At 44.0% G+C, this 144,179-nt stretch overlaps 2 protein-coding genes across 2 annotated transcripts in view; both read right to left on the bottom strand.

Annotated features, from left to right (window-relative positions):
* Positions 1-10,976: 10,976 nt before the first annotated feature.
* VAPB (VAMP associated protein B and C) lies at positions 10,977-93,258 on the bottom strand. Its single transcript, XM_033914772.1, has 6 exons — positions 92,921-93,258; positions 44,161-44,313; positions 38,589-38,692; positions 34,939-35,019; positions 15,863-16,039; positions 10,977-12,891 (listed from the first exon to the last, which is right to left on the bottom strand). Exons 1-6 carry the CDS (start codon positions 92,976-92,978, stop codon positions 12,733-12,735), a joined length of 732 nt encoding a protein of 243 aa, XP_033770663.1. The 5' UTR covers positions 92,979-93,258; the 3' UTR covers positions 10,977-12,732.
* A 40,398-nt stretch (positions 93,259-133,656) lies between these two features.
* The window catches only part of RAB22A (RAB22A, member RAS oncogene family), a 65,257-nt gene continuing 54,734 nt past the window's right edge, over positions 133,657-144,179 (bottom strand). Inside the window, exon 7 of the mRNA XM_033963712.1 lies at positions 133,657-135,505. Within this exon, the coding sequence (XP_033819603.1) occupies positions 135,408-135,505 (98 nt within the window). The 3' untranslated portion in view covers positions 133,657-135,407. The remainder of the gene's footprint in view (positions 135,506-144,179) is intronic.

The raw sequence follows: 144,179 nt of genomic DNA on the forward strand, positions 1-144,179 counted from the left end.
ATGCCAGATATGGCCACAGCTTTTATTTAAATGTAGTCAAAGAGATGTTAATGAGGTCATTTGGTATTTCCTCTCAGTGCTCAGAGAACACCACACAAACAGTGCCATTAACCCTGGAAGCTTACTGCCAACTCAGACAAGGGGCTAGATTCACATAAGTATCGGAAAGACCGTGTGGGTCTGTCCGATCGGAGTTTTTGGCCAATTCAAAAAGAGCGATTGATGCACTAAAAAGTTTGCATTCAAATGATTCACGGAGATGTTCATTGTAATCCCCGACTCAATGTAATCCCCTCTAATTGAGCGCTGTGAGAGCGACTCTCACCCATATGCAGAGCTGGTAAGGAAAGCCCAAACCGCTGAGAGGCAGGGGAAGTACCAAAAGCAGCCTATTGCTATGCAGCTGTTCAGGGCAGAAAACTTTTTTTTTTTTTTTTTTTTTAAATCGGCACAGAGGCTATGTGTGTTATACACACACAATATCTGCCCCATTAAAAACACACACCCCTTCCCACCAATGAAAGCCCTCCCCCCACCTTGCTGCAGCAGTGAAAATGGCAGGAAGAATGTCCACTTCCTCTTGCCGTGCCAAGCTCCCCTCCCCCAAAAGAAAATTGGGAAGAGGGAAGCCTACTCCCTCCTGCCATTGGAGGCCCCCAATCCATTCCCTATCCTCCCCCTCCCCCAAAAAAGGCAGGAGGGATGCCCATTCCCCCTTGCCAATACGACTCCCCCCACAGCAGTGATATAGGAAGGTCCACTCCCATGTCAGGTGCCCCCCCCCCCCCCCCAACATCCATTCACCCTTTTCCCCTGAAAAAAACAGGCAGGAAGGATACCTACTCCCTCCTGCCACCAGATCCTCCACCGCACCACCCCCGGTACCTTTTAGCATTTGAAAGAGGAGGGAAGCACAATCCTCCTTCGTCAAGGTCTACCAATCCTAAGTGGCGGGCCTTCCCTCCTCAGTGCATCATGTGATGCATGGGGAGGGGCCTTAGGTATCTGAGCCAATCTGGACCTTAGGCCCCTCCCCATGCATCACATGATGCACCAAAGAGGGAAGACCCACCATTTAGCAGTGGATCTTGAAGGAGGAGGGATTGTGCTCCCTTCCTCCTTCCAACACTAAAAGGTAGCAGGGGTGGGGTTCAGGGGAGCATCCCTCCTGCCTTTTTTTCCAGGGGGCAGTCATATTGGCAGGAGGAAGTGGGCATCCCTCCTGCCAATTTTCTTTCAATGGGAGAGGGGGATTCAGCCTGGTAGAAGAGAATGGCCATTCCTCCTGCCATTGTCACTGGCATGGGGGGGGCTTTTTTTTCTTATAGGAAGATATTATACATGTGTAACATGCACAGCATCTGTGCCCATTTTTAAAAAAAGGTTAGAGAGGTAAGCGACTGGTCTTGACCAATCGCTTTTTTGGATCGCTAAAAGCGATCACTTTTTTTTAGTGTATCAGGAAGCCATGTTAGAGCATCAATCGCTCTACTAATTGACATGGCATTTTAATATTAGGTTATTTGCATGGTGCAATCATGCAGAAAACCAGGCGGTGAGCCATTTTCTGCATCTGGTCAGCAAATGTGACAGTCGCTAAAGATGTTAAAACAGGTTTAGCGACGATCGCTGGCTTTAGTGAATCTAGGCCAAGGTGTCGAAGGAGTTGAAGAGATATTTTGGATTTTTTACTTTTTTTATAAGCAGAAGCCTGTGCAAGCCTCTATGCACTTGTAGCCAGAAACAAATGTTTGTACAACTGAAAGTTAATGCACATATTGACACCAGTTTTCTGCACTTAAATATAAGCCTTTCAACAAAATTTTAAAAACATATTTAAAGGCACAGAATAGCTCCAATGTGCTTAATTTCCAGGTTTTCCTGAGCATGCACACAAGCTGTACTCACAGTGCGCACCTACACCAAACGCATTCTTCCCCTTTACAACCAGGACGAAGGAAGTCATCATGCCACTGTATCGTGCAATGGTGCGCCCACATCTAGAGTACTGCGTCCAATATTGGTCGCCGTACCTCAAGAAAGACATGGTGATACTTGAGAGGGTCCAGAGAAGAGCTACGAAAATGATAAATGGCATGGAGGACTGTTCATACGCTGACAGGCTGGACAAGTTGGGACTCTTCTCCCTGGAAAAGAGGAGGCTTAGGGGAGACATGATAGAAACTTTCAAGATCATGAAGGGCATGGAGAAGGTAGACAAGGATAGATTCTTCAAACTACAGGGAACCACAGGCACAAGAGGGCACTCGGAGAAACTGGAAGGGGACAAGTTTAGAACCAATGCCAGGAGGTTCGTCTTCACACAGAGGGTTGTGGACACATGGAACGCGCTCCCGGAGGAAGTGGTCGGGCAGAGTATGCTACGGGGATTCAAAGAGGGATTGGATGGATTCCTGAAGGATAGGGGGATTGAGGGATACAGATAAGGATAGATAAGAGTATGGACAGAGTAAAGATAAAAACAAGGGGGCTATAGGGCTAAATCAAGTAAACATGACAGGTCATGGACCTGATGGGCCCCCACGGGTGCGGACTGCTGGGCGCGATGGACCTCTGGTCTGACCCAGCGGAGGCAAATTCTTATGTTCAGTGTGCATATAATTTGAATGGCATTAGTACTAAAGTGGACAGCGTGAAGACACAGTCCTCCAATGCACAGTGCTGAGTTTTAAGCATCAGTAAAAAGCACTGCAGGGTGTGGAAACCTGTTCTACAAGCTCTAGCTGCCGCCATGAGCACGTGTGATTTTTATTTAGGTTTAAGCTAGGGCTGAGCAGCTCAAAAAATCTGTTTCATTTTGTTGGCAGTGTCATTTGCAGCATTTCAGAAACAGTACACACATTGCTTCTAGTGAGCATGCATGCATTACAGTAGGGGCCCCTGTAGCCTCTGCTTCTGGATACATGAATTATCCACAGCCCAAACATTTTTGGAAAGTTAAATAAATGCACCCAGTACTTGACTCATCTTTCTTTGTCCCTGTACCCATGCTCAGTGGCACAGCAAGGGAAGGCGGTACCCCACACTTGCCAGCCACCCTCACACCCCAGCATACTTTTCAAGTCTTTACTGGCAGAAAGCAGCAGCTCCTGCCTGCTGGTCATACCGACATCATTTCCTAGTCCTACACCCAAGCATCAATAGAAGGGGGAGTTCAGGCCAGCGTGAACAGCAGGCAGGAGCGGCTACTTACTGCCGGCTTCTAGCATTCTCGCCATTCCTAGTGTTTGTGTTCAAAAAGCCCTTCAGACTGGTCCTAAAGTGTAAGAGTACCTATATTTATATTTATATATATATATATAAGAACATAAGCAGTGCCTCTGCCGGGTCAGACCACAGGTCCATCCTGCCCAGCAGTCCGCTCCCGTGGTGGCCAAAAACAGGTCAAGGCCTGTCTGAATCATCAGAAGGGGCTCCCCTGCCACCTTGATATGATGTGTTATAATGGCATTCAGTATTATCTGCAGTTTCATAAAACCCCGGGGGGTCTTAAGTGTATGACCCGTAAATACGGTGACACTACCGTATACCCTTTTTCTGAATAGTGCGCATCATCAGCAAATGAAAAAACACGATGTATGTTGTTCCTGCTCATTTATTAATGGTACAGGGTATGATGTTGACATTTGCTCTGTCCTGGCAAATGCCAGCCCAGCCCTAGCTAAAACCAGGGAACTGAAATATCTAAGAGAGGACTTCCCCTAACCCAAAAAATAACAGTGGCTAAATGCCCAAAAGAGTTCTCTGATGACAAATATTTCTAGGTCAGTATATGTTCGTACATCCAATCTACTTTCACTGTTGCTTAAAATCTTACATTAATTGAACCTCAAAGTTTTGCAGACTATAACGTGTAGGGTAACATAAAACATACAGCCATAATAAGCATCTTCTGCATATGTTATCTCGGGTCACATCCTATATTTTTTAAACCTGGACCTAACACCTGCTAAAGACAAAATTACAGACAGAATGTCAGATGAAGAACACAGTCTATCTAACCCAGTGGTCTCAAACTCACGGCCCGCCATGTACTATTTTGAGGCCCTCGGTATGTTTAGCATAATCACAAAAGTAAAATAAAACAGTTTCTTGATCATGTGTCTCTTTAGCTATAAATTACATTATTATTAAGACTTAGACAAAAGGATTTATAATAGATTTATAAACTATAAAGAGTTTAACCTCATGCAAAATTGTCATTTATTTAATAAGATGTTAACTATTTTTTCTGCGGCCCTTCAAGTACCTACAAATCCAACATGTGGCCCTGCAAAGGGTTTGAGTATGAGACCACTGATCTAGCCATAATTTTCTCTTTTAGCACAATTATATCTTCTTAATTTCCGAGCTATAAAGTAACATTCCAAGTTGAAGTAGCACAAAACCAATTAAGTCCTAGAGAAAACATTTCCTACTGAAACTAAAATAGCACTTAATTAGAGCAATACAGTTACAACAAACTTAGCACAGCTGTACAAAATTGTTTCTAAGAAAATATACCATGGTATCACAGACTAAAACAATGCAGCCCCTAAGGAACACATTTCTTAAACTGGTAATTAGATCCTGTCTCTTTGTACTTCCAGGGCTTCTTCCTCCCTCCCCTATTTTATATACCCTTGCAATACACTCTAGTTTAGAGGTCTGCACGGGAACGGGTCCCACAGGGATCCCCCCAATCCACAGGACTCCCACAGGGATGGAAGGCTTTGGAAGCAGGGTTCAACTTACTGAGGCCTACCTAAATTCCAAAGCAGCCGAGACCAGCTTGCTGATTGGTCCAGCAGCGGGGCAGAAACAGCAAGGTTCACTGCTCAGCATCTACACAGCCGAGAGCCTTGCTTGCTGATTGGTCAACAAGGCTAGAGCGGGAAGACACTTATTTAGTGAACCGCCAGCACCCCGAAAGCCCCGATACCGGTGAGACTCATCTCAAACTAGAAGAGAGTGACCCGAAGAGGCAGGAGACAAGGAACCAAACGATTTTTTTTTTCAGACAGAGCAGCAGTGAGCACAGCAGGCATGAAGAGGTGCTTCAGAGAAGCAGGAGGATTAGGCAGCAGGTAATTAACTTAAACATAAAAGAAACTGTGGAATTGATGATCCTGATGAAATCTTTTACTGTGTTTTATATTTTCATATTGTGTTCTATTTTTAAAATTCATCTGCACCTTTTTCAAATAAAGATTTCATCAGGATCATCAATTCCACAGTTTCTTTTGTGTTTGCGCTGCTGTTTTCCTAGTGGAATCTCTGCTGGAACCCTTTTTTTTTGTTTTCTGTTCAGGTAATTAACTTATAAACCCCCTCTTTTACTAAGGCTGACGTGCCCATTATATTCTACTGATACGTTAGCATTTAGCGCACACTAAATCGGCTAGCACGCCTTAGTAAAAGAGGGGGTTTATAAATTAATTACCTGAACAGAAAACAAAAAAGGGTTCCACCAGAGATTCTACAAGGAAAACAGCAGTGCAAACACAAAAGAAACTGGAATTGTTGATCCTGTCAGAAGTAATTGCTGCTTTTTATGGGGACAGGCAGGGACAGAAAGGATTCTGGTGGGGACAGGTGGGATTTCTGTCTCTGCGCAACTCTCTGCTCTAGTTCACTCATATTGAATTGAATTATTCATGGCAAGTTATGCATTCATGAAACCTAAAAGTGACCACTAGATGTCACCCCTGACTCATCTGACTCCATCAGGTCACTCTACTTGTAGCTTCAATGAGGGTCATTTTCATATTAGTATTACCAACTCAAGTACATAAGGACAATCAAAATACAATATGTAACTCCCTTATTAATCAATCTGAACTCACCAAATGATGTACAAATTAAGAATGCTGTCTAAAGTCATTTAAATAAATTATGATGACCAAGCCTCAAATAAGTACTAAATTCTGTTGATGACTTTTGCCTCTTGCATTGCTCTTCCACACTTTAATTGGTTGGTGGGGTTCTGAGGCTTTTTCCTACCTCTTGGATAATTTACCTATTATTAAGGCTGTTCAGTACTTGTCATCTCAATTTATTTAAATGACTTTTTAGACAGCACTCTTAATTTGTACGTCCTTTGGTAAGTGTGCCAATTAATAAGGGAGTTTACATATTATAATTGTGTATAATCCTCCTTTAACAGAGATGAAGCAGCTTGTAACATCAAAATATGAGAGATTAAAGCAAAATATAATTTTTATTGACTTTGAATCAGAGGCACTTTATATGCAGTGAGTAAGGACAGCAGGCATCCAGGCATATACCAACAAAAATTGTAAAGAGCAAGCAGTGATCCAGTAGTCCATCTCCTTCCCTGAATCTCACTTTACATCACATTCAGCCTTTAGCTTTGGCCAATGATTATTTACAACCTCCTCCATACTAGTTCCATCAGGGCCAATAGATTCAGTATCCAGCTTTGTAACCGCTCAATTTATTTTTTTTCCTTACATTTGGTATGCTGAGTAAACTACTGTCAGCCACCTTCCACATCATAGGCACAATGTTGAATTACTTCTATATCTCTGTCCTCCCCTTCCCTCCCCTGGGGATCTGGTATCTTTCCTTTTTTTTTTCATCTCCATCCACAGATCCACCTTTTCTGAATTACCCTTTCATCCTTCATCTCTCTCTCCTTCCCCACCAGCCCAGAGTCCACCATGTCTCACTTTCTCTTCCCAACTACCCTCCTGTCCAGTATCTCTATCCCCCCTCCACACCAACCCTTGTGTCCAACTTCTCTCCATTTCTATTCCTACCCTCCCTAAATCCCATTGTCCACCATCTCTCTCCCTCTCCTGTTTTTAGATCCTTGTTTTCTACCCTTCCACCCATCTCCCCCTCCACCAAGTTCATTTCTCCTCCAGTCCACCAACTCCCCATCTCCCCTCATCTACCTTTTTTATGGCACTCCTAAGCCCCAACCACCACCACACCTTTCCCAAAGAGAGTGTAGCAGGAGGGATGCATCTGGGAAGAGGTCTGCTGGTAGCGGTAGCGATCCACTCCTGCCACTACTCCTTGTGTCTTCTCTCCACTGCGGCCCGTCTTCAGTGAAAACTTCCTGTTCCCGCTTGGGCGGCCGAATGGAGAGAAGACACCTGGAGTAGCAGCAAGGTAGTGAATTGCATTCACTACCACCGCTTTTGCCTGGCCAGGGAGGAGAGGAGAAAGCCTTGCTACTGGGAAGGAGAGAGCTCTGATGCCGCCGCTCTGCACCAGAGATCCATTTAGGATTTCCCTCTGCCACCGGAGTTCTTGCTTCGATGTAACTTCTGGTTTTGCAAAACCAGAAGTTACATCAGAAGAGAACAAGAGGGAACTCTCTGAAGTTAACCCTTTCAGGACCAAGGGACATATTTGTCCCATAACTTTAAAATCCTATAAATTTTGATTGGGATAGTCTACAGTTCTAAATTTGATATGTACGGATTCCATATGATACTGCCTTTATGTAAACAAACTGGTTCCGACATTCATTCATTAGCGTCGTTGCCAGATTGACGAGAAGATTCACTTGCCACACTGTCCATAAGCCAGAAGTGTGATTTTTTTTAAAAAAAATAATGATATTTCACAAAAAAAAAATCAATTTTTTGGCATCTGCAAGCCCTTTTTACCATAAAAATGTCATCAAAACCACAAAAATTGGCCTACGATCCTTATGGTCCTGAAAGGGTTAAAAGGAGATAGATTCTGTACGAACGTAAGGAAGTTCTTCTTCACCCAGAGAGTGGTGGAGAACTGGAATGCTTTTCCGGAGTCTGTTATAAGGGAAAACACGCTCCAGGGATTCAAGACAAGGTTGGACAAGTTCCTGCTGAACTGGAATGAACGCAAGTAGGGCTGGTCTCATTAGGGCAAAGGTCTTTGACCTGGGGGCCGCTGCATGAGTGGACTGCTGGGCGCGATGGACCACTGGTCTGACCCAGCAGCGGCAATTCTTATGTTCTTATATGCTGCAATATAAGCTTTTAATCATTGCATTTACTTAATTATATATATTCTGTTGCATACCGCTAAAGAAACTAATCTTAAGATAAATGGATGTTTTTATCCTTACAATTCAGAATATAATGGTGACCTTTCCTACACAATGCATCCGCGTACCTCTTCCAACTATTTAGAATTGTTGCAGAACTTACTGATACTAGCTCTTCTTTGCATCGATCTCAGGTGACAGTACCCAGTGCTTTAAAAGTGGCTAATTATTTTGATAAAGTGTCATCTATTACAGCAACATTTAATATTAATTTGTCACAATGGGATATACAACTACCTGTTTCACCTACAATATTAGTTGACAGAATATGGTCAGAATTTACACCAATTGAATGGTCCCAATGTAATACTTATCAAAAATGTGTCAAATCGTATTGCTTATTAGATAATTGCCCTTCATATTTCTAGAAACTCCCTCAAGATGTTAAATTGGGTGAGATTGTCATGCCGAGAGTAAAGAATAGAAAAGAACCTAGTCATTTAACATCTATTTTAGACAAAATGCATCTATCCTTTTCTTTACGAAGCTGATGGAAGGACTAGTAACATTTCAGTTTTCCAATTATTTAGATTGTGAGGAATGGAGTATATTGTGACAAATCTAGTGTTAGACCATCTTTCAGTATAGAAACAGTCTAGGCTCAATGATGGACAGAATTTATCACTAGTAGAAGGGGGACAAAAGTACATATTTTACAAAATGTGATCTATCCCGTGCCTTTGACCTAGTTGACCACGACCTTTTATTTTAGATAGGACTGAAAATACTTGTCAAATTCTCAAGTGGTTCCAGTGCATTCCCTTGGTTATGAACTCAAGAAGCACTGAATATCATCTTATAGCTATGCTGCTGATATAAAAGTACTGACCCCTGTTCTTGTCATCTATCCACCTGGAAACTGATAGAATGCAGATAGTTACTCAAATAATTGAAAATTGGATGTTTACTCAAAGTTGAAATTAAAATGACACTCAAGTATCACAGATAAGTCTACCCATTGCTCTCCCTCTGTGTAAAAAAAAATAAAATTATATATATTTTATTGGGTGTATCTACCTGGATGCTAATTTTTCTTTGTGGTTTGTTCTTATGTGAAAGCTTTGTCACATTTGAAAATTTTAAGTTGAACAATTTTAATTATTGGTGCAGGCCATTACGACTAAGTCAGCCTATTGAACTGATATCGATTTAGGCTGTTCTACCCAACTGATGACAGTATTGCAGACAATTCAGTATACTATTTCTCTTTAGGAAATTTTAATAGTATTTCATATTTTTATAACAAACCCTTTAGCTTCCTATTCTGGCAAGAATTTTATTAAAAGTTTGCTTTTTAAGGTACTATATGGTTTAGCATCCTCCTACGAGGGTATTTGACGGAACTCAAATACTAGATCCTCTAGACACAATTTGTTTGCTTTCCCATCTCTAAGGAGTAAGAAAAGAATCAATTAGATAACCTTTTTTATTTCCAGACTATCAAGATGGGTAATATTTCTAATATAGCATATTAACAGCTCATGGCTACAAAATTTCAAACACTTTCTATACAAGCAGCTGGTAAATACCTCAATTCTAAACATTTTTTGAACAGTCTTCAGAATGTGCCACCACCAGCCAATTGATTTTGTTATGGCAAGTTCATCCTCAGACTTATTTTATATCATTTATAATTGTGCTCATTCGTGCTGAAGTGCCTTCTTTGTGCAATTAATAAATAAACCTCTAAAACTGTTCATGCTTCCATTTTTGAAACAAAAATTTTTTGACTAGCTGAAACATTTTATATAAATGACTTAGTAATCTGATCATCGGCTTGTTTTATATTTCAGGGGACTTCTTCTTGATAAAGCCCTCGGCGAAACATGTCAAACTAGTCAAGTCCCTTCCCAACACTTTAAACTAAATAATAAATCAGCAAAAAAAGCTAAGTCCCAATTTTATTAAAAAGTACAACCCTATTAAATCTTCAGAATTCTCAAATGTCACTTATATTTCACTAATTTTCATTCTTGTCGGAGAGAACAATTTGAAACAAGCTTTCATAGTTTAGTTATTCCAACCCTAGCTGTAGTGTTTGTTTTGTGTTAACTTGGATCCATAGCAAATCAATTTTAATTTTCTTCTCATACTGCAGTTGCTTGCACTTATCTTAAAATAACATCAACTAAAGCAAATTCTGAAGAAATCAACGTCCTGTTATCTTGGGTATTTTTTTGTTACTGCTCAATTAGGATAGCACTGTGGTTTGAAGTGGTTAAAGCTACAGCCTCAGCACCCTGGGGTTGTGGGTTCAAACCCACACTGCTCCTTGTGACCCTGGGCAAGTCACTTAATACCCCCATTGCCCCAGGCACATTAGCTAGATTGAGTCTGCCAGGACAGACGGGGAAAAATGCTCAAATACCTGAATAAACTCATATAAACTGTTCTGAGCTCTCCTGGGAGAACAGTATAGAAAACTGAATGAATAAAATAAATTGAATGAATAAATTTTACTAGATCAACTTCCATTTACTCTGTAATTCACAGAATTTTACGATTGCTTTTGCAATTCATCCATATTCCTGAAGTCCTCAGCCAGTTCAGTGGCAATATCAATACCTTCCAACAAGAAAACTGGCCTCCAATTTTTGAATACAAACATGCATGGGAAATGAAGCCCTTTCCATTTCCATTTTAGTCAAACTATGACCCTTTGCCACCAGTCTACAACTCTTGTGATTTTATTTTTGGTATTCTTAGCTATCTACTGTAGTATTTTTATTACATTTATAACCTATTAATTATGAAGGGAATAACAAAAAATTACGTAGACCAAATATTAAACAGTCAAAAGTAATAATAACACAACACACCACCAAGTATAAGCCTGAACAAATGCTTTTTTCACTTTTCTCTTAGATTCTGTTATGGGTAACAGCATACAAACAGTCCCAGGCAATAAAAGAAGAGTCTTTTCTTTTTTATTATTATTTTCACACCATGTGATACCACAAAACACATGTATTTTTCTTGAGTCACCACTGGCCCTGACGATTTTCTCTTGGGATAATGATTTGAAAATGCAGCAAGTTTAACTGACACATATTTTGGCTTGTTCCTCCGAAAGCAAATCTCTTACATTTTTTTCTATCTGGCAAGATATAAGTACCTCTCCCCCTTCCCACTAGCAGAAACCTGAAATTCAGAGGATAAGATATCAAAGCAACCTGAATTACAAGGGAAATCAAAATTGCATCAGCCACCTAAGCTCATCAGTAAAGCCTAGAGTAGCAGTTAAAAAAACAACAAAAACAAACAAACCCCAAAACAATTTACCTGGTGGGATGAGTTTCAATGGCTATATTAAACATTCTTCCCTATACACACAATTTAGGCTTGATATACCATCCTTTCCTAAGTGATTTCAAATAAAATAGGTATGTCAGTAATGCCTTATATAGAGTTGTCCCCTCCCTTTTTTTTTAAATTTAGCTTTAGTGACACTTTTCTAAGCTGATTTCCATTGAACAAAATCCCTTCTGGACCTTAGACTAAAATTCCATTGACAAAATTTCTCTTTAAACAATAGGCATATAATATGACAATATAACCAAAGCATTGAAGTTTGAGGCTTTATTTGATTTTTTTTTTTTTTTGAAGATGCTACATAGTCAAACAGGATTGGTCTTTACGGCATAGGACTAATTTATACCACTATTTAGTTTTTCCCCCCAGATAGACTGCTATTTTTATTTACATACAAATCCTATCTCCTCCCTCCCCTCCCAAAAAAAAAAGTGTTCTGGCTGCTGTTTCCCAATATTCCAATTTATAGCTATGACAGACAGTGCCTGCTATTCAGGAAACAGAAAACTCCTACAATGTTCTAGTCTAGCAGCAATGTTTTAATTCCATCCACCAGCTCCAGAATAGGTGCCACTTGTTATGCCACAGTATTAGTCATTGTCTGATAATGAGAAGGCAACATGAGATGACACACACTAAATAAGTTAAATATGCATTAAACATCTCCAGATAAGTTTAGTTTCAGTTTGACCAACCAATGGCAGTGTAGCTTGGGTCCCTTACAAGATAGCTGAATGCTCATCTTTGCCCTTGGAAGGGCACAAGTCATGCATATACACCTCCCCTTGTAGGTTACACATCAAAGTAGAGGGCTCTTTCCAGCACTGCAATCTATTCACTCAGGTTCCAGGAAGCTGGTAACACGTGCACAGAATTGAAAGACACTGACAGACTTAAAATTTTATAAGCAGCATAGTGGCTTCATATAAATTTTACAGATGCTGTTATAAGCCCCTCCCCTGTCTCAGTCTGGTTCACCACACTGAGAAGGGCCAGCTCCAGCAGCAGAGGGAATAATGTCTTTTCGTTATGATAATTTTTGTCTAAAAGATAACCCCAGCCACATGTACCAAGGTCTAAAAATGTTTAAAATGACATTTACATTATGCCGTTAAAGTATTAATCATGATTTTCCTTCTTTAATCAAAAACACTCTCTTCAATTGACCACTGAACATTTTTCCTTTTAAGATTATGTTATGTTATACTGTATTTGTGCAGGGATAAATTTAAAGGCAAGAACTGTGAGATGTCATACATTATTATTTTTTTTACATTGCTATTTTTTTTTCTTTTTTTTATCCCATGATATGGCAGATCCATCAATCTGGTTTAGAATCCTCAGCATGCTGCTCCCTACAAGGCGACTTTTCCTATAATTACACCAATAATGAAGAACAAAACCACCAGAGCAAGTAGTCGGGTGTTGAGCCCTTCCTCCTTGACAGCTGCTGCTGATGAAGACACAAGATTACTTGTCTGGGAGGCCTTCCTCATCCGCAGCCCATCTTCTTCCTACAAACAGGAGGAATACAACTCTTTAAGAAAATGCAAATTCCATAGCATCAGAACATTATAAATGGCTTTTAAAGTGTTCATCTTTTACAAAAGGTAGTTAAGATACAGGGAGCACTGCATCAGCACCATTTCAGACTAGCAAAAGAGGCAGGTAACACCAATGGTGAACAGAATCAGAGGGGAAGTCCAAACAGGAAATGAAGTAATAAGGTGATTTGTGCCAAACTGGTGTATCACTTCATTTCCTGCTTGGACTTCTCCTCCAATGCTGTTAATTTTAACACCATTTCGAGATGCAAGCCAGGGTTCTGAAGCTTATGATGATGAACTCAATTTGTCCTCCAAGTAAACAGGATGTCTTCTAAAGGAAATTGAGTTGCCTATATTTTCTCTCATCCCAAGACCATTGAGAGGAAAACACATACAGGTGCACTGCATTCAAGATTGATGAGTAGGTGGAAGAGAAGTGAAAAGCGACTGGTAATGATTGGTATGGAATCTTGTATGTTGATATATTAAGAACTTACAATCAGGGGGGTGAGATGACCATGACAGTAGGGAAATATTTTGAGGGCAGTAGGTGGCAGTAACAGACAAGGAAGGGTGATTACCCACATCTAGAACAATGGACAAAGTCAAACCTCCATGTCTGTAAACATCCTTAGCAAATGGGTAGACTGGATGGGCTAAATCAGGTTTGTCTAACTACAGCTTGTGGATCATAACCTACCATAATTCAGCTATCTGCAAGCTTGAACTGTGTGATGCTGGTAGTTCAAACTGGTCTCAAGGTTTCCAGTCTCACGAGACCAAGTTGAACTTCTGGCACCACTCAGCTTAAGCTTTAACACAGTTGCGTTGCATGAGGAAGCAGGAATTCCATTGAGCATCTATAGCTGTAGCCAGGTGAAGGAGGCACAACAGGTTATGCATGGAGTAGCCAGTCTGGCTCCAAGTTTGAAGAGTGCTACAGGAGTCTGCTTCGATACCTACTGTTTATCAGGATCTTATATGATGCCAACCAACAAGGGACTATACTAATATGTTCTGAGAGAGTGGGTCAAAGGTGAGGACGATTTGTAGCATCAAATTCAGGTGAATATAGTGGAGGCTGCTACTGTGGATGTCAACTCCAGAAGTGAATTCCATATAGATATGTTTTCTCAAATGTCCGATACATTCTCTTTTGCCTGCCTAGATATGATTAAGTTTTATGTACAAAAAAACAACTTCTCTTTGGTCTGTAGTATGTAATATCCCCTATAAAGAGTTTCCACATGATTCCATTTCATTTATGTTTATTTAAGTTTTGTTATACCGCTCCTGCATTTTACTGACCTAAGCGGTTTACAAAGTATCAAACTAAAATGAAATTAGGTACTTGAGACAAACTACCCTTATCTGTCCCAAAGGCTCACAATCTAGCAAAAATACCTGATAAACTAAAAATATGTAACATATAATACATTTCCAAGATCAAAAATCTTTAATGTGAATGTTAGAAGGTAACTAGTTCTATGTATGGAAAAAGAATAAGAGGAGTTACATGTTTAATCATATGCCACAATTTTAGGCTCTCTGGGGGTAGTTTTATAAACATTTTTGCAAGTAAAAAAAGACACATACAGAAAAGGGTACATGTGGTGCAAAATTGCATGCACTTAAGTAGTGACATGAGAAAAACTGGGTGAAGATGGGGGAGGGAAACATGAGAGCCTTCTTAGAGTGCACATGTCTGAATGTTTTAGCCTTCCAAATTTTACAATATATTAAATGTGGCCCCCAATAGTAAAAAAAGTTGGACAAGCCTGGGCTAAATGGTTATTTGTTGATTTAAGTACTATATTCTCTCCTTGACTGCCACCCTTCAATAAGGGTCAGAGGTAAGAGTGCTGTGTATTATTCCCACTGTCACTTATTACACAGCAGAGCATTGACTTGGTTTCCTCAAACCAGATTTGGGAGATTGGTGTGTTTTATGTTGCTGTACTTGCAAAGGGACAGAAAAACAATGTTTGCATCAAATCAAGCACAAATATCAAAACTAAAATTTGCACTGTGAAAGTTTTATTTAAAAAAAACCCAACAAAAATAAAATATATAAAGCAGGTAGTCTTATAAGGGGGAATAGAAATGTTTGCAAAGTAAAGAGCCACACTGGGTAGACACACACTAAAGAGAACACTTAGCTCATGACAATTCAATGCAAATACAGTAGAATCCTGGCACTCTCATCCAACCAGAAAAAAAATTTGGCTGCAAAGCAGTCCTGAGCAGCAAAAACCCTCCCCCCCATCCAGTCCTGAAGCAGTGGTCCTGAGTTGTGAAATCCCTTCCCTCCAGCTCAGAAGCAGCAACAGCAGTCCTGAGCTACAAACCCCCTTCCCCTCCAGCCCTAAAGCAGTGGTCCTGAGCCTTGAACCCCCTCCCTCACTTATCAAAACAGCAGCGCAGCCGGTTAGCAGCAGAGTTAGCACTAAAAAGAGGCTGTTTGCAGCCAGCCTGTTTTCAGCGCTGCCTTAATAAGTGAGGAGGTCTAGAAGGGGAGGTAAACCAGAACTGTGTATAGGTCGAGGGTCTAGCAGGGTGCAGGGAAGGGGAGATGGATGGATCTGGACCCATAAGTGGAGGAAGTGGGGGAGAAAGTGGGAAAGAGACCTAGAAAGAGCTAGACCTACAAATGGGGATGGGGGATGATAGAGTGAGGTGGGAAGGGAGACAAAACTATTTATACAGTAACTCTCAAGCAACTAGAAACTACAGTTATCCAGCATCTACTAATCCCCATGGGTGCCAGATAAGAGTTTACTGCACTGTAGTTTAAAATTGCATGGTAATAGGATGCTGTTTTACTCATGACTTCTTTGGGCAAAAGTGAAGTTGTGCTCAAAATTAACAAGCATTTAGCAGCAGCTTTCAAACAAAAGGTCCTGTTATCAAAAGAGAAAAGAAAAAAAGGCAACATTACCTTAAATAGTTTATTTTCCTCTCGTAACCTCTGAATTTCGACTTGGAGCCTCTTATATTCTTCCATCACTCTCTTAACTTCAGGGTCATCCAAATTAGAACTTATTGATTTGGACATCGTGGAAGATTCTGTCTTTGTTGCACTCGTAGATATAATTTTATTAATTTCTACATCATGCTGTTCAAAATGAAATACAGAACGAGCTGGACACAGAAATCTCACATTTGTAAAGCATTACATAAGTTGTTGCAGATTGGTTGCCTATGTGTGTAGAAAGGAGGTGTGCAAAGCTTCTCAGTTTTCATATATTACTGCTATTTTTGGCCCTACACTTTTTTCCTTCTCAGGACTTTAGCTCTGTTAGAATCTGCCCCTATTGTGCTACAGTGCATAAATCTTCATTCACAACAATACAGCGACTTTCACTCACTTTACATTCCTTCTCAACTCATTCAGCCCAGTCACTTTTGTGAAAAATAGACTTCAACCAGACAAACCCTCTCTTCAGAGTCATCATCAAAGTTTATTTGCAGGTCACACAGCAGGGCTATCCTAAAATCAGACTACTAGGGATTGCCATTGTGCAATGACTAGGACTCCTCTCCAGGGGCAACAAACACTGCCTTGCATGAGAAATCAAACAACTGACCCCCAGGAACTGAATCTAGATCCTCCATGTGATCCTGCTAAGCTTGCTACTCAATAGCAGGCTTTATCCATAGACGGCAACAATTTACAACATAATACTACCGACTATTCTTTACTACATATATTCTAGACAGATTTTTTTGAAGACCTACCATCATTTTATCCTTATTTTTAAATGTCACTGCCTGCATCCTCCATTTAATTGAACAAGTGCAATACATAGAGCAGAAAAGCTTTTCTTAAAATGCTGCAAATCTTTGCTTGGGAAAATCATCTCTAGAAAGCAGAATGGTAGTTCAGTTTTGCTGTTTGTTCAGCATTTGGTGTCTAAAGAACCCGTTAATCATTTCCCATTAGATGGTGGAGGGTAAAGACATATGGATCAACAAAATAGTGACTGCTTACTATGGCATTACCCTCAAGAGCTGCATTTCAATTAAAAGTGAAAGGCCTGCAGCCTCCACCAACATTATTAGGGCAGGGTGTATACTAAATACCTCTACACAAATGAGAAAAAGGGGCATGGTCTGGAAAGCAATATATATTAATGCTCAAAGTATGGGAAACAAGGTTCTGGATCTAGACGCTGTGATGGAGGAGGCTGAGTTGGATTTAGTGGTGAACAAGACGACGTGGTTCATGGAGAACCTTGACTGGGATATACAAGGGTTCTTCAAAAAGTTTCTGCACTTTCGTTATTATCACAGGAAATGGTTGAGGTGGGAGAAATGGTAAGAGGTCATGTTGTAGAATATCATGCGACTTGTTAGGCAAGCCAGCTCACCTTGTATGTAGTAGAAAAATTTATGTACTTACCTTGGTAAGCTCTTTTCCAGTAAATAGGTGAGACATTCTAGACAAATGGGTTGTGTCCCCATGGCTGTGTGCCATCAGCAGAAGGAATCCACTCTGGAGTTTTTCTTTGTGCCTCTGCTGTACTTCACCTTGCTGTACCCAAGCACTGAGAATTACTAAATAATACGTGAAGTAGACACACCCATGGCAATCAAGTACAGCTCAAGTAACATTAGAACATCAAGAGCAAACAGCCAACAAAGGCCACCAAGGAGCATAGAAACTACTCCTGCAGAAAAAAGTAACATATACAGTTTACTTCCTATCCCCCAAGAGCGGAGAGGCATCTATACAGTTTACTTTTCAACCCCATGAGCAGACAGGCATCCAAGAAACAGCTTGGAAAAGCAGAAAAACAAAACAGTAGGCAGGCGCAGGAAGGACAGGGCATGAGTCTTAAATGTCTCACCTATCTACTGGAAAAAAGCTTTCCAGGGTAAGTATATAATCTTTTTCCAGTGCAATAGGTGAGACATTCCAAACAGATGGGACTTACGAAAGCAGTCCCCAAAAAGCTAGGGTGGGCTAGCTGCGCCGGCCCGTAAGACAGGACCTAAAGGCAGAGTCCTGTCTTGCTGCCACATCCACACTGTAAAACTTGGCAAACGTGTATAGAGAGGACCACATTGCCACCCTGAAGATCTCCTCAGGGGAGACAGCGCTAGCTTCGGCCCACAAAGAAGCCATTCTCCTGGTAGAATGCACGTTGAAAGAAACGGGAGACTGTTTCCCAGAAAGAATATACGCTGACAAAATGGCCCTACAGATCCACCTGGAAATTGTGGCCTTGGAAGCAGGAGTGCCCGCTTAACAGAATGAGTCAGCACAAAAAGTTGGTCAGATGCGAAATTCATTAAAGACCTCCAAGTAATGAAGAAGCACTCTGCGAACATCAAGCTCCCTGAAAAAGCTATCTTGTGTCCTGGAACCAGTAGGCTGAAAAACAGGCAAATGCACTTCCTGAGTAACAGAAAGCCGAAATCACCTTCAACAGAAAGGAAGGAGCCATACAGAGGGAAATCCCAGTCTCCAAGATGTAGAGGAATGGTTCCCTACAAGAGCCTGGAGATCTGAGACATGCCGCTCTGAGATAACAACAACCAGAAATACGCTTGAATATCAAGTCCAAGAGAGAAGCATCCCAAATACGCTCAAAGGGAGTCTTGGTGAGGCTAGACAGCACCAGGTTGAGGTCCTAGGAAGGGAACAGCTGCTTAATCAGCAGTCTGATGCAAAGACCCCCTTTCAGAAATCTAGCAACATCAGGATGAGATGCCAAAGAGAAACAACGATCCCGGGCTCTAAAACAAGACAGCCCGGTTACTTGGGCCTGAAGAGATGCTACAGTGAGGCCTATATCAAGACCAGCCAGAAGAAAGGCGAGAATCACCGAGATTGGAGCCGAATTAAGGATCCATCTAGTCATGAGCACCAATGTTGGAAAGCCTTCCACACCTTAGCTTAAATAGAAACTGTAGACCACTTCTGAGACTTGAGCAGAGCGTCAAATCCACATCAGAACAGCCTTTGTGTTGTAAGGTGCTCAAGAGCCATGCAATATGAGCAAAGCGTCCCAGGTCCTCCATGCAGGCCAGACCCTGTGTAAACAGGTCTGGACGGGCACTCAGCCGAAGACACGACCTGAGATGCAGACCTGTATTCCATGGGAAATGGTTGCGGTCAAATTCCACGGGAAATTGGTCTGCAAGACCAATCTGGAGCCACCAGAATGACAATGCCCGGATGGACCACAATCCGCCAAATGACCTGGTCTATCATGGGCCTGGGAGAAAGACATACAGGAGAAGCTCATGAGGTCACGGCTGAACTTGATTATTAAGAGTTTCACTTCCAGGCTCAGATCTTTGTTGTTTTTTTTTTCTTTCCCATTATTTTTTATTTTCAAATTTTTCATAAAGTGTACAAAATATTAAAATACAATTGATGAATACACAATATCACTTTTATATCTAATACATCATATTTCTAAATATATTTTTCCCCCTCTCCCTCCCCCCACCCTTCTATTACTTTTCAATCATACATTACATATTATATATCATATTATAGCATATTATGTAAATATTATTTTCACTATCTCCCCTCTATGTGTGTCACAAAGAAGATATTGAAAAGAAGAAAAGAAGAAGAAAAATCCTACTATTTATTCGTTGCAATATTTTGTCAATGGCCCCCATATTTTTATAAATTTAGTATATGTCCCTCTTTGTATTGCTATTACTCTTTCCATTTTGAATATATGACATATTGTATTCCACCAAAATGTATAATTTAGGTTGTTATAATTCTTCCAATTGTTGGTTATATGCTGAATGGCAACCCCTGTCATAATTAATAAAAGCTTATTATTTTCTGGTGAAATTTGACTTTTTTTTCTCATCATCATTCCAAATAACACTGTATCATATGATATTGCTATATGATTTTCCATCAATTTATTAATTTGTGGCCAAATTGCATTCCAAAAACTTTTAATGTAGGGACAATGATATAGTAAGTGATCTAACGTCCCTGGTTCTAGATTACAGTGCCAGCATTTATTGGACTTAGAACTATCTAATTTTTGCAAACGTGTAGCATTTAATATTTCTATTACTTGTTGGTATCTAAGCATTTTGAATATTAGTGGTCTTGGTCTGCCTTGATTTTCTATATTTTTTACTGGGATCCTATGTGCCCTTTCTATTTCTATTGGTTGTTTTAAATCCAGTTGTAGTATTTTTGGAATTAGGTTTTCTAGAAATTGTATAGCATTTTTCCCTTCCATATTTTCTTGTATTCCAAACAGTTTAATATTTTTTCTTCTTCCTCGGTTTTCATAGTCTTCCAGTTGATCTTTCAATTTATTCAGTTCCAAACTGTCCTTTTTGCATCTGTTTGCTTCACCTTCTAAGATCTCCATTTTAGTTTCTAAGACAGTTGTTCTTTTATTATTTATTTCCATTTGTCTATGGATATTTAATATTTCTTCTTTCATTTCAGCCATATTAGTCACAGTCTCTTTAAGCATTTGTTTAATCTGTCTCAGTTCTTCCATAACTTCTGTTTTACTCAATATATCAGGTTCTTCAGCAGGAAGTGGGATCTTACTTGGTGTAATTTGATCCTGCTTCTGTCTTTTTGCTGACATACCAGCCTCATTTTTATTTTGTCTGGTACTTGCCATATTCCTGAACCTATTTTTATATTTTTACAGATTTTACCTTCTCCACAATCTATATGCTCAGTGAAATTTCTGTCCACCTCACCTTCTCTTCAAAACCGGCGCTATTTCAAACTGCCTTAATTTCAAACTGACAGGCACTATCCTTTCACCAAAATTAGTTTGAATGTAGGAAGCTTTTATCTTTTCTTTTTTGTCGTTGGCTAGTTCAATGTTAGTTTATCGTGGTCATTTCCCTCAGGGCTTTATTTTATTTTAGTTTCGGCAGGTGGAGGGTAGTATCGGTTGCCACAGTTTTCGCCTATTTTATTTCTCCCCAGTTGTTTTTGATGTCTTTCAGCACAACCGGCTTTTTATCCTCAAGGCTTTGCTTTAACACCGGCGGGGGAGGGCTACATCAAACTGTCATATTTTTATCTTTGACAGGCACTAGCCCTCAACCGAAATCTGAAGGAAGAAAATTTTTTTTTTTTTGTCGTTAGCTAATTCAATGCTCAATAGTCTTCCTTTACAGTATTTTACTTTCAATGTCACTCTTTATAATAGAAAAAGAAACCGGTGAAAGAATAACTGTTCTCCTTAACTCTCCGCGCCCAGGGCTCCGTCTCAGCACCGTCAGGAGAGGGCTACTTCCAACCGCCACAGCTCCAGAATTGACCGGCACCAGCCTCCCACCAAAATCAGTCTTCTTTTTACTTTTTTCTTTTGCCGTTGGCCAGTTCAAATATTCAGCAGCCCGCACTAGCACAGAGAAAAGCTGGCGAAAAAAAAATCAACAGTCTTACTTGTCTCCTTCCCCTCAGGTCTTTCCTCAGTGCCGGCGGAGAAAGTATTATCAAATAGTCTTCCTTTACTGTATTTTACTTTCAATGTCACTCTTTATAATACAAAAAGAAACCGGCAAAAGAATAACTGTTCTCCTTAATTCTCCGCGCCCAGGGCTCCGTCTCAGCACCGTCAGGAGAGGGCTACTTCCAACCGCCACAGCTCCAGAATTGACCGGCACCAGCCTCCCACCAAAATCAGTTTTCTTTTTACTTTTGCCGTTGACCAGTTCAAATATTCAACAGCCCGCACTAGCACAGAGAAAAGCCGGCAAAAAAAAAAACAACAGTCTTACTTGTCTCCTTCCCCTCAGGTCTTTCCTCAGTGCCGGCGGAGAAAGTATTATCAAATAGTCTTCCTTTACTGTATTTTACTTTCAATGTCACTCTTTATAATACAAAAAGAAACCGGCAAAAGAGTAACTGTTCTCCTTAACTCTCCGCGCCAGGGCTCCGTCTCAGCACCGTCAGGAGAGGGCTACTTCCAACCGCCACAGCTCCAGAATTGACCAGCACCAGCCTCCCACCAAAATCAGTCTTCTTTTTACTTTTTTCTTTTGCCGTTGGCCAGATCAAATATTCAACAGCCCGCACTAGCGCAGAGAAAAGCCGGCAAAAAAAAAAAAAAAACAACAGTTTTACTTGTCTCCTTCCCCTCAGGTCTTTCCTCAGTGCCGGCGGAGAAAGTATTATCAAATTTTCTCTGTTGGTAAATATTTATAAGTTTTATCAATCAGCATTGATTTTTCTGTCAAAAATCAACTCGAAGGGGAGAATTTTTAATCATTTGTTGCCTAGTTGAGAGGAGCGTCGCGATCACACGTCCATTTGTGTGCGCGGTAAGCCACGCCCCCCCCAGGCTCAGATCTTTGACTGAAGAAATGATCCGCTTTCTCTTTCCTTGGCCATGAAATCAAAGCGGGGTCAACCCCAGCACTGCCCTATGGTTTGGAAAGATGCTGAGGATAGGACTTACTCACCTGGATCCAAAGTCTATCTGCTGAGGAAGTCAGCTTGAACATAGTCGACTCGCACCACATGCGCTGCTGACAGTGCCTGTAGGTGGAATTCTGCCCACCGAAAAAGAAGGTAGGTTTCCTGAGCAAGAGAGGTGTTATTGGTCCCTTCCTGGCAACTGACATAGACTACTCCCATCACATTGTCGGAGAAGACCCTGACCGCTTGGCCCTCCAGAGTCTTCTGCAATCACATCACAGCCAGCAGAATGGTTCTCAGCTCCAACCGATTGATTGACCATTTCCGCTGAGTGTCCCAACACCCCTGAATGGGACAACGATAGCAGTGGGCTTCCCAGCCTTGAAAGCTGGCATCAGTCAAGACTACAATCCAGTAGGCAATTCACAGTGGAACGCCCTTGCAGAGTGACTGTGGGAAAAGCCACCAAGCCAGGGAAGACAGGTCTGTAAAGCATCCCTGTGTGGAGCACAGCGAGAGAGTAAGGCATGCTGGAGAGAATGCATGTGCGCCCTTGCCCAAGGACCACATCCAACATGGCAGCCATGGACCCCCGGATCTGAAGATAGTCCTACGCCAAAGGAGTTGGCTGTTCCAGAAGGGAAGAAATCTGAGCACAGTTTCTGGCTGCATGCTTCTGGAAAATAGATGTGACACAATTGAAGAGAACATTCAGATATTCCAAAGACTGCAGGGGCATCAGATTGCTCTTTCTGTAGTTCACAATCCAGCCCAGATCCACCGTGTGCCGACCCTCGACCAACGGCCAGTCCAAGTAAGGGTGTATCTGCAGACCCAATTTATGTAAGTAAGCTGCCACGACCACCATCACCTTGGTGAAAGTACAGGGAGCTGTTCCCATCCCAAAGGGCAGAGCCAAGATCTGGGAATGATGTTCCAATACATGAAACCACAAGAATTTGCGGAGGGCCGGAAATATCAAAATGTGCAAGTAGGCTTCGTGAATTCTAGAGAGGCGAGGAACTGTCCCAGAGCCACCGCTGCAATGACCAATCATACTGACCCCCATATGAAAGCGTGGGACCTCGAGAGCCACAGTCACATGCTGAAGATCCAAAACAGGCCTCCAATATGCAGAGCCTCTCTTTGGCATGATAGCTTGAGCACGAGAGATCAAGCAACACCGTCTCTATAGCTTGAATATCCAGCAAGCAGTGAATAGTGGCTTGAATCTTGAGCGCTCTGTCCAGCCGACCTGCAGGAGCATCCACAAACCAAGCTGTAAGAGGACGGGCAAATACCAAGTGGGCAAGAATGCTAAGAGTCTGCCCCTTATCTGTAGAGAGTTCTCCCTCAGCCTGGCTTCATTGCACCTTTTTGGCAGAGGGTGTGGAACAAGAGGTGGAGGACTGGGATTGCCTGTAGCCAGCAAACCATTGCTGGGATCCCTGGGAAAATATCTGCGACGTGGCACTCGCATATGGGCATCCACCACAGAATTCAATGAGGTCGTCCAGGTTCATGCCAAACAAGAACTGCCCATTAAAGGAAAGTCTAGCCAAAGCAGCCTGGGAAGTGGAATCACCAGCTCATTGTCTGAGCCAGATCATCCTGCAGGCAGAAATAGAGTACACCAACACTTTTGCCAAAAACCCACATAAGGTCATATAAACTGTCAGCAACATAATCTGATCCAGCCAATAGAAGTTGAGAATGAAGATCCACAGCCTCTCTCCAGCGTGCGCAGCCGAAACAGGCATGTGTAAAAGGACGCAGCCGAAGCAGCTTTTATGCCTAAAGCAGCTGCAAAGAGTCTCCAGAAGACCACATCCACATGGCGTTCCTGCATATCTATAAGCACCACACCACCTTCACTGGATAGAGGTGCACTTAAATCACCTGTGCAACCAAAGAATACATCCTAAGTTGACCCAGGATCTGCTGGCACTCTTGTGCCAGAGGATACAAGTGAGACATGGCTCTCAGTAACCTAAGAGCACCTTCAGGAGAGGCATGCTGCTCCAAGATTAGAACGCTCATATCAGGGTGCCAGGAAAAGGAAGCAGACTACAAGTGCATACCATAAAGCCAGTAGAAAAAAGTGGATGAGCCGGATGAGTGACTAAATTCAACTCCTGCAAAGACTCCAAAATAAGAACCGGCAAAGCCGCAGACAAACGCAGAACTGTAGGAACGTCCCCTGATTCCAAAACCCCTGAGGGATCTGCAGATCCAGCCCACAGTCCCTGGACCCCTGGCCTGGGAAGCATGTGCCTGTACATAAGGATTTCCCAGATCAGGATCAGGCAGCGCAAGAATAGCAGCAGATTGAGCTGAGGATGTGCCCATAGAAGCACCACCACTGAGATGCATCCAAGGTAGAGTGGGACAGCGCAGGGGAAGAACGGTGGCTTTGAAACACATTTCACAAATGTTTCATAAATTCCGAGAAAGCCTTTGGCTCCTGGGGGTAGAGTCACCCCCAGATGACTTAACTTTGTGATTCTTAGACTGTGAAGGATCCACAGCCTGGCACACAGAACTAGCAGCCATGCCAAGTCACCGAGAATAAAGAAATCCGCCCCACCAGGCTAGCTGAGCATTTTGTCACTTGTTTAAGTATAGGAGAGGCTAAGCTTGGCGCTGCTGTCTCTCCTGGCTATGTCATGTGTTACATGGTGCAAGGACGCTCTTAAGGCACTAAATTTGTGCAATCCTGGCAAAAATTCACATTAGGAAAGCCCAAAGACTCCATCCCAATATGTTTTGAGGCACAAACTGCAGTTTTGGAGCAGGGAGTTTTTTCCCCCCCTAAAGATTGCTAAAAATCCAAGATGGCCAAGAAATTTGTCAAAATCGTGATATTTTCCACATTAATCAAAGTGCAAAAATGGCGATTTTAGGATTTTTCAGGTGGGGGAACACAAGAGGACATGCAAAAAACCCTTAAAACTTTGATTTTCAAACCTCCCCCGATTCACCTCACAGGCTATTACAGCCATTACTCACTGTGATCTGCTCTGAGAATGTGCTGCAGCCTGCCTCAGTTCTCTTACAGTAGCTGGAATTAGAGAATCACTGCCTCAAGCTAGGAATGCCTCTTCAATGCTGATCTTCAGACTACTAGTCAGACACTATGCCTGACTGCACCTCTACCTTTGCGGTTCAACGGACGCGCAGAGATGAGAAGATATAGCTGGTATCCTGTGAGACACCACCGAGTCTCCTACGGATGTCCAACAGCCTGCGCTCAAACCTTTTGTTCGCTAGAAGGAGAAATATGGGGACAACCCCAAGCTCCTGTGAAGTAAATGCAGGTTGGCTGACAGGTACCACCTGGGATTGACCTGTCAGCTGTAGACCAAAGTCTTTGTAATCTCATTGCAGGCAGAGCTGAATAATCGCAACAAGCACAAGAAACCCCGAAAAAAAGGATGAAAAAACACTGAATAAAACAACAAAAGGGAGCGAGCACACTACTTCTGGCTCGCATGCAAAAGGGAAAACCTGTAGGTGAAGCTAAGGAGCCCAATGAAGTACAACAGAGGCACAAAGAAAAATATCCAGAGTAGATGCCTTCTGCAGATGGCATGCAGCCATGGGGACACAACCCATCTGTCTAGAATGTCTCACCTATAGCACTGGAAAAGCTTTTATGCCGTGGTGAAGATGGCTGCTAAACTTACAATTTGCACCAAAGAGGAACAATCTGTCATATGTTTTTTGTGGGCAGAAGGTGTACTGGCAGCAGAAATTCATCATTGCACATGTGCTCAATATTGGGACAAACTTCTCTCTCGTAGAGTCATCTATGAGTGGATAGAAATGTTTGAAAATGGCCATACTAATGTTACTGATGCAGAGCGCTCTGGGATGGTCAGTGACAGCCACTACCATGCAGCCTGAAGAGCCCTGCAGCTGATTCACAAAAACAGAAGAATTATGGTTGATCAGATGGAAGAAAAACTGAAATGTCAGTGTTGGACCTGCATATTCCCCAATTCATGACAGCCTTAACTTCCATAAAGTGTGTGCCAGGTGGGTGCCTAAGGAGCATGCCTAAGGAGCATAAGCACTTAGACATTTGTTTCCAATACTTGGCCCGTTATCATGAAGGTGGTGAAAACTTTCTGCAGAAGATAGTCACCAGTGATGAAAAACGAGTTCACCACTATGAACCAGAAAGCAAGCGGCAGAGTATGCAATGGAAACACCCATCATCTCCTGTGGCAAAGAAGGAAAAATTATGTTCTTACCTGTTAATTTTCTTTCCCTTAGACGCAGCAGATGAATCCAGAGACCAATGGGATAGCCCACATCTACCAGCAGGTGGAGATAGAGAAACTGATTAACAGGTGGTCCTATTGGCTGGCACTCCTCCTGTCTCATCAGTATAGCTCCTTGCCCAAGCACATTTAACCATCAATAGGCATAGCATGTAAAAAACTTCTTTCCCAGAACAAATCGCAAAAGGCAACGATACAGAATACAACCATCAACAACAACCAATCACGAAAGTCGCACACGAAAAAACCGACAGCCAAATACCAGAAAGGGTGGGGCTCTGGATTCATCTGCTGCGTCTAAGGGAAAGAAAATTAACAGGTAAGAACATAATTTTTCCTTCCCTAGCAACAGCAGCAGATGAATCTTGAGACCAATGGGATGTAGCAAAGCAATCCTTAATCAGGGTGGGAAGCAAACGCCGGCTCCGCAACAACCGACGCACTAAACGCATCTACCGCATGCGCCCCCCACATCCAACCAGTAATGCCGAGAGAAAACACTCTCGGAAGACCAAGCAGCCACGAGACAAAACTCCTCCAAGGAAAAAACCTCTGGACCGAGTCCAAGAAGTAGCCACCGCTCTGGCGGAATGGTCATGAAGTGCTTTCGCCAATCGCTTTCCTGCCATCAAGCAAGCATAAAGGTAATCTAAACAACTAAAAGTCATGAGAAACCTTGCTCACTGAGAATGTTACGCACTTTCAAAGAATGCAGTGAATAAAAGCACCGCTCCCCATTTCCCCTCCCCGGAAGAAGGAAGGAAAAGTGAGCGTGCCATAAAAGAAAGGATGACACCTCCTTAGGAATAATTGCGGCACCCTCTGAACTGATACCCCAGAGTGTGGAAATCAGAAATAGGAATCCCCGCTGAGCAACGCCAGCAACTCGGAAACTGCAGAGCCGAAACCATGGCCACAAGACACCCCGTGTTCCACAGCACAAGGAGGAAATGAAGTCCTCGGTAAACAGCAAGGAAGAACTTGAAAATTGTACTCCGGACAGGGCTTTCCAAGAGGGGTACAAATATACCATACTCCAGTTAGGAACTGAACTACATGAAGCTGAGAAGTAATCGAAGAGCCATATACCTAGCCCTTGTAACAAAATAAGAATGGCACTTGAAGCTGAAGGGAATTGAACGCTAAGCCCTTGGCCATACACCTGTGCCAAAAAGGAACCATGGAAGGGAGCAAAGTTGAGAAGTATCCAAGAAAGGCAAAAAACCTCCAACAGGAAGCAGAAGCCACAGGCAATAGTCTGCAGCGCCTGGATAAGAGAAGAAACAACCTGCTCCGCATAACCCTTACACGTCAGTCATGACCTCACAAAAGCTAGGTCGTAATACCAAAGAAGTACGAATATCCATGTTGATCGGACCCCAGGCGAGCAAATCTGGAGATACCAGGAAACTTTTAAGTCTGGCTGACGAAAGACTCATCAGATCCACACAGCAAGGATGGCGCAGCCAAGCCAGAGATTCTACCAATACTGTGCCCGGAAAGCGAGCATGAGATGTCAAATCCCAGCCAACATCAGCCAGGGGTAAACACTGAAAAAGAGAACCAGAGGTGAGAAAGAAGCCACGCTGTTACCCCTCTAACTCCCACTCCCTGTGTCCGCCGAAGAAGCTAGGAAGCATAGAATTGCGAGACGAGGCCATGAGGTCTAGCTCCAGGAGATCTCACGTCCATAACAAGAGCTGGCACGCCTGAGCCAAAATTCCCAATATCCAGGATGTAGAAAATACACTACTACCAACGTGTACACGTCCTAGAGCGTACACAGTGCTGTACACTGCAACATACAATAAACGGGCCATGCTCAGATTCCACGGAAAGAAAGACTATCCAAACCCTTTGCCTGACCCGTAAAATGAGCCGACAACAGAAGAGGAAGAAGAGGGTTCACCTATTGAAGCAGAACAATAACTGTACCTGGCAACCGAGTACATCACCACTGCCCAAGCTGTAGAGAAATCTCCCCATCACAACACTTACTGAAAAGACCCTCAGCGGTATTTAGTAAGAAGGGTCTGAAGCTCCAGAAAGGTAGCCAGACCCTGCTCAAGAGTAGAAGAATGAACAAGTACTGAGGCGCCTCATAAGACCAGACTCCTGGAGCTGAGGATGGAAGGCACCGAGCCCCCCAACCCGACAGCTAGGGATGTAAAGAGGCCCTGAGCCAGTCCAGTAAAGACCTAGGTATGCCATTTAAAAGAAAACTCTTGCTGAGCCATCAAATCATACAGAGAGGTGCATGAGGAGCCAACCAAATAATTGGAGCCCTGACATACCGGGAACCACTGGAACAAAAGCGACTGCTGTAACGCGACAATGGGAAGGCAAGCCGAAGTTCCCAGTGGAGTCAGCAACATGGATCCTATAACCTGCACAGAATCCCAGACGCTGGGTCATGGGGACCAAAGAAGAATGCAAATGCGAGACCGTGACTCATCACCCTAGTCTCTGTGAAGAACACATACCTCTTTTATAGGACTAAAACCTCTCCTCGATATATCTACCAATAGTACAGGAGAAAAGAGCGCTGTGCAAATTCGAAGATTCACATCCAAAGATCTGAGGAAAAGAAACCACCTAGTTCGTGTCAATCAAATGGCCCGACTGGAAGACATCCAAATCAAGCAATCATTCAAGAATAAATAAGGTGAATCACCTGGTAGCGCCAAAACCGCACCACCGCCTACATTTTCTAAAATGTGCCTGAAGCCTTGGGTAGGTGAAAAGGCATGAGCCAAAACCGAAAGCGCTGCTGAAAGAGAGGCAAGCAAACCTAGTGCTGACACGGAGACCATAGTGAAAATTTAAATATTCTCCCAGAGTGTCTGCAGAAACGTGTAACCCTGAGAAACTAATTCAGCAGAATGGGATCCAATGCCCATATGTCCCTAAAAGGAAAAACGCACTATATGAAAGCTAGAAATGCCTCCAACCCCCAAAGGCCGAAGAGCTGTCCTTCGCCACCTACCATAGCAAGAACCCAAACCCAAAGAAAAATCATAGGGATGGAACTAACTGCCAAGTTATGGATTCCATGAATGCCACCCCTCCAATACTATATCATTAATTGGATGCTGTCTATCCCGCCAATACTTTTCAGTTCTTGGTGGATTACCACAAGAGTTAGCCTCAGCACTGCCATGGAGAAAACATGGGTAAAAGAAGTATGTGGCGGAATCATGGAGGGCAATCAGGAATCGTGAGATCATTTAACAAATGTCTGGAAAAGAAACCGGAAAAGCGGCAAAGACAGGTCGACCAGAGTGAGGCGCTATCAAGCTAATGGCGATATATCGACTACAATAAATGCCAGTAATGCCCCTAGACCGTCCCATTTAGGGGCCAGATTTGAAAAGAGAGAGCGCCTGCATGCAGCTCGGGTACAGAAAGAATCGGAGCGGAGTAGCCTTTACCATGAACTAGGGGAACGCCAGAAATGGCCTGTTCAATAGCGTAGGAACAGGAAAAGCATAGGAAAGGAATAAAGGTATTCCCCCCACCATAAGCGGACAAGTTCCGCCAGGGCACCTAGCACAGCCGCCCCAAAACTGTTCCAATCCCGAACACCAAATAGTACCACTAATAGCCAAGTCTATAGCGCCACCAGACCCATGCAGTGCTGTATAAATGCACAAAGAAGCCTGAAAATATGCAATGCAGTAAATCCATGCCATGCATGGACCCCGGGAGAGAGTAAGAGATACCCCTGAATAGAAGACACGCTTACCTCTGATCGCACTCTGCAGCGCTCTGCCTTCCCCTGACACAGGCCAGAACAAGCAGAACCTGGAAGCAGGGAACAGAACCGAGTCTTCCTCCAAAACGCCCTCATGCAGATCAGAATGGGCCACAATGAAGAGGAAGTGGCTGCGACTCAAATGCCCACTCATGAGAACCAAAGAACCCACTGAGGCCGCCCGCAGCACGAACAGCAAAGCCTCCCCGATTGAACATAACAAGAGGGACATGCGATCCCGCGGAACCTTGAACCAAGGCCGCGCTGGAGAAGAGGAAGAAGAAGAGCGCCAAAGCAACGGCATACTGCAGGGAAAAAACACACTGCGTGCCTCCCGCCCGTCCTGCGATGCCAGCAAGCAACTCGGGAGAAAAACACACTCCGAGCTCACGCGGCTCAGCAGCAGCTGGAAACCGCCCATGCCTCCGACCCCGAAGTCACCGGGGCCGCGGCAGACGGGAAGCAAAGCCAGTGGTCAATGAAACTCCCTGAACACTGTGGCGGTCCCACCAGCGCAGGAGCACGAGCGCGAGCCCCATGCTCGCCAGAAGATACCAGCCCCAGCATGCCTGAAAATCAGCTTACCGGAGTAAACAAGCAAAACCCAGCCGCAGTACACCCTGACGCAGGACAGGTCCGAGGAGAACACCAGTAATACCGTTTAACAAGGAGAAATGTGCCTGCTCCATAGAGCGGCCGTAATAACACCCCTGTCGCTAACTGCCACACAATTGAAAAACGCCGGGGCACGCAGTAAACACAATGGCGCGAAGCCACGACGTGCTCTACAGGGCAGTAAACAAACATGTGCTTCCCGCGCGCGGGAATGGAACAACTCTTCCAAGTAACCCGAAGTATATACCCGGGCCCTTCCTTGAATACAATACACCAATCCGTCATACCTGACAGGCAAGAAAACAGTCACCACCGCACCGAATTCAGCGCGGCAACGAGAAACCACAAAATCGCCATGCCACACCAGACAGGACAAAACCCGCACACGCACAGTTCCAACCATGTGAGCAAATATTTACAACCTCGGTTTCAGTGCAGATAGATGCCTGAAATACCGGTCTCTCAGCACATGCAGGGTAGAAATGCAATTCAGCCCATGTGGTCTCTCTCTTTTTTTTTTTTTTTTTAAGGGAAAGAAGAAATGAGAGACCAAGGCAGGCCCTCTATCACTGGAGGGAGGGTGAGGCAGGGACAAGGGAGGGCCCAAATGTAACCTCTAAAGCCGGCACCGTCCAGCCGGACACCCCTGTCTCACTGAAGAGGGAAACCTCAACAGGAGAAATAGAAAAGCAGTCTCACTGAAGAGCCCTCAACAGGAGAAATTAGTTATCCAGCCATCGCCATAATCCAGGAGCTAGTTGAACAGCGACTTGCACCTGCTGGGAGATAGAACATACTGATGAGACAGGAGGAGTGCCAGCCAATAGGACCACCTGTTAATCAGTTTCTCTATCTCCGCCTGCTGGTAGATGTGGGCTATCCCATTGGTCTCTGGATTCATCTGCTGCTGTTGCTAGGGAAATTCAAGATGCAGCAGCTGACAAGAGAGTCAATGTTAACGGTCTTCTGGGATTCTCAAGGGCCTATTCTTGAAACCTACCAGGAAAGGGGAACAACTGTCACAAATGCAACCTATTGCGATATGCTAAACCCACTATCTGCTCCCTCGGCTTTCCGTATCACCTCTATGCTGATGATTCCCAGATCTACGATCTACTGTACTTCTCCACATCAAATCTCTCTACAGGAATCCAGGCCCAAGTCTCAGTCAGCCTGTCAAAAAATGCTGCCTGGATGTGTTACCGCCATCTAAAACTGAATAGGATTAAGACTGAGCTCCTTATCTTACCGCCTAAACCCACTTCCCCCTGTTATCTACATCTGTGGACAATTCTTCCCTGTCTCATCGGCTTGCAAATTCAGGGCTATCTAACTCCTCTCTCTCCTTCTCCGCTCAGATCCAATAAACTGCTAAAGCCCATCGCTCCTTCCTCTATAATACTACCAAAATCTGATCTCTCCTTTCTAAGCACTCTACCAAAATCCTTATCTACACTTTCAATAAGGACTACTGCAACTTCTGCACAACCATCTCTCTCCCCTTCAATCTGTGCCATATTCTGTCGCATGACTTATATTCCATGAGAGCTGCTATGCTCACATTACCCCTCTCCTCAAGTCACTTCACTGGCGCCCTATCCATTTCTGAATACAGTTCAAACTCCTCATACTGACTTACAAGTGCACTTACTCTGAAGTCCTTCAATATCTATCCATATTTCTCTCCCTCATGCTTCTACCCCATGAACTCCATTATTGGACAAGTTCCTCTTATCCATACCCTTCTCCCCCACTGCCACTTTCAGACTCTGTCCCTTCTATCTTGCTGCATCATATGCATGGAACAAACTGCCTGAGTCATTATGTCAGGCGCAGTCTCTGAAAGTATTCAAATCCAACCTCAAAAGCCCACTTTTTCATTGCTGACTTCAACTACTAACTCCCATTCACCATAAAATTACCTATGTTCATCCTATCATTTTCTGCAAAAACAACTCTCCAATCCCTATATGTCCTGTCTATCCAATTAGATTGTAAGCTCTTCTGAGCCAGGACCGTCTATTGCTTGTTGATTGTACACCGCTGCACATGCATGCAGTGCTAAAGGATTGTGTTTGTGAGGAGCTAGCTAAACTAAAGATGACCAAAGCAATGTGGCTGGATGGTATACACCCAAGGGTACTGAAGAAACTTAGGGAAGTTCTGGCGGAGGAGGACTGGAGAAAGAAGAATCTGGTCCCTCTCCACAAAAGTGGAAGCAGGGAAGTAGGGACTTCTGTGGCAAATAAGTTAATGGAAATGCTTTTAAAACATAGAACAGTGAAGTTTCTGTAATTCAGTGAATTACAGGACCTGAGACAAAGTGAATTCACTAGAGGCAGGTCTTGTTAGAGAAATCTAATCAATTTCTTTCACTGGGTGACCAGAGAATTGGATACAGGAAGAGTGCTTGATTTGGTGTATTTAGATTTTAGCAAAGTGTTTAACGATGTGCCACACAAGCATCTAATAAATAAACTAAGTGCCCTCGGTATGGACCTGGAACTGGTGGAGTGGAAGGCATCACTCTGAGGAAAGGGATGTAACCAGTGGTTTGCCTCAGGCTGTCTGAGAAGATTTGCCTTTTTGCGGATAATACCAAAATAAGAAATAGAGTAGATACCCTTGATGGTGTGGATGACATGAGAACTAGTGAAGCTTGAGGAATGTAGCAGCTAAGATTTAATGCTAAGAAATGGAAGGTCATGCATTTGGTCTATAGAAACCCAAGGGAACGGTACAGATAGGTGGAGAAGAACTTTTGTGCACAAAAGAGGAGCAGGACTTGGGTGTGATAGTACGTGACAATCTTAAAATGGCCAAATAAGTTGAAAAGGTGACTGCAAAAGCTAGAATGATGCTTGGGTGCACAGGGAGAGGAATGGCCAGTAGAAAAAAAAAGAAAAAAGGAAGGCGATATTGATGCCCCTGTTAAAACTCTGGGGAGACCTCATTTAGAATAGTGTACAATTCTGGAGACCACACCTTCAAAAGGATATAAACAGCATGAAGTCGGTCCAGAGGAAGGCTACTAAAATGGTCGGTGGTCTGTGTCATAAGGCATATAGGGACAAAGATATCAATATGTACCCTTTGAAGGAAAAGCAGGAGAGGGGCGATACGATAGAGACATACTTACGTGGCATAAATATGCATGGGGAGAGTCCTTCAATTGAAAGGAAACTCCAGAGTGAGGGCATAGGATGAAGAGGTGATAGGAAATAACTTTTTTATAAAAAGGGTGGCATATAAATGGAACCTGGTAGAGGTGGTGAACACAAAGACTGTCTTAATTCAAGAAAGCATGGGACAGGCAAGTGGGATTTCTTAGGGAGAGGAAGAGATGGTGCATGCTGCAGATGGGCAGACTGGATGGGTCATTAGGGTTTTTTGTCTGCTGTCATGCTTCTATGTTTCTAACATTCAGGAATTCAGTAAATATGCCATTTCAAATTTCAAAAATCATTACAAGAAAATTTGCACAGTAAAATATGGAGAGGGAATAGAAGAATAAATGAAATATGGTAGTGACCACCTACAGAGAATACCTAGTGAGCTCAAGCGCTACATCTATAGGGAACCATTCTTGTCTGAAACAATTCATATTGGTTATTCTGTGCTTAAAGGTTCATTGGTGAATTACTTCAACTTTAGCTCAGAAAATCTATCAAGGTTTCTATGTGAATATTTGATGCTCTAAATTAGCCACACCAATGAAGGACTAGCACTAGAGTCATTTGCACAACTGCTCTTGGTTCTGAAACTGGCACCATGTAAAAATTGTCATGCAAAAGTAAAGCGATTAAAACAAAAGGAAATAGCAAGATAAAATGACAACATACCGAAAGGATAACAAAGGACAGGGGTCTGATGCTGGTTCATATGAACTAGTATGAAAAAGGCACTAGTATTATTAAACTACCTCTATTATCCAACTTAGGAGAGAAGAACAACAAAACAAACACTCTACTTACAGGTTTATCATTTTCTGTCGGTAGCTCAAACACACATCTTAGTTTAGAATCCATAAGTTCCTCTGGCTTTGCTTCTTTCCACTGAAATATTTAACATACTAATCAGAATTGCAAGTAGCAAATCTGCCAAGTTCATTTCCTATAGCAGATTAGGTTTACTGTTATTATAGGTGGCAATGAAGAATGTTAAGGAATATTACTAGATACACTTTATAGAATAGACCAGTATTTTTCAACCTTTTTACACCTATGGACCGGCAGAAATAAAACAATTATTCTGTGGACCGGCGGTTGAAGAACACTGGGCTAAATCGTGGGCCAGACCCTGTCCATCTCTACCCAATCTCCACCCCAGACCCCGCCCCCAGAATAGTACTAATTGTAACACTATTTTTTCCATTCATTTTTCACAGATACACAATATAATCTTATTAACAACACATAATGGTTAACCACAAAATTAAACTACACAAAGCACACTGACAGCAGATGTAAATTCTCAAAATTGACATAATTCAAAAATAAAATCATTCCCCCCTCCCTTCATGCTATGGCTTACCTTCTGGCCTGCTCCCGCCTGGCCATTTTATGCCGCCCCCGGTATTATCTTCAGGCCGGCTCCCTCTTCCTCACTGACGCAGTGCACAAAGCTGCGGGCAGCAGCTCCTTGCGCATCCCATGCCTCATCTGGAAGCCTTCCCTCTGACGTTGCAACGTCAGAGAGAAGGTTTCCAGTTCAGGTGCAGGACGCACGTAGGAGCCATTGCCCATGGCTTTGTGCACTGAATCAGTGAGGAAGAGGGAGCTGGTTTGAAGATAACGCCGCATCGATCGCACTGTGGACCAGCGGTTGAAGAACACTGTTTTGGGCCTGATGCACGTGCTGGCCCTGTGGACCGGCAGGAAATTTCTGTGGACCGGCACCGGTCCACGGACCGGTGGTTGAAGAACACTGGAATAGACCAAGCATATTGTGGTCTCAATTGCAAACATCCTGTGCAAGACACATACCTACCAGGGGCCACTGAAAAGTTGTCAGCCCAGCCAAGAAGAGAATGATGTGGAATGAAACTTACAACTTATTCCATACTTTGACACTTTGTTTCAATGATATGAAATGAAAAGTGTAAAGAAAAGTGTGGAATAACTTGTCATTGATTTTCAGGGCTCCACATCATTCTCTTCTTAGCTGGGCTGACACCTTTTCAGCAATCCCTCGTAGTACCAAACTACACTTCTCCCTCCCTATTCATGGGGGATAGGGGCAGAGCTGGCCCACGAATAGGGAAAATTTGCAAATAACTTTTGGGCCGGCTCTGACCCACCCCTGGACTTACCTGGTGGTCTAGTGATGACGCGGGGCAGGAGTGATCTTCCTACACTCCCCATGCAGAGCCGTGCTGTGAGTTCCCTTGATCTCATGAGACTACAACAGGAACTCCTGGGGCAGCTGCTCACCTCCGCCTCCAACGGCCCCCCTCCCAGGTAGTAAAGACCCAATATCTGACCAGAAAAGGAGGGAGCACCCAAAAAATCTTTTGGAAAAAAAGGGGGCCTCAGTTAAAGGGTTTCATGGATACAACAAAAAAAACTCCAAGCAAGTGCTACATTTCCAAAATATAATTTAACTCAGTTCTATCAGATATACAGATTTTCAATTAAGGTCTACTCCCAGCAGACTGAACTCATTCATAAAGGTGTGCATTCAAAGCACATCAAAACACTAGCACTGCTTGTTTCAAAAATAGGAAAGAAGAGGTACTTAGCTTAGTTAAATTATATTTTGGAGTTGTAGCACTTGATTGGAGTTTTTCTGGGGTACCCATGAAGTCCTTTAACCGAGGCCTCCTTTTCTCTCAAATTTTTTTTGGGTGCTCCTTCTTTTCTGGTCAGATATTGGGTCTTTACTACCTGGGTAACCTGTATTTATAAATCTGTATATATAATTATTTTGAGATACATGTAATTGAAATCACCCATTATTATTATACTGTTGCCCATTTTTCCAGGTTCCTAATCTCTGAAAACATTTTTTCATCTGTCTGCTCATTTTGTCCTGGGGGACGGTAGTATAACCCTACCTTTATATTTCTTCCCTTCACACATGGAATTTCTATCCATAAGGGATTACACACTGCTTTCTATGTTATGCAGAAGGTTTATTTGATTTGATTCAATTCCCTCTAACATATAGCGCAACCCCTAAATAGACAATTTTTTTTAAAAGACAAAAAACCAGTTCACGAGACTCCACAGAATCTACACTGCCCCTAGAGGACTATTAAACCGGCACTGACTACACAAGTTGCTCATCCATCTGCCGAGACTGAACATACTGGTTAGGCTAGGACTGCACAAAGAGTATATGGAATGTAAAAGGTTAAGTGTTCTCAGACTCCATCTACCGGTGGAGGAGCATAACCCAAGCATAAGCGTCTGGACCGGGCTGGAGGGCTAACGAGGAAATATGTGATTTTTTTTAAAAAAATATTTGAATACTTAGTGAAACGGAGGCTATTCATTTCTATTTTCAAATTCTTATATACTGTAATAAAAACCAGTGTTCTATCAATGCCACATTTATACAAAAATTACAAAATTTATACATAAAACCACAATGCTCTTCCTTAAAAGGATCGTTTTAATAAATGCTGGTCAGGATTGAAATTTTTCCCCCATGTCAATTTACCTGATTCAAAATCCACAACAGGAGGGGGAGAGAAAAAAATAAAAAAGAATCAATCCTAGGTTAGGAAAAAGCCAGATCTTTACACCATTTCAAAATTCATTGTAGTCTATTTTTAACCTTATATCAGGAGGTATCTTGTTTTACCATTCTGGTGCCATTATAGAAAACATCTGTGCCTGTGGTTTTTCCTTATGCACCTTACTGTAGGGTGCACTAATACAACCTCATTTGGACTATTGAAACACTTTGTATCAAGGCCACCAAAAACTCAATTGAGTAAACTACAGCTTATTCAAAATACTTTTTAAGCTACTCTATGGCACCAAATATGACCATGTCACTCCTCTCCTGAAAAGCAGACACTGGCTAAGGTTCTTACTATTACACACCAGGTATTTTATATACTGGCTTCCTACCTTCCTATTTAGCCTTACTCCACATGCACCTCAGCAAACTTATTAGCAATACCACCTCTCCCTCATCTCTCTCTCTCATCTACAAATTGTCACAGCTGCACTTTATACACTTTTTTTCAGTGTACCGGCCAATTGCTTCAGAACAGCTTACCCTCAGACATAAGATCAGACACCTCATTTAAGATTAAACTCTCTTCAGCGACCTACTACTTTGAGCAGCCATTCCCCTTGGAGTTAATACACCTTACTTCTACAGCTTGCTGATGCTTTGACCATCAGGAAATGTACAATGTACCTGGTTGTAAGTCCATCAGGACATGTGCAATGCATCTGGTTATAACAGACTCCTTGTTTAATTGTTAACCATAATTTTTTGCATCTAACTATGCCCTTATTTTTTTTAATTATAAACCATTTAAATTCTACAAAGTTTGCAGGATATCAAATATGGAATAGGTTTATTTCCACTTACATACATAAATTGCATATGTAAAACACACAAGATTATGTAAACCTGTTACTTAGAAAAATATTTTGATACTTACAACTGCTTCCATATCTGAAATATCAGATGGGGCAAAAATGGACTGAACCATGAACTTGTGTTTGCTCTTCTCATTCGGGTCATAGTCAAAGGGCTGCAGCATCACTAAGAAAAAATAAAAAAATAATTAAAAAAATAAAAGTCAGAAAGAATCACTGACTGGATAGGATCAGCAGTTACTTTGGTTTGGTTTGTCATTCAAATTAAGAAAACTGGAAAATATAGGTAAACTGCCTAATATAAAAAAGTTTTGGTTTCCATTATGTTTACACAAAGTTAATAATGTAAAATTATGCAAGTGACCCATTCAATAAATGCTTGGCAACATGCGGTACGTGTTGTGGCAGCATCTTAAATCTCTCCCTCACCCCTGCAGTCTCTAGCAAAAATCAGAACAGGCACAGAAGCTAGGAGGGGCACAAGCACAGGAGCAGCGGTTTTTGCTGAAATGTCGAGCTATTTCTTCTGCCCTCTGACCCTGCCACCGGAGCAATTTTCATAGAAAATGTAGTAAATATCAGGAAAGAAAAAGTAAATTAATAAAGAGCTTACGATTTGAAAGCTATGAAACTTGTTCTTGCATTAAACACTGGGCAAACTTGTGATCAAAGCAATGCAGTCTCTAAAGCTCTGTTTTAGGAAAACTGTAAATTCTATATGTACTGCACCCATTTCAACCCTTGCTTTGCTCTTCTTATGGCAAAAGACATCCCTGCTGATTAATCCCATTGGGTAGGTAACAATTCAACTTCAGTTATACTCCACCTCGCAAAAGCTCTCTGCACCCATGCACCCCCCAAAAAAGGAAAAACATACTGGGCCAGATCTGTCAGATTGTAAGCTTCAAGAAGCAGGGACTGTGTGCAGTGTATGAAGCACTGCATACATCTACAGCATGGGTACTTGAGTTTTAGAATTGCCAAAATGGCGAAGAACTTAGTCACAAGAATTTTGGGCAGCTGCAATTCTGGACAGGTCCTCCATTTCTCACCAACCCCATCTCCCAGCAGTGACCTCTGGTATTCGCGGGAGCAGAGCTGTACCTGCTCACTACAACCAGGGTGCTTGGGCAGAAAGGACATGTGCGCTGTTCCATGCAGTGCCTATGAGGGTGTCTTCAGGAGCCTGCCTTGTCCTCCCTCATAGATACCACCCAGGGAATCCCACATCCCTATAATAAGGAGAATAGGTACGTTTAAAATTACTAGCACTAGAATTACATACCCAAACAAATAGGCAAAACTGCCCACCCTGTTCTACAAATGCACCCCACTAAAAGAAAACAAGAAAAAGAAAAAAAAAATGGAAGAAAGAGACCTCAGTTATTCTTCAAGGGTCTAAAAAAAACTCCCTTTAATAACTGAAAACCACTCATTTTCCTTCCTGCACCGACTCACGTTTTACTTCAGTGTATCTGTGATCAATATTTCCACTTGCCAATAAAGAAGCTCATAGCAAACAGGGCTTGGGCAAATCACACCATGGGCTAGATTCACTAAGATCGTGTCCCGACCAGTTCGCAAGCGGTCCCTGACCCGATTCACTAACCTTCTGGCCGATCAATCTCCTACCCGATCCGATCATGCAAATGAGGGGAAATGGCATGCATAAATAGGAAGCCCTCGATTCAATAAACAGAAGAAGGAACACCGACTGGGCTTGCCGATCCAAAATGAAGCGACTGCTGAGAACCAGTCGCTCACATCCTGTCCTGCTCTCTGCTGCCCTGAAATCCCAGTCCTGCAGCCCTGAAATCCCAGTATCAAATAAAAAATAAAGCCATCAAAATAAAACATTTTTGGAATGTCTTAAAACACATCTCCCTTGTGCAAAAAGCGCAGTGCGAGTCTATGGGTTTAAAGCAGGGCTGCAAAACGTGTTCTGTTCCATTCTGGCTGCACAAAAAAGTGAAATGATTCCTGAAGTCCACTCGTGGAGCCAGCAAGTACAGCCACTCCCTCCCCCTTTTGTTTTGACCTCAGGCTTGTGTGGAGAGCAAGCACAATCGCGGATCGCATATACAGGCAAAGATGATGGTCTGCGCATGCGTCTGGATCGCTCTGCAGCAATCTGTGGGGTCGCTGTGGGGCGTGCGTCCAATCACATAATTGCATGAGGACTCTGTAGAGAATCGGGCGCCCCGCAAGACTCGGCCAAGGATCGCCCAACAACGGTGAGTTTAGTGAATCTAGGCCCATGCACTTTAAGATTAAAATCACAACTTAGCTTGCAGTTCATAAGAACATAAGAAGCGCCATCTCCGGATCAGACCTTCGGTCCATCAAGTCCGGTGATCCGCACACGCGGAGGCCCTGCCAGGTATACACCTGGCTTATTTTATAGCCAACCATATCTTTATATGCCTCTCTCAAGGAGATATGCATCTAGTTTGCTTTTGAAGCCTAGGACTGTCGATTCCGCAATAATCTCCCCTGGGAGAGTATTCCAGATGTCAACCACTCTCTGTGTGAAGCAGAACTTCCTGATATTAGTCCTGAACTTGTCCCCCCTTAGCTTCATTTCATGTCCTCTTGTCCGTGTCAAATTGGACAATGTAAATAATCTTCTCTGCTCTATTTTGTCGATTCCTTTCAGTATTTTGAAGGTCTCGATCATATCCCCACGCAGTCTCCTTTTCTCAAGGGAGAACAATCCCAGTGTTTTAAGTCGATCCTCATATTCCAGTTTCTCCATACCCTTCACTAGTTTAGTTGCTCGTCTCTGCACCCTCTCCAGCAGTTTTATATCCTTCTTTAGGTAGGGAGACCAATGTTGGACGCAGTATTCCAAGTGGGGTCTGACCATTGCCCTATAAAGCGGCATTATAACTTTCTTTATCATGCCCAACATTCTATTTGCCGCTGCCGCGCATTGTGCCGACGGCTTCAGGGTCCTATCTATCAGTACACCCAGATCCCTTTCTTGTTCACTTTTTCCCAGAGTTGCACCTGACATTCTGTACTCGTATTCCTTATTTTTACTGCCTAAATGCATTACCTTGCATTTCTCCACGTTGAACTTCATCTGCCATTTCTCCGCCCATTTTTCTAACCGACACAAATCGCTGCATTCAGGTTTCCTTCCACCCAGAAGCTGCATCCGGAGACCCAAAAAACTGAAGAACATCATCTCAACCTTCACACTCAAAAGTGCTTTGATTTAATCAACTTCAAAATCACAAATGCCTTGATCCAATAGGGATTCCCTGTTTCGCCATTTAGCTGTGTCAGGGATCTTCCTCCTCACCAACTCTATGGCTTTGAAAAAAATAATAATAATGTCACCGAGATGCTCAGAGAGATCTGTTATCTATGTTAGCAAACTCCTCCCTCTGTGCCCCAACCACCAATCAGATTCTTTCCACAAACTCTAATCACCAGCTGTCCCAGTAACTTCATTTAAAAAAAGGCTGCCCATTCAATATTTCCATTGAATCTCTTAGGGCTTACCAAATCTGGTTCAAATATCCAATGTTGTTTGTGTTGTCGTAACATTTGTCGCCAATTGCCCCGCCACTGCGGTTCCACAATATGCTCCAGCACTTTGCATCTTAATGAATCAAATACATTACAAGCAATGGGATACCACTAGTTCTTCCATGCGGTAAGTGTTCAGACACGATGTTCCAATAATCATGTTTTAATAATAATAGCTTTATTTATATCTCGTCATACCTTTCAGTTCAAGACGGTTTACAACAAGAGAGGCTGCAGGAATGCAGCGAAGTTACATCAATAGCATGAAGTAGGAGTAAACAAATTGGCGTGTAACAATTATATATATATATCAGAAGGCAGGAGCATGCAAGTAGACGTAGAGGAAATCGTTTGAGGAAGTTTAAATGAATTTATCAAATAAATGGGTTTTCAGTAATCTTCTGAATGATTGGTATGACTGAGTTACGGAGTAAGTCACATAAGCATCCTGTAAGTCTGTTCCATATATAACAATGAGCATGGGCACCATAAATGACTCCCTCTGTCAGACATGTGGTATGACTTTTTAGAACTCATTCCTGCTTCGAGATAGATGAATGTATTTTCAGGATTCCACCATTATTGTGCACATCCCTGTTCCCACATCCCCCTTCTGGCTGCAGTGAGCAAGTACAGCCCTGCTCCTGAGAAATACCGGAGGTCATGTGGTTGGGGGGAGGACTTGTCTACGGTACTTCCAAATTCTGGCTACCCAAAATTCTTGTAACCTTAAGTTCTGTGCCATTCTGGCAGCACTGAGATGACAGTGCCAAAACAGCAACACTAAAAAGTCCTGCTTTGTGTAGTAATATATAGAGTGAGGAAAGAATTCTGACAGGTCAGCTGCAATCAATCCATTCCTGGTGCCACTGTTGAATTATGCTCAGAACTAATCTTTGTATATTTGATATTTATTTTAACTTACACTCAATTACAACTTGACACTAAAGCACTGGAAAACATCTGGCTTTTTTGTTTCAGATAAGAAAATACCACAGAAACTTAATGGCAGATAAAGGCAAAATGGCCCTTCCAGAATGTCCATCCAAAGCATTCACTATCCCCATCTCTCCTTAAAATATCCCATGTGCCTGTTCCAAGCCTTCTTAAACTCGCAGCCTTTGTCTACACCACCTCAACCAGGAGGCTAGTCCACACCATCTACCACTCTTTCTGTAAATTATTCCTGAGCCTATCACCTCTTAACTTCATCCCATGCCCTCTCATTCTAGAGCTTCCTTTCAAATGAGATTTCACTCATGCACATTTATGCCACATAGATATTTAAACGTCTATCACATCTTCCCTCTCCCACCTTTCCAAAATATACACACAGAGATTTTTAAGTCTGTCCCCATATACCTTTTAAGTAAGACCACTGACCATTTTTGTAGCCTTCCTCTGAACCGACTCCATCCCGTTTATATATCTTTTTGAAGGTGCAGTCTCCAGAATTGTACACAATATTATAGATGAGGCCTCACCAGAATATACAGGGATACCAATACCTTTTTTTTTTTTAAATGGCCATTCCCCTTTCCCTATGCACCCTAGCATCCTTCTAGCTTTTGCCATCACCTTTTCAACCTGTTTGGCCACCTTAAGAAGTGGCCACCATGAATGAGTTGCCCCATTCTGAGTGTTGGCTATCTGCACCTACTTAAAGTGTACGCATGGCAAAATAAAGCTGGGTGGATACACTGCAGGATTGTCAAAACAAAGAGAGTTCACAAAGAGATCGACTAGCCATGACACCACTAAAGCAGGATTAAGAAGGATCAACAGAACAGCTAAATAGGATGCGAAAGCACTAGAAGGCTGCAGAAATTTTAGTCCTAACAGTAAAAATTGCTTTAGACAATAGCAACAAGCATTGCTGATGCAACCTCATAACTAATATTAAAGCTGAATTCTCACTACTACAGTACAAAATGTAAAATATAAAAGCAAATACAAGACAGCAGCAGCCTATGGTAAGGAACTTGTTTATTGCAATAATCTCTTGAACCCCCCAAGCTAAAATTTGAATAGACAATTTATAAATCTGAAAAGAAAATAGAAAGGCAAATTGAGGCAGTCCCTACTTGAAAGCCTTACCAGAAACATTGACAGATGACCCTGCATCGATGACCCCACTGTTGGGCCTCACACAGTACCTGCGAGGCGCTGTGGTCTTCACTTTGAAGCATACATTCCTGTCTGTAGGATTGCCAAGCTTCATGTTTGTAGTGACAACATCTGTAAAAGGGCCTGTCAAAATGGACCAGAATAAGTTAAATATTAGGGAAAAAAATGGGTTTCAAAACAGTCTAATTCTATAAACTTGTGTGCCCAAATTTGGAATTAGCTTGAAGATTTGTGCATGCTATTTATAGAATAAGGTCAGTTTCATGCACAATTTAATTGGTTATTTGAAGTTTAAAGCCAATAATTAGCTGTAATCATAATTGGCATTAATTGCCTTTAGTTGCTATTCTAGAAGATATCTGTCTGTGCAAGTTTTGTCTCACATACCTTCTAAGGGGTAGGGGAGGGACACAGATATGCCTAGGAGTTTAGGTGTGCAGGTTATAGAATACTAGGGAGTTGTGTGCTTAACTGCCAATTAGAGAATGACACAGGGACAAATTTTTCCCCTTCCTGTGGTAACTCATTTGTTCTTTTCCTGTCCCTGCCCCATTCCTGCAAGCTCTGTCCTCATCTGCACAAGCCTCAAACACTTTAAAATCATAAGTGTTCGAGGCTTGTGCAGTTAAGGCAGGACAGTGACAAAACTCTCGGGACAGGATGGGGAAAATTAAGTTCCTGCGAGGATGGGAACAAATTTGTCCCTGTGTCACTCTCTACGTCAACAGGTACACAACTGCAAACTTGCATTTTGTGCACATCATCCCAATATCTATGTTGTTTTTTTTAAGTTTATAAATTTTCATTTTAAAAGTCACCATTAAATCACAATAAAGAAAGGGACAGTGGTACCTTGGTTTGCGAGCATAATTCGTTTCAGAAGCATGCTCGTAAACCAAAGCGAGTTTCCCCATAGGAAGTAAGGGAAGCTCGGATGATTCGTTCCACATCCCAAAAACATACCTCCCCCCAACCACTGGCACTGCTCGCTTGCACACCACACCACCCCGGGAACCATCTTCTCTCCCCCCGGGGCCCACCCCCAAACCCTTACCTCCAGCGGACACTGGCACGCACCCAACCCACAGGATATACATGTGCCGGTGCTGAAAGAGCCTGCTGCTGATACTCTATGCTGGGCTGCTGTGGGGCCTTGAGCATCTGTGCATGCTCAAGGCCTTCCGGCTCCTACCTTCTGAGATTCTCATTAATTAATTAAATACTGTAGATCCTACCTTCAACCAGCTTCCCATCTGTGACAAATGATTTATCTGTGCAAAAGAAAGCACAGTTACTTACCGTAACAGGTATTATCCGGAGACAGCAGGCAGATATTCTCACATAAGGGTGATGTTATCCACGGAGCCTGGTATGGACAGTATGAAAACTGAACTGTCACTAAGGGCTCCTTTTACTAAGGTGCGCTAGTGTTTTTAGCACGCGCAAACCCGCGCTACTCAGAAAATACTAACGCAAGCTCTATGGAGGCATTAGCGTCTAGCGCATGGCATTGTAGTACGCAAAATCGCTAGCGCACCTTAGTAAAAGGAGCCCTAAGTTTTAAGAAACTTTGCAACTGCCTACACTGCACATAGGCGACTGCCTTCCCGCCCACTGAGGCTCACGGCACCTCAATGGCATTAGCAAACTAAGAAGTCAACCAGAGGAGGTGGGAGGATTGTGAGAATATCTTGCCTGTGTCTCCGGATAACACCTGTTTCTGTAACTGTGCTTTATCCTAGGAGAGTGTTTCTGAACCAGCAGTACGCGGGCTGATTCCTCCCTGCTGTCGCCCGCTCCATTTAATTATTCCCTGCAACTCCAGGAAGGGAAGGGCCAGGCGCATGCAGCGATTGCACACCACCAGCACACAAGCCTCCCGCCCGACGTCAGAACATTCCAGTCTGCATCCAGAAGATTGAAATCACCCAACAGCAGCACTTCCGCTTTCTTTCCAAACTTTTGGAAATTTATAATTCTTTATTCCACTTGAACAAAGGATCTTTGAATACAACTCTCACATTAACAGACTGTTTTTGACAAAATGATGGAATGATTCCAGCTTCCTGGACCATGCCACAAGCTAAGTCTACTGTTTTTCACCTAGGAGTTGGCTGGGGGACTCCCAGAGCATCTCACTCTGACTTTACTTTAGCACTGTAGTGTTGTGTTTATTTTATCACTTAATTATTTCATTCACTGTTGTGTGATTAATTTGAGCACACCGGAGGGGTCCAGTGATAGTGTGCAGGTAGAGGTTATTATATCTTCACCACTATGTGTAAAGCGCTGGAGAATTTTCTCCCCTCCCTTATCCTTCACACTGAGGACCCCTTCTTCATATACAGTGGTACCTTGGTTTAAGAGCATAATTCGTTCCAGAAGCATGCTCTTAAACCAAAACACTCGTATATAAAAGCAACTTTCCCCATAGAAGATAATGGAAACTTGAACAATTCGTTCCACCAACCCCCCTCCCCCCGAGGCTACTGGCGCTGCTCTATCACCCCCCCCCCCCGCTCTAACCGGCATCGCACCCCCCCGAACCGGCATCACAACCTTCTCCCCCCCCCCCCCGCGAACGACCCCCCGCGAGAACCGCAAAGCACCCCCGTGCTGAAAGCGGCATCCGCCCGCCCTTCCTCCCAAGCACTTGGTCGTTACCCCTTCTGCTCGTTGTAAGTGTGAATACGAGCTCCCGCCTCTTGCCTGGGCTGGGCCTTGAGCATCTGCGCATGCTCAAGACCTTCTGGCTCTCGTTCTCTCGGAGAGAACTCCGAGAGAATGAGAGCCAGAAGGCCTTGAGCATGCGCAGATGCTCAAGGCCCAGCCCAGGCAAGAGGCGGGAGCTTGCATTCACACTTACAACGAGCAGAAGGGGTAAGGACCAAGTGCTTGGAGGAAGGGCGGGCTTATGCCGCTTTCAGCACGGGGGTGCTTTGCAGTTCTCGCAGGGGGGGGGGGGTTGCAATGCCGGTTCGGGGCGGTGCGATGCCGGTTAGAGCGGGGGGGAAGGTGCTCGTAAACCAAAACATGCTCAGTTTGCGAGGCAAAAGTTTGCTGAGTATTTTGCTCGTCTTGCAAAACACTCGCAAACCGGGTTACTCGCAAACCGAGGTTCCACTGTATATCATATTTTGGATTTAATATTTAGTGCTGTAGACCGAGTGAGTCGCTCTGAGAGTCCATTAGACTTTTCACTGCTTCACGTGGTTTTGCAGTATTTTTTGGGAGTTGTTGTGGGAATGTATGAAGCAGCATAAATTTTAGCAAAAACTGAGATTATGTCTATGCTAGATGTCTGGATCCAGATTTGCTTCCAGTGTTGAAATATCAGGGGGTTGACTTTACAGTTAAGTCTTGTCTTCAAAACTCTGGGGTACTTTTGGACTCAAATTTGACTATGCAAAATCAAATACATCATGTGATTACAACATCTTTCTTTCGGTTGAGCAAACTTAACTTTCGGACTTAGTGCAGAGCCTCATGTTGACAAAGTGATTACTGTAATTCTTTGTATTTGGGAATGTCATTGGCTAATCAGCAGGCACTACACATAGCCCTGAATGCAGTAGCATGTTTATTGGGGTTTCAAAATCTATTCATATTACACCAATATTGAAGAAACCATTGATTACCCATGACATTTAGAGTAATGTTTAAAGTATTATCATTGTGATTCATCAGTGAAGGTTAGGCTGCCAGCATATTTTTCTTCCGCCCTACATAGTAACATAGTAAATCATCTGCAAAACAGTTATGTATACCATCTGTGAAAGCATATCATTATGCTGAGACTTGTACAAGTGTATTTTCCATGTCAGGACCCAAAATGTGGAATAATCTTTCTGGTCTTTAAGACATTGTTCAAATATTCAGTTTAAAAAAGGTACTCATTTTGTGAAGGCTTTCCTAGAAGAGTGATACCTGCTAATGAACAGTTGCTATACATGTATTTCCTATACCAGAATATATGTTTCTATGCATTTAAGATTCTGTGAAACTATTTAGTTGTGTTAGAACTTATTGTTTTATTTGGCTTTTTTGAAATGAATGTGACATCGAGTTTTAATGTATATCAGTTAGTTCTCAATTGTGTGTATGTATTACTGTAATCTGCTTTGGTTTAAAGCAGGATATACTGGTAAGTGGGGAAAATAAATAAAAGTTGCAATAAGAGTAATACTGTTTTCCCTTTAGACACAGCTCTTTTGTTGTTATTTAGGGTATGTGGGTTTTCCATTTTGGGGATTTTCTTTTTTTAAACTTCTGTGAGGAAAGAAGCAGAAAAACTTTTGGGGGGGGGGGGGGAAGAGAAATCTGGCACCAGTAGGCATACCTCAAGTAGGCACCAGAGCCACTGAACAGCAATGTTACTTACCGTAACAGTTGTTATCCAGGGACAGCAGGCAGCTATTCGCACTAGTGGGTGATGTCATCCGACAGAGCCCCGATACGGACGTCTCACAAGCATGTCTTGCTTGAAGAAACTTAGAAGTTTCGAGATGCCCGCACCGCGCATGCGCCAATGCCTTCCCGCCCGATGGATCGGGCGTGTCTCCTCAGTTCAGGTAGCTAGCCTGAGAAGCCAACCCAGGGGAGGTGGGTGGGACGTGAGAATAGCTGCCTGCTGTCCCTGGATAACAACTCTTACGGTAAGTAACATTGCTTTATCCCAGGACAAGCAGGCAGGTATTCTCACTAGTGGGTGACCTCCAAGCTAACCTCAATGGGATGGTGGGAGTGTTGGCAACTTAAGAGAATAAATTTTGTAACACTGTTTGGCCAAACTGTCCATCCCGTCTGGAGAAAGTATCCAGACAATAATGAGAGGTGAAGGTATGAACCGAGGACCAAGTGGCAGCCTTACAAATCTCCTCAATTGGTGTCGAGCTGAGGAAGACTACAGAGGCTGCCATTGCTCTGACCTTATGGGCTGTGACCCTACAAGGAAGGGATAATCCAGCCTGGGAATAGCAGGAAGAGATACAAGCCGCCATCCAGTTGGAGATGGTACACTTCGATACAGGTCGACCCAACTTGTTCGGATCAAAGGAGACGAAAAGTTGAGAAGCCGTTCTGTGTGGCTTGGTGCGATCCAGGTAGAAAGCCAAAGCACGTTTACAGTCCAGAGTGTGAAGAGCTGATTCTCCATGATGAGAATGAGGCTTTGGAAAAAATACTGGAAGTACAATGGATTGATTGAGATGAAATTCAGAGACCACTTTAGGCAGGAATTTCGGATGAGTGCAGAGGACCACCTTGTCATGATGGAATACTGTGAAAGGTGGATCCGACACTAAGGCCTGAAGCTCACTGACCCTGCGAGCAGACGTGAGGGCCACCAGAAAAACCACTTTCCAGGTGAGATACTTTAGTGGAGCCCTGTTGAGAGGTTCAAACGGAGGCTTCATGAGTTGAGAAAGGACGACATTGAGATCCCAAACCACAGGAGGAGGTTTGATAGGAGGATTGACATGGAAAAGTCCTTTCATAAATCTGGAAACCACAGGATGAGCAGAAAGAGGTTTCCCCTGTAGAGGCTGATGGAAAGCCGCAATAGCACTCAGGTGGACTCTTATAGATGTAGACTTGAGACCAGACTGAGACAGGTGTAGAAGATAGTCCAACACAGAGGATAGGGAAGCTCGCTGAGGCTCCTTGGCTTCGGAAATACACCAGGAAGAGAATCTAGTCCACTTTTGGGAGTAGCATTGTCGAGTAGCAGGCTTCCTGGAAGCCTCTAAGACATCCCTCACCACTTGAGAAAACTGGTGAGGCCGATCCCGTGCCCCCCTGTTTGTTTACATAATACATGGCGACCTGGTTGTCTGTGCGGATGAGGACCACCATGTCGTGAAGCAGATGTTGAAAAGCTTGAAGAGCATAGAAGATTGCTCTGAGCTCCAGAAGATTGATCTGATGGAGGCGGTCCGCACTGGTCCAGAATCCCTGAGTGTGAAGCCCATCCAGATGAGCCCCCCAGGCATGGGCCGAGGAATCGGTTGTGAGAACCTTCTGATGAGGAGGAGTGTGAAACAGCAAACCTCTGGATAGATTCGAAGAGGTCATCCACCAAAGTAGAGACTGCCGAAGAACAGGAGTGACTATGATGTGTCGAGTCAACGGGTCTGACACTTGAGTCCATTGAGTAGCTAGGGTCCACTGAGGAATTCTGAGATGGAGCCTGGCAAAGGGTGTCACATGAACTGTAGAGGCCATGTGGCCCAGGAGGACCATCATGTGTCTCGCTGAGATGGACTGGCGAGAAGATACAGACTGGCAGAGATGAAGAAGAGCATCCATGCGCTGAGGAGGAAGGAATGCTTGAAGCTGAATGGTGTCCAGTACCGCCCCGATGAAGGGAAGGGACTGGGTAGGCTGCAGATGGGATTTGGGGAAGTTGATCTCGAAGCCCAAGCTCTGCATGAAGCAGATCGTGGTCAAGGTCGCCGAAATGACCTCTGGAGCAGAGGGGGCCTTGATGAGCCAGTCGTCGAGGTAGGGAAATACCTGAAGACCCCTGTTCCGGAGTGCAGCGGCCACCACCACCAGACACTTCGTGAAGACTCTGGGAGACGAGGACAGGCCAAAAGGAAGCACTCGATACTGCAGATGTAGATGTCCCACCCGAAATCTAAGGAACTGGCGGGAGGCCGGATGAATGGGAATGTGAGTGTAGGCCTCCTTGAGATCCAGAGAGCATAACCAGTCGTTCCGCTCGAGGAGGGGGTAGAGAGAAGCAAGGGTCAACATGCGAAACCTCTCCTTTACTAAAAACTTGTTGAGGACTCGAAGGTCCAGGATGGGTCGCAGATCGCCCGTCTTCTTCGGGACGAGGAAGTACCGGGAGTAAAAACCCCGGTTGTGCTGGTCCACCGGGACGGCTCTACGGCCCGAAGCAAAGCCTGAGCCTCCTGAAGGAAAAGGACGGTCTGCGTTAAGTTGGAAGGATACTCTCTTGGAGGGTGGTCAGGAGGGACCCGATGGAAATGAAGAGAGTATCCTTCTCTTACGATGGAAAGGACCCAGAGGTCGGTGGTAATAGCCTCCCATTGATGGTAAAAATGATGGAGGCGACCCCCGATGGGAAAAATAGGGGGATGCAGAACGAGGTCGGTTATGCTCCCTGGAAGACAGTCAAAAAGGCTGAGTAGCCTTCGGTGCAGCCGGCGGCTGAGGTTTCTGCTGAGCCTTCTGGGGAGGCTGTCTCTTCGCCGGTTGTCTCGCAGCAGGAGTCTGACGAAGAGTGTAGCGCCACTGATAAATCAAAGACGGTCTAGAAGGTCGAGACTGCTGAGGCTTGGGCTTAGGCCGAAGGATAGATTGAAAAGACTTTTCATGATCCGAAAGTTTCTTGGTAACAGTCTCGATAGACTCGTCGAATAAATCAGCGCCCGCACAAGGCACATCGGCAAGTCTGTCTTGGAGGTTCGGATCCATGTCAATTGTCCGAAGCCATGCCAATCGACGCATGGCCACGGAACAGGCGGCAGCACGTGCCGAGAGCTCGAAGGCATCGTACGAGGACTGCATCAGCTGAAGACGTAGCTGGGAAAGGGAGGCTACCACTTCCTCGAACTCGAATCAAGCCTGAGCATCAATGTAAGGAGTAAACTTGCGGAGCACCGGCAAGAAGAACTCCAAATATGAAGGAAAAAAGAAATTATAATTGAGCACTCGAGACGCCATCATAGAATTCTGGTAGATTCTCCTACCGAACTTATCCATCGTTCTCCCCTCTCGTCCCGGTGGTACAGAGGCATAGACCTGGGAGGGATGAGAACGCTTAAGAGAGGACTCGACCAGCAGGGATTGGTGAGAGAGTTGAGCGCCCTCAAACCCCTTATGATGAACAATGCGGTATCTTGCATCCAATTTGTTCGGGACCGCAGGGATGGAGTACGGCGTCTCGAAACATCGCATGAATGTTTGATCCAGTAATTTATGCAGAGGAAGTCGAAGAGACTCCGCAGGAGGATTAGGCAAGTGCATGGTGTCGAGATATTCCTTAGAATACCGAGACCCAGTGTCCAAAGTCACATCCAAGTCATCCGCCATTTGCCGGAGGAAGGAAGAAAAAGACAACTGGTCCGCCAGTACCGGCCTCCAAGACGGACTGGAGGAAGTAGAAGCCTCAGGATCCAGGGAGACTTGGGAGCGACAAGGAGAATAAGAGGTAGATGGCTCCTCGTACTCCAGCCCCTCCTGGGGAGATAAATCTGATGAGGAGTACCCCAGACGTGGCAGCTTCTTCTGTGGCGAAACCTCCGAGTGGCGCGAGGAGTGCCGAGAGGAGTGTCTGGATCGATGTCCCTCCCGGTGCCGGGAGGGAGAGCGAGAACGACTATACTTCGCATAGTCCCAGGAAGCTTCCAGTGAATGTATGGGACTGGAAGCGGTAGAGCGAAGGGGCGGAATGGAGGTCGCCTCCCGTGTTGCAGCCCAGGCCTGGTATGGAGTGCGGAAGAACTCTTCCTGTGATTTACTATGCCCAGGACTTCGATCATCAGTCGGGGGAACGGCACCGTGATGGCGCGGAGGCGTAATGGGCTCTAAAGGAGGCATATCACTAAGGGAAGCCCGCCTCAAGGGACCAGCCGCCCTTCGCCGCTCCTCCTCGTCAAGCAACGAGATCGATCGAATAGGAGGAGGGGAAGGGGGCGGTCCGCCCCCTGGGACCGGGAGGTCACCCTGGATGGAGGCGATTAATCTGGGCCCCATAGTCTGCATGAGCTCGACAAACTGAGCTTCCAGCAGGGACCGCAGCGAAGCCGATATGGAGGGATCCGCACCGAAAGGGGGTCCTCCAGCACGGTCTTCGCGCTCCTTCGTGGTCGAGTGCTTCTGCTTGGCAGCTTTCGGCACTTTAATGACCACAGGTGGAATAGTGGAAGGCGGTACCTGAGCCGAGGAGACAGGGACAGGCACCGACGTCAAACTCGTGGCCGAAGTCGGGGTAAACGAAGCCGGCTTCAAAAGGCCCGGAGTCGCAGGAGCAGTCGCTGGTTTCGCATGGACAGGCGAAGCGGCCGAGGAAGTCGAAGCCGAAGGTTCTTCAGCAGCTTCCATCTTGAACATCGACTCCCACAACAGGCAGCGCCGCTTAAACGCTCGCGCTGTTAGAGTGGAACAAGGCCGGCACGATTTCGGGAAATGTTCTGGACCAAGACACTGCAGGCAGCGTCGATGCGGGTCCGTCAGCGAAATCGCGCGCTGGCACTTGCTACACTTTTTAAAACCGGTGATTGGCCGGGACATAGGCCGAAAAAGCTCCGCCGCTAGATCGAAGGAGCTGGGCCTGAGCCACGTGGCCGACCCGGCCGACTCGCCGGAAGAAAAAAAAATTTTATTTTTTTTTTAAAATAAAAGAAAGAAAACACACGAAAAAAGGAAAAGAAATCCAAAATCGCGGAATTAGAAGGCAATAAAACGGGAATTCAGTCAGCGCAGAATTGAAGTAAAACTTCTCAGCTCCGCGGAAAGAAAAGAACTGAGGAGACACGCCCGGTCCATCGGGCGGGAAGGCACTGGCGCATGTGCGGTGCGGGCATCTCGAAACTTCTAAGTTTCTTCAAGCAAGACATGCTTGTGAGACGTCCGTATCGGGGCTCTGTCGGATGACATCACCCACTAGTGAGAATACCTGCCTGCTTGTCCTGGGATAATACCGTCTTTCCCCGAAAATAAGACCTAACCAGAAAATATGCCCTAGTATGATTTTTAAAGATGTTCCTAATACAAGCCCTACCTTAAAAATAAGCCACAGTTAAGATAGACTCCTGAAGCCCGCCCTCCTTCCCCGAATGTCTGTGGCATTCCTCCTGCCTTTGGCCCCATCATCCCCCAAATCCCACCAAACACTCCCCGACTTACTGAAAAAAATAAATAAATAAATAAATAAAATCTGACTCGATTCAGCGACCCCCCACCCTGGTGAGATCTGAAATACCTCCGTGCCAAGGCCTCCTAAAGCAGCATCAGCGCTCTGAACGGGTGCTTCACGGCTTTCCCTGCTGGGGCCTTCCCTCTGCCGCATCACTGATAACATCAGTGACACTGCAAAGGGAAGCCCTATCGGTGAAGGCTGCGAAGGCAGAAGATGAAGCCAGCTTCAGAGACCGTTCACTGCCTGCTGGAGATATAGAATATACTGGCAGGCCAATGCTTAAAATGTTAGCGGTAGAATTAGATACTACCACAAACCTAACACAACAAAATTGCTACAGCATGCTCAGAATAATGAGCACGCAAATTTTCAAGACACATTAAAATCAAGGTATTGATTAGCTGCTTACTATTCTGCACTAATTTTCCTGTCAATGACTGAGTGCTGATTAGCTTAGGCACGGACAGGAAATCTGACTACTTTTTTTAAACACACGTCACTGCTAAAAGCTGCCCTGGCTCGAATCATCCCCTCACCCCTCCTCCTTCTTGCCCTTAAAAAAGAAAATTCTTCGTGGTCCAGCGAGACCTCTGCCAGACCCTCTCACGAAGGCCCTGGTAGACCTGTGAACCATGACCCCACACTAAAAAAAACCATTGTGAAAACCCTAGTGGTTCAGCGAGACCCCTAGCCTGGTCCCCTCCCTCCCCAAAGTCCATCTTGGTGGCATAGGCCCACCCCTACAGCCCAGATGTACCTTGTAGATAGTAGAGAGGATATCTATTCCCGCCTCCTCTTCTGAGCAGCATTAGGAGTTTTCCCCTTGATAGTTAGGCCCTGTCCAGTGTATAAGACCATAATAGCAGCCTTACTGGGTCAGACCAATGGTCCATCAAGCCCAGTAGCGTGTTCTCACGGTGGCCAATCCTGGTTACTAGTACCAGGCCAAAACCCAAAAAGTAGCAACATTCCATGCTACGATCCAGGGCAAGCAGTGGCTTCCATGTCTTTCTCAATAGTAGACTATGGACTATTCCTCCAGGAAATTGTCCAAACTCTTAAAACCAGCTACGCTATCCACTCTTACCACAACCTCGGCAATGTGTTCCAGAATTTAACTATTCTCAGAGTGAAAAATGCATTAGGAGGGGCACTACCATTTTGATGACGACTGGGAGGAGGGAGAAGGCATTCTTCCTTCTTTCTATCTACAAGGTATTTTGGGATCACGAGGGGGGGGGGCTCTACCCTGGGCACCAGAGCTTTGGCCAGGGATGTTTTAAGGTAGGAGGAAAGCAGCCTATTCAGAGCAGGGTGTTTAGGCTGGTGGGAGAGAATGGAGTCAGACACTCTTTCCTTGAATCAACCATTCTAATGCTGCCCTGGACCTGGACCTTATTTTTTGTGAACAGCTGTGGGGTACTAAATGATCACATTTAAATGCAGTCTGCTCTGAAATCATTAGAGCACTGGGCGGCACACTAACACTAAACGCTTTAGCTATTGAACATCCCATCCTACAAGACAAGAGTTCAATTCTGTTGCCCTTCATATTCACCTGCTGGTAGATTTACACAACCCACAAGTCTCTGGAATAATTTGCTGATAACAAGGAAAGAATGATTTCAAAGTAGTATTCAAACAGCATGCCTTCTTAACCTTAAATGCTAATTAGGTTTAAGTAAAATTCACTAGAAGCAGATAAGCACCATTGCTTCCTAGTCCCAAGCCCAGCAGTGTTATTCCACCTTTCTCCATCCCTCCTTAAACCCATGTGCATGTATGTGTGTATCCTGTGCATGCTCTGTCCTGTCTCTCAGCTCTACATCATATTGCTATAGCAAATCTGATTCTTGTATTCTCCCCGAGAGCTACCAAGATTTGCAGCAGGATGCGAATGTACCCCTCCAAACAGCCAGCAACTGATTGGGCCTAGGAACATCATATATAAAGAATGAGGGAGAAAGCACCAGCCAAGGTTAGTAGGCAAGTAGTCATGATTCAATTGTTCTCAAAGTGCTGATATAGCAAAGTTATAAGAAGAGGACTAATAAAGATGCCCTTGTGTGTACTCTGCTAGATTTGATGGCACATGGAAAAAAAAAAAATCATTCATGAGGTCATTTTGGAAGTTTAATAGCTTCCTCCAAATTCCTCTGAACTCCTGTGTTCCAGCCATGTTCACAGCAGTTATAAATCAAATTCATCAAGTGCAATCTTATTAGTTGTTCACACATTATAATAGGGGTGTCAAACTCAATCACATAAGGGGCCGAAATCTAAAACATAGGCTAAGTCGCGGGCTGAATTTTTTATTAAGATACTTAGGGGTCCTTTTATTAAGGTACACTAACCGATTTAGCGCACGCTAAATGTGCACCTTAATAAAAAGACCCCTTAGTCTTAGTAGAAGTATAGCGTTACAACCTCTCCAACCCCACGCTAGCTCTATGACGTAAACAAAATAAATTAAAAAAAGACTTCCTCTCTCTTTTAGGTCCTAGTTCACGCTTGCTGTCTAACAGTAGTTCTGGCAGGATACACATTTCAAATCAACATATTGTAATCACAAAACGGAAAATAAAATTATTTTTTGTACCTATTGTTGTCTGGTCATTATTCAAATCATGTTGTGGTCCCAGGCTGTGGTTGTCTTCTGATAACTCATAGAAACATAGAACATGACGGCAGAAAAGGGCCACGGCCCATCTAGTCTGCCCACACTAATGGCCCACTCCCTAACTACCTCCATGAAGAGATCCCACATGCCAATCCCATCTTTTCTTAAAATCTGGCACGCTGCTGGCCTCAATTACCTGTTGTGGAAGATTATTCCAGCGATCAACCACCCTTTCGGTGAAGAAATATTTTCTGGTGTCGCCATGAAATTTCCCACCCCTGATTTTCAACGGATGCCCTCTTGTTGCCGTGGGTCCTTTAAGGAAAAAGAGATCCTCTTCCACCTCGATACAGCCTGTGACATATTTGAACATCTCGATCATGTCTCCCCTCTCTCTGCGTTCCTCGAGTGAGTACAGCTGCAACTTACCCAGTCGTTCCTCATATGGGAGATCCTTGAGACCTCAGACCATCCTGATGGCCATTCGCTGAACCGACTCAACTCTCCGCTTACCAGGGTCTCGTTTATTCTTCCCTTCCCTCCCTCGGGAAGGACAAATGTCTGTATCTTGGTGTAGTATACAGGCTTCCAAGACAACAGGAGGACATGGATATAGAATTAGTCGAAGACATTGAGAATATCACTTTGCGTGGAGACACAGTATTGTTAGGAGACTTCAATATGCCTGATGTGGATTGGAACAATCTTTCCGCTACGACCAGCGGCAGCAGGAAGCTATTAATCTCTATAAAGGGAGCAAGACTCAGACAAATGGTATTAGAGCCCACTAGGGATAGGGCGATACTAGACCTAATACTCACCAACGGAGAAAATGTCACAGAGGTCTCCGTAGGCGATACGTTGGCCTCCAGTGACCACAACGTGATATGGTTCAACCTCAGGAAAAGTTTCACTAAGTCAAGCACATCAACTAAGGTCCTCAACTTTAAGGGCACAAACTTCGAAAGCATGGGAGATTTCGTCCATCAGGCACGGCAAAACCATGTCGAAACAGATAATGTAGAGGTAATGCGGTCAACTCTGAAATCAATCTTACACGAAGCAACCAACCGCTACGTCAAATCAGTAAGTAAACGGCAAAGAAACAATAGACCACAGTGGTTCTCTGCAGAGATCTCAGACCTCATAAAAAAAGAAGAAAAGAGCGTTCATCCTCTACACACAATCAGGGAAGCGAGAATCCAAGGAAGACTATCTGGCAAAGTCAAAAGATGTCAAAACAGCAGTCAGGGAGGCCAAACTCCGAATGGAGGAGAGCCTTGCGAAGAACATCAAGAAGGGCGATAAATCCTTCTTCCGGTATATTAGTGACAGAAAAAGAAACACAGATGGGATAGTACGCCTTAGGAAACCCAACAGGAACTATGTAGAATCGGACTCCGACAAAGCCAAACTTTTAAATGAATACTTCTGCTCGGTCTTCACTTGCGAGGCGCCGGGATCCGGCCCTCAGCTGCCGACGAGGGAAAACTCGGAAGACCTGTTTCGAAATTTCGAGTTTACGCCCAGCAGTGTCTATGATGAGCTATCAAGACTCAAGGTGAACAAAGCTATGGGACCGGACAAATTACACCCCAGGGTGCTCAGGGAGTTGAGTGACGTCCTGGCGGAACCATTATCCGTGCTCTTCAATTTTTCCCTAAGTACAGGAAGAGTCCCGTTGGATTGGAAAATGGCTAACGTCATTCCACTCCACAAAAAGGGATGCAGGACGGAGGCTGAGAATTATAGACCGGTGAGTCTCACATCGATAGTGAGTAAACTTATGGAAACACCAATCAAACGCCAATTGGATGCGATCCTGAACGAGGAGAATCTACGAGATCCCCATCAACATGGTTTTACGAAGGGAAGGCCTGCCAATCAAATCTGATCAGCTTCTTTGACTGGGTAACAAGAAAGCTGGATATAGGGGAGTCCCTGGATGTCGTGTACTTGGACTTCAGCAAAGCATTTGATAGCGTCCCACACCTCAGGTTATTGAGCAAGATGGGTTCGATGGGACTGGGTGAAACATTAACCGCATGGGTGAGGGACTGGCTTAGAGGTAGACTTCAGAGGGTAGTGGTAAACGGTACCCTCTCCGATACGACGGAGATGATCAGCGGAGTGCCGCAGGGCTCGGTCTTGGGCCCGATCCTATTGAACATCTTCATAAGAGACTTGGCTGAGGGGCTTCAAGGTAAAATTACATTATTCGCCGATGACGCCAAACTATGCAACATAATAGGCAACCGCACAACAGATGAAAGTACAGTGCCCGACAAAAGCTCAATGCCCGACAGTATGATTCAAGACCTACTCCTGCTGGAGCATTGGTCAAAGACTTGGCAACTAAGTTTCAATGCCAAAAAATGCAAGGTCATGCACCTTGGCGGCAAAAATCCATGCAGGACTTACACCCTAAATGGTGAGATCCTAGCAAGGACTGTAGCAGAACGTGACTTGGGGGTGATCATTAGCGAAGACATGAAGACTGCCAATCAAGTGGAGAAAGCTTCATCCAGGGCTAGACAAATCATGGGCTGTATCCGTAGAAGTTTCATCAGCCGTAAGCCCAAGGTCATAATGCCATTGTACAAATCCATGGTGAGACCCCATCTGGAATACTGTGTACAATTCTGGAGACCGCATTATCAAAAAGATGTGCGGATAGTTGAGTTGGGAAGGACAAATGTCTGGCATCTTTCCTTTTGGCCGAGATTTGGCCCTCTTCCTTCCCTCCCGGATTCCCGTTCTCACATTAAAGCAGCCTGCAGAGGATCACCAGTCAGCTGTAGCGATCCTAGTAGGTTGCCATTGGCCTCCGCAGCACATTCCCTCTGCTGCGATCCCACTCCTCCTCTGACGTACAGGACTGCAGCAGAGGTAAGGTGCTGCTGAGGCTACAGCAGCCTGCTAGGATCGCTACAGCCGACCAGCGATCCTCTGCAGGCTGCCTTAATGTGAGACTGAGAAGCTGCGTGATGCAGCGCTTGTACCAGCAGGTCATAATTTTTCCTTCCTTAGCAACAGCAGCAGATGAATCCAGAGACCAATGGGAGGATCACGAGCGGGGTTCCGCAGGGGTACTTGGACCGCTGCTGTTCTATGTATTTATAAATGACCTAGAAACGGGGACGAAGTGTGAAGTTATAAAATTTGCAGATGACACTAAACTCTGTAGCAGGGTTAGAACCATGGAAGAATGCGAGGACCTACAAAGGGACCTGAACAAACTGGAGGAGTGGGCGAATAAATGGCAGATGAACTTCAATATGGGGAAATGCAAGGTCATGCATATATGAAAAAAGAATCCGATGTTCAGCTACCAAATGGGGGGATTAGTACTAGAGGGAAGTAACCTTGAAAAAGACTTGGGTATGCTGGTGGACACAACAATGAAGTCAATGGCACAATGCACAGCAGTCTCAAAGAAAGCAAACAGAATGTTGGGTATTACAATCAGAACGAAGGAAGTCATCATGCCGCTGGCATGGCTGTATCGCACGATGGTGCGCCCGCATCTGGAATACTGTGTCCAATATTGGTCACCGTACCTAAAGAAGGACATGGAAATTCTCGAGAGGGTTCAGAAAAGAGCAACAAGAATGATAAAAGGTATGGAAAAACCTTTCATACACAGACAGGCTGGAAAGGCTAGGGCTCTTCACCCTAGAGAAGTGGAGACTCAGAGGAGACATGATAGACTTACAAGATCATGAAGGGCTTAGAGAAGGTGGAAAGGGACAGATTCTTCAGCCTCTTGGGAACTACAAGAACAAGGGGGCACTCGGAGAAATTGAAAGGGGACAGGTTTAGAACAATGCTAGGAAATTTTTCTTCACTCAGAGGGTGGTGGACACCTGGAATGCGCTTCCAGAGGATGTAATAGGACAGAATACATTAAGAGGATTCAAAGAGGGATTGGACAAATTCCTGAAGGATACGGGGATTGAAGGATATAGATAGAGGCAGAGATGAGTATGAAAGGGTATTGAAAAGTTTTAGACAAGATCACTTACAGGTCATGGACCTGATGGGCCGCCGCGTGAGCGGACTGCTGGGCGCGATGGACCCCCTGGTCTGACCCAGCGGAGGCAACTTCTTATGTTCTTATGTAGCAAAGCAATTCTCAATCTGAGTGGAAAGCAAACGCCGCCTCCGCAACAACTAAACGCATCCACCACATGCTCCCCCAACCTGTAATGTTGAGATAAAGCACTCTCGGAAGACCAAGTAGTCGCAAGACAAAATTCCTCCAAGGAAAAAACCTCAGGACTGAGTCCAAGAAGTAGCCATCGCTCTGGCGGAATGGACATGAAGTTCTTTCGTCAACCGCTTCCCTGCCATCAAGCAAGCGGAAATAATATCCTCCTGGACCCACTGAGTGATGGAGGCTTTTGACGCCGCCATACGTTTGAGGCGTCCCTCGAAGAATACAAAAAGGTGATCTAAACAACTAAAAGACATTAGAAACCTAACTCGCAGAGAACACTATGCACTTTCAAAAAAATGCAGTGAATAAAAGCACGTCCCCACATTTCTTCTCCCAGGAAGAAGGAAGGAAAAGCGAAGAGCGTCTAAAAAACAAAACAAAAAAAACAAAACCCCAAACATACCTGTTCCTGAAATACCTAGACAACTGACCTGTTCTCCCCCTTACCTCACTCACTCTTTCCGCTCTCAAGTCCAATTATTCTGTACCTTCTCAAATCTTTTGTAAACCGCATAGAACTTCATGGTATTGCGGTATATAAACTGTTATTATTATTATTATAAAAGAAAGGATGACACCTCCTTAGAAAGAAATTGTGGTACCATCCAAACTGACACCCCAGATTTTGTAAATCAGAAATAGGAAACCCTGCCGAACAAGGCCTGCAACTCAGAAAACCGCCGAGCTGAAGCCATGGAAACAAGAAACCCCGTGTTCAATGGCACAGCCCTTTAGCGCAGAGTTTTTCAACCTTTTTATACCTGTGGACCGGCAGAAATAAAATAATTATTTTGTGGACCAGCAAACTACTAAGACTGAAATTTAAAAAACACATTTCCGCCCCGTCTACGCAAGCTCGGTCCCCGCAAACCATCTGATCCCATCCGCACAAGCCTCAGTTATGATTTTATATTGAACGTATTCCAATACCTCCCCTCTTTTCCCCATCTTAGTCCAGCAGATACCTTCCATCACCCTACTCCCTCCATTCCTTATTCAGCATCTTCTCTTTGTCTCCCTATTCCCCCTTCACCATGTCCAACATATCCCCTCTGTCTCCCTACTCCCTCTACCCATGTCCAACACTTCTGTCTTCATACTCCACCCTCCTGTTCAGCATTATCCATGTCTCTCTGCCCCCTGCAAGGTCCAGCATCTGTCTTTGTGTCCCTATTCTTCCAACTCCCACCTAGTTCCAATAACTATCCTCCCTCAAGGGGATCCACCATCTCCCTTCTGTCACACCAATCCCCCCCTTGTCTACCATCCCCTTCCCACAACATGTGGGAATCCAGCATCTCTTATTCCCTCCCTTGGCTGCTGGCCCCAGAGTGACTCCAGTGTCACAATGGCTGGTCTCACCATAACTGACATTAAATTGGAAGCAGCCTGGTTCTTAACTCGCATCAGTTTACTTACAGTTCCCTTGCCCAGAACTCTAAACAAAGACAGAAGCTGCGGGACCTTTCCTCTTAACTGCATTGCTATTTGCTATAAGCTATAAGCTCTGCCGGTCTCAATCCTGCCCCTCAAACACAGGAAGTCACTTCAGAGGGGGGCGGGATCAGGATCGGCAGAGCCTATAGCGATGCAGGCAAGAGGAAAAGTCCCGCGGCTTCTGTTTTTCTTTTTGCTGTCCGCAGCCGATCCTAAGCCCTGGAAGGGAAAGGGGAAGAGATGCCGATGGGAAATTTAACCGCGTCGATCTTGCCAGCCCTCCGCGGACCGGCAGGAATTTTCTGCGGACCGGCACCAGTCCGCGGACCGGCAGTTGAAGAACAGTGCTTTAGCGTCTCAAAAGACAAGGAAGAAATGAAGCCTTCGGTAAACTGCGAAGAAGTACCGTAAGACTATATGCCGGACAGGGCTTTCCAAGAGGTGTACGAATATACCGTACTCCGTTTAGGAACTGAACTACATGAAGCTGAGAAGTAAGCAACGAGCAAGATACCTAGCCCTTGGAACAAGCTAAGAATGGCCCTTGAAGCTGAAGGGAATTAAACGCCAAGCCCTTGGCGATACACTTGTTCCAAAAAAGAACCCTGGAAGGGTGCAACAGTTGAGAAGCACCCAAGAAAGGAAAAACCTCCAAAAGGAAAAAGAAGCCGCAGTTGAAGACGTCTGTATAAGAGAAGAAACAACCTGCAACGCATAACCCTTACACGTCAGCCAAGACTTTTCAAAAGCTAGGCAGAAGAGGGTCCACCTATTGAAGTAGAACCATGACATTACCTGCCAATTGAGTACATCATCTATTTCCCAGGCTGTAGAGAAATACCACCATCATAATACTGACTGAAAAGACTCTCAGCGTCATACTGGAAGAATGAACAAGCACTAAGTAGCCTCCAAAGACCAGACTCGTGGATCTGAGGATGGAAGACACCGAGCCCCCTCCAACCCACCAGCCCGGGATGTTTGGTGACCATGAGCCAGTCCAGCAAAGACCGAGGCATGCTTTTGAAAAGAGAAATCACGCTGAGCCACCAAAGCATACAGAGCAATGCTTGAGGAGCCCACCAAATAATGGGAGCCCTGAGATACCAGGAACCACCGGAACAAAAGCGACTGCTGTAGCGTTACAATGGGAAAACAAGCCGAAGTACCCAGTGGAGTCAGCAACATGGATCTTAGAACCTGTACAGAATCCCATACACTTGGACAAGATGACCGAAGAAGAATGCAAACCTGAGACTGTGACCCATCGCCCTAGTCTCAGGGAAGAAACACATTTCTCTCCTATATGAAGAAAAACAGCTTCCCTATATACCTATAAATAGTACAGGAGAAAAGAGACCCGTGCAAATTCAAAGAGTCACGTCCAAAGAACTGAGGAAAAGAAACCACGCCTTTCGTGGCAGACAAATGGCCCGACTGGACGCCGTCCGAATCAAGCAGCCAGTAAAGAAGAAAGTAGGTGAATCGCCTGGTAGTGCCAAAACGGTACCACTGCCCTCATTTTCTAAAGCCTGGCGAAATGGCATGAGGCAAAATCGAAAGCGCTGCTTCAAGAGAGGCAAGCAAACCAAGTGCCGATTCGGAGTCCATAAGGAAAATGTAAATAGTCTCCCAGTGTTTCTGCAGAAATGTGTAACCCTGAGAAACCAAGTCAGCAGAATGGGATCCAGCCCCAGTCTGCTCAATGCCCCCGTCTTGGGCACCATGCAGTAAGTGGAACAACGTCCCTTAGTTCCTGAAGAACTACAAGAACTGCCCTGAAGATGTGATGAAGGGGCGTGGAATGGAGAGTCCATTCGTGAGGCTGTAGAAGACGACTCAAGTAGTCCGCCAAGGCATTGCCCGCCCCCTGAATGTAGACAGCTTTGAGGAAGGTGTTGTGGCGAATCACCCAATTCCAGACTTTCGGAGCTTCCTGACAGAGGGAGGCCGATCCCGTGCCTCCCTGCTTGTTGACATAATACATGGCGACCTGGTTGCCCATGCGAATGAGAACCACCATGTCGTGAAGGAGATGCTGAAAAGCATTGAGAGCATTGAAAATCGCTCTGACTTCCAGTAGATTGATGTGACACAGGCAGTCCGCACTGGTCCAATAGCCTTGAGTGCGCAGACCATCCAGATGAGCCCCCCAAGCATAGGTCGAGGAGTCGGTCGTGAGAACCTTCTGATGGGGAGGCGTGTGAAACAGCAAACCTCTGGAGAGATTGGAAGAGAGCATCCACCAGCGAAGAGACTGTTTCAGAGCAGGAGTGACCTGGATGTGGCGAGTCAGAGGGTCGGAAACCTGCGTCCACTGAGATGCCAGGGTCCACTGAGGAATTCTGAGGTGAAGTCTGGCAAAATGAGTCACGTGCACTGTAGAGGCCATGTGGCCCAGAAGAACCATCATGTGTCTCACTGAGATGGACGGGCGAGAGGACACTGAATGACAAGACAAAGAGCATCCAGGCGTTGCGGGGGAAGAAATGCCCCGAGTCGAATGGTATCCAGAACAGCTCCTATGAAGGGAAGAGTTTGGGAAGGTTGCAGATGGGATTTTGGAAAGTTGATCTCGAACCCCAGACTCTGCAGAAACCAGATCGTCCTTTGGGTCGCCTGGACGACTCCCTGAGACGTGGAATCCTTGATAAGCCAGTCGTCGAGGTAGGGAAACACCTGGAGACCGTGGTTCCTGAGTGCTGTGGCCACTACAACCAGGCACTTGGTGAAGACTCTGGGAGACGAAGCCAGGCCGAAAGGAAGCACTCGGTATTGAAGATGAAGATGTCCTACCCGAAATCTGAGGTATTGTCGAGAGGCTGGATGGATGGGAATATGAGTGTAGGCCTGCTCGAGGAGGGGATAGAGAGAAGCCAGAGTTAACATGCGAAACTTCTCTTTGACCAGAAACTTATTGAGCACCCTGAGGTCCAAAATAGGACGCAGATTGTACCGGGAATAAAAACCCTTGTTCCGTTGGTCCAAAGGGACCGGCTCGTCAGCCCGAAGCCGGAGCAAAGCCTGAGCTTCCTGAAGAAGAAGGGCGGTCTGGGTTAAGTTGGAAGGATACTCTCTTGGAGGATGTTCCGGAGGAACTTGAAAGTATCCCTCCCTTACAATGGTAAGGACCCAGAGGTCGGTGATAATAGTCGTCCATCGATGGTAAAAATGATGGAGACGACCTCCGATGGGAAAAACAGGGGAGGGCAGAATGATGGCAGTTACGCTCTCTATGAGACAGTCAAAAAGGCTGAGGAGCCTTGGGGACAGCAGAATTTGGAGGTTTTTGTTGCTGCTTCTGCATGTGCTGTCTCTTAACAGGCTGACGGATGATAGGTGCCTGTTTCGGTGGGTAACGCCACTGGTAGATCAAAGGCGGGCGTGATGGACGAGGAGGGGCAGGCTTGGGCTTCGGACGGAGAATTAACTGGAAAGACTTCTCGTGGTCTGACAGCTTCTTGGTCGCCGCCTCAATCGACTCATCGAAAAGGTCCGCTCCAGCACACGGGACGTTAGCCAGCCTGTCCTGAAGATTCGGGTCCATATCGATGGTCCTAAGCCATGCCAGGCATCGCATGGCCACCGAACAAGCAGCAGCTCTCGCAGAGAGTTCAAAAGTGTCGTAAGATGACTGCATCATCTGGAGCTGCAGTTGGGACAACGAAGCCAGAACCTCCTGGTACTCGAATCGAGCTTGAGAGTCCAAATAGGACAGAAACTTTTGCAGAACTGAGAGGAAAAACTCGCGAGGCCATCATCGAGTTTTGGTAGATGCGCCTGCCAAACCTGTCCATGGTTTTGCTCTCCCGGCCAGGTGGAACGGTGGCATAGACCTGGGAGGGATGAGACCGCTTCAACGAGGATTCCACCAGGAGAGACTGATGAGAGAGCTGGGCCCTATCGAATCCCTTAAGGTGAACCGTGCGGTACCTGGCATCCAATTTCCCTGGAACAGCTGGGATGGAGTAAGGTGTTTCAAAACAGCGCATGAAGGTCTGGTCCAGCAGCTTATGCAGAGGAAGCCGGAGAGACTCAGCAGGCGGTTGAGGGAGATGCATCGTCTCCAGATATTGCTTGGAAAATTTGGACCCCGAGTCCAGGGTAATGTCCAGATCCACAGCTATCTGCCGAAGGAAAGAGGAAAAAGACAGCTGGTCCCCGAGAAGGACTCGAGGACGTCGAGGCCTCCGGATCCAATGAGGCCGGGGATCGGCAGGGAGAAAAAGATCCTAAGGTGTCCTCGAGCTCCGGCATAGGAGGAGGTGAAGACACCGGAGGCAAATAGTCGAGGAAAGGCTGCTTCCGACGAGGCGAGGCATGCCTCGATGAATGCCTCGAAGAATGCCTCGAGCGATAGCCAGAACTGTGCCTGGAAGTAGGCCTCGACCGTCGAGGCGAGCGAGGCACCGTCGAGGCTTCCAGCGAGTGGATGGGGCTGGAGGCGGTGGATCGAAGCAGAGGTGGTTGGGTAGAAGCACCTCGAGGCACCCGCCAAGCCTCGAGGCTCGGCATCGAGGGTATCGGGTCCGGAGGAGGCCCTCGCAAAGACTCTGCTCCTTGCATCGAGTGAATCGGTTCTAATGGAGGCATGGGCAAAGACTCTGCTCCTTGCGATGCATGCATCGATGCCAGAACAGACACTCGCAGAGACTCGGCTCCCTGCAGCGAGAGTGTACGTTGTGGAGGCACCGGCGGCGGCTCGACCTCGCGGGAGGCCTCCGCGTGCCCAGGCTGGATTTGGGAAAGAAGCTTCGGCCCCATAGTGGTAAAGAGCTCGATGAACTGCTTCTCCAGCAAGGTCTGGAACGAAACCGGCAAGGAGGGATCTGCATCCGCAATGGGACCTCCTGCATGGACTTCGGGGTCCCTGGCGCCCAGGTGCTTGGACTTAGATGCCTTGGGCACCTTTAACACCACGGGGGGAATGGGCTGCTGTGCTACCTGACCTGAGACAGAGGAAGGCACCGCAGCAGGCGTCGGAGTCGAAGCCAGCACAAACGAAGCAGGCTTGAGGAGACTCGAGGCCGCAGAGGTGGAAGACGGAAGAGTCAAGGCGGAAGTCGAAGGTTTGGCGCTCTTCGATGAGGGCAGCTCCGACGAAGCCTCCATGCTGAACAGCGACTCCCACAAGATGCAGCGACACTTGAACGCACGTGCTGTAAGTGTGGAGCAAGGCCGGCACGATTTCGGAAGGTGTTGAGGCCCGAGACACTGAAGACAGCGCCGATGAGGGTCTGTCAGCGAAATCGCGCGCTGGCATTGACACACTTTTTAAAACTGGTGATAAGCCGGGACATAGGCCGAAAAAGCTCCGCCGCTAGACCGAAGCCGCGGGGCTGCGACCATGTGGCCTGCCCGGTTGAACGGAAGAAAAAAAAAATTTATTTTTTTTTTGAAAAATAAGAAAACACGACGAAAACCAACGATTATGAGTAAAAAGAACCCAAAACCGCGGACTTAGATGGCACAAGTGAAGTTACTTCGCGCAGAGAGTTGAAGACGGACTTCTCGGCCCCGCAGAAAAGTAAGAACTGAGGAGACACGCCCGGTGCATCGGGTGGAAAGGCACTCGCGCATGCGCAGTGTGGGCAACTCGAAACTTCTAAAGTTTCTACAAGCAAGTATGCTTGTGAGACGTCCGCATTGGGGCTCCGTCGGATGACGTCACCCATTAGTGAGAATACCTGCCTGCTTGTCCTGGGATAAAGTTGTGCGTTCTATTTGTACAAGTTTTAAAAAAAACATAAAAGCAGCTCTAGAAGTGTTCCAGTAAATGGGTAAGAATGCTTATGAAGTGATCTCAGATCCTGCTATGAGGGATTAACCATCTCTCTTTAGTAATTTATCAGCAGCAGTTCAGGACTGAACAACAAAACTTTAAGGATTTTATTACTCTTGGAATAGTGAATGCAGTGGATGTGGGCACTGCTAGGTATGTTCATGGGAGAGAAATAAGTAGTAGCAGTAGTACCAATTTATCCACAGAGCAGTTTCAGTTCAGACTGAAACCTTGCGAGCAAAAGCACTGGAGGCTAAAGACATGGGCAACACCAACAAAAGCAGCAAGATTTAATATTGTTGATTCTTGCAAGCATTCAAATGAAACACTGTATCTTGCAATTAAATATTACAAAAGGAATCAATAATAGTAAGTTTTAGGTGATTACTGAAACAGAAGAAATGAAAACCGATGTACAGATTAGACTACTGGAAATGCAAGAACAAGTGGTATAGTGAACTCTGATCTCTATGAAACTGGGCTCAAAAGAAACCCAGAAGGAGCAGTCGTTGCTCTTGATCTACATTTCCAAGATAAAATTATGTTGGGAAAAAAAAAAGAAGAGTTCTACAAACAAAAATATGAATAGGGCAAAAAAATGAATAGGGCAAGAATGCATTTGTAAAAAAATTAGGTGCCAGAAAAAATGTTTGCCAAGACAATTTTTCTCCTTATATAGATTATTTTGCTGCCTTATGGCTCTCTCTCACCAGCGTTTTAATATGTTTTAGCCTTCAAAAAAATTTTTCCCATCTCTCCAGGCTTTTACTATTGCTCCCTCAGTGCCAAGTTGCAGAAGAATGCCTCACCCACTGCTCTTTTATACAATCTGACAGTCACTTCAGTTAAGAAAGTGAAAAGCAGATCTGCTTGAGCCCAGGACAATGTAGCAATCAACCACTATAGGCTCCTTTTTCATAGGCACGCTATCAGTTTAACGCGCGTAATAGCGTGCGCTAAATCGCTGGACTCGCTAGCCGTTATCGCCTCCTCTTGAGCAGGTGGTAGTTTTTGGCCAGCGCGGGGGTTAGCACGTGATAAAGTCGCGAGCGTTAACCCCACTAGCGCAGCTTTGTAAAAGGAGCCCTATGTTTCCAGTCCCTAAAAGTTAATAGACAAAAAGCATTGATAAGATATATAGATTTAAACATAGTACAAATCAGAATTACACCAATTCTAAATAAGGAAAAATAATGAACAATTTTCTATCAATCTCAAGTCATCAATTAATCCGAGGGCTCTGTTTTTTTTAACCACTCTTAAGTTGAATTTGTATGCAACTCGTATCCTAGTATTCTTCGCATCTTCTCCACCTCCTTTAGGCCCCTCTTGCATCCCTTTCCATTCATCCCAGTGTTCTCTCTCCACCACCACATCCAACATTACTCCCTCTCATATCTCTCTTCCCCATGCATCTCTACCTCACTCCTTTCCCACCACCACATCCAATAATTCTCTCCCTATGCCCCAAAATTCTCCTCTTTTGTCATCTCCCCATGTGCACCATCTCTCTTTCTCTCTCAGACACCCAATTCTCCCTTTCTATTCCCTCCCCCACCTCAGTATCTCTTTCCCTCACTCCTTTCAGCTTAGACCACTGTCTTTCCACTTCTCTTATGTCCTCCCATCCAACAGCTCTTTCTTCAGGTATGCTCCCATTTCATTAAAGTCCGTACGTTTGAAATCTAGGACTTTAAGTATCGTGCAGCCGCTCTCCACTTTAGCCATTATAGCAAACCAAGCCGTTATATCAAACCAAACCAAATGTCTAATCAGAAAACTCTACTTGATGGTTAGGCTTAACTTTGTGGGTATTCGTGGGGGTTAGGGGCAGAGCTGGCCCACAAATATGGAAAATTTGCTAATAACTTTTGGGCCGACTGACCCACCCCGCCTCCCGGACCTTACCTAGTTGTCTAGCAGTGACATGGGGCAGGAGCAAGCTTCCTACACCCCTGCCCCGTGCAGAGCCGTCATCGAAAATGGCTGCTGTGAGTTCCCGTTGTAGTTTCGTGAGACCACAGGAACTCACAGCAGCTATTTTTGATGACGGCTCTGCACAGCGCATGAGTGTAGGAAGATTGTTCCCGCCCCGTGTTACTGCTAGACCACCAGGTAAGATCGATTCACTGGGGGGGGGGGGGGGTCATGGCACATAAAAACGCAAATAGTCAAAACTGCAGGTGCCGAAACCGTGAATAAGGAGGGAAGAGTGTAACTACATACGGTTCTATTATGGCAATATTCTTTTAGAGATCTTGCCTGCTGAGATACAAGGAAAATAATTCATTTGGCAAATCCCATTTGGAATATTTCAAAAGTCAAATCGATTTCAAAACCGACTTTACATTAGCTGTGTTAGTCCTTGAGAAAACACCTTTAAAAAAAGAACCAACAAGAAGGGATATATGTGGTCTTGAAAGTTTGGATGGTGACCAGCAGAAAAGATAATGTAAAAGGTATATCAAAGTAAATCAAAACAGAACAATTAGTTTTTAAGAATACTGACAGTTAAACATATAACCCAAGTCTATATACAGGTCTTGGCTCTCTCCTCTACCATCAAAGAAACTGTAAAAACTGCTTCCAATTAAGCTGCAGCGGAGTTTAATATCTTTGATAGTCAAATTAGCTTCCAGAATAGCATGAGCAGCTGGATAACTAGGAGCAGTTCTGCTGCTGAAGAAGCACTGTTCAATTTTTGTGATTTGCTGTTTTCAAATAACTGTCACATATCTAGCTGAATGAAAAGCAATCTTGCAATTATATGCTTTAAAAGGAAGGCATCTCTTAACAGATTTAGCTATTCTTTCACAGAACAGTATAAGTTCTTGCAGTACGCTCTGTGACAGACTTTTAAAAAAGTGCAACAAAATGCTAACAACCAACATTTGTAAAATAAAGTCAATACCCTGATCTAACAAACCACCTCAATCCAACCCCCAAGACACTGTGGTACACAACAGAAAAGCCTCAGTAAAAGAACACTGAAGCAGTGCAGCATGCTGAATTTCAAAATATGCCTCATGCAGAATCAACAAATATGCCGATTATACTCGAATATAAGTCGATCTGAATATAAGTCAAGACCCCCTTTTTCCCCAAAAAAAGGAGGGACAATGGTTGACTCAAATATGTCAGGCGGCTTAATATTCAAATGTCCTGCCCTGTCAGGCTCAGCACTCAGCCCCCTCCTTGCCAAGCTCTGCACCCAGTCCCCTTCCCTCCAACCCTCCCCTGTCAGATACTGCACACAGCATCCTTCCCTCCTCCCTTGTCCAGCTCTGCACCCAGCACCCTTCCTTCCTTCCTTCCTCTGTCAGGCTCTGCACCCAGCACCCTTCTTTCCTTCCCTGTCAGGCTCTGCACCCAGCATCCTTCCTTCCTTCCCCTGTCAGGTTCTGCACTTTCCCTCCCAGGCTCTGCCCTCTTCCCCCCCAACCCTGCCCTATCTTCATACCTCTACCAATCCCTGGTGGAAGTGCAGCTTGTGCCGCTGAGATGAACAAACTGGATCCACGCAGCCTGTTAGCAGCGGGGAAGGAGTTCAGGAAGCTTGCTCCTGCCCACTGAATCTCCACCAGGGATCGGCAGAGGACCCGCTGCACCTCTACCAGGGATCGGCAGAGGTATAAGGCAGGGAGGAGGAGGAGGGCAGAGCATGCCAGCAGCAGCCTTAAATTCTGGGAGGGGGCACTGACCCGAATATAAACCGGGACCCCTATTTTTGGGCCAACTTTTTGGCCCCAAAATCCCGGTTTATATTCGAGTATATATGGCATGTAATGACTAGTACATGAGACTGACCATAGATTGGCAGTTCTAATTTTTAAGTTCCTTTTTTAAAATTCTCAGTTGCAATCTATGATAGGCTCATCTATTGCATCTTGGGAGCAAAGAGAAAAGCCCATCCTCACTGAGATGTACACAAACCAAATGAAAGGTATATCCTTTAGCAGAGGAGGGAGGAGCCACCCTAAAGCCATGAAATAACTACATAGTAAGTTAACATTGGTATGTGATTTCTCCCGTGTCATTATGTGTAGGGGTTTTTTTTGCCCCAAACTACTGGAAAAACCTAAAATTCTGTTTTCCTGTGTCATTAAAAGTGTTCATGTGCACTAGAGCTGCCTGATTTTCCAATTAGAATCGATTCACTTTCTTAAAAAATAAAATAAAAATAAATCTGACTCACCAAATCAGTGAATCCTGACTCATGACATACCTCCAGGACTCCTAAAGTAGCAGCAGCGGTGGCCGGCTTGCCAGAGGCAGCAGTAACGCAGTGAACAGGTTTCTCCTGGCCTGCCCTGTGGGGCCTTCTCTCTGCTGCATCACTGATGACGTGGCAGAGGGAAGCCCTGATGGGCAGGCCACGAGAACCCTATTCACCACGCTGCTTCTGCCATCATTACCACCGCCACTTTAGGAGGCCTGGGGGAGATCAGGAAGTGCTGCACAGGGGGATGGGAGGGATGAAAAGCTGCTGCACAGGGGGAGGAGAGAGGAAGAATTGGTGGAGATGGGATGGAGGAGAGAAAGTGAGAGATGCAACAGAGGAAGAAAGGGGTGAAAGGGAGATAGTCTGTATATGCATGAAGAAGAGAGAGGGAGAAATGTTGGACATAGGGTAGACGGCAGGGAGAGATGGTTCATATGATAATGGAGGGGAGGGATAGATGCTGCATGGAGGGGTTTGAACCAGGGCAGGGAGAGAGAGAGGGTAGATAGTGGGAAACAGAAATGTTGGATATAGCAGAGGAAAGAAAGGTACGGAGATGGAAGATGGATGGTGTGCAAGGAGAAAGAAGAAAATGTTAAATGGGTAGGAGATCCTGGCGAGTGAGTTAAAAGAAGATAAACAGAAACCAGAGCATGGGACCAACATGATTTAAAATAATAAAATGACCAATTTTCTATTTTGTGATTACAATATGTCAGATTTGAATGTATCCTGCTAGAGCTGGTGTTAGACAGCAAGTGTAAGCAAGGACCTAACAGAGAGGGAAAGTCTTTTTGCTTCTAACAATATTGATCTTTAAACAGAACGCCCCCCCCCCCCCCCAAAAAAAAAAAAACACATTCAAGAATTCCTGTAAGTGACACAGGAAACAAAACTAAATTGTTTGAGGCATACACCCCAAATAATGTAACTAGATCTCATCTCTTCATACCAAGAGCTGCAGCTGGTTCCCAAAATTATATTTTATAACATTAACATCTGATAACCATCAATGTTGAAAAACACGAGTTCTTAATGTATCCAGGCTCACAGCCCATTGCAAACATCGCAGAATATTTTATTTATTTTTAGGTATTTTATATACCGCCTATCAGATTATCTAAGCGGTTTATAACCAGGTACTCAAGCATTTTCCTTATCTCTCCCAGTAGTCTAACAATTTATCTAATGTACCTGGGGCAATGGAGGATTGAGTGACTTGCCAAGGGTCACAAGGAACCATACAGGATTTGAACCCATAACCTCAGGGTGAATAATTATTGGAAACATTAATGGAAATAATTTTGCTGAATCTTCTAGCAGATGCATTTAATTCACCTTTATTTCCATTAATGTTTCCAATAATTATTCACCCTGAGGTTATGGGTTCAAATCCTGTACGGTTCCTTGTGACCCTGGGCAAGTCACTCAATCCTCCATTGCCCCAGGTACATTAGATAAATTGTTAAGACTACTGGGAGAGATAAGGAAAATGCTTGAGTACCTGGTTATAAACCGCTTAGATAATCTGATAGGCGGTATATAAAATACCTAAAAATAAATAAAATAATCTGACATATCCTTAAAATTATTTAAAAAATATAACTAATGACTAATTAAAGAAATGGGCCTATTTCTTGTATACAGAATTTAGTGCTTCATCAAGCTCAACTAACCAGAGTGCATTTATTTGAAAAGCAAACATGTATTTGTACAAAGTAATTCACATAGGACAGTGGCTGCATTCACCTCTCAATCTCTGTACAGCCCTGTGCACCATTTTCTAGATATAGTTATAAATATCAATAATAATAAAATGCTAGAGGCGCATGCGCTCTTGAAAATTCGTGAGCGCTGGCGTCCTGAGGTGTGCTTCAGTGGCAACATTCTAAACCTCAGGGCGCATGCGGGGGCTGGAGGCGCGCGCAAGCGCGACTGTGGAGCATTTGGCGGTTTGCAGTCTGCCGCTGATTCGGAGGGGGGGCACAGGCGCACCTGCCAGGATCTTCTCACCCTCCTCACCCACCCGCCGCGGCTCCTCTCTCGAACCGCACCAGGCAGGGATCGAGAGAGGAGCTGCGGCGCGGGCGGGCGGCCCACAAACAGGAGGCTGCCGAAGCCAGAAACGAAGCTTCCCAGGGGGGGAGGGGGGGACGGACGGCAAGGAAGGAGTGGGAGCAGGCTGCAGAGGCTGTCGGTGTCTTCAGGCTGCGGTGGCTTTAGGCAGATGTCGGTGGAGGTAAGGGTTGCTGCTGGACATGGGAAGAGGTGCTGATGGACGGGGAGGGAAAGGAAGGGAGGCCTACTGCTGGACAGGGGGAACAGAAAAGAGATACTGCTGGACAGGGGAAGAGGTGCTGATGGACGGGAGAGGGACGGGGGGGCAAAAAAAGGAAGGGAGGCCCACTGCTGGACAGGGGGAGCAAGAAAGAGGTGCTGCTGGACAGGGAGGGAGTTAAAACAAAGGGAGAAGGGCTGCTGCTGGATAAGGGGACCAGTGAAGGGGTGGTGGTGGACACAGGGGAAGAAAAAGGAAGGGAGAATGGACAGGGGGAGCAGGCAAGGGGTGGTGGTGGACCCCGAGGAAAAAGAAAGACAGAAAGAAATACAGAAACAGGCTAAGGGGAGAGAGAGAGAGAAAGAAAGAAATACACACACACATACATATTCTAGCACCCGTTAATGTAACGGGCTTAAAGACTAGTACATATATAAATTCCCTAAATTACAAATACCATTTTTACACTTCTTCCACGATCTTATTATGTTATGAACACTCCTTCACCGTTAGATTTAACAGATATTTCACAATACACTAAACATCACTGGTGGTTAGGAATCTTAAGAACATAAGAACATAAGAAGTTGCCTCCGCTGAGGCAGACCCTAGGTCCATCCTGCTCAGCGGTCCGCTCCCGCGGTGGCCCATAAGGCCCATTGCCTGAGCAATGGTCTATACCTATCTATACCCCTCAATCCCTTTTTCTTCTAGGAATCTGTCCAAACCTTCTTTGAAACCATTTAATGTTTTGTTGCCTACAACAGCCTCTGGAAGCGCATTCCATGTATCCACCACCCTCTGAGTGAAAAAGAACTTCCTAGCGTTTGTTCTAAACCTGTCCCCTTTCAATTTCTCCGAGTGCCCCCTTGTACTTGTGGCGCCCCTTAATTTGAAAAATCTGCCCCTGTCTACTTTTTCTATGCCCTTCAGGATCTTGAAGGTTTCTATCATGTCTCCTCTAAGTCTCCGCTTTTCCAGGGAGAAAAGTCCCAACTGCTTCAATCTTTCAGTATATGGGAGATTTTCCATTCCCTTTATCAGTCTAGTTGCTCTTCTTTGTACTCCCTCAAGTACCGCCATGTCTTTCTTGAGGTACGGTGACCAGTACTGGACGCAGTACTCCAGATGTGGCCGCACCATTGCACGATACAGCGGCATGATGACTTCTTTCGTCCTGGTTGTGATACCCTTCTTAATGATACCCAACATTCTGTTTGCTTTCCTTGAGGCCGTGGCGCATTGCGCTGATGCCTTCAGTGTTGCATCTACCATCACTCCCAGGTCTCTCTCCAGGTTGCTGACCCCTAGTGGTGTTCCCCCCATTTTGTATGTGAACATCGGGTTCTTTTTCCCCACGTGCATGACCTTGCATTTCCCCACGTTGAAGCTCATCTGCCATTTTTCGGCCCACTTTTCCAGCTGTGTTAGATCCTTTTGAAGATCTTCGCAGTCTTCCCTGGTTTGAGCCCTGCTGTATAGTTTGGTGTCATCTGCAAATTTAATGACCTCACACTTGGTTTATTACCCAGTGTACTTCTCAGCCTAGTGGTTAGTGCAGTGGCCTGGGGATCTAGGTTCAAGTCCCACTGCAGCTCCTAGTGAATCATTATAGAGAAGCATCATATATTCTCGGTCATATTTACAATCCCTTTCCTAATTCATAGCATACCGTTTGCTTTTTTTTTGCACGCTGCAGCCACACACTGTGCAGAAGATTTCAGTGTAGTGTCTACAATGACACCTAGATCTTTTGCTTGGACGCTGAAGGGGGGTCTCGACTTGTATTCGGATTGACTTATATTCGAGTATATACGGTACACCACTGCTTGCCCTGGATCGCTAGCATGGAATGTTGCTACTCTATGGGCTTTGGCCAGATACTAGGGCAATGGATTAACCACCATGAAAAAGGGCTATGGGCTTGATGGACCTTTGGTCTGACTCAGTAAGGCTATTCTTATGTGCTTATATTGCTTCTTATTTTCCTCATTTGGATCATTTTTCCATTCTTTAAAGGATGTTGTTTTTACTCTAATAGCTTCTTTTATTTTACTTTTTAACCATGTTGGCTCTTGTTTTCTCTTCTATGGAATACATCTGGTCTGAGCTTCCTTGATGGTATTTTTAAATGATGACTCAAAATAATGCTGAATCCTATATAATAAAACGCTAGCCGCGCATGCGCACTAAAAAAAACGTGTTCCGTGAGCGGAAAAAACAATTGCGCATGCGCGGCCCCGGCGGCGGCTTTCAAATAAAAAAAAAATTTTCCATAGCTGCGGCGGCCTTCCTCACCCCCGGCTCCTCTCTTGAACTGGACGGTCCCCGCGTCTGCCTACCCTTCCCCCCAACAAAGCGCATTCCCCCCCCCCCCCCAACGAATCAATAAATCGAGCCGGGCCGCCCTCCGCAACAGACCAGAGAAGTTCTTTGCCGCTCACACCCCTTCCCTTGCCGCTGACCTGAATACCTACCCGGCGATTCAAGAAGCCTGTGCAGCAGTCTTCACACGCTGCTTCAGGCTCTTCTACTGCCCTGATTTGCTCTGCCGCGTCTCTGATGATGTCATCAGAGACGCGGCAGAGCAAATAAGCGCAGTAGAAGGACCCGAAGCAGCGTGTGAAGACTGCTGCACAGGCTTCTTGAATCGCCGACTTACAAGTGAAGGGGAGGGGGGGGGGGGCCGCAATGACTCTATCCGATTAATTAAAAAACTCTGCACAAGGGGAGCAGGAAGAGGTGCAGATGGACAGCGGGGGAAATTAAGGGAGACCTGCTGATGGACAGGGGGGGGAATGAAGGGAGGCCTACTGCTGGACAGGGGGAGCAAGAAGAGGTGCTGATGGACAGGGGGGGAGATAAAACAAAGGGAGAAGGGCTGCTGCTGGATAAGGGGAGCAATGAAGAGGTGGTGGTGGACAGGGGGGAAAAATGAAGGGAGGCCTAATGCTGGACAGGGGGAGCAGGAAGAGGTGCTGATGGACAGGGGGAAAAAAATTAAGGGATGCCTACTGCTGGACAGGGGGAGCAGGAAGAGATGCTGATGGACAGGGGGAAAAAATAAAGGGAGGCCTACTGCTGGACAGAGGGAGCAGGAAGAGGTGATGATGGACAGGGGGAAAAAGGAAGGGATGCCTATTGTTGGACAGGGGGAGAAGGAAGAGGTACTGATGGACAGGGGGGAGGTAAAACAAAGGGGGAAGGGCTGTTGCTGGATAAAGGGAGCAGTGAAAGGGTGGTCGTGGACACAGGGGAGGTAAAAAGAAGGGAGAATGGACAGGAAAAAGTGGCTAAGGAGACAGAGAGAGAAAGAAATAAAGACAGACACACACACATATATTCTAGCCCGAGGGAGGAAAATGCTGCACAGGGAAGTAGGGAGGGGGGAAATGCTGATGCACAGGGGAGGTAAAAAGAAGGGAGAATGGACAGGAAAAAGTGGCTAAGGAGACAGAGAGAGAAAGAAATAAAGACAGACACACACACATATATTCTAGCCCGAGGGAGGAAAATGCTGCACAGGGAAGTAGGGAGGGGGGAAATGCTGATGCACAAGGAAATGGAGGGGGAGGGAATGCTGATATGGCTACTGTACAGGAAGGTGGATAAGGGGAGATAAATGCTGCATAGGGGGCAGAAAGATAGATAAATAGAAAGAAAGACAAATAATAGGAGGGAGGGAGACAGAAATAAAAGAAGAAAGACACAAGGGCAGGGAGTGAGACAGAAAGAAAGACAGACATACATATATTCTAGCACCCGTTAATGTAACGGGCTTAAAGACTAGTTCTTTAATAAATATTGTTTTATATCTTGTATAAATAAAACATTTTCAAAACCTTGTGTGTTACATCATGTGTTTTTTTTGTATAATGTGCTCAGTACCAGGGCTGTGGAGTCGGTAGATAAATGTTCCGACTCCTCAGTTTTTTGTACTTCAGACTCCGACTCCAGGTACCCAAAATTTCCTCCGACTCCGAATCCACAGCACTGGTTAATTTTCAGATCGTTAAAATGGAATGTCAAGTTGAGAGAAATGAGCATTTTCGACACCACCTTCTTTTTGCTTTTAATCAAGGTTCTAAGGCCTCAGAAGCTGCTCGCAACATTTGTGCTGTGTATATAGTGGGTGCTATAGCTGAAAGAATCGCTCGTGATTGGTATGCAAAGTTCAAAAATGGAATCGGTAGATAAATGTTCCGACTCCGACTCCTCAGTTTTTTGTACTTCTGACTCCGACTCCAGGTACAGCAATGTTACTTACCGTAACAGTTGTTATCCAGGGACAGCAGGCAGCTATTCTGACTAGTGGGTGATGTCATCCGACAGAGCCCCGATACGGACGTCTCACAAGCATGTCTTGCTTGAAGAAACTTAGAAGTTTCAAGATGCCCGCACCGCGAATGCGCCAGTGCCTTCCCGCCCGATGGACCGGGCGTGTCTCCTCAGTTCAGGTAGCTAGCCTGAGAAGCCAACCCAGGGGAGGTGGGTGGGACATGAGAATAGCTGCCTGCTGTCCCTGGATAACAACTGTTACGGTAAGTAACATTGCTTTATCCCAGGACAAGCAGGCAGGTATTCTCACTAGTGGGTGACCTCCAAGCTAACCTCAATGGGATGGTGGGAGTGTTGGCAACATAAGAGAATAAATTTTGTAACACTGTTTGGCCAAACTGTCCATCCTGTCTGGAGAAAGTATCCAGACAATAATGAGAGGTGAAGGTATGAACCGAGGACCAAGTGGCAGCCTTACAAATCTCCTCAATCGGTGTCTATCTGAGGAAGGCTACAGAGGCTGCCATTGCTCTGACCTTATGGGCTGTGACCTTACAGGGAAGGGGTAATCCAGCCTGGGCATAGCAGAAAGAAATACAAGCTGCCATCCAGTTGGAGATGGTGCGCTTCGATACAGGTCGTCCCAACTTGTTTGGATCAAAGGAGACGAAAAGTTGAGGAGCAGTTCTGTGTGGTTTGGTGCGATCCAAGTAGAAAGCCAAAGCACGTTTACAGTCCAGAGTGTGAAGAGCTGATTCTCCAGGATGAGAATGAGGCTTTGGAAAAAACACTGGAAGCACAATGGATTGGTTGAGATGAAATTCAGAGACCACTTTAGACAGGAATTTAGGATGAGTGCGGAGGACCACCTTGTCATGATGTGTGAAAGTCGGGTCCGCCACTAAGGCCTAAAGCTCACTGACCCTGCGAGCAGACGTGAGGGCCACTAGAAAAACCACTTTCCAAGTGAGAAACTTTAGCGGAGCCTTGTTGAGAGGCTCAAACCGAGGTTTCATAAGCAGAGAAAGGACAACATTGAGATCCCAAACCACTGGAGGCGGTTTGAGAGGAGGATTTACATGAAAAAGTCCTTTCATAAATCTGGAAACCACAGGATGAGAAGAGAGAGGTTTCCCTTGTAAAGGTTGATGGAAAGCCGCAATAGCACTCAGGTGGACTCGTATAGATGTAGACTTGAGACCAGACTGAGACAGGTGTAGAAGATAGTCCAATACAGAGGATAGGGAGGCTCGCTGAGGCTCCTTGGAATTGGAAACACACCAGGAAGAAAATCTAGTCCACTTCTGGGAGTAGCATTGACGAGTAGCAGGCTTCCGGGAAGCCTCTAAGACATCCCTCACCGCCTGGGAAAACTGGTGAGGAGTTACGTTGAGAGGAACCAAGCTGTCAGGTGGAGAGACTGCAGGTTGGGATGAAGCAGAGACCCCTGATGCTGAGTAAGCAATGAAGGAAACACTGGAAGTAGGCACGGTTCCCTGCTGCTGAGTTGAAGGAGAAGGGAGAACCAAGGTTGCCTGGGCCACCGAGGAGTTATCAGAATCATGGTGGCATGGTTGGACTTCAGCTTGACCAGAGTCTTTTGAATGAGAGGAAACGGAGGAAAAGCATACAGAAAGCGATTCCCCCAATCCAGCAGAAAAGCATCTGCCTCGAGGCGATGAGGATCATAGATCCTGGAGCAAAATTGAGGCAGCTTGAAATTGTGGGGAGCCGCAAAGAGGTCTATCTGAGGCGTCCCCCACTGAGCGAAGATCTGATGAAGGGTCCTGGAATGGAGTGTCCATTCGTGAGGCTGGAGAAGACGACTCAGGTTGTCCGCCAAGACATTGTCCTTCCCCTGAATGTAGACAGCTCTGAGGAAGGCGTTGTGGCGAATCGCCCAATCCCAGACTCTGAGAGCTTCCTGGCAGAGGGAGGCCGAGCCCGTGCCCCCCTGCTTGTTGACATAATACATGGCGACCTGATTGTCGGTGCGAATGAGGACCACCATGTCGTGAAGCAGATGTTGAAAAGCTTGAAGAGCATTGAAGATGGCCCTGAGCTCCAGAAGATTGATTTGATGGAGTCGGTCCGCACTGGTCCAGAATCCCTGAGTGCGAAGACCATCCAGATGAGCTCCCCAGGCATAGGTAGAGGAATCGGTTGTGAGAACCTTCTGGTGGGGAGGAGTGTGAAACAGCAAACCTCTGGATAGATTCGAAGAGGTCATCCACCAAAGTAGAGACTGCCGAAGAGCAGGAATGACGATGATGTGTCGAGACAACGGATCTGATACCTGAGTCCATTGAGATGCCAGGGTCCACTGAGGAATTCTGAGATTGAGCCTGGCAAACGGCGTCACGAACTGTAGAGGCCATGTGGCCCAGGAGGACCATCATGTGTCTCGCTGAGATGGACTGGCGAGAAGACACAGACTGGCAGAGATGAAGAAGAGCATCCATGCGCTGAGGAGGAAGGAACGCTCTGAGGCGAATGGTATCCAGGACCGCCTCGATGAAGGGGAGAGACTGGGTAGGTAGTAGATGAGATTTGGGAAAGTTGATCTCGAATCCCAAACTCTGCAGGAACAGAATCGTGGACAGGGTCGCCGAGATGACCCCTGAGGCCAAGGGAGCCTTGATCAGCCAGTCGTCGAGGTAGGGAAATACCTGAAGACCCTGGTTCTGGAGTGTCGCGGCCACCACCACCAGACACTTCGTGAAGATTCTGGGGGACGAAGACAGGCCGAATGGAAGCACTCGATACTGTAGATGGAGATGTCCCACCCGAAATCTGAGGAACTTGCAAGAGGCCGGATGAATGGGAATGTGAGTGTAGGCCTCCTTGAGATCCAGACAGCATAACCAGACGTTCTGCTCGAGGAGGGGGTAGAGAGACGCGAGTGTCAGTATGCGAAACCTCTCTTTAACTAGGAATTTGTTGAGGACCCTGAGGTCCAAAATGAATCGCAGGTCGCCCGTCTTCTTTGGAACAAGGAAGTACCGGGAGTAAAACCCCTGGTTCAGTTGGTCCGTCGGGACCGGCTCTACGGCACGAAGCCGGAGCAAAGCCGGAGCTTCCTGAAGAAGAAGAGCGGTCTGAGTCAAGTTGGAAGGATACTCTCTTGGAGGGTGGTCCGGAGAGACCCGATGGAAATGAAGAGAGTATCCTTCCCTGATTATAGTAAGGACCCAGAGGTCGGTTGTTATGGCCTCCCAGCGATGATAAAAATGATGGAGGCGCCCTCCGATGGGAAAAACAGGGGTAGGCAGAACGAGGTTGGTTATGCACTCGACGAGACAGTCAAAAAGGCTGAGTTGCCTTAGGGACAGCAGGCGACTGAGACTTAGGCTGACCCTTCTGAGGAGGCTGACGCTTCGCCGGTTGCCTCGCAGGTGGAGCTTGCCTCGGCTGGTAACGCCGCTGATAGATCAACGGTGGACGGGAAGGTCGAGACTGCTGAGGCTTAGGCTTCGGCCTAAGAATGGATTGGAAGGACTTTTCATGATCAGACAACTTCTTCGTGACAGTCTCGATGGATTCGTCAAAAAGATCCGCCCCAGCACACGGGACGTTCGCCAGGCGGTCCTGAAGATTGGGGTCCATATCAATGGTCCGCAACCAGGCCAAACGACGCATCGCTACCGAGAAAGCCGCCGCTCGGGCAGAGAGCTCGAACGCATCATAGGCAGATTGCATCAACTGAAGCCAAAGTTGGGACAGCAAAGCAACCACTTCCTCAAACTCAAACCGAGCCTGGGACTCGATGTATGGTGTGAATTTCTGAAGCACAGGCAGAAAAAATTCCAAGTAGGCTGCAAAGTGGAAATTGTAATTCAGGACTCAGGACGTCATCATAGAATTCTGATAGATGTGTCGACCAAATTTATCCATGGTTCAGCCCTCGCGGCCCGGAGGCACCGAAGCATAGACCTGGCCAGGATGAGACCGCTTGAGCGAGGATTCGACCAGGAGGGACTGGTGAGAAAGCTGAGGACCCTCGAAGCCTTTATGATGTACCGTGCGGTACCGAGCATCCAATTTTCCAGGGACCGCAGGGATAGAGTAAGGAGACTCGAAACACCTCATGAAGGTCTGGTCGAGGAGCTTGTGCAGAGGAAGGCGCAAGGACTCGGCCGGAGGACGAGGCAAGTGCATGGTATCGAGGTACTCCTTGGAGTATCGAGACCCAGCATCGAGGGTAATGTCCATGTCATCCGCCATCTGTCTGAGGAATGAGGAAAAGGACAGTTGGTCCGCCGTCACCGGTCTACGAGAAGGACTAGAAGAAGACGAGGCTTCGGGCTCCATAGAGGCCTGTGAGCAACAGGGCGAGTAGAAAACCTCGGGGTCCTCGAACTCCGGGCCCGGAGGAGGAGACCCAGTCGAGGCAGCATACCCCATCCGAGGCAATTTCTTCTAAGGCGAGACGGTCGAGTGTCGAGAGGAATGCCTCGAAGAGTGTCTGGATCGATGCCCCTCTCGATGCCTGGAAGGGGATCGAGCCCTTCTGTGAGAAACCTGATCAGACGCCTCCAAGGAGCAGATCGGACTCGATGCCGACGATCGCAGAGGCGGAAGAGTCGATGCTTCCCCCGACGACGCCCAAGCTTGATAGGGGGTTCGGAAGAACTCGTCCTGCTTCCTGCTATGCCCAGGGCTGGGAGGCCTCGAAGGTGGACGCCACAATGAGTCATGGGACGGGGTAACAGGCTCCAATGGAGGCAAATCGCTAAATGAGGCTTTCCTCGAGGGGATAGGCTCCAAGGGAGGCATATCACTAAGGGAGGCCTTCATCGAGGGGATCGGTTCCAAAGGAGGTATAGCACTAACTGAAGACCTCCTCGAGGACCCGGACACCGCTCACCGCTCCTCCTCGCCGAGCAACGAGGTCGTGCGGCGCGGCGGAGGAGGAGGGGGCGGTCCGCCCCTCGGAACCGAAACCGGGAGGTCACCCTGGATCGAGGCAATCAGCCGGGGTCCCATGGTTTGCATGAGTTCCACAAACTGAGCCTCCAGAAGGGACTTCAACGAAGCCGATATGGAGGGATCTGCACCAAAAGGGGGCCCTTCCGCACGGTCTCCGCGTTCTTTCGGTGCCGTGTGCTTCTGCTTGCCAGCCTTCGGCACTTTAAGCACCACCGGTGGAACTGTAGGTGTCGATACCTGCTCCGAGGAGACGGAGGAAGGCACCAGCGCCGAAGTCGAGGCCGAAACCGGCGTGAACGATGCCGGTTTCAGGAGGCCCGAAGCAGCCGTGGAGGCAGCGGGCTTCGCCGATGGAGTCGAAACACCAGTCGAAGTCGATGTTGAAGCTGAAGGATCCAACGAAGCGTCCATCTTGAACATGGACTCCCACAGCAGACAGCGGCGCTTAAACGCTCTCGCCGTCAAAGTGGAGCAAGGCCGGCACGATCTCGGGAAGTGATCCGGTCCCAGACACTGTAAGCAGCGTCGATGAGGGTCCGTGAACGAAATTGCGCGCTGGCACTTGCTACACTTTTTAAAACCGGTAATCGGCCGGGACATAGGCCGGAAAAGTTCCGCCGCAAGGTCGAAGGCGCAGGGCCCCAGCCACGCGGGCGACCCGGTGCCGGAAGAAAAAAAAATATTTTTTTTTTTTAAAAAGAAATCAAAGAAAGAAACAAATGCACAGGAGAGCCAAAAGAACTCAACCCGTGGCAAAACAGAAGGCAAAAACGAAATTCAATGGGCGCGAAATTGAAGATAGACTTCTCAGCTCCGCGGAAGAAAAAGAACTGAGGAGACACGCCCGGACCATCGGGCGGGAAGGCACTGGCGCATGCGCGGTGCGGGCATCTCGAAACTTCTGAGTTTCTTCAAGCAAGACATGCTTGCAAGATGTCCGTATCGGGGCTCTGTCGGTTGACATCACCCACTAGTGAGAATACCTGCCTGCTTGTCCTGGGATAACCGAAATTTCCTCCGACTCCACAGCCCTGCTCAGTACTCCTCCATCCAGGTCATAAGCTAAACGCAAGGACCATGAATTGAACTGAAGGGAACCACCATTGCACATACGAGTTCCCACCTCAATAGCAGCTCTAAGCCACTGTCCGTGTGGACTATATTATATAGGTCAAACCAAATGTCCAGTTAAGATCAGAATCTTAGAACATCTTAGCACTATTAGAACAAGCAAAATGAAAGCACCTTTAACAAGTCATTGGATTAAAAAAGGCCATTCAGTGAGAGATCTGTGGTTTGTAGTTCTACAGCACGGAGGTGATCTATCAAATACATTGTTGTATAAAGAGCAAAAGCTAATTTATGAATGCGGTACAGTAACACCTCATGGCCTTAATCATGAAATTGAATGGCCGGTAAAATGATTCATTTTATTGCATAATACAGAGGGTAAAAAAAGAATATAAACGATCACATTAGTATGACATTAGTAGTGTTTTAAATTATGAGAAATGGCCCAAAATAGTCATGTGATGCCCAATTAGGTAATATTGTAGTAATCTGTTGACGAACTTCACTTTTGAAAAACCCAAGGAAGGCTCAGTCGAGGATGGCGATTTGACTGAAAAGATGGAAGAGATCTACCTGAATCAGAAATGGTTTTCAAGGGTGATGATGCGGAGGAACTGAAAGAAATCTCGGTAAATCTGGAAGATGAATTAAGCCAAATCGACAAATTAAAAATTGATAAATCGCCTGAACCAGAAGTTACACATCTCAGGGTACTAAAAGAACTCAAACATGAAATTGCTAACCTGCTGCTAATGATCTGTAACCTGTCACTAAAATCGTCTGTAGTACCTGATGATTGGAGGGTGGCCAATGTTACGCCATTTTTTAAAAAGGGTTCCAGGGGAGATCCAAGAAATTGCAGACTGTTAAGCCTCATTTCAGTGCCGGGCAAAATGGTAGAAACAATTATAAAAAAAACACAAGATTATGGAACACGTAGACAAACATGATTTAATGAGGCGGAGTCAGGATGGGTTCAGCCAAGGGAGATCTTGCCTCACCAATTTGCTTGACTTCTTTGAAGGTGTGAATAAACGTGGATAAAGGTGAGCCGGTGGATATAGTGTATCTAGATTTTCAGAAAGCTTTTGATAAACTCCTCAAGAGAGGCTCCTGAGAAAATTAAAGTATCATGAGAAAGGTGACAAAGTTCAGTTGTGGCTTAGGAATTGGTTATCACATAGAATACATAGGGTAGGGTTAAATGGACATTTTTCTCAATGGAGGAGAGTAAACAGTGGAGTGCCACAGGGGTCTGTACTGGGACTGGTGTTATTTAACTTATTTATAAATGATCTGGAAATTGGAACGAGTGAGGTGATTAAATTTGCAGACGACACTAAACTGTTCAAAGTTCTTAAAACGCATGCGGATTGTGAAAAATTGCAGGCAGACCTTAAGAAATTGGAAGACTGGGCATCCAAATGGCAGATGAAATTTAATGTGTACAAATGCAAAGTGATGCACATTGGAAAGAATAACCTGAATCACAGTTATAGGATGGCTAGGATCCACCTTGGGGGATAGCACCCAAGAAAAGGATCTGGGTATCAACAAAGACAATACGATGAAACCTTCCACCCAATGTGCAGTGGCGGCCAAAAAAACAAACAGGAAGCTAGGAATTATTAAAAAAAGGGATGGTTAATAAGACTAAGAATGTTATAATGCCCCTGTATTGCTCTATGGTGTGACCACATCTGGAGTATTGCGTTCAATTCTGGTCTCCTTATCTCAAGAAAGATTATGGTGACACCAGAAAAGATTCAAAGAAAAGCAACCATGATAAAGGGAATGGAACTCCTCTCGTATGAGGAATGACTGAAACACTTAGGGCTCTTCAGCTTAGAAAAGAGACAGCTGAGGGGGAGATATGATTGAAGTCTACCAAATCCTAAGCGGAGTAGAACAGGTACAAGTGGATTGATTTTTCACTCCGTCAAAAATTACAGACTAGGAGATACTTGAAGTTACAGGGAAATACTTTTAAAACCAATAGGAGGAAATTTCTTTTTCACTCAGAGAATATTTAAGCTCTGGAACGCATTGCCAGAGATTGTGGTAAGAGCGGATAGCATAACTGGTTTTTAAGAAAGTTTTGGACAAGTTCCTTGAAGAAAAGTGCATTATGTTATTGAGAAAGACATGGGGGAAGCCACTGGTTGCCCTGAATCAGTAGCATGCTACTCCTTGGTTTTTGGCCAGGTATTAGTAACCTGGATTGGCCACCGTGAGTACAGGCTACTGGACTTGATGGACCATTGGTCTGACCCAGTAAGGCTATTCTTATGAAAGCAAACGGTTTTTAGTCAAATAATTGATTCGCCTAAAAATTGAAATTTAGATGGTAAAATACATACCTAGTTTTGTTGAGTGGTGTGCTTTTTGTACAGTTTGCATACAGATGGATTCTCCCTTAAGACATTTGATGAAACTCAGCTGGAGTCAAAGAACGGACTTGGATTAAGACTATAGCAGGCACAAAAACTTGGATTTTTAAAGCACTATTCTTCACTTTTGGGGAAATAATTGCACCTGACTTGGAATGTATACCTCATCACTGAGACTAGTGTTAGTAATCAGATCTTTTGAATCCTGTTTATGCATATACATTATAGAGACCAGTGACTTTAAACAGTGGTTTAGAGCTGCTATTGTGGGAACACGTGTGATGATTGTTCCCTTCAGTTCAATTCATTTAGCTTATGACCTGGGTGGAAGAGTACTGAGCACATGGTTAAAAACCCAAAAAAAACCCAAACACAACATGATGCAACACACAAGGTTTTGAAAATGTTTTATTTAATAGGTCAATATTTATATAAGATATAAATCAATATTTATTTTAAAAATTCAGCATTATTTTGAGGTAGTGTTATGAATGCTGTTGGTTTTGAGAAAAATATTCCAAAGTATTTAAATATTTTTAAATAATGTCCATGTCTAATTTAAAGTCCTAACCTTTGCCGTTGATCCTTTCATCTTCTTTTTAACTGTTTTCCTCATTTTATTGTAGTTCCCCCTTCAAAAATTAAATGCTTCTACAGTAGATTTCTTTAGTGATGTCATTCCAGATATCAGCTCAAATTTGATCATATTATGATTACTGTTTCCCAGCAGACCCAATACAGTTACCTCTCATATTATGCCCTGCATTCTACTAGACTAAATATAAGATAGCTCCCCTTCTTGCCGATTCATGGGCCTGTTGAACCAAGAAGCAGCCAATCATTATGGGCTCCTTTTACAAAGCCGCGCAGAATAGTACGCACTAAATTGCTGCATGTGCTAGCCGCTACCGCCTCCTTTTGAGCAGGCAGTAGATTTCCGTCTTGCGTGCGCTAATCTGGTGCGTGCGTTAAAACCGCTAGCGCAGCTTTGTAAAAGGAGCACTATGTCTAGGAATTTTACCTCCTAGCACTCCATGATGTAACATTTATCCAGTCAATATTGGAGATTTTTGCATTTAAGAGTTTGCAATCTACATTCTGATATCATTTACAGTGGTGCCTCACACAACGAACTTAATTCGTTCCAGGAGCAAGTTTGTTATGCGAAAAGTTCGTTGTGTGAAACGCGTTTTCCCATAAGAATACATGTAAAACAAAATAATTCGTTCTGCAGCCCTGTTTTCCCATAAGAATACATGTAAAACAAAATAATTCGTTCTGCAGCCCTACATTTCCCTCCCTCCACCTCACCTTATATGCAGAGTTTGCCAGCTTTCTTTTTCACCCAGCCGCACGCTTTCAAAAAGCTGTGCACGCGCAGCTGCTGGAGTTGATCAATGTTCTCCTCTCCTGCAACTTCCGGTTTCCGGTTGCGTCAGAGGAGAAGATTGAACAACAGAGCATGCGCGCATGTGCTGCTCTTTGAAAGTGTGTGGCTGGCCGAAAAAGAAAGCCGGAAAACTCGGCATCTAAGGTAAGGTGGAGGGAGATGATGGAACACTGCATTCAGACAGGAGGGTGCTGCTGTTCCCGGCTCACATTAGGAAGCAGCGAGAGTAGTTCCGCCCCCCCCCGGGCCCCTCGGGCGACTTCGTTGTGTGAAACGAAGTTCGTTATAGGGAGCAAGACAAAAAGTTCGTTATGCGCAGCGTTCGCTGTGCGAGGCGTCCGTTATGCGAGGCACCACTGTATATTCAAGACTTTGAAAGGAGTTTTTTGTTTAAAAGATTAGGAGATTTTATTTAGCCCATGAAGCCCATCTGAAGCCTTTTTTTCACCAATTGTTATATTGTCTTTTTGAGGTCTAGGAATTAACAACTCCAAAATATATAACAAAGACAGAGCAGGTCACTGAGTTAGGAAGTCGACTCCTGCTATTTTATATATGAGTAAGATAAGATAATATAGAGCAGTGTTTTTCAACCTTTTTACACCTATGGACCGGCAGAAATAAAAGAATTATTCTGTGGACCGGCATCGGTCCGTGGACAGGCGATTGAAGAACACTGGGCTAAGTTGTGGGCCAGACCCCGCCCTTCTCTACCCAATCTCCACTCCACACCCCACACCCCATAATAGTACTAATTGCACCTTGCACATCCTGTGCCTCATTTGGAAGCCTTCCCTCTGACTTTGCAACGTCAGAGAGAAGGCTTCCGGTTCAGGCACAGGACGCCCGTAAGAGCCACTGCCCGTGGCTTTGTGCACTGAATCAGTTAGGAAGAGGGAGCTGGCTCGAAGATAACGCCGCATCAATCACAACGTGGACCAGCGGTTGAAGAACACTGTTTTGGGCCTGATGAATGCGCTGGCCCTGTGGACCGGCAGGAAATTTCTGTGGACCGGCATGGGTCCATGGCCGGTGGTTGAAGAACACTGATATAGAGTATTGTAATTGAACTCACCTATTATATTGTTGCCCAGTTTGCCATCTCTAAACATTTCCATCTGTCTACTCATTGTCTTGAGGGACAGTAGTATACAGGTAGGGTTATATTTTTTCCCTTCACACATGGAATTTCTATCCATATGGATTCCATGCTCCTATGTCATGCAGAAAATGTTTGTTTTGTTTGATTCAATTCAAACATATAGCACCCCCTTCCCAATTTGATCTACACTATCCTTCTGATTGTTCTCATTTCACCAGGAATTTGAAACGTTTACAAACAGTACAAAATGCTGCAATTCGGCTGTTAGGTTGGGCACACATTTATGATAATGTAACTCCTGATTCTGATGTTGGCACATAGGGCATTGTTTGAGCTACAGCAGTCATATCTTTCTAACCTAGTGTTGTTTTATGCACCTAGGCTTTATTGAGATCTTTAAATGATAATAGAGTAGTTGTTCCCCAAATCTCGAAGGGCTCATCTTGCCTCAACTAGAAATGGTGTTTTGTTTTGTTTTTAACTTACTGGTAGTTCCAATATTATGGAACAATTTACCAGTAGAGTTAAGAAAGCAGAATCATTTCTATATTTTAAGAGACATCAAAAAGCACATTTTTTTTAATCGGCCTTTCCAAATTGAGTCCACTTCCCCCTCCATATTCGCAGGTATTAGGGGCAGATAACTTTTGGGGCGGCTTTGACCCACCCCCGCCTCCCTCCCAGCATCCCAGACTTTACCTGGTGGTCTAGCGGGCTTTCGGGGCAGGAGAGATCTTCCTACACTCCTGCCTCGTGATCACTCATTGCAAATGGCTGCCGTGAGTTCCCATAGTCTCTTTCCTTTTTATTGTTTAATGGAGTTCTTTTCATAAATTTAATTAAGTTATGATGTAAATTGCTTTGATCCTTTTGGCTGTATAGGCAGTCTATAAAGATTTTAATAAACATACCTATCATATCTACCTCTCCATTTAGTGCTAAATATTCAAGCTCCCTTCTAATTTTTAGGCTTCTAGCATTTGTATAGACACTTCAGATTATGTTTTTTGCTTTCATATACAAGCTGCTTAGAAGTTAACAGGGATAATTTGTGTCTTTTACTCTTAAATACACCCAGCTTTCTTTCATCATTATTTAACCCAGTGGTTCCCAACCCTGTCCTGGAGAACCACCAGGCCCAATTGGGTTTTCAGGATAGCCCTAATAAATATGCATGGAGCAGATTTGCTTGCCTGTCACTTCCATTATATGCAAATCTCCTTCATGCATATTCATTAGGACTAGCCTAAAAACCCGATTGGCCTGGTGGTCCTCCAGGACAGGGTTGGGAATCACTGATTTAAACTAGAGAATGACACGGTGACAAAATTCATCACCGTTCCCGTCCCTGCGGATAACCGCAGGAAATAATCCCATGTCATTTTCTAGTATCTATTTCAACCTCAGTCCTTCTACACCAGCATTCTTCAAAGCAAAGCTTGCATGGTTGTGGCTATTCATACTCTGATTCTTCCCTCTCTCCTTAAAGAATGACATGAAGATGGTTTCCCGCGGTTATCCGCAGGGACGGGAACGGTGATAAATTTTGTCACCGTGTCATTCTCTAATTTAAACCCCTCTATTGGGATTCCCTAAAATTATGTTTCAACAGTGTCCTTCAAAGATACTCCACACTGACCCATCTGCTCCTGGTCAACTGTTGGCTTCTTCTTCTCCCATATTCTAGTTTTAAAAGTTGCTATCTCTCCTTTTTAAATGTTAGCGCCAGTAGCCTGGTTCCATTCTGGTTAAAGTGAAGTACAGGCTTCTGCTTTCCAAGAAAATTATCCAGTTCCTAATAAAATTTAAATTCCTCATCCCTGCACCATTACCTCAACCATGCATTGACCAATTCTCGGGGGCTCTTGCCTCATTAAATTGATTAGTTTCTAAAGGTAACACCTGCCTCTATCAAATTTAATGAAGAAACCATCCAAAACTGTATACAACAGGTATAGCTTATCATAAATAAACTTACATTACAACAAGACAATATACAATTAAGCATTTTCTTCACAGCCACAAAATGGAAAAGAAATCTTTAGTAACATCTGGATATATCTGTTTTAGCTGCCTCATACCTGAATAGCGAAGGTAGTATTGCAGTTCCATAATTTTAGACATGGATTTTCAACTACTGAAATCTAGTTTATAAACTATCAGCCATAAGCATCCCATTTGCCAACTAACCTTACATTTTTTTAAAACCCTAAACTGATTACCACTTAGATAGCCATGATGATTATTTAAGCCGATTGCTTTGCAGAGATCAGAGACCCTAGAATCGCTTCCCCCCAAAAGTCATGTACATGTTGGCAACCAGGGAGACTGGGAAGCGAAGATACCAGAGAGCAACGGTCAGTATGGAGATTCATAAAGTCTTCATAAAAAGGCTAAAGATAACACAAAGTTAAAGAAAACAAAATCACGTGGTGTAGCATTAACAAACACGTGCAGTCTTTGGGAAACTTCACATAAGAAATTAGCCGAGTTTTGTAAACAGACTGCAGGGGTTTTGCTAATATCCGCAGCTCCCCACCCCCACGAATCAAGAAGCTGCCCATTTTGACTAGCAGGTACCACAGCCTTAAATACTAAGCTTGAAACACGCAATGGTATGCATTCCCTGAACAAAAACACAGCATGCCAATTTGAAACAGGAAGACAAATAGTCACAGAAACAAAATAAGCGTTCCCCGTCACAGTAGGCCATGAATCTTAAGACACGGGGTTTCCGTAATTGCAAAGGATTGCCTTTCAGATTTCCACAAACGGCAGCAAAATAAGAGGTGAAGGAAAAGCTTTCAGCCCGCGGTCCTGAACGCGCCGCAGCCGCTGTCAATGCGGGAGCAGGAAAACGCAGCCGACCTGAGCAGGCCGCAGCGAGCGGGCAGCGCCCCGGAACCCGGGAGAGAAGAGGCCGCTCACAGCACCACCGCGAACCTAGCCGCACTCGGGCCTGGCAGGCCACAAGGGGCCCTATGCCCGATTCCCAGCCCCCCCCCCCCCTCGCCACCGCGGCCTGTCTGCGGCAAAAAATAACCCCCTTCCCCCCCAAAAAAAAAATGCTGGGAACAGCCAACGCCTTCCCCCCCCCTCACGTACCGCCACCATCCCCCTCACCTTTGAATTTGAGCTCGTGCTGCGGCTCCAGCTGAAGAACCTGCTCTGCTTTCGCCATAGCCGGCCCTGCCTCGTACCCGCTCGCCGAGGGGAGGAAGGAAAGAAGGGAGGGCCGAGGGGGCGGTGTTATTTGGGGTTGGGCCGGGTGTGTGTGTGGGGCGGGGGAAGGCTAGGAGCTCAGTTTTGCGGTTGCACCTGGGCGTTTGGCGAGGGGAGCGGGGCGGTGAAGATAGATGCTGTTCCGTGGGCGATGGCAGCTGCGGCGCCAGCAGCAGCGGTGAAGAAGATGGAGCGAGGGAAGAAGAACGAGACGGCGGCTGGAACGCAGCGTCGGTGGGGGCGGGATCGTTTGCGTGCGTGCGTGCGTGCGTGCGCGCGCGTTAGCCAGAAGGAGGCTGCCGCTGACGTCACCGCCACTGCAAATCTCCTTTTCGCTTCGGCGCAGGGCTCGAGCTGAAGTCGCGCTCCAGTCCGTACAGCCGCACCCAGAGAAGTGTCTACTCTATTACATAGACGGTTGCTGCCGCTGATTGTGTGGGCGGAAGCAAACGTTTCTTTTGAAATGATGCAGTTTACATCATAAATAATTCCAGTGGCCTTTACGCTTTACCCACTTGTTAAAGAAAAAAAACACGATCATATGCACATAATTTTCTTTTCATTTTATATGAGCACAGCCAGATTCCCAGAGGTCCTAAACAAACCAGTCCACTAAAATGTAAAATAAGGGGGTCCTGGTGCACGGGGGGACACCAGTGGCGTATCTAGCATATGTGACACCCGGGGCCCATCATTTTTTTACATCCCCCCCCCCCCCCCCACATCTTTTTGAAAATATGTTTTTTTAGTAACAATCCACATATGTGTACCTACGAAAAGGCAGCATCTTAAACACTGCAGTGAACACTAGAACACCAACACATACATTGTAAAACTAAACAAGCCAGATCCTGTACAGTGATGCTATCAGAAAGCCATGTCCCTTTCATACACACAGACAGATACACCCTCGCCCAATATGGAATAATCACAAACTAAAAATAGAAATATGTAGACAAAAGTTAAACTGAACCGCCAAGAAACCAGACTGCATACAATGCAACACTACAACACCACAAGAACAGTAATACATGTCCTCTAATACTTTGCAAAATATAAAGACAGTAGATGTAAAACTGATACATAACAATCACCACTTTACAAATTAACAAATAAAAAATAAAACAAATAATGAGAAATAAGAAAATACCATTTTATTGGACTAATCCCAGTAAGCTCGGTCCCCATCCCTGCAAACCACCTGATTCCATCCACACAAGCCTTGCATTGTTTTATATTGAACTTATAGTAAAGTATAAAAAGAAACAATATTCTATACAATTGTCAATTTATAAATCAGCGTCTTCTCCCCACTCTCTCTTCCCCATTTCCCTTCAGCATCCTCAGCCAACTCTCTCTCCACTTTCCTTCAGCGCACGCACATAAAAACAAGCAAGTGATTTTATATCATTTTCATTCTATTCGTTCATAGTAACATAGTAGATGACGGCAGATAAAGACCCGAATGGTCCACCCAGTCTGCCCAACCTGATTCAATTTAATTTTATTTTTTTTTTAATTTTTTCTTCTTAGCTATTTCTGGGCAAGAATCCAAAGCTTTACCCGGTATTGTGCTTGGGTTCCAACTGCCGAAATCTCTGTTAAGACTTACTCCAGCCCATCTACACCCTCCCAGCCATTGAAGCCCTCCCCTGCCCATCCTCCACCAAACGGCCATACACAGACACAGACCGTGCAAGTCTGCCCAGTAACTGGCCTAGTTCAATATTTAATATTATTTTCTGATTCTAAATCTTCTGTGTTCATCCCACGCTTCTTTGAACTCAGTCACAGTTTTACTCTCCACCACCTCTCTCGGGAGCGCATTCCAGGCATCCACTACCCTCTCCGTAAAGTAGAATTTCCTAACATTGCCCCTGAATATACCACCCCTCAACCTCAAATTATGTCCTCTGGTTTTACCATTTTCCTTTCTCTGGAAAAGATTTTGTTCTACGTTAATACCCTTCAAGTATTTGAACGTCTGAATCATATCTCCCCTGTCTCTCCTTTCCTCTAGGGTATACATATTCAGGGCTTCCAGTCTCTCCTCATACGTCTTCTGGCGCAAGCCTCCTATCATTTTCGTCGCCCTCCTCTGGACCGCCTCAAGTCTTCTTACGTCTTTCGCCAGATACGGTCTCCAAAACTGAACACAATACTCCAAGTGGGGCCTCACCAATGACCTGTACAGGGGCATCAACACATTCTTCCTTCTACTGACTACGCCTCTTTATACAGCCCAGCATCCTTCTGGCAGCAGCCACTGCCTTATTTTTTCGCCTTTAGATCTTCGGACACTATAACCCCAAGGTCCCTCTCCCCGTCCGTGCATATCAGCTTCTCTCCTCCCAGCATATACGGTTCCTTCCTATTATTAATCCCCAAATGCATTACTCTGCATTTCTTTGCATTGAATTTTAGTTGCCAGGCATTAGACCATTCCTCTAACTTTTGCAGATTTTCCACTCCCTCTTCGGTGTCTACTCTGTTACAAATCTTGGTATCATCTGCAAAAAGGCACACTTTTCCTTCTAACCCTTCAGCAATGTCACTCACAAACATATTGAACAGGATTGGCCCCAGCACCGAACCTTGAGGGACTCCACTAGTCACCTTTCCTTCCTTCGAGCGACTTCCATTAACCACTGGCGTCTGTCCGACAGCCAGTTTCTGACCCAGTTCACCACTTTGGGTCCTAACTTCAGCCCTTCAAGTTTGTTCAACAGCCTCCTATGAGGAACTGTATATTAATTAAATATTTTAAATTTGAATTAGTGATTGTATTATCGAATGTAACCATTAAATATTTTTCCTTTTGTTTCACTATAACCTATTTAAATTACTTTTAAATGTAACGTTATTTGTGTTATGTGTATTTTAGATAATTGTATGTTTAATTTAATAATTGCAAGTGTGTCACCAACGATTTTATTTGTACATCGCCTTGAATTTTGAATTGGCGATAAATCAAAAATACCTAATAAACTTGAAACTTGGATAAACTTGGATATCAAAGGCTTTGCTGAAATCCAAGTAAATGACATCTAGCATATGTCCTCGATCCAGCTCTCTGGTCACCCAATCAAAAAATTCAATCAGGTTCGTTTGGCACGATTTACCTTTTGTAAAGCCATGTTGCCTCGGATCCTGTAACCCATTAGATTCAAGGAAGTACACTATCCTTTCTTTCAGCAACACTTCCATTATTTTTCTAACAACTGAAGTGAGGCTCACCGGCCTGTAGTTTCTTTCTTCATCCCTGTGACCACTTTTATGAATAGGGACCACATCCGCTCTCCTCCAATCCCCAGGAATCACTCCCGTCTCCAGAGATTTCTTGAACAAGTCTTTAATAGGACTCGCCAGAACCTCTCTGAGCTCCCTTAGTATCCTGGGATGGATCCCGTCTGGTCCCATCGCTTTGTCCACCTTCAGTTTTTCAAGTTGCTCATAAACACCCTCCTCTGTGAATGGCGCAGAATCTACACCATTTTCTCGTGTAACTTTGCCAGACAATCTCGGTCCTTCTCCAGGATTTTCTTCTGTGAACACAGAACAGAAGTATTTGTTTAGCACATTTGCTTTCTCCTCATCACTCTCCACATATTTGTTCCCAGCATCTTTTAGCCTAGCAATTCCATTTTTTATCTTCCTCCTTTCACTAATATATCTGAAAAAATTTTTATCTCCCTTTTTTACATTTTTAGCCATTTGTTCTTCCGCCTGTGCCTTCGCCAAACGTATCTCTCTCTTGGCTTCTTTCAGTTTCACCCTGTAGTCCTTTCTGCTCTCCTCTTCTTGGGTTTTTTTATATTTCATGAACGCCAACTCTTTCGCCTTTATTTTCTCAGCCACTAGGTTGGAGAACCATATCGGCTTCCTTTTTCTCTTGTTTTTATTGATTTTCTTCACATAAAGGTCTGTAGCCATTTTTATCGCTCCTTTCAGCTTAGACCACTGTCTTTCCACTTCTCTTATGTCCTCCCATCCTAACAGCTTTCTTCAGGTACTTTCCCATTGCATTAAAGTCGGTACGTTTGAAATCTAGGACTTTAAGTATCGTGCGGCCGCTCTCCACTTTAGCCGTTATATCAAACCAAACCGTTTGATGATCGCTACTTCCCAGGTGAGCATCCACTCGAACATTAGAGATACTCTCTCCATTTGTGAGGACCAGATCCAATATCGCTTTTTTCCTTGTGGGTTCCGTCAACATTTGTCTGAGCAGAGCATCTTGAAAGGCATCTACAATCTCCCTACTTCTTTCCGATTCCGCAGAAATTAAAGTCTAAATAATGTCAGTCACATAACAAAATATGATTTTACAAAAATAATTCCCTGCACAATCAAGCCTGCAAGGATTACTAGATGTCTTTCAGCAACTCCCCTCCCTCCCTCCCTCCCCCTTACCTTCGTGGCCAAGTCAAAATGATCTACCAACAATAAAATTTTAAAAACACAAAGCACACTGTACGCAGAGAAAATGTTAATTATCATTTATATTCCACGGGTTTTCAAAGAGGTCAAGGCAGATGACTTTATGCAATGTCACCTTAGTAACAACTATACAAAAATAGACAAATATACCCCCTCCCTTTTTACTACACCGTTATTGCGGTTTAGTAAGAGGGGGCCATAGTGCAAAATATAGACAGCATATATAAATTCTCAAAACGGACACATTTTGATCACTAAATTAAAAATAAAATCATTTTTCCTACTTTTGTTTGGTAATTTCATCAGTCTCTGGTTGCACTTTATTCTTCTGACTGTGCATCCAATATTTCTTCCCTTCTTTCAGCCTCCTATATGCTTCCTCTCCTCCAGACCTCATTCCCTCCCCCAACTTTTTCTTTCTTTCATCCTGCCCTCTTCTTTCTTTCTCCATGCCCCCTTTCTTTCTGTATGTCTGTCTTTCTCTCTCTCTCTTCGTGCCCCATTTCTTTCTTTGTTTCACCCTGCCCCCTTTCTTTCTGGCTCCCTGTCCCCCCCCCCCACTGTTTCTTTCTTTCTCCCTCCCCTCCCCTATGCCACCGCCATTGGGAAAATGCTGCCACTGCCGCTGGGGAATAGGGTGCCACTGCCGCCATCGGGAACAGGCCGGCTCCGAGTTCGCCCTGCTTCTCTTCCCCGCGGGGCCAACCAACTCTTTGCTGCCCGACGTCAATTCTAAATTCAGAGAGGACGTTCCGGGCCAGCCAGGCAGCGATTGGCTGGCCCAGAACGTCCTCTCCGATGTCAGAATTGATGTCGGGCGGCGAGAGTTGGTCAGCCCTGCAGGGAAGAAAAGAAGGGAGAACTCAACCGGCTTGTTCCCAATGACGGCAGTGGAAGTCTTTCCCCAGCGGCAGCCTATTCCCCGGTTGCCAGCTGTGCACCCCCTTGGGGTGGACCGCCCCCCCTCCCTTGGTACACCACTAGGGGACACAAAGCTCAACTAGAGTAAAATATACAAGAATATAGAGTGGAAAATGTAATGTGGAACATAAGATTTGCCGCTGCTGGGTCAGACCAGTGGTCCTTAGGTCAAAGCTCAGTGCCCTATTTGAGTCTAGCCTTACCTGCGTATGTTCTGTTCCAGTAGGAACTTAAACAACCTTTTCTTAAATCCCTGAAGGGTGCTTTCCCCTATAACAGCCTCCAGAAGAGCATTCCAGATTTCTACCACTCTGGGTGAAGAAGAACTTCCTTACATTTGTACGGAATCTTTTCCCTTATAACTTTAGTGAGCGCCCTCTCGTTCTCTTCACCTTGGAGAGGGTGAACAATCTCTTTCTCTAAGTCAATTCCCTTCAATATCTTGAATGTTTCGATCATGTCCCCTTCTCAGTCTCCTCTTTTCAAGGAAGAAGAGGCCCAGTTTCTCTAGCCTCTCATTGTACGGCATTTATCGTAGCTTAGTGCAATGGCAGGGCAAGATTGCTAGTGTATCTTTTTGTTACCGTAGATGCCATCAACTCATTTTAAAGTCGTAGGGACTTGATGAACATCATCCAGTTTTCGTGGCAGAATACAGAAGTAGATTGCTGGGCCTTTCTTCTGCACAGTATAAGTTCGATATTGTCACCGTTGTCATATCAAACACGATCCTCTGCCTCCAACACTGCCCATCTGCTGCTGCCCAGATGGGTAGTACATTGTTAGTATGACATCTCCACTGAAATCTGTCCACCTTGGAAGGCCCTGCTGGTAGTGAAATTATCTACAGCATAGCTTTCAGCTTCTCAGATGCACGCAAGTTCCATGATTGGAGAGTGTATCTTATTGCCTTTAAATATGTGAGAGTGCGGTTTGATGTACTTCTAAGTCTGTTTGTGCAATGTAGTACAGTGTGAGTAGGAACTGGGATAGGGATTAGTTAGTTCCGCCAGCAGGATAGGCCTGCATGGTCATAGGCCCCTTAAAGGTCAAAGAGCAAGCTGGATCTGGCGTCAGTTGAGCAGAGCCTGGTCCAGTGAGGTTATTGCTTCCGGTGGGATAAAGAGGGACTGGTAAGATGCTTTCTCCTTACCCTGTTGGTCTTTTGAAAATTTTTCAAAAGGCAGCACTCAAAGTGATATTGCACTTATATCAAATCACTTTCTCAGATGGGTCCTGTTTCACCTGTTGTTCGGGTTTCCTCGGGGGGCATTAACTTGAGTCAAACTGGTAACCAACATTCAAAATGGCACCGTCCAGGACAGTGATGACATGATAAATGCTTATAGTTTTGGGGAATTAGAGACGCCTACACAATCACTACAGATTTGTTGATTTTGTTCAAATTGTTTATGTGTTGGCCCCTGAGGAAGGCAACATTAGTTGCCAAAATCTGGATCCTGGTGGGGACTTTCCTAGGACTCCACTTTTGGGATTTCATATAGTCTTTTTAAGACCTAGTACTATTGTTACTTTATGCTTTGAATAAATGTAGCTGTTAGCTGGGGTCAACATCTGCCTTGCCTCTTTATTTGTTCTGTTCTATTTTCAAGGCTAGCCCCCTTTTTCTATTGTTCTTTCAAATGCAGATATGCCATCTCCATGGGCACTGTTGCTGTATAGTAATTCTACATTCATTGTGACTAGTGGGTTACCACAGCTACCACACCATTCTTCAAGAGCAGAAACTCAAATGGAAACACATAAGAATAGCCATACTGGGTCAGACCAATTGTCCATCTAGTCCAGGATCCTGTCTTCATGGTGGCCCAATTCAGGTCACAAGTACCTGGCAAAAACCCAAATAGTAGCAACATTCCATGCTACCAAGCCAGGACAAGAAGTGGCTTCCCCCATGTCTGTCTCAATAGCAGACTATAGACTTTTCTTCCAGGAACTTGTCCAAACCTTTTTTTAAACCAGCTACGTTAACTGCTCTTACCACATCCTTTGGCAGTGTGTTCCAAAGCTTAACTATTTTCCAAGTTTAAAAAAAAATTCCTTCTGTTGGCTTTAAAATTATTTCCCTGTAACTTCGAGTGTCCCCTAGTCTTTGTAATTTTTGATGAGAGTAGAAAAATTAATCCACTTGTACACGTTGTACACCACTCAGGATTTATTTATTTATAAAACGTATTACCTGCCATAACCAACAATTCTGTGTAGATTATGATAAAACCATCTAATATAATAAAGAGCTAGCCGCGCATGCACACTCCTATTTGCGTATTCCGTGCGTGTAGATCTGTGGCCGAAGGAGTGCGCATGCGCGCTAATACGTCACCAGCCGATCGCCTCCACAAGCCGGACCGCAGCCAGACGACGATCTCCGTTCCTCCTTTGCCGCCCACCCCCTTCTCTTCCCGCGGGCCCGAATGGCGATTCCAGCAACGTGTGCATCAGTCTTCACACGCTGCTTTGGGCCCTTCTACTGCCCTGATTTGCTCTGCCGCGTCTCTGATGATGTCATCATGGACGTGCCAGAGTAAATCAGGGCAGTAGAAGGGCCCGAAGCAGTGTGTGGAGACTGATGCAAGCGCTGCTGGAATCACCACTTTTGTAGTCCGGACCGCAGGAAGGGAAAGGGACGGGTAGAGGAAACGCTAATGCTGCTGCACAGGGAACTGGTGGGAGGGAGGGAATGCTGCTTTGGACAGACAGACAGAGAGAGGAAGGGAAACACAAAGAAAATAAGAAAGACACAGGGGCAGGTGCACAGGGAACTGTTGTTGGGGGAGGGAAATGGAGGGGGATGGAATGCTGCTTTGGACAGACAGACAGAGGGAAGAAGGGAGACAGAAAGAAAAGAAGAAAGACACAGGGGCAGGGAGATACACAGAAAGACAGACAGGCAAAGGGGGCCAGGGACAGAGACAGACAGAAAGGACAGCGGGAGCTGCGTCAGGAGGGGTGCAGGATGCGGCAGTGGGAACTTTTCCAATGGGTGCAACTGGGCGGCTGTCGGGAACCTCTGATCAGGGGCAGAGCAAGGTAAGAGTATCATAGGGATAAGAAGGAGGAGGGGGGATAAAAAAGGAAGGAATGCCTACTGCTGGACAGAGGGAGAAGGAAAGAGATGCTGATGGACAGGGGAGGTGAAGAAAAAGGAACGGAGGACTAATGTTGGACAGGGGGAGAAGGAAAGAGGTGCTGCTGGACAGGGGGAAGGTAAAACAAAGGGAGAACGGCTGCTGCTGCATAAGGAGAGCAGTGAAGGGGTGGTGGTGGACACAGTGTGGGTAAAAGGAAGGGAAAATGGACAGGGGGAGCAGGCAAGGGGTGGTGATGGACAACCAAGGAAAAAGAAAGGCAGAAAGAAAGAAAGCGGCTAAGGAGAGAGAGAGAAAGAAAGAAAGACAGACACACACACATATGTTCTAGCACCCGTTAATGTAACGGGCTTAAAGACTAGTTCATAATAAAATCATATTATAAACTCATATCTAACAAGAGAAAAAAATACAGATCCAATCATATAAAAATACAATCATAAAATTTATTGATAGACATGATCAAAAAGTACTATCTAAGAGGGATGTATTTCATCTTTGAGCATGAGACAATTGATCTACACCATATATAAGCCAGATAGGAAGCTCAGGACCCCTGAGGAAGTCATAGATTTGGTGAAACATGGACCGCGTTGGGTCCCATCAACAGGTTTTCCTGTTTGAATGTGTCACTTTGCTGTCATGAGATTTTGTACTCCTTTTCACGGCATTTTGATTGTACCACAGATATACCCCCTCCAGTTTTTGGACAGAGGCAGTCACTTTAGTAAGGATGTCCTCACTATTTTTAGCTTATATTTCAATATCCAAAATAAGGAACAGTGGTAGTTAATGGTATCAAAAGGTGTTCATAAAGGAATCATAATGGTAATATTATCTGGGTAACTGTGAATAAAAAATCATTCTATTACTAAAGTGTATGCATAAAGATGTTAAACAAAGTTGGTGACAGAGAGCATCCCTAGAGAACACCACAGGGATCTTTCGGCTGTCAGATAGGTCACCCCTCTGCTTAATTTTATAGGATCTTGTGGACATAAGGCCTCCAAACCAATTTAAAACTTTACTAACAATTCCAGTATTTTTTAGTTCTGAGATCAAAATATCATGGTCCACCAGATAAAGCAGAGGAGAGATCAAAGTTGAGAATAAGAGCTTTTTGATTTTCACTTAGACCTGATACACATAAGAACATAAGAAATGGCTTCGCCGGATCAGACTCTAGGTCCATCCAGTCCGGCGACCCGCACCCACGGAGGCCAAGCCAGGTGTTCCCTGCTGAGAAACCTTGTTTACTCGTATCCCCCAATGTGATTTGCAAGAAGGTGTGCATCCAACTTGCTCTTGAATCCCAGAATGCTGGTCTCCATCACGACCTCCTCAGGGAGAGCGTTCCAAGCGTCCACCACTCATTGTGCGAAACAGAACTTCCTAATATTTGTCCTGGGCCTGGTGCCCCTCAGTTTCAGTCCGTGACCTCTTGTCCGAGTCACATTTGACAATGTGAATAACGATGTTTCTTGCTCTATTTTGTCAAATCCTTTTAGTATTTTAAAAGTCTCTATCATGTCTCCTCGCAGTCTTCTCTTCTTGAGGGTGAACAATCCCAGTTTTCCGAGGCATTCTTTGTAGCTCAAATTCTCGATACCTTTAACTAGCTTCGTGGCTCGCCTTTGCACCCTCTCCAGTAGGGTTATATCCTTCTTTAGGTAGGGAGACCAGTGTTGAACACAGTACTTCAAGTGTGGTCTGACCATTGCTCTGTAAAGCGGCATTATGATGTCCGCCGATCTACTTGTGATTCCCTTCTTTATCATGCCCAACATCCTATTTGCTTTCTTTGCTGCCACTGCGCATTGAGCCGACGGCTTCAGGGTCCTGTCTATCAGTACCCCCAGGTCCCTTTCTTGTTCGGTTTTGCCCAGTGTCACATCTAACATTTTATATTCATGTTCCTTGTTTTTCTTACTCAGGTGCATCACTTTGCATTTTTCTATGTTAAACTTCATCTGCCACTTTTCTGCCCTTTTCTCCAGCTGGTTCAGATCTCTCTGAAGTTCTTCTCTGTCCTTTTGTGTCCCAACTACCCGACATAGTTTTGTGTCGTCCGCAAACTTGATTAAATTACTTGTTGTTTCATCTTCTAGGTCGTTTATGAAGATATTGAACAAGATGGGCCCTAGAACCGATCCCTGGGGTACACCGCTCGTTACCTCTTCCCAGTCCGAGACACAAAGCTCCAGTAAAGCAAACTTTTTAAATCATGTGATGCTCAGTCTGAATAGCATGCATGTAAATTATATGCATGCTATTCATGTAGTGCAGCCCCGGTAAAAGCGGGCACAGCTCCTCCCCTCTCCCTGTCTATCTATAGCTATCCCTATTTGATCTGAAATACAAGGGTCATTTCATAAATAATGCACACTATTTTAAAAATTTACACATTTTATTTTTTTTTCAAGTATTTCTTTACAATCCTTCAATATAGTCTCCATGCTTTGCAATGACCGAGTCCCAACATCCGGGAAGCTTTATTATTCCATCCAAGACACCATTTTGTTCAGTTGCCGAATGGCTCGGATACTGGTGGAAGAAAGCTCTTCCAGAGATGCAAAACGATGTCCACGCATAGGTTGTTTCAACGTTGGAAAAAGGTCGAAGTCTGGTGGACTCATATCTGGACTGTGGGGAGCATGAGCTAACACCTTCCAAACGTATTCACATAGTTTTTCAATGACATGTGGAGAGTTCCATCTTCTATAACCAAAAAATCTTCTTTACAGAAATGAGAAAGAAAATCAAATCCAACTCCTATAACTTTCTCACTTATATTCAAGAAATAATTTACTTATGCTACAATTTCATTGAAAGTTTCATGCACATCAAATATGAATGAGGGGAGAGCCTCAGAACCCCGTGTGTAATAATGTCAATTATTGCACTAGAAAGGGAAAAGATCTTCACCAGCTCTTGACCCCCCTCCTACCTACAGCAGACACAGTAAATGTTTCAAAATGGTGTCAGAAAAGTCAAAACTACTTAGCTTGTAGGTAGAATGTTCAATGATATTGAAAATGTGTTTTTGTCTCTGCCAGTCCTAGCCAGTGAGAGTTCCTTCTTCCCCACAACCAAAAAAATTTCAATGAGCTCAACCAAAAGTCAAACAAATGATGATTTTTGCTTATGATCTTGAAGGCATCATCATCACAGACAAGTTCCATGTGGAAGAAGTGTCACAGCAGTGTATTATTGTGATTTTTTGCAAAAAATGCACAAAACCCAACCTGAGTTGCTCTTGGCTGAGCCAATCATTCTTCACGACAATGTTCGCCCGCACATAGGGAATGTTGTCATTGAAAAACTATGCAAATACAGCTGGGAGGTGTTCTCATGCTCTCCAAAATCCACACATGAGACCACTAGACTTTGACCTTTTTCCAAAGTTGAAACAACCTATGTGTGGACATCGTTTTGCATCTCTGGAAGAGCTTTCTTCCGCCGGTACCCAAGCCATTCGGCAACTGAACTAAATCGGTGTCTTGGATGGAATAATGAAGCTTCCTGGACATTGGGACTCGGTCATTGCAAAGCAGGGAGACTATATTGAAGGATTGTAAAGAAATACTTGGAAAAAAAACTAAAACATGTAAATCTAAAAAAAAATAATGTGCATTATTTATGAAATGACCCTCGTATCACATCTCCCTTCCCTATATGTATTCGTGAATAGCCTTGCTTATCTTAGTTTAAAAAAATGTAGCTAATCGACAGGCTGTTGGGGTAATATTCCCTCCAAGCTGTGAAAACCGAGGAGTGTTCACCAATTTAGTAACTAATTGAAAAAGAGCCTTTACGTTTTCTTAATACCACACACACAAGGCTAACAATTATAAATGGTAAATCTCCACACCTTTACTTCTGGATCTGCAGTTTTTAGCCATTTTTGGTCTAATGTCCAACAAGTCCATTTTAGAATAAGTAGCTGAAGAGTCAAAACCACTCATTACTCTGCAGAGGAATTTTACCCCCTCTTCTACAAAGCCATGAAGCGCATGGAGATTTAAAGTGTTTCGGGGCCATTGTCACGCGGCTTTGTAGAAGAGAGGGTTAGTTTTCATATGTGTGGGAGCTATTTCATCTTAGATGGTCTCACGGAACTCTCGCCAGTCCTCAACAAAATACTTATTTCTGCCGAACTGATCCTATCTCAAAACTGTTCTAAATTAAGTTTTCCTTTAGTACAATATTTCTCCCGACGTTTTTGTTCACATTGTTTAAAATGTTCCCATTTGAGTGGAACTGGGAAGGACTGAGTTTCCAGCTGTGCAATAGGAAAGTTTCAATTTTGAACACTGCTTAGGGTGAGCCTTGAGAATGATGAAGGTAGAGCATATGATCATGAAATAGTATAGGAACCACTGCTTTATTAAGATTTATTTATTGCCTTTTTAAAGGAGTTCACAAAAGGCAGTGTACAGCAAGAATAAGTCAAACAAAAGCAATAGACAATTCCAGCAGTTAAAAAAAAAAAAAAAAAAGAAATCAGACTATTAACTATAGTATAGTACTGTGTGCCATGGCACAGCAGCATGCCTCCTGAAATTTCAGGTGTTTCACGGTACACTGGGGAAGAGGAGAGGTACCAGTGCCAGATGACTGTTTACAGGATGTGCCTCTCATGAAGAGAGGAACGTCCTGCAAGCAATCGTACGACACCGGCACCTCTTCTCTCTGCCGGCCCTTCCCTCCAGTGCAGGTCTTTCTCTTGGCTCAAGGCCCGTTTGAAGGGCCTTTGCGCAGGCGCTGATGTTGGCGCATTGACGCCAGCACACTTCCGGGTGTCTCGAGGCGTGGACACTAGGTTTAGTGTGTTCCGGCATGAAAAAGTTTAAGAGACACTGGTATAGTCATGTTACCAATGGCATAGTAAGGAAGGATGCGGACTGCCCCGGGTGCTGAATCAATGGGGGCACTGGCTTCTCTCCACCATCCCCCCCCCCATACCTCTGTATTATCTTCACTAGCACGAACAACTTCTGCCTGTTGCTCACGCCAGCCTGGTTCCTCTCTGAATCACTTCTGGGTCACAGGGCCAGGAAGTGACATCAGAGGGAAATCCAATGCTGGCACGAGGAGCATGATGCTGAAACCAGTCATACTAGTGTAGACTTTTAGTATGTAGGGATGGGGAGGCAGAGCACAAGTGTGGAATGGGTGTGTGTAAAAGAGTGGGGGGTGCAGGGGGCTTAGGGGGTGCTACTACCCCAGGTGCCTCGTACACTTACTACACCACTGTATGTTACATTACAATGTCAAGACAATGTGTGACAAAACATTTTAATAGCATAGTGTGTAAGCCAAGAAGGAGTATAGAGATAGAGTAACAGAGGTTAGAAAATTAGGGAATAATTTGAAGAAATTTACAAGAGGTTTGGCTGGTGCTTGAAAATGATCTAATCTAGGATATTAGTGGATAAACATATGCTGCAGCCAAGTGTCGCTCCATACATAAGAATACTGGGTAAAAGCAATGGTCCATCTAGCCCAGTATCCTGTTTCCACAATGGCCAATCTAGATCACAAGTACCTAGCAGAAACCCAAATAGTAGCAACATTCCATGTTACTGATCCCAGGGCAAGCAGTGGCTTCTCCCATGTCTGTCTCAATAGCATACTATGGACTTTTCCTCCAGGAACTCATCCATTTTTTTTTTTTTTTTAAATCAACTACATTAACTTCTATTACCATATCCTCTGGCAATGCATTCCAGAGCTTAACTATTCTTTGTGTGAAAAATATCTCCTTCTATTGGTTTTAAAAGTATTTCCCTGTAATCTTTTGCAGAGAATAGAAAATGGTAAAACTAGAGGGCATAATTTGAGGTTGCAGGTTCATGGAGAGCGTGGTAGATGCATGGAATGCCCTCCTATGGGAAGTGGTGGAGAAGAAAACAGTGATGGATTTCAAATAAGTGTAGGATAAACAGAGAGGATCTCTAACTAGAAAACAAAGGATGTAAATTTAAAAAACTAAGGACGGTACTGGACAGACTTGCATGGTCTATGTCCCATATGTGGTGATTTTGTGTAGGATGGGCTGGGGAGGGCATCAATGGGAACTCCACTAACTTGGAACATGTTATTGGACAGACTTTATGGTAGATATCCTGTAAACAGGATGGCTGGATAGGCTGGAGTGAACTTGGACAGCAACTTCAGCATTTGGAACCTAGGACAATACCAGATGGACTTTACAAGTCTATGACCCAGAAATACCAAAGAAGAGACAAGTTAATTTAATCATGTATTTTTAATGGGTATAACTAATGGGCAGACTGGATGGACCATTCAGGTCTTTATCTGTCACTAGTATTTTAGTCCGTTACATTAACGGGTACTAATGGCAACCAGAATCTAAGATAATAAAACCCTAAGAGCGCATGCGTACTCCCACCTGCATGTTCCGTTTTCCGTGAGCTGTAGAGCTTCTACTCCCTCCCTCCCTCACTGTAACTTTGCCGCCGCAGCCCCCTCCCCCCATGCACCCTTTCCCAGCGCACACGAGAATCTCTCTCTCTCTCTCTCCCCCAAGGAGGATGTCGGCCGCGGCAGCTGTCGGTGGCTGCAGGCCACCGCAGCCGAGCCCGGAGCCAGTGTAGATGGCTGAAGCCTGGCTGGAGGAGCTGCGAGAGCTCCGCAGAGGCAGGAGCTGATGGATTCAGGGGAGGGAGTGGGAGAAGGGAGAGATGTTGGACTCAAGTGAGAAAAGGAGAGAGAGACAGAGACAGATAGATGAGAAGGACAGAGGGGCTACTAGGGGGACCAGGAGAAATGGTAGGGGATAGGGAGAGATAGACTTCAGGGAGTGTGGAGGGGGCAGGAGAGAGAGATGGTCTTGGGGAAGGACAGAGGGGGACAGGAAAGGGAAAGATGGCATAAGGGGTGAAACAGGGTCAGAGAGAGATGGTAGAGGGTGTGAAAGGGGGAAATGGAGAGATGGAAATGGTAGGACCACTGCTGCTTTGGGGCACTGAGGGAGGAAAGGTTGGTACGTCAGGACTGCTGCTGCCACCTCGGGTAAATAAAGACCCTGTCAGGTGATAAATGCAATGGAGGATCTATGAGGACCAAAAGGGTACAAAGGAAATGGTAAAAGGTGAGGTGGTTGGACTGGGATCAGTGGGAGGCAGGGTCCAAGCATGATAGAGGCGGGGCACGGGTGGGGTCAGAGTCAGGGTATAGGTGGGGCTATTCTAGCACCCGTTACTGTAATGAATGTAACGGGCTAAAACACTAGTTGAAAATATGATTCAAAATGCTGTGATCGTGGCACTGAGGTACCCTCCCCCCTCTTCAAACCCAGCATGAGAAAAAGCCTTAGACTAATGTAGCATTATAGAACCAAAAGGTACTAATCAAAACTGCTTTTGATACTTTCACTGACAAAAAAAACTCCCTCACAGAACAGACCCTGGGCAAGTCACTCAGTCCTCCATAGCCCCAGATACGTTAGATAGATTGTGAGCCTGTCGGGACAGAGAGGGAAAAATACTCGAGTGCCTGATTGTAAAACCGCTTAGACAACCTTGATAGGCGGTATATAAAAACCTAATAAACTTGAAACTTGAAACTCAGGTTCCGACCAGACTCTCCGAAGCATATCTGGCATGATTGCGTTTATAGCTTCAGTGATGCTTTCCACTAGATCAGGGGTAGGCAATTCTGGTCCTCGAGATCTGGAACTAGGTCAGGTTTTCAGGATCTCCACCCTGAATATATACGAGATGGATCTGCATGCACTGCCTCCTTGAGATGCAAATCTATCTCATGCATATTTATTGTGGATATCCTGAAAACCTGACCTGGCTCCGGCTCTCGAGGACCAGAATTGCCTACCCTTGCTCTAGATCAGTGGTTCCCAAACCTGTCCTGGGGGACCCCCAGCCAGTCAGGTTTTCAAGATATCCCTAATGAATATGCATGAGAGAGATTCGCATATAATGGAAGTGACAGGTATGCAAATCTCTCTCATGCATATTCATTAGGGATATCTTGAAAACCTGACTGGCTGGGGGTCCCCCAGGACAGGTTTGGGAACCACTGCTCTAGATCAGGGGTAGGGAACTCCGGTCCTCTAGAGCCGTATTACAGTCGGGTTTTCAGGATTTCCCCAATGAATATGCATGAGATATATTTGCATACACTGCTTTCAATGCATATTTATTGGGGAAATCCTGAAAACCTGACTGGAATACGGCTCTTGAGGACCAAAGTTCCCTACCCCTGCTCTAGATCATCCATGGTTGCAGGTAGTGGAGGTATGTACACTCTGTCTTTCACGTACCCCCAAAGGAAAAAGTCACAAACAGTAATGTCTGGTGATGTCGGGGGCCACTTGAAGAACATTTGGTCATTTTGTCATGTTGCATTGTCTGAAGGTTGTGTAAGATCTTGCTAACCATGCTTTTTGGGACTTGTATTTGCTGTCATCTTATTTATAAACATATTCCAATAAGTTTTGATTTTGTAACCATTTAAAAATCAAGGAGTGTTTTTGTGGGCACCTTGTATTAGAGAACATGCATCACTGTTTCTGTGGTGTTGCATTGTATGCAATGTAATGTAATTTATTTCTTATATACCGCTAAACTCCGTTAGGATTCTAAGCGGTTTACAGAAAAATAGACAATATTTTTTTTATTTTTAGTGCATTAAAATTATAAGTAAAATAGGTACTTAGAAATTCCCTTACTGTCCCGAAGGCTCACAATCTAACTAAAGTACCTGGAAAAATGACAATTAGTAGAGTAATGAAGAAATAAAATAGAGAATAGATGAGAAAAATAAGAAAATAAACATTCTAATAAGACTACAATGATCTAAAGGACTTTGAAAGGGGAGATAAGAATAGATGCAGAGGGAGAACCGTTGAAGCAATAGAATTCTGGGGAAATTTAAATGAAATTTGAATGATAAAATAAAACAAAATAAGTGGTAAAACAATAAGTGAGATTGTGGCTTCTTGGGGATTCAGTTTAACTTTTTTCTACTTGTTTCTAGTTTTAGTTTGTGATTACTTATTCCATACTGGGTAAAGGTATATCTATGTTTTATGTGTATGAAAAAGACATGGTTTTCTTTTAGCATTGATTGTGCAGGATCAATCTGTACTAAGCTGTCTTGTTTACTTTTACAATGGGTGTACTGATGTTCTAGTGCTCACTGTAGTGTGTAAGATAGTGACTTTTCCTAGGTAAATTCTTGTGTATTATTACTAATATAGAGCAGGGGGTGTTAAAAAATGATTGGGCCCAGGTGTCACCTTTGCTAGGTACGCCAATACAGGGAGGAGTACTAGGAGAGATATGGAGGAGCTGCAGAGTGAAATGCACTTGTAAGTCAATAAGAGGAGTCTGAACTGTATAGGGAGCCAATGAAGGGACTTGAGGAGAATGTGGGGGCTCCTCTGGTGGATATCACATCTTGTGATGTCCTTTGGAGAGGGTGTGGGGTTAGAGATACTCCTTGGGAGGACCTTAGTGCCCTTGAAGGCGTGTAGAGGGCGATCCTGTTCTTCATGTACTCTAGGCCACTTCCTTTGAGGGCCTTGAAGATCAGAGTTTTAAATTTAGCTCTGTATTGTACCGATAGCCAGGGACGTTTTTGCAAAAATGGTGCAACATGATCACGTCTCTTACAGTCCTTTATTAGTCTTGCTGCAGTATTCTGAAGCAATGGAGCTGGTGCAGATCCTTTGCTCTCAGACCGGTGCAGAGTGCACAATACACAATTAAATGTTGATGCTATCATGGCATGCACAACTGAGATAAGATCTGCTTCCCCAATGTAAGAGAGGTGGCGGCATAGTTGTTGCAAATGATAGAAGCAGCTCCTAAAAAGTTGCTTGGGATTTAGGAGGATCTAGGGGAGCTTATTAATAGCTATTCTTATATAGTGCTGGCATTTAAATATTAATTTAATTGTGTAAGGCAATTATCACAGTTTAACGTCTTGGTGGTTTAGTGCACATACTTTCTAATGAAAATTCAATTTTGATCTTTTTCATGGTATCACATTAGGTATTAGACATCCAGGTAAAACTAACCTTTTCATAATCAACCAAGCATATTCTCATATTTCTATTACATGCTTCTTTCTTTAGTTCAATTTGTTTTTTAGTTTTTAACCAATACATGCTTCTTTCTAATACATCTGATGCATACTACATACACAAAACACAGGTGTACAGTAAAAGGCCTTGCATATATTTGTCTTGCCTCTGCAACTAAAACTGCATGCAGTAAAAATTCATTTTACCAAACAAAGCCATGAAAAAAATTAACTATAGCCATAAAAAGTCAAATAAGCAGCTCATAATTTGTTTCCTCTTGCCCAACTCTCAATGATGAATCAGAATCCATTTTTCTAAACTAAACTAAATCTTAAGTTTGTATACCGCATCATCTCCACAGAAGTAGAGCTCGACACGGTTTACAGTAATTGGTATAGAAAGAAACTACAATGAAAAGTAGAAGGGCTTAGAAAGAGAGGCTTAGAGGGAATTAGTAAATCGATGAGGGAGAGGTCATTGCATTTTGGAGAAGAGCCAAGTTTTCAGATGTTTTCGGAAGAGTTGGAGGGAGGACAGGAAGCGGGGTGGTAAAAACTGTTCCAGAGTTCGGTGATCCTGAAGGAGAGGGAAGTCCCTAGTTTTCCTGCATGGGATATGCCTTTTAAAGAGGGGAATGATAGTTTGAATTTTTGAGTGGATCTGGTGGTGTTGGGGTTAGAGGAGTTCCAAGATAGTGGAAAAAGGGGAGGCAGGATACCGTGTAGAGACTTGAAGGTTAGGCAGGCGCATTTGTAGTGAACCCTGAGGATTACTGGGAGCCAATGAAGCTTAGACAGAAGTGGGGAGACGTGGTCAAATTTGCTTTTTGCGAAGATTAATTTAGCCGCAGTGTTCTGGATCCGCTGGAGTCTGTGAAGGCTTTTCTTTGTCAGGCTTAAGTAGATAGAGTTACAGTAATCCAGTCTGGAAAGAATGATGGATTGTACGAGGACAGCAAAGTGATGATGATGGAAGCAGGATCTCATTTTCCTTAACAAGTGAAGATTAAAAAAGCATTTTTTTTACTAAGGAATTAATGTGGTCATTGAAAGACAGTGTGGAATCGATGATGATGCCTAGTACTTTGCATGAATGTTCAAGATGCAATGTGGTGCCAGAGGACAGAGGGATGAGGGTGGGTACCTTATCTAATTTTGGGCCGAGTCAGAGTAGTTTTGTTTTGGTCTCGTTTAATTCCATTTGTACAGTGAGGGCCCAGGATTGGAGGTTCGATATACATGAAGAGATGTTCTCAGAGAGATTGGTGAGGTTAGAGTCGGTCTCGGAGGAGGACAAGGATGTCATCAGCATAAGTGTAAAGCGTTTCCAAGGGGGACAGTTGGAGGAGTTTCAGGGAGGACATATAAACATTGAAGAGAATAGGGGATAGAGGTGACCCCTGAGGAACTCCACAGATCGGTTTCCATGGGAGGGATGCAGAGCCATTCATGTTAATGAAGTAGGAGCGGGAACGTAAGAATTTTGAGAACCAATCTAAGACTGTTAAGTTTAAGCCAATTTCAGAAAGTTGGCGAATTAGTATATCATGATGGACCATGTCGAATGCTGCAGAAAGGTCAAATTGAAGAAGAACAGTGAACTTATTGCAAGGGTGAAGATGTTGGACCTTTGCGATTAATGAGGCCAATAGGGATTCGGTGCTGAAGTTGGGTCTGAAGCCATGTTGGTAGGGAAGGAGAATGGAGAATCTTTCAAGATAGGATGAGAGTTGGGTGGAAATGATGGACTCCAGCAACTTGGTCAGGAGAGGAATATTTGCTATTGGGCGATAGTTGGATGGTATGGTGGGATCTAGATCAGCTTTTTTCAGTAGTGGGGATAGGGCAATGTGTCCCATTTCTGCAGAGAATAGGCCTGAAAGTAAGGCAGAGTTTATGAGTTTGGTGAGAGATGAGATGGCTTGTGTGGGAATTTTCTCGTATAGGTAGGAGGGGAAAGGGTCCAAGGTACAGTTGCAGGATTTCAACTTGAGGCAGAGTTTGGCGACCTGGGAATCAGAAACAGGCTTTTTCTATACTTCGGGGTCCTTTTATAAAGATGGTATGCACTAACATGTGCTTACTGCAGCAAAAAAAATGTTATACCTTTGGGCCTGCTGAGGCATCCTTTGGTAATTTTGCTATGTGCCGTGATACACATATGCTGAAAAATAAAATATTTTTGGCACAGGGGATGTCCCTGGGGGTGGAGAGTAGGCATGGTCTATGCTAATCAGTTAGCACAGCTACTTTGCTGCATGCTAACCAATTAACTCAAGTTTAGCACATAGGTCCCTACTGCCTACATAATAGGTGGTGGTGGGAGCTCACATGCTAATGAAAACATTAGCACCGGCCCATTATTGAAAAATCTGAAAATCAGCCGTTTGACTCCAGCAGTAAAAAATGGTCTTAGCATGTGGGAAGGACTCAATCAAAGACACATTAAGACCACCTTTTACTGTTATTTAGAAACATGATGGCAGATAAAGGCCAAATGGCCCATCCAGTCTGCCCATCATCTCTTCCTCTAAGAGATCCCATGTGGCTATCCTATATTTTCTTGAATTCAGACATAGTCTCTGTCTCTACCACCTCTTCTAGGAGACTGTTCCATGCATCTACCAACCTTTCTGTTATTAAGTATTTCCTTAGATTACTCCTGAGCCTATCCCCTCTTAATTTCATCCTATGCCCTCCCATTCGAGCTGCCTTTCAAATGAGACTCGACTCATGCGCATTTACACCACGTAGGTATTTAAACATAAGAATTGATGCTGCTGGGTCAGACCAATGGTCCATCGTGCCCAGCAGTCCACTCACGCGACGGCCCTTAGGTCAAAGACTAGCCTGAGACTAGCCTCACCTGCGTATGTTCATATCTCCCCCTTTTCCCAAAGTATACATATTGAGATCTTTAAGTTTGTCCCCATACACCTTTTGATGAAAGCCACACACCATTTTAGTAGCCTTCCTCTGGACCGACTCCATCCTTTTTATATCTTTTTGAAAGTGCAGTCTCCAGAATTGTACACAATATTCTAAATGAGGTCTCACCAGTCTTATACAAGGGCATCAATACCTCTTTTTTCCCCACTGGCCATACCTCTTCCTATGCACCCTAGCATCCTTCTAGCTTTCACCATCACCTTTTCAACCTGTTTGGCCACCTTAAGATCATCACAAACATGAGTCCTGTTGTTTGGTAAAAGGGCCCCAAAGAGTACATCTATGTATTATAATGATGTCTACAATACCTAGTGCTGTGACATTGACTGCTCATAGGAAATCTCTTCAATCTAAATAATTTAGAGAGAAGTTTTTTTTTTTTTGGGGGGGTGGTGTGGCAGTAAAATGTTGTCTACTGTGGCTTGCAAAACTCAACCCACTATACTGTAAATCTATTTTCAGTGTTTGTAATTGCTGTTATGCTAGATACAGTTAAAAAAAACAGCTAATAAGTATCTGTATTGTTGGTCCCATACTACAAAGTTATTTCTACAGAGGCAGGTGGACTAAGATGAGTTCTTGGTGAAATCTTTTCATTTCACTATATATTTGAAAAGCAGGGCTAGTGCATCCATTAAGCTTATTAGGGGACTACCTAGAGTGCAAGATGCTCGGTGTGGGAAATGGCTGCATATACTCATTTTTAATTTCCTCTCTTCCAGTGGCACCACTCCAGCACTTAGGGCCAGCCTTAAGCAAGATGCAACAAGGGCAGCAGCTGCACAGGGCCCTATGCTTAGCTGAGTCAGCTTTGCAATTGGCAGCTGTCCAAAAGTTAAAGCTTCTAATCCCTTTCCATCTCATTCTTAGTAATGGCCAGTTCTTGTGTTGTGAACTGCATGAAACTGAAAGGTTATAGCGGAATACAAATAAAATGTTATCTCCTCCTCTCTCTTGGGTAATTGTGATGCTCTGTACTCTCACTGCATTGCAGGCCAGCCCTTACATCTCCTCCCTCTTGTTCCTTCTTGCCCTTTGGTTTCACGCATCTGAAGAGAAATGTTGTCATTCTATTGCTTTTTTGATGTCACCTCCTCACTCACATTTGTGGGTGGACCCTGCAGTAGCACCAACTTAAATAAAATTTCACATGAGGCATCAGGGTCTATTTAAGTCCTGAGCGGGGCCGACAAATTGGTCTGCATAAAGTCTCTGAATTGCTACAGCTGGCCTTGCCAGCACTTACCCTAGTGGTTTGGTCCCCATGGACAATAAGGAAAAATTATGTTCTTACCTGTTAATTTTCTTTCCTTTAGACACAGCAGATGAATCCGGAGACTAGTGGGATAGGACACATCTACCAGCAGGCGGAGATAGATAAACTGATTAACAGGTGGTCCTATTGGCTGGCACTCCTCCTGTTTCTCCAGTATTGCTCCTTGCCCGGAACTAGTAATATACTTAGCATATAAGAAAAAAACTTCTTTCCCATCAGAAAATGCAAAGGTAGCAACACAGAAGACCACGAACAACCACAATTAAACTACTGAAACTCACGAAACAGAAACCAGAAATGGGTGGGGCTCTGGATTCATCTGCTGTGTCTAAAGGAAAGAAAATTAACAGGTAAGAATATAATTTTTCCTTCCTTAGCAACAACAGAATCCAGTGACTAGTGGGATGTAGCAAAGCAATCCTAAATCTGGGCGGGAAGTTAACCCCATCTCTACAACGAGTGGAGCAACATCAGGCTCAGCATGCACTGACACATGCAACCAGGAATGCATAGAAAAGGAATGATCAGAAGAGTAATTAGCCTCAAGACATATCTCCCCAAGGATAAAACCTTCTAGGCTCAGCCGAAGAAGCAGCCGTAGCTCCCGCTGCTTCACTGGAACTGCTTCAATGGAGGGAGGGTGAGGCAGGGACCTGGGGGGACCCAGGTGTAACCCCTAAAGCCGGCATCGTTCAGCCGGACACCCCTGTCTCACTGAAGAGAAACCTCAACAGGAGAAACAGAATGGCAGCTCCCTGAAGAGAAAACCTCAACAGGAGAAATACCAATGTCAGCTCACTGAAGAGAAAACCTCAACAGGAGAAAACAATGTTCCAGACACAGCCAGAATCCAGGAGCTAGTTGAATAGCGACCCTCCCCTGCTGGGAGATAGATCATACTGGAGAAACAAGAGGAGTGCCAGCCAATAGGACCACCTGTTAATCAGTTTATCTATCTCCGCCTGCTGGTAGATGTGTCCTATCCCACTAGTCTCTGGATTCATCTGTTGTTGTTGCTAAGGAACGCTGTTTCATATGTGCAAGGGCATGAGATCCCATAATCTTGTCGCTGTTCCTGCAAAAGTAGAGAGCTTCCTCTTGGCCAATTACAGGGGCTGGGTCCTTCAGGAAAGCTGTAGCCAAGCTGATATGTAGGCAGGTTGCACAAAAAGCCTAGAACATGTAATTTTCTTTCACGTGGGAGGAAGGCGGTCTCTCAAATGCTATAGATGCTTGGAGCTATTTTTAAATCAACCAGTCAGTACATTTTATAAAGAAAACTTTTATTAATGAAATGCTTACACCTGTTTTTGCACAAATACATTATAAATGGGTGGTGACAAAGTACATTATAAAATTGTATTATGGAATGCTTAAGCTGAAAGTACAGTTTAAAAGGTATACCAATACTTAAAGCAGCAGTACTAGCTATAGTTTGGGCTAACATCCCAAAGCAAAAAAAAAAAATAAAAAATCTTGCATTTATCCAATATACAGTACTGTACATCTATTTTAAAAACCAGCTGATTCTATCATCCCTACCTTGGCTTGACCTGTATTTGCCCTTCAGTTTTTGAACCTTTCCTGTGCTGACTCCCCCTTAGTGACATATTGGATTCCATCAGCAAATGTACCAAGAGTACTTAAAATGCAAAACCCACAGCTAAACAAGGTTTTGTACTCTCAAAGCAGCCCTGATTTTCCAGTTAACACATCTAAATTTACAATTTATAAACTCAAGGCTAGAAGCCCTAACTATAGTTTTATATCAACTTGTCACTTCCATTTAGTTTTCCTCTTTTTTTGTCATACCATACATTTTGGATTGTCTCACTATTTTTAGGTGGTGCGCGCATTCTACTACAGTCACACCTCTTGTAAATTTTAGGTTATCTCCTTATCTCAAACCCAAGCTGTTTATAGTATAGATTTGATGATATGTGAGATTTCATGCCCACACACAGCACCAGAGCAGGAGAACTCTAATTTACTTAAGAATAGTACAATTAGGAAGCTTAGAAAGCTTTACATATTAATACCTATTAAGGAATTGAGCAGAACATAAAACAGATAAGTCAACTATCAATGGAGTCGTCAAAAAGTTTATTTTTCCTGCTAGTACTGCTGCTTTAATCTTGGCTTGCAAATTTTGTCCTGTACAATAAAAAATAGTATAACAGAACACAAAATCTTAAAAACATAGGTTTAATTTTTTTTTTTTTGTTAGCATATACTAAACAATATGATTAACAAGTCTGGGGACCAGCCCAAGAGAAGACCATAAAAATCAAGTCTTGAAACATTCAAGGAAGCCGTGCAGGCTATTATAATCAGCAATTGGCATCATGCAACAAAGCAATGACTAAATCCATGTCATTTACACAGCTATCAGCGACTATATCTTATCATAAAGGCACAAACCATTCAAACCTTCATACTAGCCCTGTCTAAAAGATTGCAGAGGAGTTCTAAACTGTTCCTGGGATAAAGGTTATTTCATGTAGTGGTGTTAAGACAGATGCTTTAAACACATTAATAGCTTTGCATACCTAAACTAAATCACATGACCTGCAATTATCAGAAAATGAAGCATCAAAATTTTGGGCTTTTTCTTTTTTTAAACTATAATCATTTTTGTTCAAAAGGTGTCTATCTGGTAAAATAATGCTACAAATTAAACTTTTTACCAACAATAAGATTTCTGAATTTTATTTCATTACACACACACAGATTTTCACATCAGAGATTTGCAAAGAATCTTCTCATACTCCAAGCAGCATCAACATTTCTGTTACCATTTTATTAAACAAAAGCTTTGGATATGCAAAGAGGATTCATAGTTGAAGATGCAAGGATGAAACTCAAAGCTGGGTTGGTTCTGTGTTGTCATACATATATCAGGGACCAGGCATATTAGAGAGATCTAGCAGTTCTTACCAAAAGATACTCAAACATTAAAATCCCATTATAGATAAATCATACATAACAATGCTCAGTATTAACAAAAGGTCTGTATGTAACAGTGTGTTTCTGTGTACATTATAGTGAATTCCGGGAATTCTTTTTCTGCATGACCTAATGCAGAAAAATGGCACAAGTTTGCTACAGCCACACAAAGTGAATTTTGTGAAAGTTTCACGAAAGCCCTTTTGCTAGCTTTTGTGTCACATTCATGTTTAATTAGCAGCTTTGCACTATTTTGCATGTAACAAAACTGTACATGAAAATTTTACTATTTGCAAAAAAATGAACATGCAAATTTCACAAAATGATACTATGCAATATGCCCACATTTTTGGTATTTAGCATCAACATGTACTGTGTTGAAATTTAGCATGTGAAACACCATTTGTGGCATTTTCTACATTTTGGTACCATTAGTATACAGGGATGAACATATCTATATAAAGAATGTTTGATCTTCATGAATTTCAACACAATATAAGCCATTATGGGGTAGGGGGATGCAGGGACCATCCTCTCATCCAAAAAGTAAATGACTACCTTTTGTTGAAGAAAAAAAAAAAAAAAGAGTTTGGTCCCTTGCCTGTGAAACTGTGGCAATTGAAGGATCACAGAACTACTAAGTAGCAGATTTTGAGCAAGCACAAAACATGCACCCAGAGAGTCTGAAGGTGCTCAACAGTCCACCTACCTCAATCTTATTGGATGCAATATCAAATTTCCCCTGTAATGCTAGATACCTCTGCATATATATAAGGTTTGATATGGAATATATGCCTCATTCTCTTTCTTAAATGTAATGATAAAAATGCTGTCAGTTATAGAAAAAATAAACACAAAAGTTTGCAACTTGTTCTAGTTTGCATTGAGCACTATTCTTGCCCTGCCATAGAACATCGTATGACACTCCACAAAAGTGATCAATGAAAGCTGCAGCAAGAAAGTTGTATCTCCAGCAATAAGAAGGGTGTGGGTTTTTTTTTTCTTCTAGCAAAAGAGAAACAAGTCCTTAAGAGAGTAAGGATTACATTCAAAATATGAAACCAAAGTCCAGTATTTCAGTCTCAGCTAGTTTTCTGCTAAGGATGGATAGGTCCATACTGAGCATCTACTCAAGAAATTTCTATTTATTAAATCAGCAGCATAGATTCTGTTTTGTGTTTACCTTCTTTACTAGCAGATGTGAAACAGAGAAAATGACAGTAAATAAAGACCATATGGCTCATTCAGCTGTCCATCCATATCAACTACTACTATTGAAAGATTAAGTTCTTACCTTGCTAATCTTCTTTCTGTTAGAAGACAAAGGATTCTGTACTATAGCTGTTGCTTCCTATTAAGCCACAAATCTGCAGAAGGGTGTCACTCAAAAACACTGAACTCCCCTTCTGTAGTGGAGAACAGCTCCCTCTTCAGTTAGTACCAAAGCACTCGAACTCCACTGAAACAAAAGAAAAGAGAAGGAGGAGCACAGAGAACGTTCCTGGCAACAAACCATATTCTGTTCTGCTCTGTAACTTATGACAAAAAAACAATGATTAACAACAATTTAATATTGAACAACAAATTATGTACATGAGTAGCTAAGAACAAACAGGCTAAGTACAACTAGTAGGAGCCATACCCCCCAAAAAAAAGGAGAAAGGGAAGAGGAGCTCCATGTTATATTACATTAATGACTTATTCCGCCTTAACCTTTGCAGTTCAAGGTGGACTACAAAAAAGAGGTACTCTGGCCATTTCTAGGTGACTTACATGATCAAGAATATATTACAAGATCTGGTTTCCGGTCTGAGATTTCTTCTGAAGATTGCAGGTTCCTTATGTTAACAAATTTCTTGAATAGCAGGGCTTTTATTTCTGTTATGAAGGCTTTGTAGTCTGGGGTTGAGATCACTAGGTTGGAGGTTTGGTGATCTAGCTTTGCTGCCTGAGTCACTAGTAGACTATCATATATTTTATTGCGCTGTGTGCTTTTGAGAGGGGAGTTGAATGTTGTTTGGTTTCTCCTTGGTCTGGTTGAGTTATTTTGGATGAAGTGATCATTCAGGTAGATGGGGGCAGAACCATTTGGGACTCTGAATAGTAGGCAGTAGAATTTGAAAAGTATTCGTGCTTGTATTGGGAGTCAGTATGAATCTAGGTAAGCTGTGGTGATCATGGAATCTTAAGATAGTTCCTGTGATCCAGAAAGATGGGGATGTGAAGATATGCCTTTGTTAAATCTCTCAGAGCCATTGCTGCTATAACAGAACAAACTGTCTCCATGTGAAAGTGGGGGACCTTTAGGGCCTTGTTTATGAACTTCAAGTCCAGAATGGGCCTCTAATCTTCTGTGCCTTCCTTGGGTACTATGAAGTATATGTAGTATCTGCCTACACCCGATTCTTCTTCAGGAACTGGTTCTACGACATGAATGTCCAAGAGTTGTTGCACTGTCGCTCGCACTCTGGCCTTCTTTTCTGGCCATCGAGGAACAGATCTGAAGGGGGCTGAGAAAACTCAATCTTGTGCCCCCTCTCAAATAATGTCCAGAACCCAATGATTAGACAAAATCTGTTTTCTATTCCCTCCAGAAAATCAACACCTGCCTGCCGATGTGAGGAGGGGGGCGATCATCGCTCTAGCATCAGGGTGGCTTCTTGGTGGCCCAAGCCACGGGAACCCGAGGGTTGCTGGTGCCTGTAACTACCAAATCTCTGTCTGGGCCCCTGGAAGGGCCTCTGAGAAGAGTAACTGATGGAGAACTGGTGGAATCTCCTAGAGGTACAAAAACTGCTCTGCCACTCCTGGTAGAATGACGGCTCCTGCTGTCCGAGAGGGATTTGGAATGGTGATCTGCTGCACTGGCCATGAGGTCATTAAACTTTTGCCAAAAAGCATCTGCCTCTTGAAGGATAATCTGCTGAGAGTGGCCTTGGAAGGTTGAGTCGCCTGCCCACTGTCTGAACCAGAGCATTCGATGGGCAGAAATGGAGTAAGCAGAAACCTTACTCAAGACTGATGTCATAAAGAGCACTGGCCACATAATCCACTCCCTCTTTAATCATGTAGAGACAGGCATCCCCTGACCTCCAAGGAATTAGTCCGCAATCTTGTATGACAGGCCTGTGCCACAAAGGAAGCAGCTGCAGCAGCTTTGATACCTAAAACCAATGCTTCAAACTGTCTTTTAAGCCCCACAAACACCTTATGGTCCTGTGCATCCTTCAGCATCACTCCTCCTTCACTAGGAAGGGAGGTGTGCTTAATCACTACTGTGGAGTTAATTTTTGGCTGTGAAAACAGAGTCTGGTGCCATATGATATAGCTTAGACATAGCTCTGGCCACCTTTAGTAATCTGTGCATTAGTGCCACTCAGACCTAGAGGGCTGCTGGGAATCAAGCTTCAAAGCAGAGAGGGTGTCAGACATGACATGAGAAATAGAAGCCAATTTAAAACGAAGACGCACTGAAGGATCATCACCGTGGTCCACAGCTGCCTCTGTCCCTGACCTCCGGAACCTGAAAGGGATTCCAAATCATCCACAGATACAGCGGGGCCATGTGATAAGGGCATGGAAAGACTTCTAATCATCCCAGTTCTGCTTCAAAGGGTCACCGACACTAGGAGATGAAATGATATGAGGCGGAGATGCCTGCATGGGACATGGACTCCCCCCAGGGTGGAGCTGGCATGCTCACAGGCAGCGCAGTGCTTCCTGTTAAGTAGAATTTCCACAAAAGGCTGACAAAGTCAGAAAAGCCTTGCTTTGGGGGCCCCAAAGACCCCTGTGAGACCCCAGACTAGGGAATTAGGGCCTCTTCTGCCACCATGTGCTTGCGTTTCACCCTCTTGTTGTGTGTGGCCTCTGGATAGGATCTCTTCATCATAGACTGGGCTTTTTGGGCTTCAAGGCCCTGGAAATCTGAATAGAAGTTGAGCCCAAAGCTCCTGCCCCTTCCTCCCACGACACATGGAACACGGTCACTCCTCAGCCATTAAGTCTGCACAAAAATGCAAGAACTGGGACTAGATTGGCATGGATCATCCATTAAAGATGATCCCTAGGCAAAACGAGGGGATTTGAAGCAGAAAATCCAAGATGGCCGCCACTAGACAATTCATGCCAAGAACAGCCCAGGGGAGCTCAACTGAAAAATAAAAAATGTAAAAAAAGGGGTTTTGGAAGAGGGGGAACCTGACTAACCCCAGAAATCCTCAAATCTGAGTTTTTCAGATCCCCCCTCCCGATTTTCTCCATAGAAAATATTGTGAGTACTCACTGTGACTTCTGGTCCCTGTCAGCTCAGCCTGCCTGCAGGAAGAAAATGCCAGTAACAAGTATGCCGTTGGAGATCTTCTGGTTGCTGGTTATACGGACCCCAACCATGGACTCCCACCACTGAAAATCCACATGACATGTCAGGGGGAAAATCTATGCAGCAGGCTCCCTGATAACCAGAGGGTTTACACAGGGGCTCCACAGCCTGTGCTCAAGCCACTGATAAATCAGCAGGTGAGCCAGCTCCCAGGGGAACAGACTCTGAGTTCCTGAAAGAACAGAGTAGGCTGGCTCCACAGGTCCTCTAAGAGATTGAGAGCAGCACTCCGTCCATGCAGGACTGCATCCTTTCCTTGGTGGAGTAAGCCCGAGAAGGGGAACCTCCGAGCATCAAAGCCAGGCAGAAAACTGAGAACAGATGGCAAAAACACCCAAAAATAAGAAAAAAGTAGATCAGATCAGAACACACCTGAGTTAATTTGCAGAAGGAAAAACTGAAGAGGGAACTGTTCTCTACTGCAGAAGATAAGGAGTTCAGATTCGCAACTAATGGGAAGCAACAGCTACAGTACAGAACTACTATTCATAAGACTTGTGGTCTGTAATATAACAAGTGTGGCAATACCAAAAGCTTCTTGAACAAACTTCATAGCAGAATCATTAAAAAAAAAAATATGGAGATACCAAAAGGAGATACCCATAACATTTTCAGCAGAACAAAAAGCTCGAAGTTATATTTACAATTTATATAACAAAAAGATAGGCAGACAGACAGACAACATTTAAAAAGAACCCTATTAATTCTGGATCCTTCTCAGAGGTCATACAAATTCCTCATGATGGGGTGAATGAGATAAGTAATGAATCTGGCACTAGTTAAATTACTAGCGACACAAATTCTTGGTTAGGAGCACAGCTGTAGGAGGTCCACTCCCAGAAGTCCCTGGAGGGGGAGCATATGATCACGAAAGCACAAAAATAATTCCATCAGTGAATATAAGTTGCTCAAACTCAAGATGGTTCCCACTAAAGTCACTGTAATTTAATTTGTTAGTTCTGGAAATTGTTCAGATATCTTCAAATCCAAGTCTGGACCTTGAGATCCTCAGGATTAGGAAATGGTTTTCCAGCAAAAATGTTTAATAAAATTATGTACCTGAGATTTCCCACCACTTAGATCAAAAGACTTCCGTACACAAACTGCATTTGTTCTGAATCTGTTATTTTAATACCACTATCTGATGGTATATGTAGTGCAAAATAATCAGATACATCAACATGGGGAGCTCCCAACTACAGAATTTGAGAGTTCTGAAAAATAGAAACTAACCTGCAATCTAAGCTGAAAATTCTATGGATAGTAAGAGAATGACAGGATTGAAAACAGATTCATGATTAAAGTTGAATCTCTTCATAATCCCAAATGGAAAATAGCCACTTAAATCAATTTGTGCTAGTTCTCAAGCACACAAGAATTTGCAGCCAAGTCAGTGAGAAACTTTATATACTGTATAATTTGTGATCCTCGGAGTATAACAAAACTTACACGTTTAAGCATGATGCCTTTGTTGAATTGAAATCGGCCTTTTTTCTTTTTTTTTTACTTTGCCCATCCTAGATCTTTCAGTGTGGCATTATGGAAAAGACAGAGCGAATACTTCTCAGCTATACAAAATATATGCATTTTATTCAAACAGAAAAGATACTCAGTAATATTTATGTAACAAAATCCATATATGGAATATACTGAAAAATACAGCGACAGTAAGTACAAAAAGGAGCAGAGAATCTGTATCTGTTCTACACACTTGTTACTTTTAAATATTTTATTTATTTTCTTGTCAGCTCAAAAATGCTTCAAGTGATTCTTCTGTACCAAAAGTTTCCATAACTATTTCTTCATGAGAACTTCCTTTATTTATTTACATAATAATAATAAACTTTATTCTTCTATACCGCCATAGTCGAAAGACTTCTAGGCGGTTCACATTATAAGAAGGCTGGACAATCAGCGAAATACAAGGTGTAAGAAGAGAGGGTTACATGAAAAATAGGTAAAGGATCAGCAAAAAAACAGCGAAATTAACATCGAGTAAGAGAGAGGGAGAACATATCATTTAGAGGCTTCTGTTTAGGAGATGAATTTGTCAAATAGAATGGTTTTATTGACATAGGCTCCATTTTATAACTAACTACACTTTAGCCATCTGTTAAATAGATTTTTTAAGGTATATTTCTTATAGATTTTAAATGCAATAGAATTGCTTTAAAAAAAAAAAATGGCAACAGTCCATTATGTTGATATGGGCAATCTTTGTATTCCTTATTTTGAAATCTTTCATTATGTAATTTAAACATATTTATGTATACTTCTTAATCCTTTTATTATGTTATTTTAATATATGTAAAGGTCCTATATTTGATTTATTTTACTGTTTATTATTTTGTATTTATCATATTTTTATTTTTCAGGACTCTTGATTAAGGCTTTGTAGCTGGTCAATGTTGGGTCCAATTTCAGGTTCCACTTTACATGGTTATAAAAGTATAAATTTTCAGCTTGAAGTTCTGGTCTTCTGCTCCTTTTTGTACTTATCTTGGTTTTGGTGCAGAGTTTGTTGCTTCTCTTTTTTGTGGAAAAATACAGAGACTCCATCCAAGAATGATCGCACTACCAATATCATGTCGAAAACAAGCTCCAAAGTCATCTGCAAAGCCACAAATAACCCCAGGCATCTAAATATACAGTATGTAGGTTTCACAAACTAATTAGGAAAATACAGAAATGGGAATGCATTAATAAATAGCTAGGAAGAAATCACTGCTCTCTAAAGAGAACATTGCTGCCTGTCTTAGGTTTGCCAGTGTATATCCAGATGATCCACAGGACTTTTGGAATAATGCTTGCTGGACAATTAGTCAAAAGTTAACTTTTTCACAAGCCTTCTTTAATCATTACCAAACACTTCCTTCCAAGTAGGAACCTCTAACAAGGATGGGCCTTCTTATCACATTAGCACCTGGATAACCTGCTATCATTGATGGAATCGTAACTTCTTTAGACCAGAAAACCTGAGGGGAAAAATGTCAGGCGTCTCAATCTAGAAAAGCTCAGGATGGTTTACAATTCTTAATTAGCCAGTTACAAAATGTAAATTCTTCCCCCAAGTTTACAAAAGGTGTTTTTGAAAAGAGCCAGTATTTCAGGAGCTTCCAAAACCTCAAGTAATTTTGTACCATCGGAAGAAAAACATGCAATGAATTCCAAAGAACTGGAGCAACCAACAGAAATAATATCTAATTTCTGTAGAGTCCCAACCTAAACCCTACTGAAATATGGCAAGGACCTGAAGTGATCTATTCATCCAAGGAAACCCTCAATCACCACAGTTAAACAAAGGGACAAATCTTTCAAAGGAAATTAATAATAATAATTTATTTTGTATACCGCCATACCCAGCGAGTTCTAGGCTGTTCACATCAGTTAATCAGAGGTACAAACAATGAAGTCATTGAAGTTAACAGGTTAGGAATGTACAATAAAAAGGAGTAGGAAGAGATTCCTGGTCATTAATGGATGGTGGTGAAAGAAGTAAAGTGTATTAAGAGTTCAGTCTGTGGAGTAGGAAGAGATTCCTGGTCATTAGTGGATGGGGGTGAGAGAAGTTGAAGTAAAGTGTATTAGAGTTCAGTCTGTGGAATAAGTGTGTTTTGAGTTGTTTTCTGAAGTCAAGGTAGGCGGGGGAATCGAGCACAATTTGGGCTAGCCATGGGTTCAGTTTAGCCGCCTGGAAGGCGAAGGTTTTGTCAAGGAACCTTTTGAAATTACATCATTTTAGTGAGGGGAAGGCGAACAGGTGAATTCTGCGGGAGCTCTTATGGTTGTAGTTTAAATTGAAGTGAGGGTTGAGGTATCTTGGTGACATACCAAATACTGTTTTCCAGCAGAAGCATGAGAACTTGAACAGGACTCTGGATTCAAGTGGTAACCAGTGCAATTTATGGTAGAAGGGGGGTGACATGTTCCCATTTGTTCAAGCCAAAGATGAGGCGGACGGCGGTGTTCTGAATCAGTTTCAGTCTCCTGATGGTTTTCTTCAAGGAGCCCAGGTAAATGATGTTGTAGTAGTCCAGGATGGTGAGAATGGAGGATTGTACTAACAAACGAAAAGACGTGTTGTCGAAGTATTTTTTTATGGTGCGGAGTTTCCAGAGCACCTAGACACTTTTCTTAAATATTAGATCGGTGTGATTCTCCAGGGTTAGATGTTTGTCTAAAGTGATTCCCAGTACTTTTAAGGTTTGTTCTAAGGGAAAATCCGATCCATTCACTTGAATTGTGGTGTCCTTGATTTTGTCGTTGGGTGTTGCTAGGAAGAATTTAGTTTTTTTGGAGTTTAATTTTAATCTATAAGATAGCATCCAGGGTTCTATCTGATTAAGCGTGCTTGATAGAGAGTTTAGCAACTCTGGTGTAAAACAGGTTAGCAGGATGACTATAGTAATGTCATCTGCGTAGATGAAGAATTTGAGGTTTAAACTTTGCAGGAGGTTTCCCAAGGAGACCAGATAGATATTAAACATGGTGGGGACAGGGGGGAGCCCTGTGGAACCCAACAAGAGTTGTCCCAGCTATAGGAGAAAGAGTTGTTCATTTCCCAGGAACCCGCGGAACCAGTTGAGAACCTGGCTTGAGATGCCGATGTTTGCCAGGCAGTCCAGGAGAATAGTGTGGTCGACCAGGTTGAATACACTACTCAGGTCAAGTTGCAAGATCAGGGCGCTAGAGCCCTGGCTAAAGAGTGAGTGCAGGTGGTCGAGCAGTGAGGCTATAATGGTTTCGGTACTGTGGCCTGAACGAAAGCCCGATTGGTTGTCATGTAAGATATTGAATTTTTCCAGATATGTGGAGAGAGTAGCATTTACCACCCCTTCTGTTATTTTGTTGACTAGCGGGATACTAGCAATAGGACGTTTGGGGCTTAGGCTTTTTTTGGATTGATTATATGGTATAAGTTTAGACATAGTGGTGGTCTGGGCGTTTAAACAGCTGAACGTAGAGGAAGGCCATTATCAAAAAAACCCTCCTTTTAGATGTTTTTTTTGATAATGGACATTTTCCCTGCATCTACTTTCATCGTTTAAGGCCTTAGGCCAAAAGGGGACTTATACTTTTTTTTTATTATGCCCCTTCATGTTTATATACCACAACCTCTCCATAAAGATAGATCTCGGCACGGTTTACAGGAACTTTAAAATAAGGAAGGGAAAACATAATAAGAATTAGTGATTATAAAGAGGGTAGAGAGATTTACATTTTTGAGAATAACCAAGTTTTCAGATGCTTACACAGTGATGTACAGTCATAAATATGACAGTCCCTGCTCGAAAGAGCTTACAATCTAAACAGACAAAATGTCATGGCTAAAGTTAAGGGGAACAGTTAATCTTCTGGTTGGGTTGGTGGACAGTGGGGAGTAGAGTTATGGATTGAAGGCTATATCAAAAAGGTGGGTTTTCAGTCTGATTTTAAACAAGGGAAGGAAGGGGCTTGGTGGACAAACTCGAGTAATTTATTCCAGGCATAGGGGGAGCAGCTAGATGAAAGAAATGAAGTCTGGAATTGGCAGTGGAGAAGGGTACAGCTAAGAACAGCTTATCTGAGAAACAAAGTTCTCTGGGAGGTGCGTAAGGAGAGAGGAGAGATATTGAGGGGGCAGCAGAAAGAACATATTTATAGGTCAGCAATAGGAGCTTGAATTGTATATGAAGGCAAATAGGGAGCCAGTGCAGTGATTTAAGGAGAGGGGTGACATGAATAGTGAGGTTGGGAGAAGATGAGTCGTACAGCAGAGTTTTGCACAGATTGCAGTGGGGAGAGGCGGCACTGCAGGAGACCAGTTAGTAGATTTCAGTAATCTAAGCGCGAGGTTATGAGAGTGTGAACAAGGGTCCGAGTAGTTTGCTCAGAGAGGAAGGGATGAATTTTGGTGATGTTGTAGAGCTAGAAATGACAGGTATAAATTGTGCTAAAATATAGCCATTCTGGGTGTGGAGTGAGGGGTTCACTTTCACAAACTTTCAGCGTGGAATTCAAGCAAGCATCTTATCACTTGGGGAGAAGTTTTCATAATAATTTTTGTGGCCTGAATGTAGCCATCAACATTTGGTGGGTACACTGATAATTTTACCTAAAATGCACAAATACTACTAGTGGACACCTGGTAGCTAAGTAACCCCCGCCCAAAAAAAAAAAAACACAAAAAAAAACTTTGTAGCCACTTTTTTTTGGGGGGAAACAGATGTAGGACATGAACAAGATCTCTGAAAGTGTTACTTAATGGGATAAAGTGATAATCTCATTTCTACTCTCTCTCTAATTCATTGTGTCGCAAACTTTTTTATCTGCGGCACACTAATCTCGGGGCTGCGGCTGGCGGGCACCCGGAAATGTGCAGATGTCAATGTGATAACGTCATGCGCATGCGTGACATCATCATGTCAAAACAGCCACAGCTGAGCTTCCTATTACTGCCGGTGGGGGGTGCTGCAGAAGGAAAGGTACAAAGGTAGCAGAGATGCCGGCAAGGAGGAGAGGCGCCTCTCCTCCTCACCGGCATCTTGCAGCATGCTAGTGTGCCCCAGCAGATTCCAGATGTGCTGCAGGACACAGTTTGCAATACACAGTTCTAATTGCATAACAAAGTAAAGGAGCAATAAGTGCAGAGGGATCTAATTAAGAATGTGACACTTTATTAAATTGGCCTAGGTCGGGGGTAGGCAATTCCGGTCCTCAAGAGCCACAGGCAGGTCAGGTTTTCAGGATATCCACAATTAATATGCATGAGATAGATTTGCATATCAAGAAGGCAGTGCATACAAATCCATCTCGTACATATTCAGTGTGGATATCCTGAAAACCTGACCTGCCTGTGGCTCTCGAGGACCGGAATTGCCTACCCCTGGCCTAGGTGATTATTTCCATGAGATCTTGCGTTTTCTTTTACATCCACAGGCAAACCTGGCAACACCGCTTTCATCTTATGGAGATAAAATCTAGAACAATTATTATGTTGTCTCAAGCATGGTTCTTCCTACAAAAGAAGCATGATATACTTTCTGCTGTCACATTCTATTTCACAAGAAACTGAACAGTTGACAGACATTGCCTTTTCTTTTACTACTGAAACTTTATGGCTTCCACATTTCAGTGGTGTTTCACCCTACATATATTTTACACGTCACCGTCTTCAAGTTAAGACTATTAACTTCTGCTTTTTCATTCTTCTTGGGCTTGCTAATACCAAAATCTCAGAAGGAGAGGGTAAGCATGCTCTATCTGGTATCTTAGTATAAGCAATAGAGAAGGTGGAAAGCACAATATTTTCCTACAGTTAAAAATGGACAGTATGTCAAAAGATTCTCTAGTAATGTTCTGCAGTAATGAATACTTTTTTCTATCCTTGAATTTATTTATAAAATAAATACCTAACATGTTAAAGGAGGATCACCTCCAATATAGCTCTGCAGAGCGTCGTGTGCTTAAGTACGCATGAATGCTCAGTTTTACAACAAATAAAGCAAAGTGAACAGAACAATAACAAAAGTTTTAAAAACTGCACTGTAGACATAATGCAAGGGCCTCAAAGTCCCTCCTTGAGGGCCGCAATCCAGTCGGGTTTTCAGGATTTCCCAATTGGATTGCGGCCCTCAAGGAGGGACTTTGAGATCCCTGACATAATGGTATGTACTTAACTGAACGATGCATTTTTACAAGGTGATTTAGGACATAAAACTTAATGTAGAGCCTGTAATTGAAACTATACTTCCCATAATTCAGATCCAAGTGCTATAATGATAATGAACAAAGTAAGTTTGACTGGTTATAAACACAGCTTTGCTGCAAAACTTTAGGTCAGTGTTTCTCAAGTCAGTCCTGGAGTACCCCCTTGCCAGTCAGGTTTTCAGGCTATCCACAATGAATATGCATAAACTTGATTTGCATACACTGCCTCCATTAGATGCAAATTTCTTTCAAGCATATTCATTGTGGAAACCTGAAAACCTGGCTGGCAAGGGGGTACTCTAGGACCGAGTTCAGAAACTCTGCTTTAGGCAACTTATCCTTCCATTATGAGAAGCAGGCTTTTAATATATTATACAAGAACAAAACACAGTGGTTCGTAAGGTCTGTTTACAGATTTACTTCATAATCGGGACAGACTAAGGGAGGCCTGCAGCATATGGTGTGATGGTCTTCAGGACAAAATTCTTTATTCAACATTCACGAGAATCTTCTAAATTATTCTTTCAAGTCTCACTTTCAACTTTTATCATCTTTTACATTTTATCTTATTATTATTTTTACTCTCTCCTTATGTGCCCTCCCTACATGTTTCTTCTACCTTTATTTAAATTGTAACTTCTTCCCCATCCTTTCCCTTTGTTTCTAGTTTTTGTCAAATTTGTCATTAGCCTTGTTAGTTTTATTTATTGTGATTTTGCTTTTATATTGTAATTTTATCATTATGTACATCGCTTTGAATTTAGATAAAGCGATTAATCAAATCTGTATTAAACTTGAAACTTTACACAGCTGCTCTCCTAAGAACATAAGAATTGCAGCTGCTGGGTCAGACCGAGACTAGCCTTACCTACGTACGTTCTGGTTCAGCAATAACTTGTCTAACTTTGTCTTGAATCTCTGGAGGGTGTTTTCCCCTATAACAACCTCCGGAAGAGCGTCCCAGTTTTCTACCACTCTCTGGGTAAAAAAGAACTTCCTTACATTTGTACGGAGTCTATCCCCTTTTAACTTTAGAGAGTGCCCTCTCATTCTCTCTACCTTGGAGAGGGTGAACAACCTGTCTTTATCTACTAAGTCTATTCCCTTCATTATCTTGAATGTTTCGATCATGTCCCCTCTCAGTCTCCTCTTTTCAAAGGAGAAGAGGCCCATTTTCTCTATCTCTCACTGTACGGCAACTCCTCCAGCCCCTTAACCATTTTAGTCACTCTTCTCTGGACCCTTTCGAGTAGTACTGTGTCCTCCTTCATGCACGGCAACCAATGCTGGACGCAGTATTCCAGTTGAGGGCGTACCATGCCCGGTACAGCGGCATGATAACCTTCTCTGATCTGTTCGTGATCCCCTTCTTAATCATTCCTAGCATTCTGTTCTCCCTTTTCGCCGCTGCCACACATTGCGCTGATGGCTTCATTGACTTGTCGACTAGTACTCCCAAGTCTCTTTCCTCTGGGGTCTCTCCAAGTACTGCACCGGAAATCCTGTTTTCGCGTATAAGATTTTTGTTACCAACATAAATCACCTTACACTTATCCAAGTTAAACCTCATTTGCCAAGTTGCAGCCCATTTCTTGTGTTTATGTCATGTTGCAGATCTTCGCAATCCTTCTGCGTCTTCACTACTCTGAATAACTTCGTATCGGTCTGCAAATTTAATCACCTCACTCGTCGTACCAATTTCCAGGTCGTTTATAAATATGTTGAGGAGCACAGGTCCAAGCACCAAACCCTGCGGCACTCCTGTGTCTTATATTATAATCTTCTCCACTATACCTAGTTTCCTAAATGTGAACTTTTCTCCTAAGTGACAGTCCTGGCTAATCTCAAGTAAGTCACCTTGTGTCTCTAACTCAGACTTGTTATTAGTTAATAGTAAATCTTCTACCTAGAGAGAATTAAACTAAATTTGGCTTTTTAGAATACATCTTCAAAAAACAATCAAACTAAAGATTCTGAACAATGAAATCAATTACACAGGACATTCCAAAAAGATGAATACTTTTGGTTTTAACCAGATTTGTAAAAGCCTAAGCATTTTGCTTGCAATCCTACTTAACAGTTCTACTAGCTAAAGGAAATTCATCTCTAGTTTAAATCAGTTTTTATTCCTCCAGTTCAAAAGAATTAGCTAGCCATTTTGGCTGGTTTACAAAACAGGGATTTAGCATTGGTGTCATACCAAAAACTCTAGAGACAGAGATAGAAAACAAGTTCTTGGGCTGGGCCAAACAACTGCACATTCTATAATATGTAAACCACTAGCCATCCCAAAAAATCAAGGCCATGAGGCTCAGGATCTCCCCTTTCAATAATTTCAACATAAAATGTATAAACAATGTGGATTATTAAAAGCAAAATACGAAACAGAAAAGCATACCATTCTGTGTAAAAAAAAAAAAAAATTGTTTATGCATTGTGTAATCTATACAGTACAACACATTAATTCCAATAATTTGTCTTGCTATAAAATTCACAGTAAGTGATGTTCTAGGTCAGTGGTCTCAAACTCAAACCCTTTGCAGGGCCACATTTTGGATTGGTAAGTACTTGGAGGGCCTCAGAAAAAATAGTTAATGTCTTATTAAAAAAAATGATAATTTTGCATGAAGTAAAAATATAGTTTATAAATCTTTCCTTTTGGCTAAGTCTTAATAATAATATTGTAATTTAAAGCTAAAGAGACATACGATCAAAAAACTGATTTATTTTACTTTTGTGATTATGATAAACATACCGAGAACCTCAAAATAGTACCTGGCGGGGCCATATGTGGCCCCCTGGCCGCAAGTTTGAGACCACTGTTCTAGGTGTACAAGCCTTTAATAAACTTGGCACAGGGGAGGGGGAGAAAGAGGGCAAATGTCAGATTGCTAATAGAGAGGAGAAATGCAGAACATTTTCTGGTACACTCAACCCTAAAATATGGCAGGAAGCTGATTTAGCTAGGAATAGAATTGCACACTCAATAAAATATTTTTAAACATTTAGATGAACTATGCTTACTTGTTTAAACTCGTGCCGAGAAAAGGTTTGCTGATAAGCAAAAGGTGCCAGGATTTTGGCTTTGAAGCCAGATTTAGAAAGCAAGTCTAACCAGGCTTTAAGGTTCAGGGGAATCAAATTCATGACAATGAACAAATTGGGTTTTGAACCGAGAGCACTAACTTATTGCTATTTGTGGCACATAACAGCTTTGCTTTAGAACAAAAGTTAATCCAGCCTATTCCTCTATACTTATTTATACAGGAACTGGATTTATGATTACATATTTAAAGTTACCCAGAGAGTTCTCCTAAACATGTGCAGAGCTACTTCTAGATGAATAAAGAAAAGAAATAGAATTACTGTATAGTGAAAGTTTTTGTCAGTATAAAACTGTGTCAAACATTCGCACTAAACCAAACTATATAGCCTGCTTCTTCAGACCCAAGCTCCAGCTCTTCTGTTACGAGTCCTACTGAGCATGGCAAGAAAAATCAGCAGTTTTAAATCCAGTGCATGGGCCCAGCCCAATCATCCAGATTAGTATTTTGAGTTGCAAAGTAGGTTAGGATTTGATTCCTGATCCACAAATTAGATCTGATCCCTGCCTAGGAAAAATTAAGTCACAGGGAAGGGAAATCTTGAGCCCTGCTATATAGTCACATCTACTTAGTTTGTGACTCTGGTGGTTAGGGAGGGGGGAGAGAAGGAAGAAAGGAGGACTAGAATTGTATCTAGATAATAGGGATTAGGATTATTATTATTTTTTTTTAAATTTCAAACCAGGGCTCAATTAGAGTTATAGTTCAGCTACAGTAGGTATTATTTTCCCCCCAGGGCTTACAGTCTAAGTTTGCCCTCCAGTGCCTCAAGTACAAAGCGACTTGCCCAAGGTCACAAAGAGTATTTGTGGCAGATGTGAGATCTGAATCCTGAATTCCTCAGTTTTCAGCCCACTGCTCTATCCAGACTAGGCTACTCCATTTAAATAGGGAGATAAGGCATTTCACCAGACATGTGTGCACAGCTCTTCAACTTAGGGCCTTTCTTATCAATATGGTATAAAGGGCATAAAACTAAAAAGTATGGGAAGAAGAAGCATGTTGATCAGGAAAACAAAAACCTGGCGCATATACCATTTCTATATTAATTTGCTGCTAAAGCAATTAATCCTAAAGTTCTTTTTTTAATTCATTTAAAAAATAGCTTAATTTGCTGCCATCTACACAAATTAAAAAAATGTGCATTCCAAAAGTATATTACAATGGGCAGCAAAATGGTCTGCATATCAACAACTTCTGCATATAAGCCATGTTTTAGTCCTTAAAAGTCCATTCGAGTGCTTTATCCCCATTCTGAGTTTATAAGAGCATTTAAAAATAAAATTAAATCCATCTAAAGACTGTGGCATACATATGATGCCAAATCCATTTCCAAAAATGAGCTTTATTGGCCATTCAAAACATCAAATGAAAGTCTCATGACTTTGGTTGCTTCAGAAAGAACTCGCGTTGGTAGGGCTTTGTGTGTAGCCATCTGGCAGATAAAAGGTGAGGGTGGTTACATCAAATGAAACCTTCAGCCTTTAGGACTACCTAGCAGTCAGCAGCAGCTGTGTTTTGTAACTGAAGGTTGTCTTCTAAGTTTGAAGCCCTTACCAGCAGATGTAAGACTGGCATCAGTTGATGGAATTCTTCGACCTAAACACAAATAAAATAAAATAATTATCTCAAGGAAGAAACTGATTTCATAACCTAAAATCACTGTCTTAGGGCCTACACATATGGTTAATTCAGTTCCCTTTATAAGGTCTTTCTCTGCCTAAACTACATGCGGTGAAGCCATTTTCTAAGCATTTTAATCCACTGGCTGTCGCATTTAAGCAAGGAAATTATTTATTTTAACTCAACTTTTCAATAGTGGCTGCTCGAGTTATATTGGAGTACAAAAGGTATGTCCTCATCCACAGAAATCTTACACCTGAGGTAAAGGGCCAGTGTTATACATGCTGTGGTCCAGGGTAGAAATTTGGGAGCCCAAAAGAACACTAATAGACTATATCTTCTTTAGTTCTGAAGAAGTTTGGGGCCCAAGGCAATTGCCCTGTTTGTACTCCCCATACCATCCCTGCTGAGGTAAGTGAGTTGCCAATGGTCACAGAGTGTCAGTGAGATTTGAGCTTTGACTTCCCTGGCTCTCTGCTTATTGCTCACTCTGAGTGAAGCTACTCCAGTTCAACTAGTCATCCCTCTCTTTATAAACATTTTTCTCTTATTACTGCACTGTCTTCCTAACCTCCCAAAGTAGTTTGAATGTCCAAATTTTAGAATATTTATCTTGCCCTGATAGGACTGGCCTAGTGATTAGAACAATGGCAGGGAATCAGGGAAGCCAGGATTCAAATTCTGCTCCTGCTAATTTGACACCCTTTGCGATCTCGGGCAAGGCCCTTTATAGAAATATTAGGTTCTTACCTCGGTAATCTTCTTTCTTGTAGATGTGTCTAGTGGTCCTGAATGCAAGGGTCTTGTATCTGAACTAGCATGTTGCTTGCAGAAAGCTGTCAATCATGTCTTCAACTCCACGTTCTTAGCTATTTTTGGGCAAGAATCCAAAGCTCTACCCGGTACTGTGCTTGGGTTCCAACTGCCAAAATCTCCTTTAAAACCTACTCCAGCCCATCTACACCCTCCAAGTCACTGAAGCCCTCCCCAGCCCATCCCCCACCAAACGGCCATACACAGATACAGACCGTGCAAGTCTGCCCAGTACTGGCCTTAGTTCACTATTTAATATTATTTTCTGATTCTAGATCCTCTGTGTTCATCCCACACTTCTTTGAACTCAGTCATAGTTTTACTCTCCACCACCTCTCTTGGGAGCGTATTCCAGGACCCTCAGCAGTTCAAATAAGCATGCCATGTAGGTCTCACAAAATCCGGGATGAAGCCTTGTACTGTGTGTGTGTGTGTGTGTGGGGGGGGGGTCTTGCCAACCCTGGCAGGGACTCCCTGCCAGTCCTCCTTAGCTTTGCGGCCCCCAAGTGACTGCACTTAGCCAATACAGATTTGGAGGGTTTCTTCCCCTGGGAATGTGCCTCCTGTAGATCCCCAACCCTGGAGGGCTTGGAGGAGGCTGAGCCCAAGGCTCTTGCCCCTCCCTCATGCACTCTGTCACATGCAGGACATGGACGCTCCTTGGCTGGTCATTCAGTGCAAACCTGTCATGATATAGGGGTAAAAAAGCCAGGAGTCCATCCCAGTCAATTTTGAGCCATGTGATTGATGCCTGCTTGCTTCAGCATAGGATTTCAGCTGGAATCGATGGAGAAGACATCTGCCTCACAGATTCACTGGAAGAACCTGGTCTTCTGCCAGTTGGACTGAACCTCAACCCCAAGAAAACCATGCTGTGAAAGGGGGAGAGGGGAGCCAAGCAGCCGGCCTACTGTTAATCCTGGCAAGCCGGAAAGGAGCCAAACATCCTGCGCTGAAGCTCCTGATTAAATCAGGGACACAAGCAGAAATGCAGGGGGTGGCACCTGAGCTCAAAAAATATAAAAGCAGGCTGGCTAGCTAGGTGTTCCCAAGGGCTGATCCTGCTAACAGCAGACTTCCGCCTTGCGAATCTGCATCTTCTTCCAGGCAGAGATTCCCACCAAGTGGGAATCTCTGTGCACCAAGTCTCCATAGAACACTGAAAAGAAATACCCCCAAATAATAAAACTGCTGAGCAGATAAACACTTCAGAGCAACTTGCTTGCAGAAAAACCGATGGGGCAGATGCAGCTCCCTGGGAAGGAGGTAGAATTGAGATAAGATTGACAGTTTTCTGCAAGCAATTTGCTAGTTGAGATACAAGACCCTAAAGCTCAGGACCACTAGATACACTGCACTAGAACTGTTGGTACAGGTATCAAGTTAGAATGTAAGCTTTTTTGATGCAGGAATGCATCATATCCAGTCTATACAGCACTATGCCCATTCAGGAGCCCTAGGAAAATAAGTACTAGGGATTTGCTAAGGTCTGAAACTGCCATAGCTCTTATAGCTGACATAGGTACACACGTCTTCCTAACAAAGGCTGCTTAGTTGATATATTTCACATTCCTAGACACAGGAGGGGAGACATGGCTATGCCAGTGAATTTCTCAGATTCTGTTACATTTATACTGGACTTGTAGAAATCTGGGAGCGAGACAGCCGATACGACTGCTTAGAAGTACAAAATCAATATACAGTATGTGCTTTACTCAAATTTGACCAAGACGTAGTAGGAGGCTCTTTAAACCAGATGTGCCCAACACAGGGTACGCATACCCCTAGGAGTATGTGAACCGCTGGTAATGGTGGTGGGAGTACGTGGCACTTTGTTGGTCTCCTGTCCAACTTAACCCCCTGGTTGAGCTGTCGCCCCTGCAATTTATTTTGCAGTCTTGGTCCCATGGTCCCTGCTTCTCCCGCACTACTCCATTGAGTTAGTGGCAGCAATTCTTACATACTGGCCACCAGTAACCTGGAAACTTCTGACAGAGGGCAGAACCTGGCAGAGGAGATAGTCCTGTTTTGGGGACACGACAGAGGAGAGGGCAGGAAGCAGTGATGTAGAGAGAGAGAGAGAGGGTCGAGAGAGAGTTTTGAGAGGCCCTGTGCTTAGGGTTATTAGATTTTCCTGAAGGAAAATTCAGACCCATGGCCACGCCCCCAGGCCCACCCAGTCCAAAGCTCCTGTCCCCTCATCCAGCGGACTACCAAACGCGGTACACAGTTGCTGATCAGGTGCAATCAATGTCCACATTCAACAGATTAGGGCCTGGGGAGTCCATCCCAAACAATTTTGTGTCAAATTGAGGAGTTTTTGAGGCAGAAATAAAAGTTAGAAAAAAAGATCGATTTTAAAATCAAAGATGGCTGCCATCACGAATTTGCACAAAAAACAAACAAAAAAAACTAAAAATTAGCGATTTGGGGTCTGGGGAGGTGTAGGACCTGAACACTATCCTCAGAAACTGTGAAAAAAACTATTTTAAAATTGTTTTACAAGCCACCTTGAAGTTCCTGTAGGGGATAATGGAGGTTTACTCACAGTATGGAGTGCCACTGCCAGCAGCTTTAAACAGCATTTAAATGGAGGAAGGATTTTCTGCCTCAGAAACATCTCCAAATGGATCCAGGCTTGAAATCTTCGGACTGCCAGCTCCCCAGAGATAGCTTGAGGCACCCGGAAGTACGTGGACATCACCATGATGACATCAGGCGCAACATCATCACGCCGACATGTGCAGAGACCCTCCAGACAGGCCCAGAACATAGTAACATAGTAGATGACAGCAGGCAAGGACCTGAATGGGCCATCTAGTCTGCCCAATCTGATTCAATCTAAAAATTTGTTGGCTTTTTTTTTTTTTTTTTTTCTTCTTAGCTATTTCTGGGCAAGAATCCTTACAGATGCCACTCAAACTCAAATCTCTCCCCATCAATGTTGTACCGTCATTAAAATTACTTGGGAGTCACTTTTGACAGCAAATTCAACTATCATCTTCATATTAGTACAGTGGTCCTGCTTTGCTTTTATCAGCTGCGTATGATTAGATCTCTCTCCAAACTGCTAGAACCCACCTCTCTGAACATCCTGATCCACACCCTTGTGATTTCCTGTATAGATTACTGCAATGCCCTTTACAAGGGCATAACAAAAAAATAAATAAGAAGACTCCAGATAGTACAGAATACTGCAGTAAAAATTATATTTAATGCAAAAAAATACGATCACGTTACTCCCCTCCTATACAAAAGACATTGGTTACCAGTAGAATATAGAATCACCTATAAAATCATTCTGTTAACATTCAAAACCCGACAAAATAATCAGTCAGAATTCATTAATAATCTTCTTATCCCATACAGCCCTTCAAAGACTCTTCAATCATCTGCTCAGAATCTACTTTCTATTCCGTCATTAAAATACATTAACAGAATGAGGTCTTCCATTTTTTCTGTGAATGCTCCCTCTTTATGGAATAGTATCCCAGCTTATTTACAAGACAAATCTATCCTTAATCAATTTAAGACAAAGCTTAAGACATTTCTATTTTTTGACACTTTTGAGACCTAACTGCCCTTGTAAAGGCGACCTAGAATGATGATACCTTCAGTATCTCCCCCTATTGTTTTTCCCCTAAATCTTTTACCTTGAACATTGTAGTTCTTGCCTTTTTTACCTTCTGTTCCCGTCTGTCATGGTTTAAATGTCTCTGAATGTTGTCGTCATCCTTAGAGATGCCTTGTCATTTTAAATCTGAATTTTAGCCAATGTATGTTTTAATGATTTTGTGCAACGCCCAGAAGTCTGATTAGGTGGTATAAGAAATTTTAAATAAACTTGAAACTAAAGCTCTTCCGGGTACTGTTTTCAGGTTCCAACTACTGAAGTCTCCGTCAAAGCTCACTCCAGTCCATCTACACCCTCCCAGCCATTGAAGCCCTCCCCAGCCCATCCTCCCCCAAACAACCATATACAGACACAGACTGTGCAAGTCTGCCCAGTACTGGCCTTAGTTCTTCAATATTTACTATTTTCTGATTCTAGATCCTGTGTTCATCCCACGCTTTTTTGAACTCCGTCACCGTTTTCCTCTCCACCACCTCTCTCGCATTCCAGGCATTCACCACCTTCTCCATAAAGAAGAATTTCCTTACATTGCTCTTGAGTCTTCCACCTCTCAATCTCAAATTATGTCCTCTGGTTTTACCATTTTCCTCTCTCTGGAAAATATTTTGTTCTAAGTTAATACCTTTTAAGTATCTGAACACTCTCCTCATACGTCTTTTGTCGCAAACCTCCTACCATTTTCATCACCCTCCTCTGGACCACTTCAAGCCTTTTTGTGTCCTTTGCCGCTAGGATTAATTTAGACACAGTTTCATCCGGGAGCCTTGGGGCCTTTGCTAGGCTGGCATCATCAAAACGGGCCAGCCCTGAGGCTCCCGGATGAAACCGTGTCTAAATTAATCCTAGCAGCAGCTGTGTAACCAAGTTATAAATTAATCCTAGCAGCAGCTGTGTAACCAAGTTAAAAAGCGCCCGGAGCTGCCACTGCTGGTTTGGGGGGGGGGGGGAGGGGTGCGCGCGCACAGAGAGAAATGAGACTGCAGCAGGAAGATGCAGTACTGGCATGTGGACCTCTGGCCCTACAGGAGGCGCTTCTCTTCCTCCTCAGTGTGCCGCGGCACACTTGGAATCTCAGGAGGCACACAGTTTGCGATACACTGACCTAGCATAAGGAAGAGATGTAACAGAATGCCCTTGTATCGCTCTATGGTATGGCCACACCTCGAATACTGTGTGCAATTCTGGTCGGTGTATCTCCAAAAAGATATAGTGGAATTAGAAAAGATACAGAGAAGGGAAACTAAAATAATAAAAGGAATGGGACGACTTCTCTATGAGGAGAGGCTAAAGCAGCTAGGGTTCTTCAGCTTGGAGAAGAAATGACTCAGGAGGGATATGATAGAGGTCTATAAAATAGTGAGTGGAGTGGAAAGGGTAGATGTGAATTGCTTGTTCATTCATTTCAAAAACACTAGGACTAGAGGGCATGCGATAAAGCTACTAAGTAGTAGATTTAAAACAAACCAGAGAAAATATTTCTTCACACAAAGTGTAATTAAACTCTGGATTGGGATGAAATTATCTTAGTGATGTTTAAAAAAGGTTTGGATAATTTCTTAAAAGAGAAGCAGGGGTAATCCACTGCTTATTCCTAGGATAAGCAGCATAAAATCTGTTTTACTACTTGGGATCTAACTAGGTACTTGAAAACAGGATTCAGGGCTTCATGGACCTTCAGTCTGTCCCAGTATGGCAATTCTTATGTTCTAGCATTGTCTCAGTTTCTCCTTTTCTTTAGGTTTTTGTTTTATTTTTTTTACGTGGGGGAATAAAGTTTTCATATTTAGGACCCCTTTTACTAAACTAAACCTTAAGTTTATATACCGCATCATCTCCACAATCGTAGAGCTCGGCACGGTTTACGGGAGCTTAGTATAAAGAAGGTTTAAAGGAACTTAGTATAAAGAGGGAACACTGTAGTAAGGGTTAGAGGAGGAATATAGAGGGAAGAAAGTGTTACATTTTTGAGAACAGCCAAGTTTTCAGATTTCGGAACAGTTGGAAGGAGCCCAGATTCCAAAGTGGGGTAGTAAGGTTATTCCAAAGCTCTGTGATTCTGAAGGAGAGAGATGTCCCTAATTTTCCTGCATAGATGACGCCTTTTAATGAGGGGAAGGATAGTTTAAATTTTTGGGTGGATCTGGTGGTATAAGGGGAGGAAGGATGCTGTTTAGGATCTTAAAAGTTAGGCAGGTGCATTTAAAGTGAACCCTGGAAATTACGGGAAGCCAGTGAAGTTTGGACAGAAGCTGCAACTTTAGAAGTCCAGTTTCAACTGTCTCAACACTACTGGAATCAATTAGAAGTATCATGCTAAAGAAGAGAACTGATTTTTCAGAAAACATGAGATTCTAAAGTCTCATCTTACTGCACGTAATTATGAATTATTCCTAGTTAACATTTTAAAGGCTGGCAATTCCTTTTTAGAAAACACAAAGCTGTATATTTAATTTAACAGCTATTAAATTAAAAAAGGAAAATTTGCATGTGAATTGTTTACTGCTACCTCATCAAGAGTGACTGAAAGTTAATGTTAAAGTTATTATTTCTACTATTACTATTTCTAGAGTGCTACCAAACAAATGAAGCACTGTACAGGAGCAAGGACTATCTAAACAGACAAGACAGACAAACAAGATGCCAGAATGGAGGATACAGTTGGGGGGTGGGCGAGGTTTAATCTGCTGGCTAGGGTGGCGAGCAGTGGACAGTAAGGTTATGGACAGACTGCTTTTAAACAAGGTAAGGGGTGTGACAGAAAAACTCAGGTAGTTTATTCCAGGTATATGGGGGAAGCTAGATGAAAGGAACAAAGTCTGGAATTAGCAGTGAAGAAGAGTACGGATTAAAGCAGCTTATCTGAGAAACGGAGTTTTCAGGAAGGCATATAAGTAGAGATACTGAGGGGCTGCGACATGAATACACTTGCAGGTTAGTAATAGGAGTTTGAACTGTATGCAAAAGTGGATAGGGAGCCAGTGAAGTGATTTGAGGAAAGAGGTTAAGGTGAATATAGCGAGATTGGCAGTACATAAGTCGTGCAGCTGAGTTTTGCACTGAATACAGGGGGCAGAGGTGGTTCAGTGGGAGACCTGTTAGAAGTAAATTGCAGTAGTTTAAGTGTGAGGTTATGAGAGAGTGTATTAGAATGTGGACAAGGGTCCGGATAGTGTGCTCAGAGACGAAGGGATGAATTTTGGTGATATTGCAGAGATAGAAGCGACAGGCTTCAGCAGTCTGTTGGATGTGCATAGAAAATGAGAGGACAGTTGAAGATGACTCCAAGGTTGCAAGCAGAGGAGACTCGAACAATAATAGTATTATTACAGAGACAAAGAATGGAGGGAGAGGAGTGGACGGTTTAGGAGGAAAGAGGAGCAGCTTAGTCTTGGACATGTTAAGTTTCATATTGCAGTGAGACATCAAGGCAGCAAGGTCAACCAAACAGGCCAAGACTTTAGGTGAAATTTGGGGTGTAGAGAGGTAGATCTGGGAGTCATAAAAACATAGGTGATCCTGGAAGCCATGGAAGGATATCAAGGCACGAGGGAAGAGGTGTAGAGAGAGGAGGGAAGAGGTCCTAAGAGAGAGCCCTGGGATAGCAGCAGAAAGAGGACCCACCAATGCAAAAAGGTGCGATAGGAGCAGTAGGAGGTAAACCAGGAGAGGACAGATTTGTAGAATTTAAGCAAGGACAGGTATCAAGGAATAAGCAGTGATTAACAGTATCAAAGACAGCAGACAGGTCAAGAAGGATGAGGATTGAGTAAAAGCCCTTAGATCTAGCCAGGAACAGGTCACTGCAGACTTTTGTGAGGGCAGTCTCTGTGGAGTGTAGGGTGTGAAGGCCTGACTGTAGAGGATCAAGAGTCTGTCGAGATGAAAGGAAGTCAAGGATGGCATAGATAGCATGGATAGGAATGGAAGAAGGGAGACAGGGGGTTATTTGGATGGGCAGGTGGGATATAGCAAAGGTTTTTTTGAAAAGCGGCTTAATCACCACATGTTCGAAGGCATCAGGGATCGTTGTAGTGGAAATGGATAGGCTGAAATATGGCAGAAGAGAGGACTAACAGTATGTGAGATGGGGTCAAGCAGAGGGGTGGTAACAGGGTTTGAGGTGCATGTACTAGACTAGATTGAGGACAGAAGTTTTGCGGTTTCTTCCTCTGTGATTTCAGAGAAGGAATAAAAGTTGGCAAT

The sequence above is a fragment of the Geotrypetes seraphini genome, chromosome 11 (assembly GCF_902459505.1).
Source record: "Geotrypetes seraphini chromosome 11, aGeoSer1.1, whole genome shotgun sequence".
NCBI classification, from domain to species: domain Eukaryota; kingdom Metazoa; phylum Chordata; class Amphibia; order Gymnophiona; family Dermophiidae; genus Geotrypetes; species Geotrypetes seraphini.

What these genes read in the sequence shown, in the direction of transcription:
- VAPB (XM_033914772.1), bottom strand. Translation starts at nt 92,978, where the DNA reads ATGGCGAAAGCAGAGCAGGTTCTTCAGCTGGAGCCGCAGCACGAGCTC. An exon ending in TTTCAGATATGGAAGCAGTT is followed by an intron (nt 35,020 to 38,588) that starts GTAAGTATCAAA and finishes TAAATATTTCAG; the next exon opens with TGGAAAGAAGCAAAGCCAGA. An exon ending in CGACAGAAAATGATAAACCT is followed by an intron (nt 16,040 to 34,938) that starts GTAAGTAGAGTG and finishes CATTTTGAACAG; the next exon opens with CATGATGTAGAAATTAATAA.